Below are 137,522 nucleotides of genomic sequence, written 5' to 3'. Positions count from 1 at the left end.
TCAATCTGCTCACCAGCTCTGTGGGCAGGTTGTAATCTGCTTCCCATTTGACAGATGAGGAAACTGAGGCTTAGAGAAGGTACGTAGCTTGCTCAAGGTCACATAAGAAAGGGGCTGAAGAGGTTTTCCGATCTCTGCATGTTGTTTTCCCTCTTCTGAAACAAAAGAGGGAATCTGGGTTCTGTTTTGTAAGCCTGAATTCTGACTGCACCTCAGCTGACCTATTTACCCTGCCTGCTTGGTTTGTTCTGTACTCTCCCCTGGCCTTTTGACCTACTTCTAATCAGTTTTGAAATCCAGGGAAATGTCAGAAGTCCAAAGTGGCCCCACATCAGGTCACTTGCACTCTGGAGATTGGCAGTGTGAAAAGTGAGCTGAGGTTTATGTTCAATAGCGTATTTAAGTACATTCCACTCAGTATATTTAATGTATGAGTCTGTCAACCAAGGTGACTACCTAGACTCTGCTGTTTTAAATATTTAGTAAGATGACTGAGAGCCTAGATTTATTATACTATTGAATGCCCTTAGAATCTGTAGACGGTACAGCTGACTGAATTGCCATCTATGTAATTGGCCGTGACTGTGACCATTCACTTGGTACCTGAATATATTTGGCTTATCTTGAAGCAAGTGAGTATTCCTGGCACTTTCAGGTCCTGTCATATTTGATTTGCTCATTAATACGGTAGTTTGACTCGTTAGGTGTGGTCCAGTGGGAGTTCCCGAAAAGCCAGAAATATTTAACAACCGTCTCTTCCTGTCCATCAAATCATTGACAGTCTTAATATGCCTGGTGTGGAATATGCTGAGACTGGAGAATCAGTGCCTCAATTTCGACTTCTGCAAAATAAGACTGAAACTCTCTGTCCTATTCACTCCACAAGATGGCAAAGTTCAAAAAAGTTATGCCTGGAGAGATACTAGGATATGTTAAAAACATTCTTAAGATGTGAACTTTGGGTTGGGGATTATGTTTTGAAATGTTAGTCAGTATTTTAATGTTCTCCTGGGAGTTTACTTTTTCCCCATCTGCCTTGAGGAGCCGCTCTAGCACTTGTGCTTAGAATCTCTAAGATGTGAGCCTTCCTGGTTTGGGACTGCTGACATTTGGGAGAAGCATGAAGAGTAAGGGCCAAGGGGCTGAGGAGCCTGGGGCAGGAGTGAGAAGATGACATAACAGTTGTGGGGGGAATAGCGATGTCGCTGGTCTTGCAGCCAGGAGCCTGGATCCTGCCATTCTGGGGAGGCTGCAGAAACCCCAGGTGGCCTGAGTCTGTGAAAGCAGCCTGGGAAGCTACTCTGCTTCCTTGGAAGACCCAGGGAGGTAGCGGGACCCCAGGGAGAATGTGGCTGCTTGGAGGCTTCCAACAGTCAGGGCTTAGATGTGTTCACGAAGACTCCCCACCCCCAAGGAGCCATTGGCTGAAGATCAAAGGTCAGGTGTGAAGCTGACTCAGAGAATCCCCAGGAGGATCAATGTCAAGGCCTGAGTCCTCCATCCCCCATTCCTTCCATTGTGCCTTGGTCTCCAGACAGAATGGACCATTTCTCCCCTTCCTGGAGAAACGAGGGCTCAAATTAGAAATTAAGCTGATATATGAAAAATAAAGTTGCATTTTTTGCACAACTGAGTTTATATGCTGCTTGTGTTTCCTTTACTCTCTGGTATTATTGCTCATGCAATGATGCATGTTTCAGAAAAAGCTTTACTTTGTTATGGGAACAAATGAGAAGATTAATTCTGAGAAAATTTTGCAAAGAGATATGAACAAATCCTGACAAAGGAAGGGAAGTGAGAAATGTGCTAAGCATAGGGTTTCAGCAGATAATCATGATGCAACATGCCCTAGAGACAGCATCCCAGTAACCTTGTCTCAGGCCCTTGGTCATGCAGACACCCAAGTGAGCACATTTTGACTTCCCCTTTGTGTGCAATTAATTGTAAGCATTAACCATATAAAGCATAAACCATAAAAAACAAACTGTGGTTCCCTGAAGAGCTGTGGTTCTCCTATACAAATATTATTGGTTTTTAGAATTTTGTTTCTTTAGGGAGTAAATCTAAGGAATCACCAACACAGGTTCTCAAATACTTACTTTAACATTTCTGAACTGTTTAATTACCAAACTTTGAAGCTCTAATCAGTAAGGTGTTTAGATACAGAGGGCTTAAAATATACAACACAGAGAAAAATAGCTTCCTTTTCACTTAATATTTTCAAGGATGGAGCCTGGGATTTGGGATGATGTATTAAAAGCTATTCTCAAACAAATGCAGGGCTCTTCTTTTTGCATTTCTTGTTGTCTTAAGTGGATTATAGCTCATAAAGCATAGTTTTGCATAGCATAATCTATCTCTGTTTTTCATTTTCAATATTTCTAATTTATTTGAAAAATATTTGTGCAGTGCCTACTATGCATCCGGCACTGGGCTGGGCACTTGAGATACATCAGTGAACCAAACTGACTAGAGTGTAGCCAGATACACTGTTTCCCCGGGACTACCACCCTCCCTTTATCGCCCCCTCACCGCTTTATATTTAAGAATCATTCTATACACTATTGTGGGAGTGGCCATTTGACAACCTGACCTGGTTTTACAACCACGACTACAGGACTCCCCTGTGGTCATGTCCCAGGTGAAAGAAGGACTTGGAAGTATTGGCCAGCTTGGAAAGTCAACAAAGTAATCATCGAAAGGGCACCCATGTATACAAGGTACAGCGTTCACTGCTAATGGTACCTGGGTGACTCAGTTGGTTAAGCAACTGCCTTCGGCTCAGGTCATGATCCTGGAGTCCCGGGATCGAGTCCTGCATCGGGCGCCCTGCTCAGCAGGGAGTCTGCTTCTCCCTCTGACCCTCCCCCGTCTCATGCTCTCTCTCTCTATCTCATTCTCTCTCTCAAATAAATAAATAAAATCTTTAAAAAAATAAATAAAAAAATAAAAAATACAGGCCATGGTCTCTCCCTTGCCAAGAACTTTTAAACTATGTTAAGGTACCACACTCACATGAAAATACAAGGCAGGGGGCGCCTGGGTGCCTCAGTTGGTTAAGCGTCTGACTCTTGACTTCTGCTCAGGTCATGATCTTAGGATTGTGAGATTGAGCCACCTGGGTGGGGCTCCATGCTGGGTGTGGAGGCTGTTTAAGATTCTCTCTCCCTCTACCTCTGCCCCTCTCCCTGCTGTCTCCTTCTAAAAAAAGAAAAGAAAATGCAAGGCAGAACATACTAAAGGAAAAAAATAATTAGCCCAGACCTTAAGCGCTAAGTTCACAGGAAGGAAAGAACAACTTGTCTTTGTCTTGAAGTCAAATGACAACAGCTGTTTCTCCTGTTTCTCTTTCTTCCTGGAAATTCCATGTCCTCCTCCACCCTCTTGAATGATAGTATCTTAGTCATGGAATCATAGTACACTTCCCGTTTAAGATGAAAACATGAAGCTTCACTCATAATTTTCATTACGAATCATCTTTCATGTTTTTGAGGATAACATTTAGCGTGAGAACTGCAGAGACAGGCTCACACCAGCAGGTGGAGGAATTTGCCATTTGAACTTGAGATCTCAGGTTATCCAGTGGTTGGGCAAGGTGCTGATTGCAATTTTAATTACTGCTTTATTTCTCTTTCTTTGTTCCAGATATTTACGCACCAAAACACCCTGAAAAAGACCCATAATCCAAAGAAGATAAATCAAAATTGATTATTTTCATCACTCCAGCCAGAGCATAAAGTAGGTGGCACTTTCTCCCTTTTAGAATCTTAGATGTAAAATATCGAAATCTAAAGAAATAATTTATTCTGAGACAGAATATTGGAGAAGTCTTAAAATAAAAAAAAGCACAGGATCCTAACATCTTTTTTAAGGATTTTATTTATTTATTTGACAGAGAGAGAGAGAGCACAAGCATGGGGAGCGGCAGGCAGAGGGAGAGGGGGAAGCAGACTCTCTGATGAGCAGGAAGCCCAAGATTCGGGACTTGATCCCAGGACCCTGGGATCATGACCTGAGCCGAAGGCAGACTTTTAACCGACTGAGCCATGCAGGTGCCCCAGGGATCTTAACATTCTTATGCTAGGTTGAGAACACACTCAAAGTTGGGTGTGCTATTGGGATTCCCAGTCAAGCATAAGAGTTTACAGGATTAGAATAGCAGAGTAGAGGGGTCTCTACTGGAGTCTATCACAGGTTTTCAAGCCCATCTGGGCATGTCCGAACTGCTGAAACAGGCCTGAATGAAGCCAGTGTGCCCAGGGGAGGTTGAAGTCGCATGGGAGGAAGTGAAATCATCCCCATTGTGGCGTTTAGGTCTTATGAGCATGTCTAGCAAGCTGTGGGTGACTGGTGAGGTCTGAGGAGTTTCCTGGGTGACAACTCACCCTAAGGGCAGAAGGAATCTGCTGATTAGCTTGAGCCAGGAGGAAGCCTTCATTGTCAGAGGGGAGTGGTGTGTCTGACTGGGACATTGTGGCCATTTCTTGATTGTGTTCTCTAGTCTAGCTACTTAGAAGCATGTGCTTCCTGGGGACATGGAGGGCTGTTGGTAAAAACTGAATGAATTTTCACACTAAGTTTTATAAAAAATACTCAGATCCCAGAAACACTGTTTTCCCTTCCAACATGAACAGGTGAGTCATTCTCTTGCACTTCACTCCTGCACAGCTTGGAGGAGGGTCTGGAAGAGCTGCTTGCTCAAGGGGCAGGAGGGTTGCCAGCAGAATTGGGAGCACGTAGAGACACCTTCCGGAGACTCCCAGAAATACAGGACTTGTTATGGTTTGGAAGCAAGAACCAGTGCCATTGTGTTGGAATTAATGGGATGTCCTCTGACTCAGAGACTTGTAAGAACTGGAGAAATAGGCATTATGGATATACTATTAACCAGGTTCTTAGAATTATAAAACATTTACTAAAAGAATCTTCATAACCATGTCTCTCGTTTGATGGGTAAGCTCTTTTGCAAAACTCCGTTTCTTGGGTAGTATTTTTATAGCAGTAAAACATACACTGGTTAATAAATCTTAAGTGTGTATCACAATGAAATTTATACATGAATAACTAATGCAAACTCACCTAGACTGATCTACAGAACATTATGAACAGCCTAGAGACCTCTCTTGGACTACTTCCACTCTCCCTCCCTAAAGGTAATCACCACCCTGATTTCCAATATGACAGATTACTCTTGCCTCTTTTGAACTTTGCATAAATGGAATTATACAGAACATCTATATTCTTTCTGACTTGCTTTACTCATTATTATGCCTGCAAGTTTCATTTATGTTCTTGCCAAACCTCATGTTTTATTGCTGTATGGAATTCCATTATATGAATGTAGCACCAGTGCCTTTATCTGTTTTGCTGTTGGTGGACATTTGGGTTGTGTCCAATTTTTGATTATTATGAACAATGCTGTTGTAAAGGTATGGTACATGTTTTTCCTGAACACATGCCCTCATTTCTGTTGGGAATGTAATGGCTGGATCTGATATATAAGTTTTAATGGCATCTTTTTTCTTCCTGATATAGAAAATGAAGTTTGGCTATAGATGTACAGTTCTCTTGAAGTAAAGGGATTGAAGCAGTGATGGAAGTAATATGACCAGAGGCTAGGAAGAAAGCATTGGCATTACTTAGACTAGCTAGGTACCGATACTTCTGAATCATTTGTTATCAGAAGTTATAATAAATAGTAACAATGTGACCTATGTCATTGCTCATGACAAATTTAGAAACAATTAGGATAATTTTCCGCTGCTACCTAGAGTATTTTAGGATCTCTCTTACCGGAAGCTAATTTTTATATTAATCTTAGGAAGATAAGCTTAGGAAAGTTATTAAAATTTTTAAAAAATTATTTCTGTCCATCAATGGAGATGGTTCAAAGTTGGTTGCAGCACTCCCAGTTTGTGGCGTTTACCACTGGAAGCTAAGAAACATCAGTGGGTCTTCTAAACTTTTAAAATTTTTAGTTAATCTGTTTTACGTGTTGATCATTGTGTTTCATGAATTTAAGCCATGAAGACTGAATGGAAGGGAATAGCACTAAGTTTGGGTCCCCAGAGACAAATGTTTTATGCTGTAGGCCTCGCCCAGAATCTCTGTGGCCAAAAATAGCCCTGGAGTTAAAGTTACCCAGTAGCTCTTGGCCCAACACTGCAAATTCTGCATCTAATCTACTAGACTGTCACTTGGATTTGTTGAAAACTAACATTATTTCTACTTGATTTCTAATTATACAACTAGCATCTGTTTATTCTAGAAAATTAGGGTGGCATGTAAAAACATAACAAAAAATCTCGTGTAATAGCATAATATTTTGTTAATGTTTTGGAATAATTTCTTTCAGTTTTTAAATTACCCATTTTTTTACATAGCTCTTTTCTTCAATACATGTTTCTGAGAACTTCCTATGTACTGACAGTGCAAATGAATAGAACCAGAGATCCTGCAATCTCTTACAGGGTCTCTTAAGACTTGAGCTTACCCAACAGAATCCAGAACAATTCCAAGATCAGAGATGGCAGGAGCTGGGAAGAGTGACCTCCAGGAGATATGGTGCAGGAAAGAGATAAAATAGCGGCCCTGAGACAGCTGTCCTTAAAAAGACTTGCTTGCAAGTTTGGCCCTTGTCCAGCATCTGGAAACTTAGAATTCAGGAGTTTTCTCACCATTCCCTAACTGAGAAGGATGGTTTACTGTAACCAGCCTAGACTGTTTGTGCAAATGATATGTTTAGGCTGAACACCTGCTCTTCTTCTGGGAGTCTGGAATTTTGACACATGGTAGGTCCCTACATGAGGGGCCTCCAATAAAAACCTCGGGTACTAAGTCTAATGAGCTTCCCTGGTAGACAACACTTTGCATGTGTTGCCACCTGTGGTTGTTGGAAGAATTAATTACATCCTGTGACTCCACTCAGAGAGGTTTCTGGAAGCTGATTCTAGATTCAGCTGATTCTAGGTTCAGCAGGACTTTGCCCCATGTATCTTTTTCTTTTGCTGATTTTGCTTTGTATCTTTTTGTTGCAGTAAACTGTACCTGTGAGTATAATTATATCCTGTGAGTCCTTCTAGCACATCATTGAACATAAAGTTGGTCTTGGGGACCCCTGATATGGTGACCCCCTGGGAAATTAAGTTACCAGGTGAGTCATTACCTCTACTTTCATGGTGACCCTTAGGATAAAACTGAGAATACAACTCCTTGAGTGGGTCTCATCAAATGCGATGCTCCAAGAGTAGAGATTTGGGCAAGATAAATGGTTTAATGTCCCAAGTAACTTAAAGCCACAGGAGAGTTGGGGAGACTGAAACTGAGGAATATCTATCTGTTCAATCCACATCCTCCTCTGCCCTGATCAGTCCTATTGCTGGAGAACAGTCTCACTGGTTTGAAAAAAAAATTGCAATTACCAATATAGTTCAATATAACCTCAATACAAATATAGCCAAACATTTAAGGCAGACCAAAAACATGGTAGGCATGGATTCAATAGACAGAACTGACCCACAGAAGACTAAGAGTTAATACAGGAAACTGAGGAAATCTAAAAAATAAGGACAAATATGTAATAAAATTGAGAAATTTTTATTTATAGAGTTCTTCTTACTGAGAGCATGGTACGTGTTAGAAGAAATGTGTTGCTTGGGTGCTGGCTTATTCTCAATCAATCCTGGGCGTTTTGGTTTACTCTCAAATCCCCAAATCACTTGGTCTCAAGCACTGAGACACTTCTCTCTTGAAACTGGCACTGGTTTATATGAGTTAAGAAGCGTCTTTAAAGACTTGGCAGGGAGGGTGATAATAGAAGAGGATTAGGTCACAGCACAGGAAATATCTTGAAATTGATGATCAGATATCATTGAGCCCAAAGACCATCAGACACACTGTGAGAGGGAGTTCCTTTCCAGCTGTTTCTTTCCTTGGGTCCTATTCTGCTTCCATGTTCTTAGAGACCACCCTTTTAGATCAGAGTGGCTTTTCCCATCTCCTCTTTCCCTTGAGACCCCCAACTGCAATCTCTGGGAAGGAAAAAGAAGTCTCTTAAAATGAGATAAATGGGGCGCCTGGGTGGCTCAGTTGGCTAAGCGACTGCCTTCGGCTCAGGTCATGATCCTGGAGTCCCGGGATCGAGTCCCGCATCGGGCTCCCTGCTCAGCAGGGAGTCTGCTTCTCCCTCTGACCCTCTTCCCTCTCGTGCTCTCTATCTCTCATTCTCTCTCAAATAAATAAATAAAATCTTTAAAAAAAATGAGATAAATGAGCAAACCTATCTGCGCAAAGATGAAACACTCACATTACCGCGCAGAACAATTTAGCTCCACATTCTCCCAGTCATCTGTCCTTGCAGGGCTGGGCTGGGGATTTCCTTTTACATGATCAGTTTCCCTTAAAGCATTTTAACAACAACAACAACAACAACAAAACAAAAGTGGGGGGGAAGCAGTTTCCCCCAGCAGTTGTCTATGGTGTCCTCAATGCCGCCATGGCTGCAGCTTAAGAAATTCTAGTCCTAACTCCCTCCCTGTTGTTCTGCTTCACTAAGAAAGGTAATTTTTGTCATCAAGAATATTAGCAAAACATCCTGAGTGTGGCTGGCCTCTGAAGATCTTCCCACCTCAGCCTTCATGACCCAGCATCACCCCATGGCAGGGTACCTGCCCTGCCTCCAACGGTGGGTGTTCTGCGAGGTACAGCCCTGAGTGGATACAAAAAGAGGAGATGGTACCCCATTGGCAGCACCAGGACATAGCTCCCCGGGTATAATTTTTGCAGGCCCTGGATTTCTGAGCTGGGTGCTGATAGTGGGGTGACTCAAGTTCCTTCTCTGTCCTTCCTAGGTATTCATGTGGCTCTGTCCCAGAGCGTGGAGTCTGTTTATTTCAGTAAGTTCTCTTTGCATCTTGGCCGCAAGTGATGTTCCACATTCCAGCCCCCTCTGTGCCGACATGGGGCTCGATGCTTTCTAGGTCCTGTCAAATGGTTGACAGGATTTCTAATGCTGTTGAAACTTTTGTATTTCAAGCAGCTTATATGAATATCTTCGTGGGAATTTGTAAGAAGCTGTATTGGAGATTATTACCCTGCAATAACCTGGACATTGAAGGCTGGGAGATTTGATTAATGAGGGAAGTGGAGGAGAGACTGAGCGGAGCATGGTTCCTGAGGCAGGAATGGGGTAAGTTACAGATGGTGGAAGCTTTCTGTACTTTGGACACTGTATTCCTGGTGGGGAGGGATGAATGGAAAGGAAAGTGAGAGGTTACCAGAGAGATAACCTTGTTTACTTTGGAATTTTGCCTGGAGCTGGCTTTGGTCTTCATCTTCCCAGACACTAGATGGGAAATAGAGCCTAAAGAAGAAATCCTTTTTACACTAGTTTGGTGATCCTCTGAGAGGGCCAAAGGCAAGGGCCAGGGTTCAGGGAGACAGTTCTCTATCAAAATTTCTCCAAGTCTTGGGGCGCCTGGGTGGCTCAGTCAGTTAAGCGTCTGCCTTCAGCTCAGGTCATCATCCCAGGGTCCTGGGATGGAGCCCCGCATTGGGCTCCTTGCTCAGCGGGAAGCCTGCTTCTCCCTCTCCTCTCTGCTTGTGTGCTCTCTTTCACTATCTCTGTCTCTCTCTCTCAAATACATAAATAAAATCTTTAAAAAAAAATTTCTCCAAGTCCTTCAAAAGAATTAAATTTTATTTTATGGTGGTGAGAACATTTAACATGAGATCTATTCTCTTGGCAAATTTTTAAGTGTACAACACAATATTGTTAACTGTAAGTACAACGTTGTATAGTGGATCTCTAGAACTCATTCATGTCGCTTAACTGAAACTTTATGCCCATTGATTAGCAATTCCCCATTCCCCCTCCCCCCCAGCCTCTGGCAACTACCATTCTATTCCTTGACTGTATGTATTTTAGCACGCTCATTGTTCAATGCAGCATTATTCATAATAGCCAAGGTATGGAAACCTCCTAAGTGACCATCTACAGATGAATGGATAAAGAAAATATGGTATATACATACAGTGGAATATTCTTCAGCCTTAAAAAATAACTGAATTCTGAAATGTGAGACAACATGGATGAACCTGGGGACATTATGCTGAGTGAAATATGCCAGTCTCAGAAGAGAGAACACTACATGATTCCACTAATAAGAGGTATCTAAAATAGTCAAATACTTGGAGTGAAACCATTTTCATCTGTTCTAGGAAAAGAAGACTTAAGTCCTTCTGATCCCATACCAGTGTCTGATTCCAGTTGATCACGCCTCATGCCATGTGTGCCACTCACAGGACCGGAGGGAGCTGAGAAGCTTGACCAATATCAAGAGTTAAAGGAACATACATAGGTAGTTGTGGCTGGTTTGTTCATGCGTACAAGGAACAGCATATAGGAAATAGTTGTTTCCTATTGGAATAATGCTAAAAAAAACAGGTCCCTGTCCTGCAAGCATTTATTCACATAAAGTATTTGTCTAACAAAACTTAAAACTTGAAAACTCTTTAAATCTATTTTTAAGGACCCACAAAACACATGTAATTTTAAAACTGGAGTTGTAATTTGTTATTCCACACCCCAAGTGAAACAGCTTTGCATGCAAGGGTGGAAACCGAACATCCCCCTGGGGGTATGTGTGGATTAGTGCTTCTTTCCTATTTGGAAAGCAGAGCAGGATGGTTAGGAGTGAAGGCCCCAGAACCACCATATGGGGTTTCCAACCCCAGCTTTGTCACCTACCAGCTGTGTGACCTTGGGCAAATTCCACAAACTTTATTTGCTTTAGTTTCCTCATTTTTAAATTGGAAGACAACAATAATGCCAACCTCATAGGGATGTTGTGTAGATTATGTGAGTTAATAAATGGGAAGAGTTTAGAATAGTGCTCAGTACATTGTGAGCACAGTAATAATTACTATTATTACCTGCCCTAAGAAGCATCGGTGTGAATGATACTCAAGGAATGAAAATCTTGTAAAGTTATTCAAGGCCAAAATCCTTTGCAAACTTGTCCCCCTTCCCCCATCCACATTGTAAACACAATAGCAATTTGTATTTAACTATATACTGACCATTCTGCATTGCCAGGATCCTAGTGAGCTATATTAGGCATGTCACTTATTTTTTCACTTAATCCTTACAACCATCCTATCCTGTAGGTACTATTATTTCCAATTTATGACAAATGAAGGCTTATTGAGGTTAATTACCTTGTCTAAGTTCATATCTAATGAAGTGGTTGATGTGGGCGGGGAACCTGGTTTTTATGACTCAGGAGTCCATGTTGAGATGGATTTTTTTTTCAAATTGAGTGAATGTTTTTATCAACTTGAAAAGTAAACAGCATATAAATAAATACTGGACAAGGGCAACCCTGAGCCTTCAAAACAATTTGATAAAAATACAAGCTAAACAACAACATAATCCAATTTCAAAACTATATACAAACTCAAACATTTTGGTTTTGGTTTTTCTACATTTCATTTAAATTCTAGTTACTTCACATACAGTGTAATATTAATTTCAGGAGTAGAATTTAGTGATTCATCACTTTCATACAACACCCGGTGCTCATTACAAGTCTCCTCCTTAATACCCATCACCCATCAACCCATCCCCCACCCATCTCCTCTTCAGCAACCCTCAGTTTGTTCTCTATAATTAAGAGTCTCTTGGGGCCACATGCGTGGCTCAGTCGGTTAAGCGTCCAACTCCTGATTTTGGCTCAGGTCATGATCTCAGGGTCGTGAGATTGAGCCCCCCCCCCCGCCCATGGGGTTCTGTGCTCAGCAGAGTCTTCTTGAGTTCTCTCTCACCCTCTCCCACTGCCCCTTGCCCCCTGCACATGTGCTCTCTTTCTAAAATAATAAATAAATCTTTAAAAAAGAGTCTCTTACGGTTTGCTTCCCTTTCTTATTTTGCCTTCCTGTATGTTCTTCTGTTTTGTTTCTTAAATTCCACATATGAATGAAATCATATAGTATATGTCTTTCCCTGACTTATTTTGCTTAGCATAATGCACTTTAGCTCTATCCATGTCATTGTGAATGGCAAGATTCCATTCTTTTTGATGGCTGAGTAATATTCCATTGTATATATATGTATATGTATGCCACATCAAACAACAAAATAAGACATCTCAAACACCAAAGGAAAAAACTGAAGGCAAGTGGCAACCTGATGGCATAAATGCATCCAGAAAACAATGTTATTGTTAGTAATCTCCAGGAGAGAAACTTTCAAGAGTTTGTGGTTCAGATTCCAAATGTTTTTGGGTAAAGTGACCTGAGACTGATTCTTGAGTGTAGTGTAATTCTGATTAAGATATCTGGGCATGTCCTTCAAATGACATCATGAGATGAGTAAACAGAAAATCTTATCTCCTTCTTGCCTTTCAACACACCAAGAACAAACCATATTCATGGACATAGAACTCTTTCTAGTAACGCAGAAGGCAAAGGAACTGACTGGTATTTAAGGAAGTGTGGTACTTCTATTTCCTTTACATATGTTTTGGCTCAAGTCAAAAAGCCTACAATTGATGAAATAAAGGATTCCTCATGTTACATGCTGGAGGCCATTTACCATGAATAGTTAATCTACAAATATGACTTTCAAAGCCTAGAGTTATCTGTTAACAATGCATATTATCAAGAGGCTTTATAAAATGTCTAAAATGCTAACCACGACTTAGACATGAATGATATGTGTTAAGTCCAGAATATTGATAAAAATTAACCAGCATGTCACTTACTTCAACTCTAATTTTATTTTTTGAGAGAGAGAGAGCGAGCACAAGAGGGGGGGAGGGGTAAAGGGAGGGAGAGAGAGAATCCTAGGCAGGCTCCCTGCTCAGCACAGAATGTAACACGAAGCACAACCCAAGACCCTGCGATCACGACCTGAGCCGATATCAAGAGTCGGATGCTTAACCAGCTGAGCCACCCAGATGCCCCCAACTCTTATTTTAAATAGGCACTGTGAAAACGGGAATGCTGCTGTACAGTACTGAGTAGTATATACTGAAATTGGTGTTTTTTAATGAGTACCTGTACTACATTAATTCCCTTCGGTTAAAGAAGCACATGAAATAGAAAAAAAATCTCATCAGTCTATAAAAGGAGTTAGCGCTTGGAAATGACAATGAAGCACTTGCATCTTCATTTTCCAAAACTTCACAAAGGGGCAAACGATGTATCGCTTTCCAGGCTCACATGGGCAGGTCAGTACTATTCTGTCTGGTCTTCCTAGATGCACCAGCATCTCGGGGCCGTGCTTTCTGCAAATCTGACAGAGCAGCAGCAATCTCAATGTCTATCACAGCACACAGCTCTGTGCACCTGGTAGGGGTCTGCAGAAGGGGAGTGATAGGCGTGTTTGGAGTCTGAGGGTTGTCAGAGTCACTGCCACCTTCCTCTATGTAATTGAGCCGCCTGTGTTCTAAACTTGGGCGTCTGATATCAAAGTTAAAGACTGTTGGCATGCAGTCCCGACGCCCTCAATATTCTATTTTGTGAGCACTTGCTGGCCCTGTTGCATTCCCTGGATTTACATAGTTATGCACTGGATCTAGATTATTATGGCAGCCATTTAGAGATGGGGTCTTTGGTCCTAAATTGTCATCTTCATCCCTACTAAGCTTGCGGGCTTCCCAAACAGGAGGCAAAGATGGTAAATTTTCATAGTTTAATAATGCAGTTCTCTGAGCCGAGTTGTTGATATTCTGGGTATCTGAGGTGCTGCTGGATGTCAGATGACCTCTCCTGACCCCTGGGGCCCTCGTAATAGATCATCCATTTATATTTTTATACACCAGCTGGTCAACAGAGGGTACATATCTTCGCTCATCACTGTCACATCCAGTGTCCCGTTCTGTGCTATTGGCACCACTTCCACTGACTTGGTCTCTTTCTTTTTTAAAGATTTTATCTATCTATCTATCATCTATCTATCTATCATCTATCTATCTGTCTATCTATCTATCTATCTATCTATTTGACAGAGAGAGAGAGATGGAGCAGGAACACAAGCAGGAGGAGTGGAGAGGGAGAAGCCGGCTTCCCACCGATCAGAGAGGCTGATGCGGGGCTCGATCCCAGAACCCTGGGATCATGACTTGAGCCGAAGGCAGACGCCTAATGACTGAGACACCCAGGCGCCCCAGGACTTGGTCTCTTTCAAGTTGCTTCAGTTTCTTTTTTTCCATTTACTGCTTTTGAACAGGGTTTGGTCCTAGGACAAATTTGCATCCTTTGGGTTCAAGAAGAATCTGAGGGTCTCTGTCCTAGATACAACTTGGCATTTGGGTGTGCTGCTTTCAGTATCGGAAATCCTCGCTTCCAGTGGGACGTGCTCACTTGTGCAGTTTTCTTGCTCTTCTTGTGCTCCTGTAGTGTCCACAGCCGTATGTACTTGCTCTTGAGATTTAAAATTTTTTTTTAATCAGATATGTGGATCTTTATACCATGAGAAGAAAATTCCCAGGTCGGTTTTGAGTAGCTTAGAGGCGGTGATATCTTGTGTACATTTCTTAGAAAAGATGTATTAGGTAAAGTTGGGCTCTGGCCCCGGGTTCAGCTGAGTTGTGGAAGCTCTGTTGTTTTTTGAGCTACATCAGTTGTGAGCATCTAGTATTCTGAGACATAACATCAAAACTGAAGAGAATTTACCCCTTCACTGTGTATTCTCTGCAGAGATGGAAACTGAGCCTCCTTGCTTCCTGCTATTTCCAAAAGATTTGCTTTTGTAAAAAAAGAACACATCCTAGTAATGAAAGGCACAGAGTTAAACAGCCCGCATTCACTCAAATCACCACATCGATATAACTGTCACTTTCCTTGCTCATTTGGCTGCGGCACTCATCCCCCTGCTTTTCTGGAAACGGCACTCGGGTTAAATGCAGTGATTTGGGTTCTAAGTCATGATGTCCTGCTATCTCTCAGCTAGGAGTCAGACACAGGACCCAAGCAAAAATCATACTGTCCTTTGGGATCAAATCTTGAGCAGAGAGAAAAAGATGGGAAAGAGCAGGAGCATCTGAGCAGCCTTTGTGGGGCCCAGAGAAGGCCAATTGCTCATCAGTTCCTGCTCCTTGATACCCAGAGCTGCTCTGGTTCTCATCTTTCTGAACTTCCATTCTAATACGTTTTGTCTGTGCCTTTAGTTCAGCCAGAGTCAAGTTCCCTTTGTTTGGAACCAGACTCCTCCCTGAGGGAGCCTCCCCGGTCTGGCCCCGCCCACCTCCTGACCTCACGTGGCGCGGCTCTGCCTCACACCACAGGTCAGCCGCACTGCATCGCTCTCCAGCTCCTTGTACACACGGAGCTTTGTTCCCACCTCAAGGCCCTCGGCCATTGCCCACGGCTCTGCTGCCCAAATGCCACCTTCACAGAGAGGCAATTGCCGACACTCCAAAACTTTCTATCTCATTAGCCTGTTCAATTTCTGGTATTAGTATTTAAAATTATCTTGAGTTTCAATTATTTACTTATTATTTGCATTTCCCGATGAGAATATCAGGTCTAAGAAGGTGGAGACCTTGTCTGTTTTGTTCACTGGTATCTCTAGTGTTTCACAGTGTTTAGTGCTTAATGGCTGCTCATTGAAAATGTACTGAGTGAGTGTGTTGTACGCGGTGCGCCCGACGTAGAGCGATCGCGGTGTCCTATAGCGGAGTGGTTAATGAAGAGTGTGGGCTCCAGAGTTAGGCTGGATTCAAATCTTCACTCTAACACTTGCCTGCTGTGTGACCTTAGGCAAGTTACTTAAGCTCTTTATGCTTTAATTTTCTCACTTCTAAAATGCTAATAATAAAAATGTGTAAGTAAGATGAAGATGAAGTAAGCCTTTTGTACAATGCATGGAAAACAATGAGGTTCAATATATGATTACCGATATAATTAGAGTATTTCTCAACTGCAAGAAGCCTTTGTCAGAGATTGTAAAATGCACCACTGACTTCCTATTAGCTCTTATGGAGAAAATCAAAACCAAATACAACAACAAATGCACACAACTCTAAAAAATCTAATTTATAACATCATACATTTTTCTTTACAAATACATGCTGTTTCCTTTTTCGGAATGACAATCACACCTGGGGTAGAAAATGCCTATCAAGTACGGCCATTGGCAGTTACATGTAATGTAATGGTAACCCCTGCTGCTGATCTGGACCTTGTTAGCACCTTTGTGATGCTGCAGAATCATTTAAACACATGTCAAAGAATATTGTGGGTTATGTGGGGTTTTGTTAGTTTGTTTGCATTTCCCTTTTGGCTACATTGTGTTGTTGCTGCTAATTGAATTATAAGTAACTATAAGTAAAGAGCTTTTCTGGGAAGTAGCTGGAAGCTTGTGATAGATTTGGACATATGAGTGATAGTTTTTGACACATCAGTAGGTCCCAACAATTGAAACTCCTGTATTCGGTTCTCAAAATGTTGGCAATTTTTACCGCTTTCAATCACAGCATACAGTGTATGGTTATTAATTTTGTACATACACACAATTTTTTTTCTACGTTGCATTCTAGTGTAATCTTTTAAAAGACCTCTTAACTGATCACTGTGATGTGAATTGAAGTTTTCCAGCTGCCTGTATACTTGAAACTGATATAACACTGTAGGTTAGCTGTACTGGAATTAAAATTTAAAAATAATAAAAAAATAAATAAATTTACCACCTACCAGCACCACTAACTTCCCAGAAGTAACAGGCCGATGAACTGATCCATCCCCACATCTTATTCATTTCTCCAATGCACAGGCAGTACAAACTGTGAGTAAACGCCATCCCCACATTCCCTTCCTCTCGTCTTCTCAAGCCCAGCTGCACATGAGAATCATGTGGGCAACTTAGAGAAAGCCCACGTTCTCAGGCCAAATCCCGGGCCAATTAACTGAGCAGCCTGGTATCACTATTTCTAAGGCTCTTCAGATGATTTCACTGGGCAGTGGGAGGCTGAGAAGCACCTGTTGTACCAGCAGCTGGTGAGTTTCTTTTGACTTCTGTGAGATGTGTCTTCATTGCAGAGATGTTAAGGTTTGGAAAAAAAAAATAACAAAAAATCTTTGCATCAGAGAAAGAAGAAAATAGGGTATTATTTTGTTATTATTAGCCTAGCCCCAGGAAGCTTCAGACCACGAAAAATATCATATTGGGTCAGACCCATTTTGTGGAATAATGAACATTCCTTTGTTGTCCTTAAGAGCACATTTGATATTTCCTACTAGGAAGGTGTCCCAGTGATTATGCTTCCTTTAGTTACTGCCGAAGACCTGACAAGAGGCTTAAGGATGAAGCCTGACCCCTGAGACCTCTGAAGAAAAAGAAAGCACGTGTGGAATGCACCTGACGCTCCTTGTCAATGAGCCTGCACCTGTATCTTGTTCTCTCTTGTCCCCTTGGAGCCCCTGATTTGGAACCCCAAATGCTCCAGGACTGGCCTTCTGTGCTTCATCTGATCCAATGGGATCCTCTCTTTACCCATTCCCAAGGCGTGGAGAACATATCTCAGATTCTCTGAACTTCGAGGAAGAGTCCTTTCCACTTGGATGTTAGACAAGCAGCTTACGCGCACTGTGTATATTGCAGGTGGTAACTGCACTACGTTTCAATACTTGATCTTAGTTGAAATCTTGAAGACATGGAATTTAATAATGGCATGGAGTTTTGGGTGATCCTCATAAGTCTCTAAGATGGACTCATTTCTTTCTGATAGATATGTGTGATTTTTTCCCTGCAGATCAGGTCTGAGTAAGCCCATCGCTATACTTAGATATTAAAGTTTGCATATTTGCAAAGCCTATTGTATTGCCAACCATGAAACCAACCTCACAAGAAGCTGCAACTAACCGTCACCTGCTCATCATTTTCAGCCTGCCAATTGATAAGACTGGAGACTTTTTCACATCAGACAGCCACACTGCCCACCAGGCAATTAGGAATATATATTGAGTGGAGTTTTCTTTTCATAGATCCTATGTGGAAATCAGCATTAAAGGAAGCATTAGGATGCTCATTTACCTCAGATAACTTGCTCATTATAAACTCATTAGCTACTAGGTTGAAAATACTGTCCAGAAACAGAGTGTAGAGTAGTTCATCTTTAATACCTTAATCTTTCCTAAAAAGTAGTTTGTTAGATGATGGCATAACAATAAATCAATACAGCCAATAAGTCTCTAGTACTAGAAGTAGGTTTAGACAGGATAAAGATGGGCCCAGTTAATTAAAGAAGGAAAGAGATGGGCATGATATATAGGCAGAGATAACAAATGAGGGATCTAAATGTAAAATAGAAGTTGGAGAGGAGTTTTAGAAAATTGATAAGCCTATTGCATAAAGTAATTTACAGTGATTTAAGTCTCCTTGAGAAAGATCAGATGAATATTTGTAATCTCTTCTGGTTTATTAAAGTTTTAAATATTTTGTGTTGCCATCTTAATATCTGGAACATAGATATGATTAAGAATATAGTTTTGCTCTTCAAATAGCTGGCCAATTTTCAAATATTTTTCAACATTTTTGAATAATTTTCATTTCCCCCTTAGTGATTCTCTGTTCAATATCTATTGAAGTCTTTATTTCTGAGTTGTAGTTGATTTAGTAATAGTATGCCATTTTGATTATTGTGACTTTGAAAAAGATTTTAATGTATCCTACGAATCAAGTTACTGCTTTTGCTCAGAATGTCCTTGCCTACAGTCTTCCATTAATTTAACAGAAGAATTTAACATTTTGTCAAGTTCCGCAGATAGGCATTTTCTCCCGAAAAGATGATTATATGAATCATTATTGACACTCAGTTGGGATCTTGGTAATAAAAAGGGAGGGGATGGGATGGTGGCATCATGAACAGACTGCACACAAACAAATAATCCCTGTGGGTAAGTTTTCATCCCGCACCCCTGGGCACGCAGCTGGCATAAACTGGAGCCAGGACCAGAATTGAGACAGTTACTGCCAGATGCTGCCTTCAGTCACTATACTTTAGTCCTCTCAGGGTTGTCTGATAATGCAGAGTGTAGAGGTTACTTAATAATTAATACTCATATTTCATGTGTTTTTCATCTCTATTGCACAAAGAGCTTTTATATGCATGATCTCACGTTGTGCCCCTTTCTTTGTGTGGAACGTATAGAAATGCATAGTTGAAGATACTGTCCTTACCAGAGAATTTTAACCAGGGTGCAAAACCACTGTTTTTTACCTTTATGAAGTTTCTCTCATCACAGAGGTTTTTTTTTAGCTTTATGCTTTCCTTTATTATACACGTTACAAATTGTGGCTATACCTCAAAAGATGGTTTGTAAGTTGTTAACAGGTAATTAAAATTTTATGTTCGGCCATCCTCATTAGTGGAATGATAGTTTATTATGTTCATTATTAGGGAATTTTAGAAAAAAATATTGGGGGATAAAAAAGGGCAAGACCAACCAACCAAAATATGAACTCTTTTAGATTTCATGGTGAACATTTATTTTTCCCTGGTGGGAAGGAAGAAAGTTGTAAACAAGATTGATAACCACTGGGGGGTGTAAGAGCTATTTTTAATTGCTTTCTTAATGGGAGCCAGGTTTTCTACTCTCTCCACCATTCTGGACTTCAGCAAAGGGGGAAGTTAAAGTCCATGTTAGAGAGGCTCAGAACAAAATGCAGAGGCGATTTTCACCAGAAGAGGAAGCAAATTAAAGCCCTTCCACCAACCAAAGGAATATGGGAAGGGAAGCAAAACATAGGGTGAGGAGATCTCCTCCTAGATCCCTGACGCCCCTCCCTCTGCCTTGGGCTTTATCTCAGAGGATAGCATGAGGGAAATAGGAACAGACTTGGGTGTAGTTGGAGGGAGGCTGTAAGGAGAGTCCTGGTCATGTCCAACATGGTTCCTCACCCTTTCAAAGTGTCTGACTCAGTGATTTTTAGTACAATCACAAGGTTATGCAACCATCACTACGAATTCTGTACCTGAAGCTTTTCTTAGCACAGCTGTGGCAGAGTGCTACAGATAAGACATCCAAAAATTAGACTGATCTTTCTGTGCATTTAATTAGGTGCCTCCACTGTTCAGTCTTTTTCAATACCTCAAATTCTGTGTGTATCCAAAATGCTAGTTCTTTGGATAAAGACAAGATTTAGGAAGTCTCAGTTACCTGTGATGTATTATGTCATACTCAGGTTTCCCCAAACACCAGTATCAGTGGAAGTAGCTGGCACATATATATTTGAATATATATGCAGGTGTCTTTAGCATCTTCATATAAATTACAAGCTAGTGTGATCTGAGAATTTCTTTACCATACATAGTTCCTTTGATTCATGATCAAAAATCCTGATTCCTCCTTTCTTACCAGTGAATTGAAGACATAAGCAAAAGATTAATGCACACATTAGAGTTAGAAAAAAAGGATCTCACTTCCAGAAAATAGGATGATATCTTGCAAATCACTTCATCATTCCTCAGAGGCGATGCCAGGAATCAGAAGTTCCATTAACCTCAGTGCCATGCGAAGAGTAGAATGCAGCTCATGTGTTCCCTCAGGTAGAGATCAGAAGGGAAGAAAACCACCAGGGCGAGCAGACCCATGGAGGGAGAAGGAAGTATCAGGGTAGCGGAGTGAGGAAACAGGGTTGTGGGGAAACCTGGTGGACACAGAGCACGGCAGCTTGCCAGCTCCCTAGTGTGCTGCTCCGAGGTCACAAGCTGGATCAGGTGCTTGCAGGGGATGGTTTCCTCAAAAAAAAAAAAAAAAAAAAAAAAAAGCCACACACACACACACACACACATACACATACACACAACCCCCAGTTCACTTTAAAAGGGTAATGACAAGGGTGTCTGGGTAGCTTAGTCAGTGGAGCATTGGACTCCTGGTTTCGGCTCAGGTCATGATCTTGGGGTCCTGAGACTGAGCCCCAAGTCTGGCTCCATGCTCGGTGGGGAGTCTGCTTGAGGATTCTCTCTCCTTCCCTCTTTTCCCTCCCCCTGTTTGCACATGCTCTCTCTCTAAAATAAATAAACAAATCTTTTTTAAAAAAGGGCAATGTGCTCTCTCCCTAGGAGTCCAAGATGGTGGAGGACTAGGGGACCTCGGTTTCGTCTGGTCCCAGGAATTCAGTTAGATAGCTATTAAATCATTCTGAACACCTGTGAACTCAACCAGAGATCTAAGAAAATAGCTACGACTCTGCAAATAGAAAGACTAGGACTTTCTGTAAGGTAGGAGGTGCGGAGAAGTGAATCCGAGGTGATATATAGGAAGCTAAACCGCGGGAGGAGGGAGCCTCCATTAGCTGGCTACCGGAAAGTGATATAATAGCAGAGTGCAAAATTGGAACTTTGTCTGCTCCAGTGGGGGACGTCCCTGCCTGAAAGATGCTCAGGTGGTGAAGCAGGGTGGAACCCTCGCTGGGACAGTGTGGTCTCAGGACCCTCGGGGTCACAGAAAGACTGGGGCTGCTTGAATGCGGCAGAGCTCCCAGGTATCAGAGTGGAAGCCGGCTCTATTACAAAGCAGTTATCATCAAGGCAGTATGGTACTGGCACAAAAACAGACCCATAGATCAATGGAACAGCATAGAGAACCCACAAATGGACCCTCAACTCTATGGTCAACTAATCTTCGACAAAGCAGGAAAGAATATCCAATGGAAAAAAGACAGACTCTTCAACAAATACTGTTGGGAAAATTGGACAGCCACAGGCAGAAGAATGAAACCGGACCATTTCCTTATACCACACACAAAAATAGACTCATAATGGATGAAAGACCTAAACGTAAGACAGGAGTCCATCAAAATCCTAGAGGAGAACACAGGCAGCAATCTCTGTGACCTTGGCTGCAGCAACTTCTTGCTGGACACATCACCAAAGGCAAGAGAAGCAAGGACAAAAATGAACAATTTGGATTTCATCAAGATAAAAAGCTTTTGCACAGCAAGGGAAACAATCAACAAAACCAAAAGATAACCGACAGAATGGGAGAAGATATTTGCAAACGTCTTATCTGATAAAGTATCCAAAATCTATAAAGAACTTATCAAACTCAACACCCAAAGAACAAATAATCCAATCAAGAAATGGGCAGAAGACATGAACAGACATTTCTCCAAGGAAGATATACAAATGGCCAACAGACACATCAAAATAATGCTCAACATCACTTGGCATCAGGGAAATACAAATCAAAACCACAATGAGATACCACCTCACACCAGTCAGAATGGCTAAAATTAACAAGTCAAGAAATGACAGAAGTTGGTGAGGATGTGGAGAAAGGGGAACCCTCCTACACTGTTGGTGGGAATGCAAGCTGGTGCAGCCACTCGGGAAAACAGTATGGAGTTTCCTCAAAAAGTTGAAAATAGGGCTACCCTACGACCCAGCAATTACACTACTAGGTATTTATCCAAACTATACAAACATAGTGATTCGAAGGGGCACCTGCACCCCAATGTTTATACCAGCAATGTCCACAATAGCCAAACTATAGAAAGAGCCCATCAACAGATGAGTGGATAAAGAAGATGTAGTATATATATATATATATATATATATATATATATATATATATACACAATGGAATATTACTCAGCCATCAGTAGATGAAATCTTGCCATTTGCAATGACGTGGATGGAACTAGAGGGTATTATGCTAAGCGAAATAATTCAATCAGAGAGAGACATTTATCGTACGATCTCACTCATATGTGGAATTTAAGAAACAAAACAGAGGATCATACAGGAGAAAATAAAACAAGACAAAACCAGAGAGGGAGACAAACCATAAGAGATTCTTAATCATAGGAAACAAACTGAGGGTTGCTGGGGCTGGGTGTGGGGAGATGGGGTAATTGGGTGATGGGCATTAAGGAGGGCATGTGATATAATGAGCACTGGGTATTATATAAGACTGATGAATCACTGACCTCTACATCTGAAACTAATAATGCATTATGTGTTAATTAATTGAATTTAAATAAAAATAAAATTTATAGCCAAAAATAAATGTGTCTCTCTCTGTCAAATAAATAAATAAAATCTTTTAAAAAAGGGTTAATTATAATATAAAGGTGATCAGATCTGTCGTGATTATTTATTTATTTATTTTAAAGAATTTATTTATTTATTTGACAGAGAGAGACAGCGAGAGAGGGAACACAAGCAGGGGGAGTGGGAGAGGGAGAAGCAGGCTTCCCGCTGAGCAGGGAGCCGGATGCGGGGCTTGATCCCAGGACCCTGGGATCATGACCTGATGCTTAACGACTGAGCCACCCAGGCGCCCTACTTATTTTTTAGAGATTTTATTTATTTATCAGAGAGAGACAGAGTGCACAAGCAGAGGGGAGGGGCAGAGGGAAAACTGACTCCCTGCTGAGCAGGGAGCAGGGTCCTAGAACCCTGAGATCATGACCTGAGCTGAAGGCAGATGCTTACCTGACTGAGCCACCCAGGCGCCCCCGTTGTGATTATTTAAAAACAATTATATTGTTCAGCCATTCAAAGAAATGTTGAAGGAACCAGATTTGAAAAAGGCAGTGACACTATACTTTGTAGTACAAGTTTATGGCCTTTTTCAGGAGCAGGTTTGTGAAAGTAAGTTCCTGAGATTTGGAAGGGGACCCAAACGGCATCTAAACTATAGATGTTTCTCACTAAGTTAGGATTCAGGAGGTAGGTACCACCAGGAGACAGTGTACGTGCTCCCAAGGAAATCAGGTGAGGGCCAAGTACTTTCAAGAACTCTGGGGGACTTTCCAATCACACTTGGCTGAAGACATATTGCGCTGACAAAGGTGAATCGTCATCCCAAATAGGCAAAAACTAAGAAATTTTAAAGAGACATGCGATTCTCTCATAAAAATCTTTTATTGGCACACCAGAAATATCCATTTTTCTAGTACAGTAGCTGTATGCATCTACAATGGCAATTCTGTGTAAACTCTGTGTTACAAGTCACTAGAAATCTACTTAGCAGGATGAATTTAATAAACAACAAGAGTAACTATGAGTCTACAGCGGCCCAGCCATCGAGTCTCATTGGAGAGTAAATCAAATATCAAACTAGTGTTGCCCTGCAACAGTTTTTCTGTAGCCAAGAAACCAAGATGGACATAAACAGGATAGCACCCATTCAATAAATTAGGTACACGTAACTAGAAAAACACTGTAACTGATAGAGATGAGCTCAATAAAGCACAAAAGGAAATAATTAGCTATTTACATATATTACTTTTTGCCAAAACTTTAGTGTGTTAGCTTTCCCAACCTACCACTTCTCTTTTATCTGTTATTCTCGTTTTTTCATGCGGAATTTCTTGGCTCACTGGCAAATATTTAGACAACTAATCAGAACCTTTTTTTCCATGTTCTACATTTTCTAAAACTTCATGTCAAACTAAAGAATCTGAAGGGTAACTGTGTAAGTCTATCTCTATAGAGAAGTAATAAGAATTATCGCTCTGTTATCAGTCACAGCAATGACATACAATTTCGTTTTCTTCCAAACATTATTTGAACTACTCCAGAAAGTTAGGTTGTGAATGGCAGCAGAGTGGATGGATTTGTCATTTGTAACAGGCACAGATATACATGGAGACAAGTGAGTTTATCCTGAGAATGTGGATGCCATGGACTGCAAATTAAGGTCCCCCATTACTGAAAATGGGTTCTCTCTCTGGTCACTATTTTTTTTTCCACATTCATATTTAAGGCTTAGTGTCATTGCAGCATTAACAAATAAGAATGCTGACATCATTTCTGCCAAAGGAGGGCTCTGTGATGAATGGCAGCAGGTACCATAATTAAAATAGCATAGCTGAAAAGGCATTGAGTTGGTATGTTTCTGGTGCCATGGCCAGAATTGGTAGATTTTTAGCATCATTCTTGGTGAACTGAGAGATCTTGCCAATGAGCCTCTTTGCCCCTTGTTTATATACTTTGCAGTATTTATAATAATTTGTAATTGTCTTATTTTTGGTTTGCTCTCCTATGAGAATGTAAGCTCCAGAAGGGCGGTAAGCACACCTGTTTGTTCACCACTGTGTCTCCAGTGTCTAGAACAGTGCCTGGTCCATAGTAGGTTCTCAGTTAAAAACTTGTGTTAAATGAATGAACCAAATCATAAACCCCCTGGTCTGCCTCTGTCTAGAGACTTTGTAGTTTGATTCAATGACCCAGCTCTCCTAATGATCCTGCCTGCGGTGAACCTTTGTGTAGCCATTTGACTATTATTTTTGTGTGTCAATGGATAGTAAAACTTCTCGATGCTGCATTCACTCTGCCCACCTCACAAAGATTAGCTATGCAGGGCTAACACTGCACTAGAGGTAACGGCAAGAACCTTCTAGGAGGTAAACTGCAAGCTCCGAATTCAACTGCTTCTTCCCCACCTCTCTCTACGACCTCTTTGTCAGAAAGCTTAAGAAAAAGTTTATCAGGAGAAGATTCTCTTGGCAGTAAGAGTTCAGTAAGTCACTGATAACATGATCAGAAAGAAACAAAATATAACTCACCTACATAAAAAAGCTTATGTAAAATAAAAGCAAAATCTGGGAGTGGAAACTAAGTGACAGGGTGGGCGGTCTAGGTCCTTTGTTGGTTAGAGTTGCTGGACGGGGACGCAGAAGTGAACGCAGGCATCAGAACAGGAGAGAGGCTGGAAAGGAAGGGGTGGAGCAGCGCTGTGGGGTGTGAGCACGTGGGGACCAGCTTTTCTCTCCTCCTCCCCCTCTGCTTCCAGCTCTCCGGCATCCCACCACATGCTGGCTGAGCTCCTGCTGTCGCTCTCTCAGGCGGAGGTAAGGACGGAGGTAAGGACGGGCAGCTGGTGCCTCCACAGCCCATCCTTAGGCTATTGATGCTCTGCTGGAGTAGAAGTCAGGGACTGGGAGCCCGGTGTGAAGCGTGACCTGGGGGATGAGACTGTGAGTCCTGGAGGCACCGCGGGAACCCTCCCTGCATCTGCCCCTCCCCGGGGGCACAGTGGATGTTCTCCTGATTCAGCAGGGGACCTGTTCTCTTTCTTTAACGTCTATTCTAGTAGATGTTAAAGAAGAATTCTTGTAGAATTCTGCCTGTGCTAAGAGCCTGGCCACCATGGGGGCTTCCCAAATCTTGATAATATGGTTCTCATCCACCTGCCTCTTTTAAGGATCCTGGGAAGGCTGTGTTCCTTCTGACTGAAGACACAGGCATTGATCTGCAGGTGGCAGAGCCTGTTGGTGAGGGCGCAGTGACCAAGCCAAATCCATGGATAGAGAACCGGTGAGCGGAGAACCCTTCTCTTACCGCGTGTCCACTACTAGTTACTCCGATTAGGATGAGGCTTCCGTTGGGGGAATGAACAGACGATTGCCAGGTATAAGAAACACGGGCAGGGGTACTGTTTCCCCGGTTCCTGTGCAGCCTCGCACCTTGGTGGACAGCTGCATGGACGAGGCCGGAAGTGTCTCATGCTCTACTGTCCTTCCGCTTCTCGTCCCTGTCTCCCCAGCCCCAGAGTCTTTCTCTAAGGATACTCAGAACATCCTGGAAACCACTGAAGACCATCGAGGACAATATTCTTTGGAAGGGGAAACAGCTGAAAATGGGGAAGACTTTGAAGGAGGTTTTTCTAAGACTCACATCTAGGACAATTTATGGGTTCCTTTCTTCCAATGCAGAGGCTGAACTCTGAGAGATTAGATTTCAGCCTCCCAGAAAACCCCATCTAGTCGCAGGAAGAGAGAAGGGCAGAGGTCACTGGGTTGCAATCACTTTTACTGCACATGCTGATAAACAACAATGGTTTTCTTTTCTTTCTTTTTTTTTTTTTTATAGCTCCCAAGACTATGGTTCTGAACAGAAGAAAAAACACCTGCAGGGTTATGATTCCCACGGCCTGCAGCTGTCTGCCGAATGGTGCGCGGCTGATGAGAGCTCCAGCGGAGAAGGGCAGGGAGAGACCAGCCTAGCAGTGCCCCGCAGGGTGCCCCACGGCTCCGGTCTTTGCCCCAGCCAGGGCCCCTTGGCCCCGCCTTGCTCCCCTGCGGCCCCTCATGCCTTAGAAAATTTGTGCTGGTTGGTCCCTCTGCCTGGAAAGCTCCACACAGCTCACTGCCTCCAGGGCCCAGCTCACCTGGGACGGTAGTAAGGGCCCACTCACACGGAGCGCCCTGGCTGAGACACTGCGGCCTTCCCCACCCCGCACCCCCAACCCCCCCCCCCGGCCCTGCCCTTGGCCTCGACTCCCTTGCACTTACTGCCTTCTAGCATGTATATCATTAACACGGTCATTGTGCTTATTATTGATCCTATCTCCCATAACTCGAATGCGAGCTCTACGAGGGCACGATTTTTATGTTTTGTTTTCACTGATAAACAACAATGCCTATAATAATTATAATTACAGTGCCTGACATATTAAAGGCACTCAGTGGTTATTTGTTGAATGAATGCATGAGAAGAACCTGTTTGCCTTTTGCAGTAAATCGTAAGTAGCCCGCAGATGGAGACTGTTCTCTAGCCCCAAGACCTAACGGAACGGAGAAACAGTGCAGAGAAGATGCTCAGGCTTTCTGGTAACGGTGCTAATACTTCCGTCTCATACCTTCACCTCTCGGGCGCTCATGGAGCTCTGCATAAGTCATTCCTTCTGTTTTCAAGCCAGCTGGTTCAAGGGTCTCATTCCTACTAGGGATGAAACTAGGCCTCAGGGCCAATCAAGAGCAAACCGTGAACTGAGTTCCAATCTCCCACTTGCTGTGAGACTGTGTCCAAGCTTAACGAAGGGGCTGATGCTGATCTGGGATCATCTCAGTTGTCAACGTTGGTCCCTTTCCCCTCTCCTTTCCTCCGGGTCTCAGTCTGGGCCTTACACGGTTGGCTTCCCTCTCTCAGGGGCTAACGTACCCCCCGCGGGCAGCCTTTGAAGCAGAGCGAGCAGAAGCTGCTGCGAGGCGCGGGGGCACGGCGCTTACCTGCACATTCCTGTTCAGGCTGACCGCCGGGAAGAACAGGCCTTCCACGTTCTCGAAAGCTATGGGACCCTGCTGTTCGTCGTTGATAAAAAACGTCAAGGTTTTCCTGTTCAAGTCGAGGAGGACCCCGATTGTGGCCCCCTTGGTGATCCCTCCCTCGGTTCTGTGGGAAAAGAAAACAGCTGGGTTTCACTTGTCTTCATTCTAGAAGCTCCCCTCTTTGTACTCAATGTACAAACCCTTTTGTACTAATCGGTATTTCTCAGCCTGTTTAAAAATATCATTCCCCACACCCCAGGAGCATTTTTAAGTAATTTTTTTTCCCCTAGTCACCCCTCCTCACATATCATTTTATTACCACAGATATACTCGGTATCTGTTTATGTGTTGTGTGTATATCTGTGTTTTGTAAATAAAAAGAGTAAGATTTTTTTGCTTACCCTCCACACACTAACTTTCACTCCCTTGGGAGCGATATCGCCCCCTGTTGAGAATACAGTTTCGACCATGCTGCTCTGCTGTCATTCACAGTGAACTCATGCCCAGAGGGTCTCTACCTCTGAGCCGCGGAAGGAGAAAACAAATCCTTCAAGTCCAAGAAGAAAAAAAAAAGTCGGCTTTGGGCTATCAGAGCCCTGTCTGCGGCTACGTGGTGCACTTGGCACAAATGGTGGGAATTAAACATCAACTCCAAAATGACTTAATTTGAAAGTCGAAATAAAGAAGCACTTACGCTGAATCGAAAGCATATGCATGAAAAATTGGATGTGGGGCCTTATGCTACCGATTTAATAGAAAAAACTTGTTCCAGAAAGATGTTAATTTTGGGCATGTTGAGTTTAAATTGAGAAGGCTCTCTAAAAAGTGACAACGTCAGGGCGCCTGGGTGGCTCAGTTGGTTAAGCGACTGCCTTCGGCTCAGGTCATGATCCTGGAGTCCCGGGATCGAGTCCCACATCGGGCTCCCTGCTCAGCGGGGAGTCTGCTTCTCCCTCTGACGCTCTTCCCTCTCATGCTCTCTATCTCTCATTCTCTCTCAAATAAATAAAATCTTAAAAAAAAAAAAAAAAAAAAAAAAGTGACAACGTCGGAGAGGGTTCTCCCCTGCAAAGCGAAACAATTATATCCTGGAAAATGGAGGAGTGATTTTTAAAGAACCTGAATTGAAATGTCATTTTAAAGCAAATTATGTCTTATGCTTCAATTGATGGTTTCACAAAAGCCATTAACATGGACGATCAGATTTGCCTTACCCCCCAACTCTTTGAGGTCTAGCAATATTGAACTTCATCCTCATCTCAGCAGAGCACAGAAACTGGGTAAGTGTTGTTCTTTCCCCCTGGCATGCAGAATACAGACTGTACATAGTCGTTAAAAGACAGGTTTACAAATCGCATCTTGTTAATTCACAACTTCAACAATGACAGCACAGTTTGCACGCAAGCAGACATGTTCAGCTTTAAGAATGTGTTTCTTTGCATAGTGTGACACTTGTGGTATTATTTACTCCTTCACTCCAAACTAAAGAAGCTAGAAGCGAAAAGTGAGTGCGGTACGTGGGGGAATGGCATTAGGGATCTAGTGACTGAGGGCTCCCGCAAATGTAAATCACCAAAGATGACCGTTTGTCTATACCTAGTAGCATTTGATATCAGGCTGAAATGGTATGCGTGTTCACTTTAAGTGATAATGAACAACACACACCTGGATGGACGTGTATAGAGAACATCCAAGGGAATGGGAAGTGGAGGTCCTAGGAATCCTACTGACTAGAGAAGGAGCAGTGATGACCTTCCAGAAAAAGCTGAGACAGTGCAGTCCACCAGCCTACCACTGCCAGCCTCACTTTCCTCTTGATCTGACTGGATAGAGCTGTATTTTTTTTTTTCTCAAAACACCAAAGAGAGTGTATCTTAGAAAAAATCTTTGAGAATAAGGTAGACGAGGATCCCTGCAAGACACCTCTCGACTTAGGCAAACCAAATGATAAAGGAAGTCTAGGGGAAAAAAATATAATTTGGGTTAAATGATAATTGCCTATATTTTGGTGTTAGAGGCAAACCTGAGGAGATTACTATGTTCTCCTTCCCCAGCAAACTGGATGTTCTGAATTTATATGATAATAAGGGTCCTACAAAATCTAAAGCTATCCAAACTGGCATCCGTAAGATTTAGTTGAATGCATGGCTTCTATCATGGGCAGTGGTATCGATAATAATCCTAACAAGAAGAACAATGGCTTCTGTTTTTCAGCTGCCTCTGATGTGAGGCATTTTCACATATCTCATTTAATCTGCAGAACACTCCTGTCCAGAAAAATATTATTATCCTAACTGGGTGGATTTGGAGACGAAGGTTCAGAAAAACTAAACGGTTCTCCTGGTAAGTTGTGGGTCTGGATTTTACAATCCTGGCATGTTTTCCTGGGACGGATATGCATGGGGAGTCTCAGTTTCTAGCCACAGTGAAGGGCCTAGGAAAGGGCTCACGTTTCTGGCATGTCGCAAAAAAAAAAAAAAAAAAAAAAGAAAAAAAAGAAAGAAAAAGAAAAAACATCCCTCAGTCCATCAGTTAACCACTGAGAAGGACTCAGAACTCCTGTGCCACTTGCTGAAGACCACCTGCCTGGCTGCCTCAGTGTTGTCTACTTAATAGGACTTGGAACTTGGGCTCTCGTTTTTTTACCAGAAGCCAACGTGAAGAAGGCTCGGTCTGAGGGCTGCCGGGTACCTGTTGGTGTGCGAGTTGTTGTGCATGAACCAGCTCCGGTTATTGTCCACATACATTGCCCAGGCTTTGTCGTCCTTCCCTAACATCACATCCTTCATCACGTCGATGCGAGCCACGCCGAAGGCGGGGTCAGGGTGGTTTTCGTAGCGATCCACGGTTAGCTCCCAGTAGTGGACACCCTTGGAGAAGCCGGTTTTCCCCAGCACCACCCGGTCATCGTAGCTGCTGCAGGTCACGGTCAGGTTGTCATTGGAGAAGATGATGTCAGCGTGTGCCGAGCCGGGGTCGAAAGCGAACCAGGCCACTGGGAACAAGAGAAGGGAGTGCGGTTACTGAGGCGGACCCGAAGAGCTCCGTGTACCGCAACACACCCCTGCGCGGGGGAGGAGTGTCGTGTCCCGTTTTCATGCGGCCATGCAGGAAGGAGGTGTCCGGGGCCACGGGGGGGCTGTGAGTGAGCAGACAGGGGCCACGTCCTGGGAGGTGGTACTCTCTGCACCCAGAAGCAGACGGAGGACACGAGACCGATTCAGCAGGGGTTACCTGACTCAGACTGCACTCCCAACCAGGTGATCCGGGAGTGAAGTGGCATCGATTTTGGAAGGTGCAAGTCCCTTCACCCGGTGACTGGGACAACAGTACACCAGAGACATAAAGGGAGAGGGTGCGCTAAGATGCCTGTGTAACCCTGAGGCGGGGAGGCTAGGATCTACAGGCCTAGATGGAGGAGGGATAAAACACACTGAGTGAAACCAGGAAATATCCCCTCGGCAGGAGTGCTGACATCTAGTCGTTTTGAAAACTTCCTCAGCGCTAGTGGAAGCTCAAAGGCTGCAAAGCTATCGGCAACATGACCTAATTTTCATGAGTGTGACTTTGGACGTGAGACAGGTTGCTTCCTTCGTACCTTAAAAATAACAGTTTGCATGTTACTCCTAACACTAACATGGAAAATACTTTGCTGGAGCAGTAGGTATTTTGGACGCTAGGTGAAGACAGAATGACATCTTTGCACACATCGTTACTACCCAAGTTCTAAATGCTGCCTACCAATAACACACTCCGGAGAGATGTCATTGCTGATTTATTGAACCTGTGAGCCACCTCACATGCACTTTGGTCTTTGCTATTTGTAACAGAATAATGTTATTCCATACCTGCCAACAGCTTTTTAATGTCAACTGTTGTCATTCCAAGTGAAAGGCATGGGAGAGAGAAACAGGAAGCAAAATTGACATTGATAAGAAAACACGTCGCTTTTGATAGACTAATACCAAAAAAGGGCTCAATTTCAAACACTACAAACACTATAACCGTTGGTCTGACTTGTACCTTCACCCACGTTAGCGCTCATAAAGAGTGCTCTGCATTGACGTATACGAAGACTGGGGGGAAATGTAATCCTCTTTTGGTATAAAGTTTAAAAATATGCTTTTCTAAGGAATTGGGGAAGTGTTATAACTGGATTTTCATGACAATTAGACAATTTTATTGACATACAATAAGCTGCTGCCGTTTATTTGGTGGAGGATATTGAGCATGCCAATCACACAAGTAAAAGATACCAATCACGATATAGGTGTACTTGCCTAACTGAGAGTAAGGTGCAGACTGCGGCTCAAAGCTGCATCCTACAAAGAAATACTACACATCAAAGCTATGAAGCAGCAACCAGGTGGATAAACAGTATTTGTATACACTTAAAAAGCACCAGCTGAAAAGAGTCACCAGAGGCCTGATTCATGAAAAACCAAAGCCCTTTTTATATTAGTTAACTTTGCTGGGTAAAAATGGTTTCTTTTGCTCTTTCAAACCCAAAAATGCATTTTTTTCCCATCTCATAAATCCTCCCCCAATGGATTCTAAACTATGCAGCTTAAATTTCTATCAGCCCCCAAGCTCAATCTTTTCCACTGAAGTTTCTGTATTAAAGAGAAGGCTTACTGTTTAAAAATGGGAAAAATTCGGGGCTGGAGGAAAGCAAAATAAATAAATAAATAAATAAATAAATAAATAAAAACAAAAATTCATCCAATTGAGAAGGAGAAATCACTGGATCTTGATAAAAATTCTGTTCTATATCACTATTCCATGCACTTCTAACTCTGGTGGTAACCAGAAGACCTTTGTCATGACTTGGGCCCAAGTTAAATGATACGTATATGTGTGATTGAACATAGAATGTATATGCTAATAAAAACATCTGATAATTTTTAATAATGACATGAATTAAACGTAGTGAAACAAATGACTTCATCTCCTTCTTAGATCATTTTTACTACATCAGTTCTTCTCACCTAAGGGAGGGGAGGGGGCGCTCGTGGAGGTAGGATGGTCTCAGGGAGATATTAGAATCACCTGTGGAACTTTTCCTCTCCTCCTTCCTCAAGATCTGGATCCCATGAGAAGCTGGATTGGGTGGTCTTAAAATGTTCAAAGGTGTATGAACTATAGTTTCAAGTGGTGTTGGGAACTGATCTGGAAAATGTATTTTTGATGAGCGCTGGGGTATCCCCTAGAGGGGATCATTTAATCGTTTTTTAACTCTGAAAGGCCTTTATACACTAATTTCTAAAACAATTGAAGGATAATACACTGAATTAAAAGAATTTTAGAATTAATACAGCAACTTACTATAAAAAAAGGACTAAGGATTGAATCAAAAAACAAAACTGAAAGGTATGTCCTTACTTTTGTTTATTTTACTCTGGGATGAATTCACGTACAAAAGAATCATTTTCTCCTAACTCATGGCTGATTTTTATGTTTAGCTTCTACCAATTACCACTTTAAAATTCCTATTCACAGGTTAGAGCGCAGTGAGGACTGAACACAGGAGTTTTAAAGCTGAATCTCATATCCCGCTTTGGAAATGAATTTATAGAATCTGAATAGGGCTTTTAAAAATTTTAAATGAATCATGCCTTCTGCAAGTCTTTTTCAAAACAAGCGTTCTGAAATCTTTTTACACTATTGAAAACATACTGCCATACATTTAAGAGTCAATGATACAACTAGGACAATGCTGTTAAATACAGCCCTCGCATCTCCCCCGACCCACATTTCATTTTATTCCTGAGACGATATACATTACAAAGACTATAACAGTATTTCAGTACATTGGACACAAGTGAAAAGAGTTTCATAACAAAGCATGTTTGAAAGCCAGCGGTGCACAGAAAAACAATAAGAAACGTAAAAGCACAAAGATGTCATTTTTAAAGAGAGCCTCAAGTCCCTGCATCCTTTTTATACTGTCATGCTGCGGTCTTCTTCATTCCAGGATGTGGGATGAGCAAAAAGAATAAAATAAAAAACAAAAGAAACCTCTGGAAATGTGAAATGTGCATCCCGTGTATCCACGATTACAATATAGTCCTGAAGAGATCAAATAGGTTTGCATCTTATGTGTTTTAGGATTCTGTTGGCCAGACAGAGTCGACTGCACAGTAACGCATGTCTAGCTTCCCTGAAATCAACCTAAAGCCCTGTCACAACCTGCTTGGCTGTGGGAAACGTGGGGGGAGCCAGCCTTAGCCATGACTTGGATCTTTGGCCCTTAGGCCGGTTAAGGGTTTCTAATTTGGCTAGTGATTGTCCCTCCCCGTTGCTAGGAAAAAATCCGCCATGAGCGGGACTGTCTGACCAGTGAGCACAGGCTTTTGCAGAAAATACTTTCATATCTGCTCTCTGCTTTGCCTGCTTTGTAGGATGCATTCTGCTGTTTGTGTGTTTTTACTTTTTTTTTTTTCAATAAAGATCTCTTGAGTCTATGTTTAATCAGACCACTACGGGCTGGATGCACTGATCCAGTCTCCCAGACACAGCTGGTTTCCTGGATACAGCAGGGTTGCAAACCTCCAGACTGAGGCCCAGCCTCCACTCAGCCAGCGCCTATGCCGTGCTATGCCACTACATGGGATGATAGAGCGGGTCATCCTTGGTGGTACCAGCTGGTGCAAAAAGAACAACTTCACTCATCACTTTCCAATGCCACTGGACATTGACCACAGCTCGATGGTTAGACCTTACACCACACAGACAAGAACGCCACAAAGCTCCAGCATCCAAATGCTCCTCATACGGGAAGCAGGCCACAGACATGGAGACTGCTCATTGCCCCTCTCCATGCACATGAACGGCAAGAACAAAACAGGTATTTCGGAGATGCCATCAAGGCACAGAGAGATCAAGGGGAAAGATCAGACGAGCTCAGCTCACCCGGTGCATTGAGAGACTGCAAAGAGGAATGCAAGCTCAGCTGGTGGGGTGAGGATCGGAAATCAAAGTAGGATCTCCCGGGAAAGCTGGGTTGTAGATTAAGGGTGGAGGAGAAAGGACTCATTCTACGGAGCGGCAATCTTTCCGAAGGCACTGGAAAAGGGAGTGTCTGTTCTTCTGAATCTGTGTCTAGATGTAAGATCAATGCAAACTAGAGATCAGAAATCTGCTACCTGCCCAAGCACGGTTCCCCAAGACCTGCCTTACCAATGCATTTGCACAAAGCCTCATCCATCCCGCAAGTGCCACAAGGCATTTTACAAAACCAAAGTGGCTTGGGGGCCGGGAAGGCATTCTCAGCAGGTCAGGAATCAAGACCAGAGGACAACTCAAACATCACAGACAATTGCTCTCATTTCCCCCAATTTTTTAGTGCTAGAGAAGGCATTTTGGAAGGTTTCCTTTTCATTAAATTTTTTAGAGTTGAATTTAGAAACTCTTAGAGGTAGATTTTACCCATTGATGACCAAGAGTGATAATTTACCCCCTTCAGCTACCTTGGAAGTTATTACCTGCACAACAATGGCTTCTTAAAGGGTTTCTATTTAGGAGATGATGATTTTTTTAACCAATTCTTTGCTTTTCCATATTTTTCCCTTTTCTCACTTATATGTATTTTTCCGTTTCTGAATGGACGAAATGATTTTTCTATCCTAACACAGTCCACACTTGCTCTTTGAATAGGAGAGGAAGACAGTGCTGAACAAGTGATCAGGGAAGGAGCCTTACCTTTGTTTCTGAATTAGGATCAGACCCCAGGGATACCACTTGGACAGCTCTGGTTTTCTAATAATAAACGGTCCGTGGGGCCGTGGTGAGGTGCGTGGGTGGCAAAAACGTCTTTATTTTCAGATACCTGGGTCTGGCATGAAGATCGCTAAATTACTAAAATCACTCCTTTCTCTTTTGTCAAATAGCTGGTTCTAGGTAGTAGGGTGGTCTGGTCAGAGATAGATGTTTTACCAATCAGGACCTTCTTAGAACACACTGTGACAATAATAATTTAAGAAACAGAGATGGCATGATGGTAATATTCTATGTCCAAAGCCAAGGAATTATCTTTTCATTGAAAAAACAATTTTGTTTTGGTGGCCAGAGGATGCTCCTGGGAGTATTTTTCTCGTTTGAGTCTGTCAGCGTGCTTCTCCATGTTGAACATATTCTTGTCCTATCAAAATGCTATTGTGGGCACGTTCAAGCCAAAATAACTGGAGTGTGTGCAGGCAACATGATCCTATTTGAAAAGCTCAGAACAAGGCCCCTGGCTAGTTTTAACTGAATATTGCTGAGAGTCAGCCCCATTTTAGTATCTGCATTTACAATATTAAAGTTAGCTTTTCAGGCTTTACTTTTATCCTTGGGGAATTTTTTTTAAAGAAAATGAGAAAAAGATCTCAGAGAAAAGGAACTGCTACTTAATGGAGTTAAGGTGTGGTATTCCCAATAATAATATATTCAAAGTTTCTTCTACCTAAACTTCATATAATTTGGATGACATGACACATGTGGTCATTTCTTTGTTCAAAAATGGTAAATCAGAAATGATTCCTATTATAATTGTCTCAAGGGGGGGGGATTAGTCTTTTAGTTTAATGGGACATTTGAAACACAACACAGCACCACAAACTGACATGGGCTTCATTTAGGGAGAGAAGGCCATTAAAAGATTTTTTATTAACAAGAATTTGCTTGGAAATATATTTTTGACCAGGTGGTAGCAATCAATTCATTATATTGAAAATACTTGTTGCTTTAAAAATTATGGGAAAGGACATACATAGTGAAATGAATTCTAGAGTATATTGAACCTTCAAGTCATCATCTGAAAACCAACGAAGAGATGTATACTGAATCCAGACCCTGGGGAGCATATCTGAGCCATCATGAAACATACTCACCTTTCCTATTCTGAGTGCTGAGTTGGTGATGGCACCACTCTGTGGGGCGGGGGCTGAGAGTAGCTGTGGTTATTCGTGGGATTAATAACTCGACACTAAAATAGGTACTGTTTTTTTAGTCTTTTATGTGGATCCATTATTTATTGATGACCCAATTTTTCTTGACTCCTCTCACTTTTGAACTATGCCCTCTTTTCAGGCAAGCTTATTTAATACCCACATTATCCAACCATTTCATCTCCATCTTCCCCCCCCCCCCCACCTATGGCCTCCCATCCCCTTCAGCTGGGCTCTTACCCCATTTTAGGAGCTCCTAAAAAAAAATTTCTTACCTCATCATGAAAACTTTCCAAATGAATTACGAGAGGGAGAGTGTTTTCCACCTGATCCCAGCCAGACTAAATAAGCAGTGCCCCTTTATGCCCTCCCCCATGGGCACACAGTACAAATATTGGGTCAGTTGCCTGTAAATCATCTATGTTAACTTGATATTATCTTAGATTACAGGAGTCTCAGAAGAACATGCTTGATCACATCTGAGGAGCACTCATCAGGCTTCCCCTTGAAATATCCTGGGTTGAGGAACTCATTGCCTCTGGGCAGTCCCCTCCAGTTTACAGTTATTGCTTACATTCGTCTGGATATACCCCTTTGGGAGCTCCACTCGTCAACTGTAGCCTTACTATCTGGGGCCAAGATCACTAGTTCTTCAAGTATTTGACAACAGTCACCAATCCCCTTTATTATCTTCCCTTTTCTGGGCTAAAAAGAATCTATTTCTAGCCCTTTTTCTATGCTATGAAATTCAAATCTTAACTCTTCTTGTCTTGCCCCACTAGACATATTCAAAAACATGAACCAAAGACACTAAGACAATATTGGGTATAGTATTACCACCCCCTGGTTTAGTCAAGTCACACAACTTACAATGAACATATACACAGCTACCCACAGGTATATTCTATGTTATACCCATGGGATGCAGGAAGGCTACATCCCACTTCCTCACCTCCCCTTGAAAGCACAACTATTGAGATATTGAGATCTGGAGAAGGCTTCTCAGCCATTAACGTTCTATTAGCTATTAGCTATTATCTATTAGATAAACCCTGTTTATCTCCCCCCACCCAAATACATGATACAAAAGCAATGTTTCAGGTCATAGCTAATATCCAGGATCATTATTATTAATTTTTAATGTATAGATCACTAGAGAAAGACAAGTAGCCCCTTAAAAGGTTCTAAATGTCTTGTCATGTTTCATGACATGCAGTGATCCTGTCTGCTGAACAGTTTTGCTGAGTAAAAGCAGCTTATTAAGGAAGACCAATGGAAAGAGTAGTAGAATGCCAGCTGAGCACTGGTGTGGTGACTCTAGGCACAGTAACTCTGGGGTGGGGACAGTGCTCATAATGGGAATGTGTCAAGGCACACTTTCTGTCAACTTGGTCAATGGCTACCATTTTCCTCTTGCCCTTGACTAGACTGCTTTCCCTTTTTACTCGGGACTGGCTGGATTCTGGAGTTGAGGCCTATGCTTAAAAGAAACCATTAAAAATTATCAAAGCAAAGATCAGCTGGGGATCACACTTAATTATTTACTGACTTTTGGGTTCAAGGTGAAAAAAGAATGTCTGGGTGATGTACTCCTGTTTGGCTAACAGTGCATACTCCTTTTATTTGTTTGTTAGTTAACATTTATTGAACACCTACCATGTGCCAGGCATTGTATTAAAACTGAGCAGCTAGGAAACAGGAACTTGGAGAGAGAGCTGACCATAAGAAAAAGAATAATTTAGAGAAAATCTTCTAGGGGCAGAATTTCTTGACTGATTCCAACATGTACTGAGTACGAAAGATTTCTGTAGTGTGGTAGAATATTTTGGAAATATTCCTCACCAGTCTGTGTGGTGTTATTTTTGGAATTCAAAGAGAAAAAGCAAACCAACAGGGCTTCCTTCTGATAGCATACGCTAATGCAGTTTTCTTTGTGACTGGTAGAATTCTTGGTTATCTTTTTGTCTGGTCGGGAATAGCTTTACAACTCAGGCAGCCCCGGGGTGCTGGTCCAGCAAGACAGTTGTATTTCAAAGCCCAGTAAGACAAGATTATGTCAGTAAGAACTGCACAAGCAGCATTAAAGATGAGTTTCAGTTCAATTATAAACCAGTTGTAAAATAATTTGCTTTTGTTTGGAAGATTTTAAAGAGATGAATGAAGGAGGCTGAGTCTCCTTAAATGATCTAATAGCACCCAAACTTATGTCCAACTGGTACATAAGTTACAATGAAAGGTGGTATTTCAAGCTCTCTTAAGTGTGGCATTAACTGCAGTTGAGAAGTGAGAAACAAAGCTGTTTTGAAAAAATTCCTTTTAAGAGAAGAAATAGTCTCTTAAACACCCCTGGGACAGCTGCATACTCTGTCACCAGATCCTCCACTCCAATTTAGAATACAATGGCATTATTTATAAGTAACTACCATCAGAAGAACTAAAAATTCTTGCATTTCAAATAGATACAACAGATTCCAAAGGACTCATCTGTTCCCCAGATTGTCAACAGCAAAGCATATTCCCCTGAACCAAAGATAGGGTCTGGATCCAGTTCAGTTCTATGGAAAAATTCAGGAAATTCCCTGGGATGTCATGCATGTTGTCAAAATTAAAAGGAACAGAGTATCCCTCTTTTCTGGGCTCTGAAAACTAGCATGCCTCTCACTTTGGATTTTGTAAAATCTACCCAGATTTGTTCAGGTATGATTTACCTACCTTGAGGATTTTGTCTTGGAAATGCACATTCTTCTAACTAAATAATGTTTTGGGAGCTCTGATGCTCTGAATCAGGAAAAATAAAGCAGAGGCATAGGAAAAATGATCTCTGGTGGACAGTATACTCTTCCCTATATGATCCTTTATCAACTATTTTCTATTAGTGTTGAATTCTCCATATCATAGGCAGATCTTTAAGACCTATTAAGACCCTTGCAGGAGGCAGGAGGTGTCTTTTCCTGTTCATAGCATTTTCTGAAACAGTTAACAGATTTCAGCAGTAATTTTGAAGAGAGAAACCATACAAGAAATCCAGGGGTACAAATTGCAAAGAACTTGGAGGTTATCTGCTCTAAGTCTATAGTTTTAGAGACAAAAAACAAACCCCCCTCCAAACCAAGAAACCCCTCCCAACACACCTCCCCCCCCCCCCCCCCCGCCAAACACAACAACAAAACAAAAACTCCTGAAATCCAGAGAGTTTAAGGGACACATCCCAAGTCACACTGCCTGCTGTGGTAGCGCAGAATAGGGACGCAGGCAGGATCAATTCCAGGGGGAAAAATTTTTGGAAGTGACAAGGCCATTGCTTCTCTTTTGTGTCTTGGAAATGCATAAAAAATAAAGTTTATGCCACGGGCCACGGGCACATTCCGGTGGTCTCAGGGGTGACCAAAGTTTGTGCAGGTGAACCTAACATCATTCTTTAAATCCTGAGCCATACTGAATGAGGGTGAATCTTTCTTCTCTACATGGAGCAGTTCTATGGACCGCGGTGGTTAGGGATTGAAAAGCAACGCAGCATCCTCCCCTTTGGAATTTTGGTCATGGGGAGCGGTGAGCAGAGGAGTTCCCTGTTGTTCTGAGATTGAATGAGGTTCTTCCCCACCTCCCACCACAAGGTTACAGCTTCTCTTGGGCAGGGGTGGTTTACTACATCAGGGTTTAAGAGTGCAGTACTTACGTTGCTCCAAAATCACTATAAAATATCTGCAAAGAGATTTTGGACAGATGCATCTGGTGCTATGCTGGGGCCATATTCTGCTTATACCACAGAATATTCTTTGGGTTATTTCTTTTCAATGTGTGGGAGAAGGAGCTATCACATTGGAAGGGGTAGTGTGATGCTCATAGTCTAATAGGGGAAAATAAGCATTTTAATTTTACGAATAAAATCTTCTATGCCCCCTTTTAGAAAGCATTTTCTAAGATGTAATTTCAAGAACCCTAACCCTTTTATTGTCATTAGGGAAGACAATCCTGAAGTGTCAGGGAGGTGATTCCTGTGGACATTCAACTAAGGAGATGCTTGAGAACATCTTGTCTAAAGCCCGATTCTCCATTTATCACTGTTTACCTTCTCTCCAGTTTCCTCACAATTGAGATCCGGAGGGCTGAAGCTTTTGCCAATAAATGGCTCTGTGGTTTCAACCAGAACAGAGCTCCACATCCCAGATCTCATTTGGCAAGGTCTTTTAAGGACCTTGCAGATCTGGCTCTGACATTCCTTTTCTTTCCCAAGCAGCCACCTGTCACTGCAAGCCAAGAGCATGTTCTGATCCCAACAGGGGGAAAGGGCCTCTCTAGGTGATTGCTTACCCTGGGGAGGGAGGGTGGGTGGGTGAGAAAGTGGAGATGCAGAGACAGAAGGAAAGGACAGGACCTGAGTAGGAGCTTAGATTTGCCGCTGGGAAGGACAGCCTCTTCACACCTCCTTCTTAAAGGAAGAATGTTATTTTTTTCACCAAAATTCCAACATGACTCTTTGAAAGTGCTAGAGTCCGTTTCTTGCTGGGGTTTCTGGATGAACACATGAGGCAGCTACATAATGCTGCTTCATTTGGACAAGATGTTTTCACCCACTTAGCAAACAGACTTAGGATAGATTTCCCTATTTCCTTCCTTTTAGCTGAGTGCAAATAGCTCTCTTCTAACGTCAGCACCGAAGTGCACTGTGCTGGGCAGTGCAGGCTGGAAGGCTGGGGTCTGACATGTCACTTAACTTCTCAAAGGCTCAATCTTCCCATAGGGAGGATGAGATAATAATTATAATACTTCTTCCTAGAGTGTGGTAGGTGGGATAATGGCTTGCCTCAAAATGTCCATGTCCTATAATCCTTGGAATTTGTCACATGGCAAAAGGAGCTTTGCAGATGTAATAGGGTAAGGATTTTGAGTTGGAGAGATTATCCAGATGCGCCCAAGGTAATTACAAGCGTCCTTATAAAAGGGAACCAGGAGGCCCAGAGTCAGAAAGAGATTGGAAGACACTACATTGCTAGCTTTGCAGATGGAGGAAGGGGTTGTGAGCCAAGGAATACAGGTGGCTTCCAGAAGCTGCAAAAGGAAAGAGAACAGATTCACCTCTAGAACTACCTGAAGGAATGCAGCCTCGCTGATACCTCACTGTTTGCCTAGTGAAATTCATTTAGGATTCTGACCTCCAGAACTGTAAGGTAATCCATTTGGGTTGTTTTAAGCTACTGAGTTTGTAGTAATTTGTTACAGCAGCGAAAGGCAATTAATACACAGGGTAAATCTGGAATATTGCAGCAACTGAACAGGAGAGGGGTTTGCGTTAGCAGTGGGCACAGAGGTATAGTCTGAAGTCTTTATAGCTGTTTTAGGGTGAACAGAAAAAATTCCTGGTTTTTCTTTAGGATCTTATAGTGAAACATAGAATGGATAGTTTTTATACAGTTCTACTGGATTTCAGTATCCTTAAAAATATTTGCTGGCTGTCATTTTTCATGGAATCTTTTAGTGGACAATGAAGAAATTTCTTAGAAGCTTGACACAAAATGAGACCGAGTTTATTGCAATAGTTTTCTCACTGTATTTTGTATTGTGATTCCATAAAGCCTTCTGAGATATACCTGATACCCAATTCCAAGGGTTCCAGGTAATATACTGACTTTTAAATGTTAGATGGAAATATTTTTACCGTTCATTATATGCTTTCCTTCTTAATCAGAACACAAGCCACACAATGCTATCTTTTGACTTTTTTGCGGGGGGCGGGGGGAGGGTTCTGTTCTCAGTTTTCCTAGCTCCCTTCCCTGCTCACCAATCTCTCTTCTCTCTTCTAATGTGATGTTCCTAGTCTGCTGTGGTCTTCCCAAGTGGGTCATGAGCTCAGTGGCCTCATGCATATCGTAAGAATCAGTGAGAACTGAGGGAGATCAGAGGCCCTGCTGTTAAGGACAGCACAGGAGTGTCTAAACCTGAACTTTGTCTTCTTCTTCTTTTTTTTTTTTTGCCAGTCAGAGGTCATTGTCACTTGTTGATTGTAAGATGACTATCTAGATTGCAGGGTGGATATCTTAATTCTAGAGAGGTGAGGTACCATAGTTTTTAGGTGCTCTGAGTCAGGTGCCATGGAGTTCAAGAAGGAGGAGGAGTGGAGCCCATAAGCTTTCGGGCAGGAGCCATGCTTCATTATCTTCGTGATCCTGGGCCCAGCACGGTTCCTGACACAACTGAGGTGCTCAATTAATGTTTTTAAATGAATGAGGTTTCGTTATCATAGTCAGCTCAAGGCCAGTTTTGAAGTTTTTGCCTTGCATACAGTTATTCCTTGTGTTTGGGTTTCTGTCTGTCCGTCTGTCTCTCTATACTCTGGGAAGTCTTCCCTCCTTTTTGGATCATATTCCTTTTCTCTGCAACATGTTGTAACTTATTTCATGGAGCTATTAGATGGAAAACAATCAGAATATGATTTCTATGAAAATATAAACTTAAAAAGCCCTGTTTTAGGTACACTTTTACTTTTAGGGGGGCTGCTTGTTAGTCAAAATTAAACTCTAAATAGCAGAATTAAGATGATTTTAAAAAATGGAATGATTCATACATTTCTGGTGTAAAATCTCTCTGGAAAGGAATTGAAAAACACAGATCAAGGGCCTTAAAAGTGTTCATGCTTCTTGGTCTGGTAATTCCAATTCTAAGAATTTGTCCAAGGAAGATAACAAAGATTTGTGTGGGAGAGTATTGAAAGACTCAAAGGTGCCACTCTTCATGTTCTCACTCCCCTGAAGGACTCCGATCTCTGCTAAGATTGTGTGAAGCCGTTCCCTGGCAATTCTCCCCCCTGAGAGGGGGATCAGAGAGAAACCCTCTCTTTTCAGCCAGCTTAGTCATAGTGAGTTATTTGAGTCCCAGGAATGTTACCTTTGGTCTATTTCATTTTCTCTCCAGATTAAAGAAAAAGAAAAAGGTAAGTCTGTTTAGATAGGTAGAGGGAAAATAGGGAAAAATAAATAGGAAAATTTCCTATTCTGTTCTCAGCCTCATTTTTAAGAGAATCTTAAAAAAAAATTCTCTTTCAGGAGTAGAGTCTCCAGACAGAATAAGCCCCAGAACTACGTGGGAAGAAGGCCTTGTTACATAATGGATATACTTCTGCAGATGGTTTCAAAGACTGTGACACAGCCATGGTGGCTATTAAATGGATTACTTTAAAAATATATACAACTGGGGTTGTGGGCCTCATTTAAAAATTTCATTAAGATTCTTAATTGCTTACAGTTATATTTCTTCTTAAGTTAGGGTAATTTAGTTGAGACCTGCAACTGGCTTTATGTGCATGGCTGTCTTAGGTACATTCCCGAGAACTCTGCTTTCGGGGAACTAATCACACTTGAACTCATCTAATAATGTATTTTCCTTTCCTTTTCCCTTTTAATAACACATTCTTCATAATTTCCATTGAATTAAATTATTTTTCATTGTTTTCCTGACCGATTTCCAGATACAAATTATGTCTTCCTGCTAGTCTCCTTTCCTTCCTTCCCAGTGGTAATAATAACTTGAAAATATGTAACTAGTTGTGTGTCTTTTAAGGCCTGTCCCTCTTCCTAGACTGTGAGCTCATACAAACAGGGGGGACATCGGCTTACCCCTCTACACCCACAGTGTAGCACACAGTGAGCCTTTACCAAGCACGGCCCAGTAAGTAGATAAACAAACAGAACTGCTTCTGGAAAAAATGACCAGCATTATAGCAATGTGGACATCTGATCTCCCCTGCATAATGTCACCTGTAAGTCAGCAGATGGTTTTATATCGTTCAAAGAATGTAAGTGACAAGTGGTTTAAATCTCAGACTAAATGCATGTACGTACAAGTGAGACTTGCTATCATGTATGAATTGGACCCCTCTGTAATACAGACATTTGTTTTGAACTTTGGGAAAGGGTTAGCTGTTGCTAAGAAGACCGCAAAACATCTTGTTACAGTAGAAAAGCCAAAACGAACCGCCACGCCATCCCCAAGAGCAGCAAAGAAAACAAACTTCCAGAGCAAACCTTTCCAGGAACTGTAGGAAGGAAGATTAATAGAGTATAATATAAGTTCAGTTAATGTATTGAACCCTGTCAGTGGCATTTTTCTCACTGATTTCTAAAAAAACAAAAATATATATATAATTTTTTGATTCTATAGGCTTTCTCTATTGTTACAAGGTTGATCAAATCTTTTTTTTTAAACTAGCTATTCATTATATATTTTTTCTTGCTTTCTAAACCTTGTCTCACCATATGAATGAGTTAGAATGAGGAAGGAACAAATAGAACAAACCAAAGTTATGGAGAAAGTATGTGTGTGAACTTTATTTCATCATGAGAAAATCACTTCTGTGCAGTAACAGAGAATACTGATATATCTACACGATGGTAAGGTTTTCTTTGTATTTAGATACATACCTTATATTTGTACACAATATATAAAATTCATGGAGGAAATTAATTTCTACAGTACAGTTTCTTTGTTGGAAGAGGACTTGTTCCGTTAGTTTCGTTTAGAAAATGACCCCCAGTTCTGTGACTGTGGTACCAGGGATCGCAGTTCCAATCCTGTAATTTATTAGACACCATAATCTTATGAACAGTAAGAGAAACTGAGAAACTACATCCTCCTGCAGGATGAAAAGAGAAACATGAATGCTCAAGCTGCTATGCTAGTAACTGATTTTAGCGGAAGAATATGATTTCCATGATATATTATGAATAGAAATAGTAGGTCTCATGATACATATTAGCAACATTGCTGCAAACTGTCTCCCTGCTCTGACGGCATGCACTTCACTCTTCAGTCAAACCGCCTTGTACGCACGTGGGAAGCGAGGCCATCCTCATGAAGGGCCTTCTGCGTGGCATGTGGGCAACTCTTGGAGGGCTTTAGCGTTTAGCATGGTACTTGGGAAAAGAGGCAACTGCTCTCAAGCAGAGAGGTCATCCCAGAGAGAAGTTGCTAAAGGGGTCATCCGGGAGGCTGTAGCTACCACATGCCTGTAACCCGATGGGAATAGGTCGTGCGGGCATGTTTCCTTCAGCGAATCCTTCTCTTTGAATAGCATCCCTCACAGACTTACCACTGCTCCCCAAGCACGGTTTTTACGTCTAGGGGCCTGTCAACCTCGCTGTGGGATTTGAAGTTGTGCTTGTTTTTAACCATGTGAACCATTTAAAGGGTGATTGGTGCATGCCAAGGTTTGTGGGAAGTGGGAACAAAACACCACCACAGTTCTTTGAGCTAACATCTTGAATTTGAACAAAATCAACACAATTGGTTCTGCAGAGGGAAGTTATGGGGAATGCCAGTGGGGTGACTTCTATGATTAAAATGACACCCAGAAGGTCTGAAAATGCTTTGGCACCGACCACAATCACCTCTTCATAGGTTTAATTTCATGTGCTGTGATTGCTTTTAAAATGAAAATGTTAAAATCCTCAGAGGTTATACCTGGTCATCAAAGGCAAGCCCCTCTTCTGAGAGGAATGGCTTGACTCTGATGACCAAAATATTTACAGTATGGCCAAGAAGTGAAAGTTCTCTGGGGCTTGACCTTGTACAGTGGCCCTTGGTGGCCTAACCCAGCCTAGAGGGACGGGCAAAGGTGAAAATGGCGAGGTAATGTGGAGTTGCTGGTCATTTCCTGTTTGGTGCCCACAGGAAGCCTCAGTCCTGGTGCCGCCGGCCTCGGCTTTGGCAGTGAGATGGAAGCGGTCCGCGCTGGGTAAGCCAGGAGTGGCCGACAGGCCCTCTCTGAACAGCTCTAGCACCCCACACCCATTGGAAACATGTTCAGTCACACAAATTCACAGCTGGAAACAACCTCGGTCCCACCCTCAGAAACAGGCAAGCACTACAAAGCAATTTAGAATCATCTGGGTAAAATTGGCAAGTGATGTGTGTTGTGGAGAAAGGGAGCCTGCCCTAGAGCCTAGATACATTTGTTTCACACACCAGGGGGACATTCAGGCCTTCATTTTTTCAGCTTCTTCAACTGCAGCTTATTTAGAGTGTTATCAAAGGAAGCCGACGCCCCAGGCCATTTGAACTGCCGCTGTGGACTCTTTGGTTTGATCACATCCACATACCATGGGCTCTCTAACGGCAGGAGAGGAACAGCGGCATTGTGCCAGAATGCAGAGCAAGTCATGGAAACACTTCAGAATGTGGGCAGTGGTGGGGTTACCTCCGGGCTTGCCAGCCACTTTAGATGCCTCGCAGTTCTCGCTCTGAGGGATACTGCTGAAGGGCCTTACCCTCAGACGTTTGGAGGACCAGGGTCTTGCTGTACTGGCTGACTCCTGTTTTGTTGAAGGCCTTGATGCGAGCGTTGTATGTGCTGTTGAAGTGAAGACCGTCCACGGTGCACATCGTCTCCTTTCCAACATACACTTCCTGAGGGTCAACAAATAACAGGCCACCATTTAATGCTAGACCTGGTGAGGGGTGAGGGACGCAGTGTCACTCAGTGGTCAGGAGCAAGCATTTTGGTGGCAGCCTGATCTGGATTCAAATCCTGTGGGATACTAAGTCATTTAATCGACCTTTTTTTTTTAAGATTTATTTACTTATTATTTGAGAGAGAGAGAGAGAGAGCATGGGGAGGTGAGGAGCAGAGGCAGAGGGAGAGGGAGAGAATCTCAAGCAAACTCCCTGCTCAGCGTGGGGCCTGATGCGGGGCTTGATTTCACGACCCATGAGATCATGACCTCAGCCAAAACCGAGAGTTGGATGCTTAATCAACTGAACCACCCAGGCACCCCTAATTGACCTTTTTAAGTCTCGGTTTCCTCATATGTAAAATGGGGACAATAACACCCAGTTTATGAGGTTGCTAGGATGATCATTATAAGGAGGTCACGTGTGCAAACTGTTGAACATTGTACCTTATATTTAGCATGGGCCTGGCACCTTAATGAATGGTAATTACTAGCGGTTAGGGTTTAAAAACTTAAAATTGGGTGCTTATAGTTAGCATTATGCTTATTATTATTAATTTGGCATTTACACATTTATTATTATACCTACCGAGCTCTTTCTCCATCAGCATGATTTGTAAAAACTGGTTTGAAAACATGAGGGTCGTCTCTATAACTCCACTGGTAACTTTAGGAACTGTCACAAAGATTACACTCAGAGTCATAGGAGTATAGGTTTTATCGTGGAGCAGAGGGAAGAGGGAGGATACAGGGGCGGGGGGAAGAATGACATTTCAAAGGCTTAAAATAAACCGTAGCATAATGCATCTTTAGCATAGGTTAGGCATGTGCCTCCCTCTTTAGCTGTAGGCTTCTGTAACATTATGCTGATGTAATGAGTAAAAATAATTTGTATTCAAAGCACAGCCTTAAAATGATAACTCTCCGGTGGGATACTAACCAGATTGGGGTCTAGGGTCCTGGCATGCTAAGAATTTTATATGATGGATTATCTAACTGACTCTTAACAACAGTGCATGTGGTATGTGTTAATATTACCCTCATTTTACAAATGAGGTCCTGAAGGCTCACAGAAATGAGGAATGGGCACAGTCACATGGCTAAATGGTGGAGTCCGGATCCGAGTGCAAGCAGCTGGACTCCAGAGCTTGTGGCCTACATGGGCCTTCTCTTGAGAAGGGGAGGGCAGTTTCTATTCAGAGACTCCTTCATCCACCTTTGATGGTTCAAGGAGAATGCAGGCCTCCGTTGAAGGGCAGGCAGACCCTGCCAGGATGGTCTGGCCTCAGGAGATGTGGGGAAGCTTGGCCTGAGACCCCACAACGGGTCCTCTGAGGTGGTCCCTGGCTTTGGTTAACAAGTAGCAGACGCTCTACTTACCCGGAACTGACCACCATTGCCGTCATCCAGCTCCAGAATGTAGCCTTCTGCAGGCACCGTGGACAAAGGTGGCTGTTTCCAGGACAACGTGGCGCTGTTGTTGTGAGTACAACACTCCTCCAGCTGCAGGATAGGGGTTGCTGGGACTGGAGAGGAAGCTAAACAGAAATTAGTGTAACCCTGGCTTCTGCTGAGTTGCAAACATTTCAGGATCTTGGAATGAGAAACATCCCCCTGATCAACATGTGGCTCAACTAAGTAGCTAGCTCACAGGGGACCTGAGATCCCTTCCAGAGTCTCTAGGAGTGGGACCGGGTCCTAAGCTGCTGTGCTGCCTTTTCCCAAACTCATGGTGGCACTTCTTACCTTAACTGTTGGGGGGACAATCACTCTATTCTCACCCCCTTGAGCACCGAAGACATCATACCTAAGGGAACTATTTTAATGGAGGATGGGTTTCCAGCCCAGCCCACTAAAGCCCATGTAACCCATAACAGGGCTGAAAAATGTATCATAAAATTTATTCTGAGCCTTGGCCCCCAGTGTATAAACTTGAAACTGCCTATTCTGAGCAGTTTGTTTGTTTTACCAGTGATTCTACTCAAGGTCTTGTGCGTGTGAGTAGCTGCAACAGTGGATTTTTGTGAAAACTTAGTACTAAGGGACATAGAAACAGTGATTTCTGCATTTCAAAACTTCTGAGGAACTTGACCTCATTCTTTCAAGGTAGCTATGCTAGCTCAGGTCCACTCTCTGCAGGTGCAGAACAGCCTGGAGAGTAGTACGGGAGCAGAAGGGGCCCAGCAGGGGAGGGTCAAGGTGTCCTTGTGACTTTGTGAGAATCTGCCACAGTACTACTGGTCACAACATGCCCCTGTCCCCATTTTGTGCTGGGGGTCTTTTCTATTACTTCAAACTGCAGAGTGGTTGAGCCTTCAGACACATAGACATAGAACTGTTAGGTACCAAACACTCCCAGTTCCTAACATATGAACTCAATGTATGTATTTGGGAGCAGTGTTTTTACCAACAGCTTAAAAATTTTTTCTTAGCACCAAACCATTAATTTATTTTTGTAGCACTTTAACAATAGGAGAGAACAGTTTGGGCCACATCCAGGGACATTTAAATGAACAAATGTTAATTATGGAACACCTGGTATGCTGTGCCGAAATTGGACTCCGTGTCATGCATCCAATTATCTGCTCCCTGCCATCACCTCAACCCCAAAGATGGTTTGTTTAATAGCAGTTTAGGCAACAGGTTCTAAGATGGATAAGCTAAAGAACAATAGCAGTGATCAGAGCACAAGAGATGCGAAGGTGAGGCAGGTCAATTATGCTTAAGAAAAGACTTTGATACAAGAAGACCATGCTGGAGTTACTAGAGCAAACATAACAAAATCAAAATTACGACCAGTTAATTGGAGGTGGTGAGTGTAGGAAAGGAAATCATGTTTCAGATTTCAATGGCATAGGGTTCAGTTGGTCTTATGAGAGAAGAGTGGCTTCTACAGCCTCAGAGGTCCCCAAACATCCAGAATTGGAGGAAAGGAGATAGATTCATTGCCTTGTTCAAGAAATAGACTACAGGACAGGAAGGGAAGGAGAGAGAAGACGTAACTCCTAGTGGTCGTCTACCCATAAACTGGCATCACCTAAGAGTTGTAATTGGAGGGTTAACTTCAGGTCATCATGTATTAGGAAACCACTTGGTCATTAAACATTTTTCCCTTCTAAAAATAATAAATTTTAACATATTAACTATGGAGTAAATTATGATGAGTTTAAGCAAACCGTTCTTCAAAGGGCTTCTAGAGACATGGAATGATTCTCCCCAGGGACATTTGCTCTGAGCGGTCCTTATGAATCAGAACCGACCATAAAACAACCTATTCCTTGGACTCTCTTTATTTCATTAGCTCCCCCATCAATCTTCATTTTCCCTTTGTTCATGATTCAGGCAAGTCTACATTTCATCAATTTTAAAATGAAAGAATAAGATCACGAGATGGTTTCAACTTGAATCATGCAAATGCTTGCAATGTCTCCGATAAGAAACTCAAATTTCCTTGTATAGGCATAGGTACAATTAACAGATTAATTGAAATACATGGTGTCATGTGTAATTAAAACATGGGAACTTCATTTGTAAGTCCTCAGTGCATACACTTTAAAAGATCAAAAAGATAATAAAAAGTCTAACCACTCACCAATCTTCAGATTTTAATATTGTCTAGAACTTAAACAAATTAAGCAAACAAAAAAGTGAAATGAGGGAGGGAGGGAGAATGAAAGAGAGGGAGGGAAAGAGAGAGAGAGAGAAACAAAAATGAAGGAATATAGAGACATTTGCATGTCTAAATCTATTTCTTGATGTGCTCAGAATTATTTTTTCTGTTTCCTTATTTACCCCAAAGTGATGCGGCATATAAAAGGCAAATGTGACAAAATTACAGCCTCATTAACAAAGACTAAGGCTGACATTTTAGAAAAACAGATTTTATAGTGGGTGTTATATTACCCTATTTCACTTTATTAGGTATAAAATAAATGGTCTATAAGAATCCAAAGTATTTTCAAATTATTTGTGTTTTGGAAATGGATAGCATCACAGTTCCTGGGCTGAACTCTAAGAAATTTTTATTTTACTAAAACTTCTGTCATTGGGTTGCCATAGCTGTCTTAATCTTAACACTTTCAACATCATTCTTGGATATCTTTGTTTTTCCTAAAGAACCAGTTTCTCCTGACCTGATCAAAAGTCTGTTGCTTAGCATTCTTTGGGCCCATAATATCAAGCTTCAGGCTAAAAATTCTCTCCTTAGTTGCAGGGGGCAACCGTTCTTACCGACTTCCTTGAAGGGGACTAGTGTAGCCTCAGCTCAAGGTTGAATTCTGCAACAGTGTCTTCTTAAAGTTTTCAAATGTCTTACCTTTTTAAGCCCATTCTCGTTCAAAGTATAGCTTACATTTTTCATGCTCATTTAATTTTTTTTTCCACATCCTGCTGACTGTGAACACTCACCATGCTGCAGGATTCCTCTGTGAAAGGTCCCAAGAGTGTGGCGGGGACATGTAAGGACACACGGGCTCCCACCCTGGGCGTGGAAACTAATGGTGGGTGATGCTTTTTGAGTGCCCGGCAGTTTGCTGAGAGGTTCTCCATGTCGTCACTCACGTGATTTTCACAGCACCCCCACAAGAACAGGTGCTGTTATCATCTCTAGTTGGTAGATGAGGAAACGGAAACAGACAATTTTCACGGCTACTTGGTGGCAGAGCTGGCGTCTGAGGCCCAGCAGGCCGGCGCCAGGGGCTGTGTGCATATTTGCACCACACCACCTCTCCAGTCTGGTGTAGTAATAGTGTACTGGAGGGAAGTCACCACGCCTCATTCCAAGAGGAATGTTTCCTTTTGCTTCCTGTAATGTGAGTGATAAAGTTCCCCGAGACTTGCTAGTGTAGATTAACAAAATATTTCACCATACATAGCATAATGCATGGATCTATCAAATCACTGTGTTGTCTACACACAGTGTGGACATGAGTGTGACACACTGGGTGTCAACCATACTTTAATAAAAATCGTGAAAAGAAAAGAAAGAAATATTTCACCACAAGAGCTACAGTGGCTGAGAATGCAATTCTCCTGAGCCATCTTGTCTGAATGTTCCCTGGTGGACCGTCGTTCCTTTTTGTGGTGGCTGAACAACACAAGTGGCATCTTAGGAAAGTTTATGCTTTAGAGGAACAACAAGCCGTTTCTGCAAAGCCCTCATTAGTACACTGTTACAGAGAAATGTGAACGTGGCTTTTGAGGACATGCATTGCAGGTCTCCAAGCCATGAACGGATCACGTGCATGAACAGATGACATGCGAGTCAGTGTGTGTGCTCATCCCCATCCCTGCCAAACCTCTGGGTGCTCTTTCTCTATGATTTATAAGAGGGTCTGTTCACATCACACCGACCTTGCCCATGACCTTGGTGCATAGTCAGGGCTCTTACATTTGACATGAGTTCATAAAGATAAATGTGTTCTTAGGTGACTAGAGGCACTTAAGGGATTAATAGCCATTGGTTTATGTGTTAAAAAGGCTTTGGGGAGCATTAGGTCACTGTGTCATATCCTGGTTCAGAATGAACATGCTGGCATTTCTTTTCAGCACTGAGTCATGAATCTTGGGACATTGTCTATACTTGAAACAATTCTGAGATAATATTTTTCTGGGGCTGTTTGAACAAAGAAGGTACAGCATTCTCCACTTAGAGTTCAGTTGCTTGAGGGTGATGCAGAATCAGAAAGAGCAGATCAGTTAAATCCTTCACTCATAAAAGAATAATTTTCTTGCTGAGTAGTAGCTGGGTAGTAGTAGTTTAAAAACCAGCAACAGACCTATCGTCTTTGATATCAAGAAAAAAAAGGCACCTGAGATGAAATTCCAAAACCAGAGAGATGCTAGAATTTCCAGTTAAGAATGAACAGATATTTTTGTTGTTAGTTTGAGTCAGAACTTTAAATGCGTATTTTAAGTAGCTTTGAAAATATTTTAACTTTCTACTGTAATCTGCTTAGCATAATTAGGAAACATATGTTGAAGTACGCGTATTAATGGTCAGATTATTTTAGCACTGTTCCCAATGCTATTTAAATTTTGGCCATTCTTACGTGGATTTGGGGGTACAGTTTCTTGAGATATTTTTACTGACAAGCTGTGAAAGTGCAGTGTATTAAACTGACCAAGCATTTCCGATGGAAAAACACTAACACTACACCCAGCACAGTTGTGTATGTTAACAGCTATCAAAGAGGCCAGTAGGAGTTGTCTTAACTATAGCCAGTCAAGTTCTATTGCATCATGACCTTTTGGCTTTTCCTTTCCATCAAAAACATCTGACAGATAGAAATTATTTAGAGTCTGAAGTGTACTTGTCTCTCACTGAATTAATTAAACTTAACGAGCACAAAGCAAAGCATATAAATTAACTCTGCAGAAGGATACTAATCAGCAGTAACTTAAATTAATATGAAGTGTTAAAAAGAAAGGAAAATGGAATAATCCAGTCTCATCCCAAATGGCCGGTGAGATGAACTTTGTAAATAACTGTTTGGGATCATTTTGTGTTCCGGCTGAATTTTTGCTGTGTGTTCTGCGTCTTGGCCTTGAGAGCGCACGGCATTCTCGGCCGCATGTACAGACTTTGGTGGAGTGGACACACAGCCATGTTCACGCATATGTCTGCAGGCAGCCTGAAGCAGCCAAGTGACACTGCTTTAGGAATGGGGTCTGTGAGGCACAGCACGTGAGCCTGCAGTTCCCATACCAGATGAAGGGCCTGTTCATTCCAACACAATTGTTACCCTCCTGCCAATTGGCCTGGACTCCACTCTGGGCAGATGGACATGATTCAGAAGGACAGCAAATGGGGGAGGAGAGGGATCCGTCAGCTGCTGAAAGCAGTTCAAAGCCCTGAGGCTTTTCCCCTCTACCTGCTCCATCACCAAGGCTAATTGGGTTGGCTCCTTTTTTTCCCCTTCCACCAAAAGCCCTTCCATTGCCCTTTTGCGATGTATTTTCTCCTCTGAGCTATTTGTGACATGACCTTTCAATGATTTTACCTCATTGAGAGAACTGGATCCAGAGAGAGGCTGATTGAAGGGGATTTACCTGGGGCTCCATATATTACTCAGATGGCTGTATTTCAAAGACCACTGTGGGGGTGTTTAAGAAAACATTTATAACAGCAAGAAAGACGTGCTGCAACAAAAAGTTAAATTTCTTAAGTTTAAGAGAGGAAATTCGGTTATTCCTTGAAGAAGCCAGTTCATAAGGCACTAATGTTATAGCACAAACTGGAAGTTGTAGGTGCAGGGTCTGGAATCTCGCTCCCTGACTTTGAACCCCTGCCCTGACATTCACTAGCTGTGTGAATTCAGGCATGTTATCCAGTTTTCCTGTGCCTCAGTTTCCCCAGATACCTACTAGGGCTGTGAGAATAAATTGAATTAATCCACGTGAAGCACTTAGGAGAGTATCTGGTTTGATAAACAGTCAGGAAATGCTAAACATTTTTGTTGCGTCAACAAAGTACTTTTATTAACAATCTATATACTCTCTACTCCAAAAATCAATTAAGGCATTATCCCAAAGCAATACATAACAAACAAAAAATGAGAAAAGTGAAAATAAAAGAACAAAAATACCCTGAAGGGGTGAGAGAGTTACCTGCACTGGGTACACGGATGAGCTTAGCTATGAGTTAGCTATGTGGTAAGTGCAGAGCCCTAAGACTTGCTGGGTTAGGTGCTTCTCTCTGTCTGATAAAAGGAAGCAGGTAGATTTTTCTTAAAAAACAAAAATTTTAAAGCACTAAATTCTAAGTCCTTTATGTGGCTGCTTAAATTGAGAGAAGCAAAGAGCAAATCAATTTCTTCAATTTTAAAAAAGATTAGAACGTAACAAAATTACAGAAATGAAGACCAGATGGGTGGTTGCCAGGGGCTGATGATGGCAGAGGGGAGGGATGTGGGTATGACTATATGGCCATGATGGGGTAGCATGAGGGAGGTCTCTATGGTGGTAGCTTGATTACAGCCGTGGTTAGATGACTCTACACACCTGACAAAACGGCACAGAGTGATACGTATACACTGTACCAATATTAATTCCTGTTTTTTTTTTTTTTTAAGTGGGCTCCACGTTGGGTGTAGAGCCCAGTGTGGGGTTTGAACTCAAAACCCTGAGATCAAGACCTGAGCTGAGATCAAGACTCAGATGCTTAACTGACTAAGCCACCTAGGCGCCCTTAATTTCCTGGTTTTGATATAAGATGATAGTTATGCAGGATGGAACCATTGATGGAAACTGGGCTAAGGGTAACTGGACCTCTCCTTACTATTTTTGCAACTTCCTGTGAATGTATAAATATTTCAAAATGAAAGTTAAAAAAAGAATATTTTTCCAATGTAAATTACACTGCCATGAAAATACTGTTGCATGTTTGGTTTTTTATTTTTCTTTGAAAGAGTTATTTTCCTTAAGATAATTTTAGGTTCTTGCACTTCCTCCCAGCCACCCAAAAAGTCTCAAAGAGATCTTGCATATCCCTTAATCACATAAATCACATTTAACTTTTAAAAAAGTTAAAATTTATTTCAAATCTTCATTTTCCTTCCGTAACCAGGCTTGCATTTTCCTGACCAGTATTGACAAGTCAACTCTAATCCTTTCAAATTCCCACTAATTTATGCTCAACCATTTGCTCACCACCTATCCATGTGGAAGTAGTTATTTCAATTCTGAACTGCCTTGATTTATATCAATATTTCTGGGTTACTTTCTGTAACAAGATTTTATTTATGTACAGTGATGCGGTCTCTATCTCCTTATCTTTTTATATGTCAGCTATTCCCTGATGTTGGCTTGTGACATCTCTAAGACTCTTAAGGAGGCAAGCATTGAGTTTATCTGAATTTATCAGGCTTTCTGAGAGGTAGGTCACATGGCTAAATTGGTACGTTTCCCTTACGTGATAAGCTAGGAGCCACTCCAGACTTTTGTACCATTAACCAGAGGTATATGTGTGTTTACTTCCCTGCCTCTTAGGTGATTTATAAGCCTGCTCGCTGCCTTTTGTTTGCTGCAATCTGGCACAAAGCCTCGATCCTGCTTCAAGCATCAGTATCCACTTGGGATGTTGGTGTATTTGGGGGGATGCAGGCACGCACCTTTCATCTGCACGAAGTCGAGCTGGTGAATGGATTGCAGTAGAGGGCTGTTGTCCAGACTCAGGTCGAAGTCCGTGGTCATCCTGGGAGTGAGCGTGCCTTTCCCCCACTGGTCCTCAGTCAGGTGCACTCTCCTTATGAGGGCGTCGGAAATCTAATCACATCAAAGACCACAGCCTAAGAAATATAATACCACACTGGACCTAGAACACTGCTCCTACACTCTCCGGAAGCATTACCAAACCACTTTGGGACTCACACCTTTCCTATCTCCATGTAGGCAGTGAGAAGCCCATTATGACAAGCGTCACCCATGCAAATCTGGGTGCTTTCGTGAGTCGGTGAGAGCAACTATATAATTAGCAGCTGTAAACTGCTCTAATAGATAAACCTGGATATATGCTAATAATATTTATGACTAATCAACTAAAAGCCAACAACATTAAATAATATTTTGGTGATCTGTTAATCCTAGTAGAACTAACAACCCTAAGTTTCTAATAGGAGGTGTGGGTATTTTGTCAACCCTTGGAATGAGTTTTATAAAGTAGTTTAGAGAGGCTGCATACGGTAATCTGTAAAAGTGGAATTTCTTACACTTTAAGCCCGTCATCTTCTGTATCACTTTATTCTTTGATAGAGAACTCTTTCATTTCTTAGATTTAATCTCCCTTTGTCATTCTTGGCCAGTTTGATAAAACATGAATTGGAAGGAATCTATGTATTCCTTAATAAAATCTCCCTTAATCATTGAGATCAAAACAAGTAAAATTCAGCTGACATCATCACATCTCATTAAAACAATCAACATTGAAAAAATCATGAGAAATCCAAGGAATGAAAAAAACTTCACTTTATTTGGGAAATCACTGGCCAGTAGGAACTGTCAAGAAGGTAGAAGGCTTGCATATTTAGACATTTCTAGCTGACAAAGCTGTCCAAGATATTAGTGGAAAGGGACCAAATTCTTAGGCAAGGCAGTGACTCTGCTTTGGAGGAACTTAACAGGGAATTACATTTTCATGATTAAACATGAACAAAAACAAATTTTAAGAAGCCCATATACTTCTCAATCTTGTAGCACATGGTGGCAGAGACTTCCAGGAAGTTAGTGGAGTTTTACTGGTGCCCACATATGCATGGCAGCCTGAAAGTGGGTTCCATTGTGGAGGGACCCATGCTCAGCAAGGGCTGCTGGGAGTCTGGCTGTGGCATTGTAGACTGAGTTTCATGGGACATTGAGAATCTGAAGCGGAAACTAGTTGACACTTACCTGCAAAAAGCCACTAGGATCATTTTCCTTAATGACCTCCAGGCAGTACTCCATGAGACCTGTGGTCTGGCGCAATTTCACCGTGCAGTGAGAGATCTGATCTCGAACCACCTACGATGGATGAGAGAACAGAACGGTCCAAAGTGGCACAGGGTGAAAAAGAAGCAAACTGTGGTGTCTGAAGGGACATCTTCTTCAGGTTCCCCTTGCTCCGCGTCTTCCAGGAAGCTGATACTGTGAGCTGTTCTCAGTGGGAGGTCATGGAGAGTCTACGAAGGAGCTGAGCAACCTGAGGTGCGGCTGCAGCTTCTGTTCTGCGAACAGTCACCCACCTGCTCCCACCCTGTGCCTCTCTTCTAAAGAGGAAACATCCCCATCTGAACCCAATTCCTTCTCATTCTGATTCTTCTTCCTGAGTGGGTGGTGGGATGGGGTTAGAGGTGAAACTTGCTGAAGACAATGAGCTGATGACAAGGAAGCCAGACAAACATAGATGCAGAGTTAAGTTTTGAGTATAACCCACTTAGAAGCAGTCACTGCCTCATTTGGGAGAGCAGTTTTTTAAAAAATATTTTATTTACTTATTTAGAGAGACAATGAGAGAGAGAGACAGAATGAGCAGAGGAGTGGCAGAGGGAGAGGGAGAAGCAGACTCCCCACTGAGCAGGGAGCCCGATGCGGGGCTCAATCCCAGGACCCTGAGATCAAGACCTGAGCCGAAGGCAGATGCTTAACCCACTGAGCTACCCAGGCGCCCCTGGGAGAGCAGTTTTAAAGGCTCTCTATTTACCATGCTGTGAGTCTGCTTTAACCTAGAAAGGCATCTCTCTGAACATGCAGTTTCTGCCTCTGGGAAGTGTCAAACACATGACAGTCCTTGAAAAGTTTCTTTTTTCAAAGATTCATTTTCCATGCCCTTTGCTCAGTGACCCAAATCCTGAAGTAGTTTCTGAGGCTAGAGTTGAACAAGAGTTTTCTAGGAACCTCAGTTACTTACATCCTTGGTATTTATACTACTTTGCAAAAGCCTCAAAAATATCCAGCCTTCTGGATTTTATAAATAATAACTAAAAGTGAGTTTTAATAGTAATTATTGAAAAGCTTTTTCTTTGTTCCTTCTTTTCAGTTTTGATTATACATTTTCCATTAAAGATTATTATATCTACTTTCGAAAACAACTGGAAAACAGACCAGAAAAAGCAGTCATCTCATCACTCTAATGCAAATTTTTAAAGCATTTTGATATTTCCTTTTAGGTTTTATCCTTGAGCTAGATATATTTATAGTTGCAATCATAATATGTGCCAATTTTACCTCCTTCCCACTTAACACTATACCATAGGCATTTTACATGTTGCCACCATCAATAAATGTTACTGGCTCCATAAATATCCCACTGAGTGGGTTATCGTAATTAAGTAATCATTCCTGTTCCTCTATTTTTGGACGTTTAAATTCCTCCTAATTTTTTTGACAATTCATCCATTTATTATTGCTGGTGTCTGTTTCTAATTTTTGTTTTATTGTGATAAAATATACATAACACAAAATTTACAATTTTAGGTATTTTTTAAAAAAGATTTTATTTATTTGAGAGAGAGACAGATATAGTGACAGAGATAGTGAGAGAGAGAGAGAGAGAACGAGCAGGGAGGAGAGGGAGAAGCAGGCTCCCCGCTGAGCAGGGAGGTCGATGTGGGACTCCATCCAGGACCCCGGGATCATGACCTGAGCCGAAGGCAGACACTTAACTGACTGAGCCACCCAGGCGTCCCAACCTCAGCTATTTTTTTAATTAGATAATTCTGTGGCATTAAATACATTCCTATTGTGCAACTCTCATCACCGTCCATTTCCAGAATTGTTTTCATCTTTCCAAACTAAAACTTTGTACCTATTAAACAATAACTCTCTATTCTGCCCTCCTCAATGGTCCCTGGCGATGCCACCATTCTACTTTCTGTTTCTATGGATTTGACTACTCCAGGACTCTCATATAAGTGGAATCATATAATATTTGTCTTTTTGTGACTGGCTTATTTCATTTAGCATAATGTCTTCAAGGTTTATCCACATTGTAGCTGATGTCAAAATTTCCTTCCTTTTTTTTTTTTTTTAAGATTTATTTGTTTTAGAGAGAGACAGAAAGCACAAGTGGGAGGGGCAAAGGGAGAGGGAGAGAGAAACTCAAGCAGACTCCTTACTCAGCACAGAGCTCAATGCAGGGCCTATGATTGCAACCTGAACTGAAACCAACAGTCAGACTCTTAACTGACTACACCACCCAGGCACCCTTGAATTTCCTGAATAATATTCCATTGTAGGTACGTAGCACATTTTGTTTATCCATTCATCCACTGATGGACACTTGGGTTGCTTCTACCTTTAGCTATTGTGAATAAAGCTGTTATGAACATGGGTATACAAATATCTGTGGAAGTCCCTGTTTCACTTCTTTTGGGTATATACCCTGAAGTGGAATTGCTGGATCATATGGTAATCCTATTTTAGTTTTTTTGCGGAATCATCATACTATTTTCTGTACCAGCTGCACGGAAACATTTTATATTCCCATTAGCAATGCACAAGTGTTCCAACTTCTCTACATCCTCACCAACACTTATTACTATCTTTTAAAAAAATAATAATAGCCATCCTAATGGGTGTGAAGTGGTATCTCATTGTGGGTTTTGATTTGCATTTCCCTAATGACTAGTGATGCTGATCATCTTTTCATATGCTTATTGGCCATTTGTATATCTCCTGTGGAGAAATGTCTATTCGAGTCCTTTGCCCATTTTTTAATTGGCTTGTTTGTTTTTTTGCTTTTGATGCACAAAATTTATAAATTTTCATGAAGCCCAATTTGTCTACCTTTTCTTTTGTTGCCTGTGTCTCTGGTGCAATATCCAAGAAATCACTGCCAAATCCAGTGTTGTGAAGCATTTGCCCTGTGTTTTCATCTAAGAGTTTTATAGTTTCAGTTCTTACATTTAGGTCTTTCGTCCATTTTGAGTTAATTTTTGTATATAGTGTTAGGTAATGGTCCAACCTCTTTCTTTGGCATGTGGATAGCCGGTTTTTCCGGTGTCATTTGTTGTAAAACTGCCCTTTCCCCATTGAATGGCCTTGCCACCCTTGTCAAAATCATACTGTTTCCATTATTGTAGCTTCGCAGTAAGTTATATAATCAGGAAGTGTGAGAACTCCAGTTTTGTCCTTTACACGATTGTTTTGGCTCTATGGAGTCTTCTAATTTTTTTGACAGATAATTTGTTACCCCTTTTTCACTTTTAAAAAAATTAAAATAAAAAATAAAGTGTAGGATTTAAAATCTCCTTGTCAGAATTGGTGAAAGAAACCAACTGTGATGTGAAGATGGTTTTGTGATTTTGGCGGGGAAAGGGGAGATCAAATTTAAAATTCAGTGATTGACTTATTTTCTTCTGCCATCTAGTATTCTATCAAACCACCATCCCTATTTGTTGGTCTGGGCTCATGGAATGCAAATTATTATTATTATTATTATTATTATTAATAAAAAGTAAACAGGAAGATTAAGTTTCTGCTTCTTAGGGAGAAAAAAACACAAAACACCCAAAAGTATAAAAAAAAAAAATCCAGGACAGGTGACCTACAGCTAATATGCTACTCCTCTCTGCTATCTTAGGTGTAACTAAATTGTTCCCAGAAAATGTTTTGATATTTTGGTAGCCAGTGCATCAATGCTTCTAGGTAGTAGAAGTCTCAGCAGTCGCCAATCACTATCCAAATGGCATCTGTCCTAGGACTGCGCATACATAACCGACTGGTGCTCAAGTCTGAAATAACAAGCACAGACTAGATCTGGGCCTTGTAACCCAAAGTGACTCTGCTATTGAGGCAAAATAGACATGAATTGTGTTTATGTTCCAGAGCATTCAGATCAATGATAATTTTATGACCTAAATGTACTGAAATAAATACGTTAATCTGGCCTCATAAAATTCTGTTTGCTTCTATAAATTTCCTCCTCAAGCAAGATTTATTTGATGCCGAAGGAACTATCTGATTGTTGGAGCTCTCTGACTACTCTTAAGAAGCTGCACTGTAGTAAAGAGTTGGTGAGTTTCAGCGGGGGTTGGCCATTGGCTCCTGTATTCCATGGTTCAAGCTTCTTGGAAGGGCTCAAAATCCCTGAGTTCTTGGCTCTTGACTCCCACTGTTGCAACAGTGGATTTTGGCCCATCTTTTTACATTTTAATCAACCATTTCACAATGCTCCCAGTGGCCTGTGATAAAAATCACTGCTAAAAATTAAATTACAAGGTTCCCAGAAGCAGCACTTTTGGGTGTGTTGTAACTGACATCTAGTTTCTTTTCTTTTCTTTTTTTTTTAAAGATTTTATTTATTTATTTGACAGAGAGAGACACAGCGAGAGAGGAAACACAAGCAGGGGGAGTGGGAGAGGGAGAAGCAGGCTTCCCGTCGAGCAGGGAGCCTGATGCGAGGCTCAATCCCAGGACCCTGGGATCATGACCTGAGCCTAAGGCAGAGGCTTAAACGACTGAGCCACCCAGATGCCTCTGACATCTAGTTTCTGAATTAATTTGGCAAGATTTCCCATCCTATGGAAATCAGCGAAATAATTAGATCTTTTAAGAGTATAAATATTTTTTCTCTAGTTGAGAGTTTTTATTAGTTCTCTTATTTGTTACCTTCTTCACTCTGTGTTATTTCTACTACTGTTATTATTTATCTCATGTTATATTTTTTATGGAAAACAATTCCTAAGAAGCTAGGCCATGTCACTTTTCCTTTGAATTCCACATTTCTGTGCAGTTGCTCTGATGCTCCAGAGAAACCATGTTTGCAGCTGGCTGGAGTTAAGAGTTCCTTTTCCTAGGAAGGAAATGTGCAAGTTGCAAGAATGACACAAATAGGGACTGGGAAACAATCTTCCTGCTTTCATCTGCATTATGGCCTAAACCAGCTCTCTGGAGACAATGAATTAATCTTTAGTTCATAGTTTCAGAGAATGCTTTCACAATTTTATTAGCAGTCCCCATCTGTTCGGGATGGCAAGTCCTATTGATCACTTGAACGTTTTTATTTTGTTAAGTGGCAAATTTATTAAGGTCATTCCTTGGGTCAAGATATGTCACTGACACTTATTTGGAAAAGGTGAATTTGAGAATGGACTGTTGTGTCCCTCTGAGTGCTTAAATTTTTTCAGTAGTATAGAGTAATCCATGATAGCTTATATAAGTTTAAAATTTTGTTCTGCCTTTCCACATTTCCCATCCCATCTCTAGTAGACCAATATCTTCCCTCCACTCAGCTCACGTAACACAACCAGCAGCAAGAACTAAAGTTAATCAAAGTGAATTTCATTATTTTATCCAACTTGACCTGGACACCCTTTCTCTACCTCCATCCACCCCACCATCTTACATGTGGCTCTTTAAAATTTTTTCTTTATTTATTCTTCTTAATACATACTTTTTAAAAAACATATATTATTTGTTTCAGAGCACTGGGTGTTATATGCAAACAATGAATCCTGGAACACTACATCAAAAACTAATGATGTAATGTATGGTGATTAACATAACATAATAAAATAAATAAATAAATAAATACTTTCACTCATACTATTTTCTCTTATCATGGGGTCTGCAGGGATACCACTAATGAATTTTTAGTCTAAGTAAACAGTACCATTCTCTCTCTTGTATTTCAGAAATTCTTTCTTGAGTATAATTTACACCTTCCCATCACAGCTGAAAACAATTTCCCCTAAGTATAAGGTAGTCCTTTTTTTTCTATATAAGGTACAAGTACTCTTAAGACGCAAGCCTGAAGAATTTAGTCTTCACAGGTCCTTTTGGTCAATGGGAGGAGTTTGTACATGTACCATTATTTCTAAAGCAAGATGGGCAACTAATGTTTGTGAGTTATAGATGAAGTGCTTTGGCCATGAGATTCATCTAGTAAAACAACAAATTCTCTTGTTTTTTTTTTTCCTAGAGTAGAATATTATCCCCTATATTATCATTATATTTACTGAAACTTAGAGACATTTAAATTAAGGAAGAACATCTTTAATTTCTCCCATGCCACCATTCTCCCACATGATTATAGGCATATATTTCCCCTTCTCTTGATACCACTCTCTGTACCCCTTATTAATTTACCCACATGGCAACTAATCATTTCAAAGACCAGTATTGAGGCTTTGAGTTTTTAATCAAGAAAAGGATAAGTTAGCCCTATTAAATAAATAAAACATGTACCTGTTTTGAGGAAGGCTTGAGATTTTAACAGCAAAACTGAACTTTCCATTCCAAAAGTGTGAATGCCACCAATAGCCTCATCAATAAACACTGAGTGGAATATGCAAAGCATGTTCTTAGTGTGTAGAATACTACAACCCTGTACAGAGAAGTTGGTGAAGAAATACAAGTCGTTTGGAGAGATACGCATATTGGTGTGGTCCTGCTCACACAGGAGAACATTTACCATTTATGGTGGGCCGCAGTAAAAGTGGTGCATACAACATGGTATTTTGTAGTCTGTGAGGTGCAGGGAGACAGTTAGATTACTCTTTCATCATCAAAGTATGTGTTTAGTGCCCTCTGGAGGTAAGGAATGTCACTCATGTCTGAGTTGCGGCAAAGGGCCTTAAAGAAGGTCTGTGACTGCCCTCCATTGACATTGCCAAAGTGTGCAAAGAGGGTTCAGAAGAGTGTCCCCTAACTTTGGTGAGCTCCAGCTGTGTGTGGTGGCATCCTGGTGACTCCATGGGCACCTGGGCATTCTATCCTGTACAGTCCCTGTGTGACTCTTGCTCCTACGTAGTAGGAAGCAGAGGATCACAGCATTTGCCAAATGAATTCCCCATTAATGATAGCCTTATAATCAATAATAATTGTGGTTAAAATTTTAGAGTTGGCCCCCCAAGGGCAATCAAAGGTTTCAAGTGTTCCAGTGTGCCTAATTTTTCCAAATGTCTTCATGAAATGGACTTACAGAACTCATTGCCAGTAGTTTTATTGGGTTTGAGCTGATTATTGGCTTAAATTTGTTGCTTTTTCTTTCTAATAATGGCTGTAGCCTGTCAAATCCTATCTAATTATTAAAAAAAATTTGTAAGCTTGGATAGGTCTGTCTTCCACCCTCCCTCCCTCTCTCCCTCTTTTTTCTCTTTCTTTCTTTCTTTCTTTCTTTCTTTCTTTCTTTCTTTCTTTCTTTCTTTCTTTCTTTCTTTCTTTCTTTTCTTTCTTTTCTTTCTTTCTTTCTTTCTTTTCTTTCTTTTCTTTCTTTCTTTCTTTCCCTCCCCCAGCCTAATCTGAATCAAAGGGTTACTAGCCTGTTTTGAGGCAATGGCAAAATAGCTTAAGTAAGCATTTGACAAGCCAATAATGTCCCTAGTGTAAATCTGTACTCTGACCGATATGCCATATAATTAATTTTTTTAATAAACATAATGGGAACATGACAGACAATACATGGTAAATAATAATAAAGACAATGATGACAATAGTGATAACGATTCTAACAAAACCCAACAGTACATTTGGGTTCAAAGTCAAACATTCTATATATAGTTACAATTGGGGTGTGGGAGTCCTCTGTAAAAATGAAAAGCTATAAAAAACAGCAAATTTTATCATTATCTTTTAGCATTCTTGCTAATTTTGTTGGTACGTTCTTTGGCCAACCACACATGGAAATTAACGATTAGACTTTTTCAGAATATTTTTAATAACTATAACTTTTTTCCTTCCAGAGAATCTTAGAATTAAAAGGTAACCAAGAAGACTCCTGTCATCTTGTACTATTCAACATATGAATTTACTCTAAGATATTGGAGCAAATATACATTTAAGATGATTGTAGAATTATTTCAAATTCTGAGTATTACATAAATAAAAATCATTCTCAGAAATGACATTTGTAAGTTTCCTGAGAAAAACCCGGATCTCATTAATGGCGTGTATAAGCGTCGTCACAAATTCCCTGTGCAGATCACAATGAGGATATTTTAAGGCCTTACTCAGGTCAGGAAGGCCCAAGAAGAATGGTAACAAAACATATAGTTCAAACAAGATACCGGGGGGATCAGGTTTACTGTTCTTATTGTGGGGATATTGCCCAAGTAGTCCCAAACACGAATCAGTAGTATTTCTTGAAAGCTCAAAAGTATTTTTCCCCTTTAGTAGCTTTCTGACACTTGATTAGTTCACTACATCCCCAAAATAGATATTTGTCTCCCAGTGTTGTTTTTTTCAAACCACAGAATAGTATTAAACATAATTTATATTTAAAATATTCTTAAAATATGGTCACAGCTGCATACATATATCTCAAAGCCTTTTTTTTACTAACTTTAAAAATAGCTCACCAAACTTTGTGTTTTATAGGATGACCAATTAAAAATGCAAGCCGCTTTCCTAGGTTCAGAGGCAATCACACCTGTGTATAGACTAATTCTACACCACTCTGGTATTCTGGTATTAATGGAAAGTAAGCTCCTAGGAGCACTTCTTCAGCGAGCTGGGTGCCGCCACGTTTCCAGGCATTCTCTCTCAGTGCTAACAACATTTCCTTAGGACTATGCTAAGTGCTTGGCAATGCTCTGTGAGGTGATGGCCATTCTTGGCCTGATTTTACCCGCAGGTGAAAGTAACTGAGCCAGAGACTTGCCCACAGTTAGAGACCTAGGAAGTGATAAAGTGTGTCCTCACACCCTGTTCTTATGACACAGAAGCTGGGCTCTTCACCTCTCAGCTCCAGCTTGTCTCAGGACCAGAACCATCCAATCTGCTCAAGCAATCCGTGCTTTCAGAGAGGGGCATGAGGAGATTATAAAGACAGTCTTTATCTACACTCCCTTTCCAGCATCCCCAGCCTTTTGGATTGCTCAAGAAGAGAAAGTTGCCAGAAAAATACACACACAACTCTCCTCTTTGTCAGCGAAAAGCAGTCCCTGAGAGAACTCTGCCAAAGGGGAGCGGAAGACCATAAGATTATCCCTGCCCGACTGTGAGTGATGGGTCAGCCAACAAAGACAGAAAGAAGTACTGTGCTTGGCAAGGGATGTCTATAAAAGGCCAGTCTTTTCTCACAAATCTGAGTAGCAACAGAAATGACAAGAAAGGGGAACGGCAGGAGGAGAAAAGCAGAGGGAGGAGGAGAGGCTTGGAGGCTGGCGTCCGCTTCTGGCGGTTTTTAGCAGTGACACACAATCCGCTGAAAACAGCAGAGAAACAAATCGCTCACGACAGAAGACAAAGCAGCTTTGCTGCCGTGGGGGACAACAAGCCACCTGCCTCTTGTTTCCATGGTCCTTCGGGATCTGGGGCAGGGCACTCCACGCTGGGCAGGGCGGAATGAGAGCAGGCAGCTGCCTCCGCTCGGTGGCCCTGGGCGCATCGGGGTGCCCAGCTCTGTGGCGGGTCACCAGTACAGACAGACAGTCGCCGGACCTGGAGTCTCAGCAATGAGGAGCAGCCGTTCTGGGGCGGTCTCTCTCTGTGCCCCCAGCACAGCCCATAACGGGTTCTCACACAGTCCCAGCCCACAGGGACAGCACTAAGCAGAGCTCCTGGGGGCTCTCACGCCCCTCTCCTGCTGTTCGATATGGATAAATGATGCTTTCTCAATCTGCGCTTCCCCTTTCTGTCCAGCTCGCTGCCCTTAGGGCCCTCCCATGCAGAAAAGCTGCTGTGGCCGCTATAGGCGCTGTATGACTGATCACAAATCGTTCACCGTGTTCTGTTTAAAGATACCAAGAAAGTGTCTGCAATGTCTTAAAAAAGAGTTTTCCACTGAGGAAAAGTTAACATTTGGTGACTACGTACTAAAATGGTTGGTCTACTATCTAGAGGGAAAATCCAGCCGTCCAGCTCATTTCCTATAGCCGGTTGTGGTTTGACCTTAGAGAGCTCCGTGTAATGCAAGGGGTATTTGAGTTCCGCTGTAACAATAAAGGTTTTAGGTTTCTGAAGGGTGTGAAATGAAGGGCTACAGTGGCCATCTGTTAGTAATGTCAGGGCAGGTGATGGAAACAGGTTTGAGTTCATTCTACGATGAGCCGAGGAGGGTCTTCCAGTTAGACCCACCACTAAGAAACAGTAATGGAGTCTCTGGAAGGAGTGTTACCAACACCAGCCTTGGTTTCCTGTCCAAACCAACAGGCTGAGGCTCTCGGAACATTAGAGCCCTGTGCACTTTTCTTTCCCAACTCCTGCGTCAGATTTAACTTCAAGCCGTGCAATTTTCTTTAGCAAGGCATCTGCCGTGCCTCTCCTCGATAAAAGTGTGCCGCCGGTGCCTCCTCAGGAACGCTCAGAGAGCCGTGGCCCTGACCGAGCACCAGAGGGGGTCAGGCCAGGAAACTTCATCATAGGGCATAGCCCTCAGGAGCGCTTTCAGGCTTGGACCTTGTTATCCCAGCTCTGCCTCCTGCCTGGTGCAGTTCCACAGGCCCTCTCAGCGTGACACCTGAGGCAGGGGAGAAAGGTGTATATTCCAGCCACATCATTGCCCTGACTTTGGGGAAGGAAGAAGCAGGTGTGTGGCTCTACCTGTGTTTGTAGAAGGTGGGTGGTGGAAGGGGGAGCCTCTTAGAGGAGGAAGCAAGATTGGGGTTTTCTTACTTTTGGAGAAAACTGTTAAGTTTCCCTGGGGAGCAGTTGTTCTAGATCAGGCTGCCTGGCCCCCTGCCTTCTGGTAGCACCCCCCGCCCAACCCGCTCAGGGTCCCAGTGTGTGGCTGAGGCACACAGTAGAGTTGGAAGATTGGTGATTCTGCTGCTCAGGGCTCAGCATTGCCAGTTTTACTGTGAGTCTTGCCCAGGACTCATGCCCTAGTTAGCAACTAGTTTATTGCCTTGTTTCTGGTCACCACAAGATGGGTACTGGCTCGGCTTGAAGCTTCCCTGCCACGAAGCTTGTGTCCCAAACCTTGTAAGCTGTGTTCTCTTATTTCTTCACTTCGAAACTCTTCCTTGGTTCTCCTACTGGAATCCCATTTGTTTAGAAATGGGCCTTCTGCTGTTCTTCGGGGACTACAGCCTGTTCCAAACCTGCTGGGGGTATCTGATGCTTATGAGCTCCCTTGAGGTTGTATCCATTCTCTGCTGCCCACTATTGAAGCTCCATGCTGTTGACTGCCTAACCCCACCAGAGAGCCTGTAGTTAGACCTCACCTCTCCCTCTACCCTAATCAGGCCAGCACCACAAACCCCTTATCCTCCCCTCACTGGTAGCTACCCCAGGGCTTATGGCAAAGCATGTGGACCTCTGCTGACTGCCTGCTTCCGAGCTCCCTCCTGCTGGGTCCTTCCCATCTCTCCAGCCTGCTCTCACATCTTGTTGCCCTGCTCCAAAGGGGCAATGGATGCAGTATCAGATGTCTCCAGGAGGACAAATCATTTTGCCAATGGGGCCCCAGACTCATAATCAATTGATTCCACGGTGTGATGACAAAAGTCCATGCAGCTGTCCAGTTGTCCATTTCACTTCAGAAGTGAAGACAAATCTTGTTTGTTTTCTGCGAAGTACAGTTTCCATTCCTATTTCAAAAATACCTTTGCCTCTGTATGGTCACTCTGGCAACCCTGTCTAGAATTTCAACCCCTTTCCCCAGTATTCCCCAGTCCTTATCCCTTATTATTTTTCTTAGTGCTTTTTACTAAATACTGCATATTTTACTTACTTATCCTGCTTACTGTTTATCCCTTCTGGTAAGCCTCATGAGGGCAGTAATTTTTATTTATCTAATTGTGCCTGTACCCAGAGCAATTCTTGACCCAGGGGAGTCACTCAACAAATATGAGTGAGGTAAATGAGGGTATGCATGGTGAATGAAGGGGTGCTGGCTCCTTGACCTCCAGGCCACTGGCCACCCAAAACTGTGGGCATCCAGCCTACTCGCCTAGCCTGTCCATCCTGGCCCTGGGAGCCTGGCTCCTCGGCTTTCTGCTCTCCCCATTGCACAGCACTCACCTTCAGCTTGTGTTCATGCTCCTTGTTGACACGTGCAAGCAGCTGGGCTTTCCTTCTGTTGAGGGCATCGATGAGGGCATCACATTGGGCCACCAGACAAGCCTCAAACTCCACGCTGTTCTCCTGTGTGAGAGAGTACATATCTTAGCCCCAAAGTACCTGGGCTCCTTGGGCTGCCAGAGAAAATATGTCTCCCCTGTCCATTGGAAATCCCTGCTGAAGGAGATGAAAAGGAACTCTGTCTACAATGCACATTTAGCTTTTTTTAAATAACTGGATAAATTTAATTCTACAGCGGTAGTGTCCTCTTGAATTTTACATTGAGAAGGATAAATATTACTTAATAAATTCATTTTTACCAAAAGGAAATTATCTCCACAGTTCACATTATATTGTGTAAAATAAAGTTTAGTTTGTAGAGTTGAACATGAATCCTTCTGAGGGCTGGTGTATATGTCCACTTATGGATGGTGGAAGGTGGCATTCAGAGAGGCTAGCTGCCTGAACGGATTGGGTATGGTGGAGGCATGAGAGTTAAAGAATCATTCAATTCCAGAGGAGAGAGAAGAAAGAGGACAGCAGTGGTCTTCAATATTAAACAATAATCCAATGACAACAGAAGTTTATAAGAATAATCATGGGCAAAAGTACTCGCTCCTTTCATTAAGGAAAGCAAACAGTTAATGCACATAGGCGGTCAAGAACAATTAGTATATGTAACAGGCATCACCCAGCTGTAAAAGTCAAGCCATGAACCAACCGCTTGTGGGAGAAAGCTAACCATATTCTAAATGAATTATAGCTTCTCCATGATGTTTAAATTGAATGCCGGATCTAACTATTTACTTGATTTAAACCTATACATGCCGTAGACATTTCTTTTTAAGCAATTCTCTCCTAAATCATAAACATTTATGGACAGTCATCTTTTCAAAATGTTACATATGTAATTTTGAGTGCCAAACCATAATCTGCAAAACAATTGTAATTTATAGCAAATGGAAGATGAATTCTCACATATACACGAATAGCACTGAAAAAATAGCATCCAACTGAGTCAACTGTAAGCTTTTGGGGGCTGGCAAGGAAAGAACAGCTTAGCCTATCAAATTTTAATTTATTCCCAAAGTCATAAAGAACTGTGTCTCTTAATATGAGGACATACCGATAGGTATCTGATAACTTCTCAAATGCAAGGTCTTCGTTTAAGGTGTGCATTAGTAATTGCTAGAGCAATGACTTCTACATGTGAAATTTCGGCTTTCATGACAATTGCTTTTTGAGTACTCAGAGAAGTCCTATAGAAAACATCATTTAAGAGCTCTCTATGTCCCATGCAGGGTAATATCGGGAGGATGAGGGCAGCCTTCTTACAAGTTCTGGTGTAGAGCACAAAGAAAGCTTTGCTCTGTTGAAGAGGTGGGGTACAGAGGCAAAAGCAAAGAAAGGACTGACGGATAACCTCTGCCGGCCTGGAAAACGGAAGGAAGTGTCCAACTGTTAGGCTGTTAGGGAATCAAAAGTTTTAACATGGGCATGCATGCAAAAAAGGGTGAGGAAATCAGTGTGAGAGGCTTTGAAAGGCTGGCTTACATTTAAAAAGATATTTCTACCTTGACATGACTTAAATATTAACTCAGAAAGCAATTTACTGGACGCCAGAGGGAAGGTTATTTCTGTGAGGCAATCTCGAAATGTATGAACAGTAAACAGTGCAGAAGATCATTATTTAAGCATCTCATGCATTTTATGGCTTCTTCCCTTTAGCAATAGTGGAGAATTCAGGGGCTCTCAAATGCTGGTCACTGTGTCCAAATAAAGCAATCTGAAATTATAGCTACCGGGGGGAGGGTATCTTGGTTGGAAAATATTTAAGTATCTAAGTAGAGAAGAAGCATTACTATGGGCAAGAAGGAAGGAAAGAGGGAAGGAGGAAGGAAGGAAGGGAGAGAGGGGAAAATGTGACCCCTTTGTTTACCATTGGATAAGACATAATTACGGCAAGGTGGTTTGCAAACCTGTAGAGTTTAAAAAACTCAATAATTATGACTCTGAATTCACCAAGAGATCTCTTTCTAAATCCACAGTAGTAGAGAATTAGGACCTCGGTGCTGAAGACAGGAGCTATTTGGAAAACCAGGTTGTGTTGCTGGCTGGTTGGCAAAATATAACCACCTCAAGAAGGGGGCATATTTGAAGCTGATCTGTACGTGTGTTTGTATTAGAAGAGACAGAGCAGAAAATAATAACTGGAATTTCCCCACAATACAGAAAAGTAGAAGAAACAGACAAATTTCCCCACGATGCAGCTACATCTAAACCCAAGGCGTTTGCTTTCTGTCTCAGGTGCTGCCGATACCTGGATCTGCTGGACCATGTTGCGGAGCTGCACCAGAAACTCCTTGGCTTCTTTGGCCCTGTCTGATAGTCCGTTCAGCGCCTGGGAGAGCTGGCTCTGCAAAGATAAAGAAAGAAACCATGGAGCTGTAATCACAGGAAGTAGCAACAAGGTCGTAGAGAGTCATTTCGATCCAAGACCCAAGAGTCCTCAGCCTCCTCAGATTCTTCTTGTCAGAGCTTGGGACACCAACATTTGTACGTGAGGATTCTATAATGACCTCTAGACCCCTTCCACAGGCTCCTGAGAACTTTCTCCTCTGAAGCAGGGACAATTCCTGCCCATTGCAGAGGCCCTCACCAGCTGATATCTGCCTGGAATTTCCACATCTCATTAATTCATTGACTAATTTAGCAATGATTTATCTAATTTGATATTAAAAGAAGACAGTGAGTCAGATGATTGATCTGGGCCCGGGGCAGGAAGAATAGAGAGTCAAGAACAGGATGAGGAAGGGAAGGGTTAGAGCATTGATGTGATACTCTGGGGCCTCTTCAGTGTAATGACAGATACAAAAGCCACAACCACATTCCTCCTCAAGCTCACCTTCCTGCTCCCAATTACAGCCCTGTTGCCCTAACTCCTCTCCATTCCCAAACCAAGGCAGACTCTCCTCCCGATTTCACACACTGTGCCATCCATACAGGAGGCAATTCTGCTGGGGGACCATGGGTGCAGGTAAGCACTTGCTTTTTCTCCAGCCTCCCTGCCTGCTGGGGCGGCCACGGGACACACTGCTAATTGATGAGATTGAAGTGGAGCTTGGCTGAGGGTGAGGAAGGGTCTGAGAAAGCTCTTGCTTTTCTGCTCACATGAGACCAGTGTAGGTGGTGCAGCCCCTACCCTTGTGTTCCCGATTTTATGGCAGATGTCTTATGATTCTCACCGAGAAGGCCAACATGGTAAGGGAGGAGGGGTGAAAGAAGAAAGAGCCTGGGCTCCAGGGGCAGCTTTGAGCAGCCGAACAACACCTGAGGTCTCCTGCCACTAAGCTGCTTGTCTATGGGGAACATTAACTCCTAGTTAAGTTCCCATACTGAGGTTTCCATTACTGACAGCCATTACCATTGTGCTTGGTGCAAAAGTTCTTCTCCTAGCAGCCTGGGCATATCCTCCCATCTCTCCTGTAAATTACAGAGACAAACTCCTGTCCCACAACACCTTCTTTGAAAACTAAAGCCCACTCCTCTCCCTGCCAACACAACCCCTCAAACACTCTCCACTTTCAAGTAAAAGGGCAGAATCTTAAGATTATATCTCTTGGTCTAATGAACGTTTCTCTGTCTCTTTTAAAAAAAATTTTAAATCCAGTATAGTTAACACACAGTGTTATCTTAGTTTCAGGTGCACAAGAGAGTGATTCAACAATTCTATACATTACTCAGTGCTCATCAAGTTAAGGGTACTTTTAATCCCCTTCATCTTACCATATGATCCAGTAATTCCACTACTGGGTATTCACCCAAAGAACACAAAAACACTAATTTGAAAAGATATATACACGTCTATGTTTATTGGAGTCTTATTTACAATAACCAAGATATGGAAGCAGCCCAAGTGTCCATCAATAGATGAATAGATAAAGAAGATGTGGCATATGTATACAATGGAATATTACTCAGTTATAGAAAAGAATGAAATCTTGCCATTTACAACCACGTGGATAGAGCTAGAGAGTATAAGACTAGCTGAATGTTTTTCTCTTATATTTGCCTTATTAAATACAAAGTTGGGCACTGGATCTCTTTAAAAATATGCATGCCAAATGCTTCATAGAAGCAATGCGTAGTGGTAGAAAGAACATAAGCCTTGGAAGGGCTCAAATTCTGCCTCTGTCCTTTACTAAATGTGACCTTGAGAAAGTTACCTGTGCCTGAGTTACTCCAATATAAAAAATGGGAAGTATAATAATGTTTTGTAGTTGGGTTATCGGGAGGGTTTAGTGCATTCACCAATGCAAAAGCTCCTGCTAGCTATGGGTAATGGTTAAGGGAACTACTCTGAATTCATAAATGCTACGAGTTACTGGCTGTTCAAACTTTTTTAACATAGTTTTATCTCCTCCATAAAATGAGAAGAATATTACTATTCTTGGGTATTATGGGCATTGCATGAGATACTAATTTAAAGCAAGAACCCCTCTGGTGCATGGTACATGCTTAATAAATGTTGGTTGTTATTAACTTTAAAAAAAGATTTTATTTATTTACTTGAGAGGGAGACACAGAAAGCAAGCATGAGCTGGGGGGAGAGGAGCGGAGGGAGAGGGAGAAGCAGACTCCCTGCTAAGCAGGGAGCCCGACACAAGGCTTGATCCGATAATGACCTGAGCCACCCAGGTACCCTGGTTGTTATCAACTCTTATTCACCTTCTTCCTTCCTGCTCACAAATACCTGCAGACTGACTGGGGAGATATGCAGAGTAGATTCCTGGAACAGGATCTGTTGGAGAATATCCTTATTCACTTGTACTTTGATCTATGTACTCAGACTCAGGGAGGCTAGCCCAACACAGCTGAGTAAGAAAAAGCACAAAGTGAGCCTACGATGCTGGAAGGGCTACTCAGTTATTTATTACCAGGTCTCAGCTGCATCTATTATTTGGGGTAAAAGTTTTCTCCTCAAGAAATTTTTCCAAGAGCCCAGGGGGTGAAGGAGGGTAGGAGGGTCTCATTTAGAGGAGCAGGCAATACAATGGGAGACATATTCTAAAGGAGACATTTTTCATTGTTACTTTAGAATTCATATCCCTTCTTTTTCTGAATGAGCAAAAGTTTGCTGGCTACTATAGTTTTCTTCCCCTTTGTATTATAACCTCTGCCTTAGTAAACACATTTGGATGTTGGAATACAGAAGCCAAGTTCATTCAGCTGTACAGAACTGAAGCTACCTGATTTCTTGTATCCCCACCTGGTACTTAATTGTACAGTGTAAGTTAGACCTGACACCCATAAAGAATTGTTGACGAGGTACTGCTATCTTCTTAGAAAAAAAATTATTCCGTAGTATACAAAGAGTACTGGCCTCATCCACTCCCAGGTTTTTATATGGCAAAGCAAGAAGTGAACTGAAAAAATCAATTCATTTGCAGATTACCTCCCTTTGTGTCTATTTCCAATCCCAAGAATGCCTTTTACCTGGCAAATGGTTCTGGTATTTGATAAACAACTGCATTATAAGATAATGATCTAAAACTTTTCTCTTAAGCTTTGCCAACTTGTGGAAACTGAGCAGGAGACAATGAAAAATCTTGGAAACTATCACTAGAAAATGCTCTTATTATAAGGATTTATGTGTGCATTGCCTTTATAGGATAATCTTTTGGTCACATTTATAAGCTACATCTAATGTAGAAGAACATTATTATTTACTGATTTTGTCTCCCAGAAGCATTTAAATTCCTGCTGTGGGCTAACAGAAATGTTCTGTATTCAGGACCACAGAGCAGCCCTGGGGATTTATAGCAGAACACCACAGATGCAAATACTTAAGTGTGTTTTCCTTATAGCACCTTCGGCCATTAAAAGCGGTTTATAATGCCTAAGCAATGCCATTCTGATTTCCTGCATAGTTGTCTTCCAATTTTCTGAAAAGCTGTCATGACCAGAAAGTGAATGAGAGTGGGGAAATAATGTAGCCGACGAGGCAAGAGCTCAGAGCATGCTTTGAATCACCAAGATCTCCCAGAAAGAGTTGCTCAGAGCTTGAAGGAGGGAAACAAAGTACTCCCCCTCCTCCTTCCTTCCTGTGCTGCTTTTCCCCTCCAACTTCCACCCAGATTCCCCTCACCTTCCAAAGGAGTGAAGGTTGTAAGGGATCAGCAGCTCAACCTGGAAGCCGGTCTGCAGACAGGTATGGGTTTCAGTCCCTCCTGACCAATTCCTCCCTTGGCCGAGCACCTGCCCAGCTGCGGAGGATGCCCCCGCAGGGGATGGTGTCTCCTTTCCTTGCTCTGCCATGAACATCATTCACGTGTCATTTCCTCCCTCAGTTTACTGTGAATATTGGATGGAGACAATTGGGACAAATGAAGGAGAGCTTCCTGGCTGTCTGAGATCTGAAGTTACAGGTATGGGACAGGTCAAAAAGGGTCAACCCTAAACAATTAGTACAAAATAGATGAGATGACAAACAAGAAATAGTGGCTTGATGGCCCCTTGGGACTCTGTCCCAGTGCACTCTGCTTGGGGACTGTGGCCCAGGCCACCTCCTTCCCAGGTACCTGGGTCTACACAAAACGCAGAAGCAAAGTGACAATTGATGTGATGTGATTTTGAAGTAAGGCCGCTAGAAGAACGATTTTTTTCTGGAAGGAATGCTGGTTTTTAAGTCTTACTACATTACTGACATTCTATAATTAAAAAGTAAAGGCAAGAAATTCTAATAGTTACAAGATATTGGTCATTTATTATTAGCAAGGGACTGTTGGGTGCTTTTAATGGGCATCCTATTTAATCCCAATCACCACCCTGCCATTTTGCACAGGCTCAGAGAGGATACACTTGAGTTTAGGTTTTATGACTCACACATAAAAGAGCAGGAACACAAACACTAGTCTGACTCCAAAGTTGTGCTCTTTGCTTCTGCCATCCAAAGAAGAGAATTCTTCTCTCACTCATGCAGGAAGAAATAAAAACCACCTATGGTGAGAGCATGTAAAACCAAGGAAGGTGAGTTGGTGAGAGGATTATGATTGATTATGAGGAAATCTGATTATGCTTAACAGGGAGGTAATAAGTAAACCATAGCATAGCTAGTTAACCTAGCTTTTCTCCAGCATAAAGTTTTTTTTGTGAATTTGAAAAGGACCTGTCAATGAGATCCATGGGTCTCATGGGAGAGGGTCAAAAGCTTTGGACCGAGGTCCAGCTCTGGCTTTATCACCCACTGACCTGAGACCTTGGAAGGGACTGGGCTGAGGGTGGAATCAGGTAAAGGAATGAGAAGTCACTGAGTGACTAGAACTTGGGAAATTTTGAGTTAAACTCCCAGGGGGACTGACTCTCCTTCTGGCTAAAACTTCTGTTTCTGGCCTGTACCTTTCCTTCCCCCCCACCCTCCACAAAGGGATCTCTCCCTTGGTCTCTCTGGTGGTGGAAGACCCTGGATCTACCCCAGCCCCAGCTCATTAGTTAGATGGGCAAGAAAACTCACAGACTGGGGGCAGTACACAGGTTGTGATCTGTAAACAAGTAATCTAGGCGTGTGTATGTGTGTGTGTGTGTGTGTGTGTGTGTGTGTGTGTGTGTATGAGCCCGTGAGAGAGAAAGTGAATGTGTGTGTGTGAGCAGACATGAGCACAGGAGTATGAGTGTATAAGAATGTGTGTGAGAGTACATGTGTGTGTGAGACATCTGTGGAGCATCAGGAGGCTCTTGGCTTTGGATAAGGCTGGTACCAGAGGGGCCTTATGGGCAGCTTATTTGGGGCCACTAAACTGCTGCTTGTTGCTAATTGGTTGTGACCAAGATCCTTTCAGTGGTCAAACTATAGCCAGGTTCCTCTGGGCCCTCTTCTCGACTTTGGCCCATAAAGACTTGAACAAAACACTAACACAGTTTCTAATGGCTCATGGCCACATCCCTAGGACGACCCTAGCCCCTTTAAGTGTCAGTCTGAGGAAACTCGAGGCTGCCAAAAGAATTTACTGGTTGTTTCAGCCAACACCTGAAGATAGGGCTCTTGTCACCTAGTCTCTATAGAAGAATAGGAGCCTAAACTCAAAAGCAAGTTAGCAAACCCAGATGGGTTTCACATGAACCAACCTCTTCTCACTTTCTGTACTTTCTCACTTCCCTGACTCTCCTGACCCCCAGCTCATCCCCTCCCCAATCCTTCACTCTCCCTTCAAAAGGCTCAGTCATGTCTGTACAAATTGAAGTTGAGTTCAGTTCACGCTGGACTCCCTTCCCTATTGCAACAGTTATATTACTGATTGAAATCTGTCCTTACCACTTTAACTGGTGTCCGCTTTATCTCTGACTGTGGCTAGCCCTGGCTCTGACCTAGGGGAACCTGGGGCAATCCTGGGCAATGAGCTGACCCTTCAGCAGGCCCAGGTTAACCTTAAGGGTAGGGAAGGAAGCACATCCAAGTTCCCCTGCCTGAGCAGGCACATCTCTCATATGTTAAACCAGCCTTACCATTTTTACCGTGGATGTGACCTATATGCTGTGTGGAAGATAGAAAGGAGGAAGACATGATGCACCTAACACTCTTCCATATAATCCCCTTCCCCATTCCGCAGGGCTAGATCTGCACACACAAGTACACAAACATCCACACCAAAAGCTAATGCATAATGCCCTTGACCTCCATTTTCATAGCAATTCAAATCCAAACATTCTGTTTCAGTCATTCTTGAAACCATAAACATGGACCAGAAATGCTATTTTTTTCACCAGATAGTAGCAACTGACTGAGATAGGGCAATGGGCACTAATCTGACATGGGTTAAGAAGACAGGGTTTCAGGGCAGACGGACTTGGGTTTAAATCCTAGCCTTTTAATCTCTGTGGGGCCAGGGGCATATCACCTAAGGGGGTGGATACTGTGGTACTCCGCCCAGATTTCCAGCTGCTGGGAATATCACTGTTGATAGATTGTACCAGGCCACATCACATGGCCAAGAAGGACAATGGGGTAGAGACAAACGCTTTCTTGTCTTTCCTGTCTACGGGGAACTGCATTGCTCAGGGCTTTGCCCCCTTCCATGTGAGAACTTGAGAACAACCATGACAGGCCATCCCAGCTCCAGAACTCCCTGCAGACTGGGCTGAGGCCTCTGCTCATTCCTGGCCTTCTCACTTCCTTACAGGTGGATCTATTGAGAGCACTAACCATCCCTTCCCAACTCTCTGAGTCTGTGTCCAGGAGCCCCAGTCTAAAATGCTAAACTTCCTGGGTCCCAGTTTCCTCATCTGCAACATGAGGGTAACAACAGTATCTTCATCAGAGGACCATAGTGAGGATTATGTGAAATCGTATATATAAAGTTCCTCAACGCAACACCTGGCATATTGTAAGCATTTAGTAAATAGTATTATTTTTATAATAAGAATTATGTTAAAATAGACATACATAAATCATTAAAACATTTTGTCATACCACATGTCCCAATCTGGGGTTTGATCACTTACGATTATTCAGTGTACTAGATTATAGTATTGTTTACAACCATTTGCTCCCTCCCCATTTTTGCCATATGACTTGTGGTCCCTCCTGTAGGTGGAGCATGTATCTCTACCCCATTGTCATTCTTGGCCATGTGATTTGCTTTAGCCTAAAGAAGCACTGTGATTTTCTGCCAGCTCATTGGCTTTTCTTCTTTGTCACACGAATCCAGTGGTGTGCCGATAAATTGGCTCTCAAAAAACAAAAGGAAAAATCCAAATTCTGATTTGTAGTGTTTGCCAGTTTCCAAGGTGTAAATACATACTTGGTTTCAGGCTATCAACATGACATCACAGAATGTGGAGTTAGAAGAGATGTGTACTGTCAACTCTTGAGCAGTGAGCAGATATGAGCTGACCAGCACACCTGCATACCACTGGGCATATCCCACACAGTGGCCATGGGCTTTCAGAAAGAAGACATGTGGAAGAGAACTTCAGACTACCTCCTATGATAGAACATGAGCAAGGAATAAATCTTTGCCACTGAGATTTTTAGGGGCTGTTTTTTACTGCAGCAAAACTGACTAATACAGATAGCAATTACAATCTTTTCTTTCATGGTTTAATTTAATCAATATTCAGAGTTTTATCATGGACCAGGCACAGTGATTCATGCTAGGAAAACAATGATAAAGAAAGTAAACACAATACCTTCCCTCAAGGAACCATCCCTGTTCTGAAACCACCACCATTCTGAGCTTAATAATGTCCATTTAAATTTCTCTCTTATGGGCTCTCTAATGAAGCAGAAGAAGACTAGACTATTCTAACAACTACCAACAGAAATGTAGCTTCTCCACCTCTCAGGGCAAATGAGAAGTATCTGCATTCCTCACCAGATATCGCCAGTTCTGGTTAGAGTTTGAACTCCAGATATACTCCGCATGGCCTTTATCTACCAAACTTAAAATATTTCTCTGCCTTAGACAGGAAACTCTCAAGCTGGAGATGCAAATCAACATGGAGGGTTTTTTTTAGCAAGATGGAAGTCACTTTTTGCCTCAAGGCACAGCAAAAAAAAAAAAAAAAAAAGAGAGAGAGAGAGAGAGAGAAGAAAAAAAAACAACAAACTGATGCTTCACCCAATGTTCATAGTTTCTTGGGGGAAACCAATTTGCCACGTCTCTATGGCTTTTGCAGAGTGCTGGAAGCTGTGAAAGAATTCATGCAGCAATTGTTGCGATGGAAGGCATGAAACTTTAATAAAGCAGCAAGCATATAGGCTACAAGGTCAACATCACTCTGCCCAAGGCTCTGTCAGAGAGCATGCCTTTCTATGGATATTCAAAACCAAGATATGTGTGTTGTTAGGCAGTTACTAAGTATTTACAGCTGAGGATCAAAAATATGCCTTCCTCGGGCTAAGACTTTGTGTAAATATTGGATTTTACATCCCAGAGATGGACTACAGGATAGATCTCCTTTGTGCGTATGCTGCCTTTTCTCTTTGGAGAATTCTAAGGCCCTAGTCAGCAGACTCTTGAGTCCTTTCCCAGAAAGCTGTTTTCTCTGTGGATCCCTCTGGCTGCCTTCAGGTCCACATTGGTCCACCATGTCCTTCCAGGTGATATAGCTTCCACATTTTCTGATACTACCAGGGCACGGTTTTAAGATAAGCAGAGCAGATTTGAGATCAATAAATTTTCAGTTCTCCATAGTATTTAAGTGTCCCAGATAGAAACTTCCATTCTTCAAACGACTTTTCTCTAAATAATTAAAAACATGCTCTTAGAAATATATATGATGAAGTGAAAAATCACTGAACTGTTTTTCACATGGAAATGCTTTTACTGTGCTCCTTCAGAGACTCAAGTGTTAAGTGCTAAAGCTGGAAGGACTATTATTTGCTCCTCGAGTTTCTAGTGATAAGAACGAAATAATTAGCGGGAGCAAGACGTTTTTGTTTTAAAAAATACCTTTCCACCCATATTTCAAAAACAGAACATGCTCCTTTCAGAAAAATCAGAAAATAAAAGACTTAATAAATGAAAAAAATAAAATAATCTCACCAGATATATTAATAGCTTTGATAATGAACCCTTGATGTTTATTCTTGAAATCTTGTATACAATGATACTGCCTATTGATAGGCAGATATGTTATGTCTCTATATAATGTGTATTAACTAAATTGGGATAATTCCATATACCCATTGCTGTCTTGAAATCTGCTCTTTTCACTTAATATGCTCTATTTTCCCATCTGACTAAAAATATGCTGCTCCCCCCCTTTGTGTAATAGCTATATAACTTTTGATAACATTTACTATGTGGCAAGCACTGCCTGTAATGCTTTATACATATTAACTCATCTTTTTTTCACACAACAACCCAACAAAGGTGGGTACTATTATTATTCAAAATTTTTGTAAGTGATAGAATTAAGCAAGGGAGGTTTTATGGTCCAAAGTCCTAAAACCGTTAAGCAGAGCAGAATCCAAACCCATTAAGTGTGTGACCAGAATCTATTCTGTTAACCACTAAGCTGAAGGGTAACACACTACGTTGATGTATCATAATTTATTTAACTAATCTCCTGTTTTAGAATGTTCAATTTGCTTCCGTTTTTTGCAAAGAACTGACATGAGTTTCATGGAGTAAATCTTTCAACATATTCTTGATTATTCTCATTTTCACAAATGAAATTTCCTATTTACTCACATTAAATGTTATCATCTTATCAAAATGTCCCTGAGTGGTCATTTAATTTATACTCCTGATAAAGGTGATGTGAGTAATACTTGCCTATATAACACATTACAAATATTATCATTTGTATTAATTTTTAAGATCAGATAAGCAAAGAATGGAATCTCATTTCTAAAATTTGCATTTTAAAATTACCAAGGTGAGGGGAGGGAGATTTTTTTCAAAAGCTTCTTATTGATCTTTTCCTAGTGAAGGTGGAAATTCCCACTGGTATTATTTGTAAAGCACTTAGGAGAGGTCCTGGCCCACAGAGTGCTACTAGTACTACCTAGTGTTTGCCAAGGAAATTAGTTTCTTCCCATTGTTGATGACTATCTGTGAATAAGGCTGGCCTCAGGACACTTGTTTGCTTACCAAAAAAGACTTAGGGACCAAAAACTGAAAAACCTGGAAAATTTAGGTGGCCTGACAGAGAAGTGAAAAGTCACGGCTTAATAGTTTTAGTAGAATTTGGTCAGAATGTCTGGTTTGCAAAATCTCTACTCTTTAGACTTATCATTAGGTTCTAATCATTATTTTGTGGACATATAATAATGTGTCTGGTAAACATTCAATGGGCATAAGAGAAGCATATATTCTAGGAGAGAATATATAATATAAAGATAATATGCATAATATAAACTTTTGTAACACATTTGTAAACATAATTAAACTTGTTAACTGGGTTGTTCCAATACCCTATGTTCTTATTATTTGTCTCTTTGGCCTATAATATTCTAAAATAAACAGGTTACTAAATTTCTCACAAAGATTATGCTTTGATCATGTTCTTTATTTCTAAGAATTTTTGTCTTATGTAATCTGTGGCTTTGCTCTTTGTTCTATCTTCTTTGTGCATTCATTATACCTTTTAACATTAGATCATATCCTTATATGTTTCACTTAGTTCTTTTGGCCTTGAACTTCATTTTATCTGATACTATTATATATACCCTCCTCTCTTTCTCCTTCTCATATAACTTTGCCCATCCTTTTTTTTTAAATTTAGATTTATTTATTTGAGAGAGAGAGGGAGAGAAAGAGTGGGGAGAGGGGCAGAGGGAGAGAATCTTCAAGCAGACTCCTACTGAGCATGGAGACCAATTTGGGGCTCGATCTCATGACCCATGAGATTGTGACCTGAGCCGAGACCAAGCATCAGATGGTTAACCGACTGAGCCACCCAGGCAGCCCACTTTGCTCATCTTTTATTTTAAAACTACATTTGTTTTAACTCAATATGATGTTTTTTTACCTTATCATAGAGAAATTTGGGCTATTTACATTTATTGTGTTAATTGACATAGTTGGCTTTATTCCATTTTTATTGTATATATTTCTGTTATAATCTATTGTCCTTTAAAAATTTTTGTGGCATTATCACATTTCTTTTAATATCTTAAACTACTCACCAATTAATTTGGATATTTTGTTATGCTTTTCTATTTTGCAAGCTGTTAACATCACATCTTTCATCTAATGTAAACCTACATTTGTCTATTACTTAGTCAAAAATAACTAATAACTTTGATCCTCCTATCCCTCAACATTCCCCCAAATGCTTCACCTAATGTTTACTAATCTCTTGCAAATTAAGAAATACCATTTTAAATAATTCCTGGATCAAACAAGAAATTAAAATTGCATTTACAAATTTTCTATATATTAATGAGGAGAATCAGTTTATGAAAATATATTGCTTTTTTTAATGTGATTTTTTTTGGGCTAACTAGGCAACTTAAACACTATAACACTCTTCCCTCTAGAAATACTGTTCTTAGATAGCACATAAAAGAAATGGATCAGGGGCACCTGGGTGGCTCAGTTGTTTAAGTGTCTGACTCTTGATTTCTGCTTCGGTCATGATCTCAGGGTTGTGAGATCAGGCCCTGTGTAGGTCTCCATGCTGGGTGTGGAACCTGCTTAAGATTCTCTGTCTCCCTGTCCCTTCCCCCCAAAAAAAAAAAAAAAAAAAAAAGGAATGGATCATAAAACAAAGAGGTGGCTTTTTTACACTTAAGTGCTTACAACCAAGATGGCTCTGACACCATTTTCTTAAGCTCTAAGCATTCAATAATGTCAGAATATTTTTTAATGAAATCTCAGCTTACTTGAACTTATCTTAGAAAAGCTACGTTTTTCAAAAGCATGGGGGTCATTAGCAGGCTGGGAAACATTAATCACAATATCTGAATTTTAATTCTGACCTCAAGACCCTACTACACCATCAATGCAGACATTAGCACAGATTCTTTTACTTTTTTTAAAAAGTTTTTAAAATTTTTTAAGCAAATTCCACACTCAACATGGAACTCAAACTCACAACTCAAAGATCAAGCATTGGAGTTGCATGTTCTATTGACTGAGTCAGTCAAGTGCCCCTACAGATTCTTTAAAAACAAAGGGCACACAAGGAGAGACCACTACACACCTACCAGACTGACAACATTGAGTGCTGATGAGGATGGGGAGCCTCACACAATGATAGTGGGAGTTAAAATGGTAAAACCACTGGGAAAACTGGCTCTTTCTAATAAAGTTAAATGTATACCTACCCTAAATGACAGCATATGTCCCAAAAGACTTGGATAAAATGTTCATAGAAGCTTTATTTATAATAGCCTCAAAGCTGGAAACAGTGCAAATGTCTATCAATGGTAATATGAGTAAATTGTGTATATTCATACAATGAAACACTGTTAAGCAATAAAAAATGCAAGCTAATGATATACACAAAACATACATGAAATTTAAAAAATTATATTGAGTAAAAGAAGTCAGACACAAGAAAGTACATATTGTTTTTATGTAAATTTCAAGAATAGGCTATTTTAAGTACCAATCTATAGTGAAAGAAGTCAGGAAAATGAGGAGATTGACTGGAATACCTTCAGAATTACTGAAAACTCTGAGGTAGGGATATGTTCTATATCTTGATTTGGGTGGTAATTATATATATGTGTATATATGTATGTATGTATGTATGTAAATATATACTCATACATATATATGTTAAACTTTATTGAGCTGTAAATTTAAATTTATAAATTTAAAATTTGTATATTTTACTGTAGATAATTCATGCTTTTTAAAACCAGATGTTTTAAAAATTTAAAAAATGGATATTTTTGATCCTGAATAGCCAAAGCAATCTTAAGAATAAAGAGCAAAGTTGGAGGCATCATACACCCTGATTTCAAACTATATTACAAAGCTATAGTAATCAAAACAGTATGGTATTAACATAAAAACAGACACAAGGCTTAATGGAACCAAAGAGAGAGCCCAGAAATAAACCCAAACATATATTAATTTATGACAAAGGAGCCAAGAATACACAATGGCGAAAGGATAGTATCTTCAATAAATGGTGTTGAGAAAACTGGACCACTATCTTACACCATATGGAAGAATTAACTCAAAATGAATTCAAAGACTTGACATAAGACCTGAAACCATAAAACTCCTAGAAGAAAACACAGAGGGTAAGCTCCTTGACATCAGTCTTGGCAATGTTTTTTTTTTGGATTTGACACCAAAAACAAAGGCAACAAAAAGCAAAAATAAACAAATGGGACTACATCAAACTCATAAGCTTCTGCACAGCAGAGAAAACCATCAGAAAAATGAAAAGGCAACCTGCTGAATGGGAGAAAATATCTGCAAATCATATATCTGATAAGGGCTTAATATCCAAAATGTATAAAGAACACATACAACTCAACAGCAAAATAACAAATAATCACATTAAAAATGGGCATAGGATCTGAACAGACATTTTTTTCCAAGGAAGATACAGAAGGCCAACAAGTACATGAGAATATCACTAATAATCAGGAAAATGCAAATCAAAACCACAATGAGATATCACCTCATACCTTTTAGAATAGCTATTTTTTTTTTTTAAAGAGAGAAAGCAAGCACAAGCAAGGGGAGCAGGAGAGGGAGAAACAGGCTCCCCACCAAGCAGGAAGCCTGATGTGCAACTCGATCCCAGGACTCTGGGATCATGACCTGAGCCGAAGGCAGATGCTTAACCAACTGAGCCACCCAGGTGTCCCCTGTTAGAACAGCTTTATCAAAAAGACAAGAAATAACAAATGTTGCTAAAGATAGGAAGAAAATGGAACGAACCCTTGTGCTCTGTTGCTGGGAATATAAATTGGTGCAGCCAATGGAAAACTGTATGGCAGTTGCTCAAAAAATTAAAAACAGTACTACCATATGATCTAGTAATCCCACTTCTGGGTATTTATCCAAAAAAAAAAAATGAAAGCATCAACTTGAAAAGATATATGCACCCTCATGTTCATTGCAGCATTGATTATAATAGCCAAGATATGGAAACAACATATCTGTTAGTAGATGAATGGATAAAGATGTGATATCTCTCTCTCTCACACACACACACTGGAAAGTTATTCAGCCACGAAAAATGAAATCTTGCCATTTGTGACAACACTTAGAACTTGAGGATATTATGCTAAGTAAAATAAATCAGAAAGAGAAAGACAAATACCATATGACTTCACTTATATGTGAATCTAAAACAAAACAAAACAAAAAGACCCCCAAACTAATAGATACAGAGAACAGATTGGTGGTTGCCAGAAGCTGGGGACAGGCGGTGGATGGGGATGGTGGGTGAAATGGGCAAAGGGGGTCAAAAGGTACAAACTTCCAGTTCTAAAATAAATGAGTCATGGGGATGTAATGTACAGCATGGCAACTATAGTTAATAAGACTGTATTGTATATTTGAAAGTTGTAAAAGAGTAAATATTAAAAGTTCTCATCACAAAAAAATTTTTTTTGTAACTATGTGTGGTGATGGATGTTCACTAGACTAAATGTGGTGATCATTTCACAATATATTCTTTACCATTAATCATATATTCCTTATTATGTTGTCATGCACCTGCAACCAATATAATGTTGTATATCAATTATACCTCAGTAATAAATAGGTTAAAATAATGAACACTTTTCCCCAAAGATAAGTGAATACTCAATATATAATTAATCTCTGTTTACTAAGACCCCACGCTTTGTAGAAAAAATGTTTTCACATGGTCTTGTTTTTTCAATTTAATCTCTGAATTTAAACAGAGACCCACAAAACTCTCAAGCGTCTTATAATGGACCAATAGAAATGTTTCACTCAATTTTGTTTAATACTTGAGACTGGGAGCCCTCCACTCACAGGCTCTTATTGCCTTGGATGAGCTCATGCCCTTCCCCTGCTCATGTTGGCACTTTTCTTCTGTTGCAGATACCCAGCAGCCCCTGGAATACAGTTACCTGGCCACTGCTAACTGGTCTGTGTGCCCTCTCACAATGATGTGATTTTAATATTAAAGATGTATCTGGTAAAGGTCAATTAGGAGGAAAGGTATGTCTAATTTGAAGAGTGGCAATTCCTCAGAGGGAGCAGGAATGATTGGCGCCGTGGAGTAAGAAATGGGATGACACATACCACCTCTGCCAGTATCTTTGCCCACCCTCAGAAATGTCCTATCCTTTGGGAAGGCACAAATGCCATAAGGCTCATAATGCAAATGTGCCCTTTTGGGTCAACTTATGATGCCGTAAGTTGTAGGAAGAAGAACTTGTGTGCAGATGTTCTTGGTTCCTTTACTTTGACTATGAGTTTGAGAGGCATGTGATCCTTTTGTTTTGCTGATAAATCCACATATTCCTCTCTGACAGCCCTAACATTTAATTTATAAAGCCCAAATATAAGGAAATTAAATTATCCTTAATATTCCTCTCCTTTTCACTACCATTGCTCCCGTTACTCTGAGAACAAAGTAAAACACAATCTTATTCTAATAAATGATCCTCTTTGGCAAAAGAGAAACTATTTGGGATTTCTTAAATAGCTTCTAAAACATATTTTGGTTTTTCTCCCCCCAGTATTGAAAGATTTATTAGGATCCGGTACTTATAGGTCAATTTCCATCCAACATAAAATTAATAGTGATCATAAATATTGTTCAGGAAAATGGATTCAAACCATGTCTGATTTCTTTTCACCCTTTCCCTCTGCGTCTCTGTCAATCCATCTCCATGCAAGTCAATTGCAGTGCTAGCCCAGTGAAAAGGGAATGGTTTCCATGACAACAGATTTTCGCTCTGTTAGTTAGAATCTAAGATTTGACTCCCACAGAAATAGATCTCACCATGGGAATTGGTTGATTTTGTAAACGACTAAATAATTGTGCAATCATTTCCAAAGAAAAGCCTGTTAAAAGCTTGCATGAGCAAGGGTAGGTTATGCGAGGTGACTGCTGAATCTGCCACTAACATCACACAGACAGAGCGATGGGCAGGGAAATGTCTGTTTTGAGCTGCAGCTTGCTCTGTTCTGCACCCACCAAATGTGGGCTGCATAGCCTGGCCCTCTTGTGAATTTCAATGATGTTGTAATTCCAGGTGGAGGGAATAGATTTTAGAGCACCTCATAGGAAATGACAAGTGTTCATCCCCAGAAGTCTTTCCTCTTATTTCCAGAAACTATTAGTTCCTTGAAAGGACACGATTCCCAGAGCTGTGCTTAAGGCATCCGGCATGGTATGAATTTAATTGCTTTTTGTCTATTTCTCAGTTAAATTAGGTGCTGCTATTGTTTCAGAATACTCTTGTCTCTTGGCTATCATTTCCCCCTTTTTAATAATCTGTCTTATTTATTAGTTAAAAATATATAGAAACACCTTCAGATTTTTAATTTTCATTTTAAAATCTAACATGATGCTGTGTTCCAAATAATGGTTTTTAAACATATTTTCTTAATAACATTAATACAAATTATAATGGTTAATTCTGATCTGTAAGAAAATAATTGCTATCAATTGAGTGGTATATAATTAAAGTGAATTCCATTAGTTCCATTCCTGGATCCAGTAAGCCAGGTTTCTTTCTGAACAGTGGGACTCACTGCTGAAGCAGGAACTTCTCTTGTGGTGAGGTGGTATCTTCAGCAGAGATGTGAAGATGGAATGAGTGTGTGGCTTTGAATAAGGATGCAAATATTCAGGACAGTGATGAGGACGCTCTGCAAAGTGCAAACTCAGTATCTAAATCAACTCCCTCCCACCCCAGCACACTGATGCATTATGCTCAGTGAGCTGGTTTTAAAAAGCCATTTCAAGTATGCAACAGAAATCCCTTAGTACCCAGCCTGTCGCTGTCCCCACTCAGCAGAAAATAATTATGGCTAAGGCTGGTAAAATCTGCATCTCCATGTGGTTCACCTTCCTTGTCTCCTCAGGCTGTCCCCCTATGCTAACTCTCCTTTTCCTTCCTCCTCTCAAAGCTTAGGAAGGATCTAATACCCCTCCCTTAAGAATGATGGGCCAAGTAGCCCATTAGCCTTTCATTGAAATTAATGCATATTAAATTTTTGTCTAAACCAAAGATTTCCCTTTTACATTTTTCATTTCTAGTTGTCAAATGAAGAACTTTGTAGTTAAGGAAATTTTCAGTAATGTTTAGAAAAGTGGGAACAATTTTGCTTAGGAAAGGAGACCTTGAAATTATATTAATTTTACCTTGCTGGCTACAAAGGCAAACCTGATATCATCTTTTCAGAATGAAGTCTCTCTCCTCCCATCCCTCCCATTGGGCATCTTCTCCTTAGGGCAAGAGCATCCCTCTGAGGTCATTGGAGGCCTAGTCCTATCAGTAGGTGAGAGTGGAGGAACTGATCCCTTCTTTATAAGCTTTTCCCAGGAGCCAAGTCTAACCTGGTACAGACATGCCCACAGTTTGTCTTCTTGCCAACCTGTCCTCAACCTTCCCTGGGTGAACAACGAACGGGCTGGCCTCCTTCTCTGCCTCCAACGGGCTAGCCTCCTTCTCTGCCTCCTCTGCTATAGGACTTGGCATAAAACATGATCTAAGCTGATAGTTAATAATGGCAATGGCATAACTTACTTATATGAGGTCCTAGAATGCATATATTTTATCTCCTATTGTGTTTCTACCTCTGAATTTCTGACAAAGACTGTTGTTACTGGAGAGCATCAATTTTATAACATTTTATAGACTGCATCTTCCTGAATGTCTTACATTTAGAATATCACCTTTTGCCTGTTTCTAGTTATATATTTAAAATGACAGAACTCAGGTATGCAAATGGCTAATCAATGAGACTTAAGTGTGGTGAGAGGTGAAGTATTGGGGAAGGTAAAAATGAGCATGTGTAGAACATGTGGTCTCATGAGCAGACTACAACTGAGACATCAAGCTGGGAGAAGGAATATTATCCAAAGGAAGGAGACAGGGAATGGTAGGAACAATGGAAAGAGGAGAGAGGTAAAGAGATAGACAGAGGGAAGATGGGGAACAAGTTAGAATAAAATATCAGACCATCTGGGATGTCAGGGAAATGCCTGTGGTCTCCAGAGCACTCTTGATCAATTCCATGGCTGGCCCAGAAAGCTAGGTGAAGTGGCATCAACTGGGTCTAACCTTGAGGGACCAGCAATGCCACAGAGGTTATATGAAATCTGGACAGAAAACCAAATACTAAGACTTACAACTTAGAGATTTTTTTTCTCCCACCATATAACTTAAGAGATTCTTCATCTGTTTCTATATGACATACAATCTGAGTTAGCAGAAGTAGGCAGCTCACAAATTATATGCATGCTTTTCAGCTCATGGTCGTACAAAGAAAGCAGAAGAGGTGGTAGCTTCCTAATGTGTCAAGGTAGGTGGAACTATATCCCCCAGAATTCCCTTCCCTGTATGTACAGGTAGGGTGGGCCACAGGAAAGATTCCTGTGGGAGATTTGGAGGGGGAAGTGAATTATCAGTCATTTTGTAGCTCACACGCATTGTCACATCTGCTGTCTCAGCTAGTTGGCATGAGGCAGCAGCTGAACCAGCAACTGCTCCACCTTCCCTGGGGTCCTCCTTCAGCTTCTCCAATTCTTGGGCCAGGTGTGTGTGTGTGTGTGTAGTTCAATGACAAAAGGCCCCAAATTCTATAGGACACCTGCATCACATCACCAAGGTCAGAAGCAAGAACCGACATGGGTTTCAGTTGGACCTCATGGGCTCCAGCTTGTGCTTGTACGGTTCAGCCTTCTCTAGTGCTGCCCTGTGAACTTCAAGCTCCAGGATTAGATGTGAAGACAAAGCCTTACAGAGACTGCTTAATCAGTTCATCCCACAATTGTGCAAACTCAAATCCTCGTAACAAGCCACCTAACTAACAACTAACCCACCAGCTATATTGCCTAGTGGTACTGCTTCTTTGGTTGGACCCTGACTGATACAGAAAGGTGAGAAGGGTTCTGAAGACATTTAATTCTACAATAAGCAAATTAAGTCTTCTTTAATGACCAAGAACATTGTGCATATAAAAATCAAACCAGGGGCACCTGGGTGGATCAGTCGATTAAGCATCTGACTTTGGCTAAGGTCATGATATCAGGATGGAGCCCTGAGTCAGGATCCATGCTCAGTGGGGAGTCTGCTTGTCCCTCTCACTCTCCCGCTGCCCCTCCCCCATTCATGCTCACTCATGCACACGCTCTCTCTCTCAAATAAATAAAATCTTAAAAAATAAATCAAACTAAAGTGTGAGTCGAAACACATTGATTCACACCCACTAGGATGAGGATAATAAAAATGACAATAACAAGTGTCGGAGGATGTGGAGAAATTCGAACCACATTGTTGGTGGGCATGTAAATTGGCGCAGCCACTTTGGAAAACAACTTCCTCAAAAAGTAAAACATAGAGTTACCAAAAGACCCAGAAATTCCACTTCAATTCCAAGAGAATTGAAAACATAGGTCTACACAAGAATTTGTACAGAAATATTCATAGCAGCATTATTCATAAAAGCCCAGAAGTGGAAACAATCCAATGTCTATCAACCAATGAATGTATAAATGAGATGTGACATATCCATACAATGGAATATTGCTCAGCGATGAAAAGAAATAAAGTACTGATGTATGCTATAGTATGGATGATGTAGTAATTTGGATGCTCATTAAAAAGAGGATAGTTTGTCCTGATAAGAGCATGGTAGGCATGATTATAGCAGCTAAGTCCATCTAGTGAGCATGATTGTAGCAAATAGGTCCATCATCGGTAATAAATTTTTCTCATTCATCTTTCTTTGGTCATCAAAGGCAGACCCCAATTCAAGTGTAAAGAAGCAACATTATGCACAAGGAGATATGTTCATGAATTGTTTGTAATGGTGGGAAAAAACCTTGAACCAACCTCAATGTCCATCAACAGAAGAAAAGATAAGTAAGTCAAGGAATACCCACATAGCAGTTACAATGAACAGAGTGACATACATCAACATAATGTATCAATTTTGAAAATACAATGTTCATGGGAAAAGAAGCAAATTGCAATATAATGGATGGGTTAAAAATTCAGGCTTTGCAATGATAACATTTTAGAAATGGAGGACAGTTTAGTGGTTGTCAGGGGTTATGGGTGGGGGTTGGAGCATGTTGAGGGGGTGAAAGAGAAAGTATGGTTTTTTAAAAGGGCAACATGAGGAATCCTTGTAGGGTTGGACCTATTGATCATTTTGACTGTCGTAGTGTCTATATAAACTTATACAAGTGCTAAAGTTGTATAAAACTTAATGTATACACACACACACACGAGTAAAAGTAAAATTGGGAAATCTGAGTAAAATTGGTGGGTTGTATCAATGTCAATACCCAGTGATATTATGATATTGTATTATAGTTTTGTAAAATATTACCACCAAGGGAAACTGGGAAAAGTATAGAAGGGATTTATCTATATTATTTCCTATGATTGCATATGAATCCACAGTTTTCTCAATTTAAAAAGGAAGAAAGAAACATGGTTTCAAATGTGAAAAACCTGGAAAATATTTTTGGTCTCCTGTTCTATGATAGAAATTTTTAAAAATTCACCCTCACAGAAAAACAGGATGATTCTCACTAATAATATTACTTTTAAAGCCAAGGGTAAAAAAACTCAGGCTTTGGAACCAGATTGCTCTTCCACTTCTCATTTGTGAAACTTTGGACAAATTAAACTCTGAACCTTAGTTTCTTTCTTAGTAAAATGGGATAACAATAGTACCCATATCATTGAGCCGTTGTGAGAATAAACTGGCTCGATATATGTACAATGTTCACAATAGTCCTTGGCACATCTTAAGTGCCCAGTAAGTTGTTGGTTCTTATTATATGAACGCTATGATACCACTGATATAAAATCTGAAAATAGGTGATACTAGAATAGGAATCCATATGTGTACAGTGAGACTATAAAGAAACACATGGAGGTGATAAATACGAATTCAGGACAGAAATGCCTCTGGAAATGGCAGGGGGGGGGGATGCCCTGGGGAGGGACACACAGGGATCACCACTTGTCTGCATAGAGTGTTATTTCTCACGTCCTATAGTTCAAACACACCTCCTATGAGATGACGTCCTTGATTGCCCTGCCCCAGGTGAGACCATCAGTCAGCACTCTGACAGCACCTTCATCCATCCATGCACTCATTCTTCTATGGCTGTGTATTTCACTGGAGCTCCTTGACAGCCAGAACGGGTGCATTATGCAATGGCTGACTACTGAGAAATGAATATAATGCTAAGAAAACCATTCTGTAGGATAATGAAATCATGGGACTGATTTATTATCAGAGGTGTCGCAAAGTTAGGAAGCAAGAGAGGACAATGAACACTCTGCAGCAAGTTATTTGATGGGTAACTAATTAAAATATTCATGGTGCACCTAACATGTGCAAGGCACTGGTCTAGGCCCTGCTGTACAAAGACATGTTGGATAAGGCACATACTCAAGGGATGTATGGTGTAGTACAGGAAAGACTTGCACATATGATCTGTCTCTGGTAAGAAAAATGGCCAAAGAAGGGTATCAACCAAATGTTATCAGTGAATCTGAGAGAGTCTTTTTTTTCCCCTGAGTGAGAATAACACAACACATCTTAGAGAACAAGAACACCACTTTCAATGGAAATATATAGCTTTTATATTTTATATAAAAAATATTTTCAGGGCGCCTGGGTGGCTCAGTCGTTAAGCGTCTGCCTTCGGCTCAGGTCATGATCCCAGAGTCCTGGGATCAAGTCCCTCATCAGGCTCCCTGCTCTGCAGGAAGCCTGCTTCTCCCTCTCCCACTCCCCCTGCTTGTGTTCCCTCTCTCGCTGTGTCTCTCTCTGTCAAATAAATAAATGAAATATTTAAAAAATATATTTTCAATGGAAATATATAGTCTTTAACAAAAAGTTATATTTTATTCTAATTAAAAAACCCTAACATAAGAACACTCTGAGTATATATATTCTTATGTAATTTATTATTTTAAAAAATCCCCTTAGCAAATGTTATAACCATGCAGTATATGCCTTCATTTGGGCACCCAAAGGTAACATTTTCCTTCCTGATTAATAGTTGTTCCAAGATGCTATTTCCTAAATTTTACTCCCACAAGATGCTGTTGTTAAGTTTAGAACAATGAATATCTAGCTATACCAAATTAAATTCCCCAATTGTTGTGCAGTGCCAAGGTTTTCGGAATTAAAATGGTTGTTGGCAGCATACGAAGAATCACTGCAATGGGCAGTCTTTGCCTCATGAACTTTCAGCTCTGTGTGATGTAGAGGCTGTGCTGAATACCACGCAGCTCTGGCCCTGAAGGCCAGTCCTGAGAATTCTCATCTCACAGGTCTTCTGGACAGGAGCTGGATTCATTATGACAGTCTGGGAAGAGAGCCACCAATCCCTTCCTCCAGGGAGTAGGATATCAGGATGAGTAAGTCTTCTCTCATACTTGCAAGACCCTTCTTAGCGGAGCACTGTTAAGAAAGTTCACATATTTGTCTGCCTGTCTGTCTATCTATCTATCTATCTATCTATCTATCTATCTATCTATCTATCTATCAAATCTTCCTGTTGAATGTGTCCTATGCAAAAATCATTGGCTTCTTGGTGGAGATACAATAAGACCAATAAGACCCAGACTCTGCCTTCAAGATCCTGGTGAACCAGGAAAGGGCAGGCATGCAAAATATTAAATATAAAAAAGTGTTATAGTTCTGTGAGAAGTGTGCATACAGGGTACGGTGGAGTCAAGAGAAGGAAGTAACTGGTTCCACTTTGAAGTGGGTGTGGGTTAAGAGAGACTTCAGAGAGAAGGTAAGCTCAATAGTTGTAGCATTCCCCAAACAGGGAACACAGTGAGCAAAGGCATGGAGGTGTAAGATGGCCTGGCTTGGCCAGGAATGGTGAGCATTTCAGCATGGATATAGGGGGGCGGTGAGGAGACATGGTCCGGAGATGCCTTGGTGCTTTCTCTGCTTCCCATAGCAAGCACAGCCATCGCTGATGAAGTTGTTGCTAAATTTCTTGAATTAGCAAGCGTGGGCATTAATCTTGATTTTATGCTGCTGGCTTTCAGAAAAGGTCTGACCTATCATCTCATTAGCAGTACAATTTGCCTTGTACCCAGTGATATGCAAGGCAAGCCTGCCTTTAAAATCTATTATAGAATCCTATTTACCCTGAAGTTTTAATGCTTTGATATAGCATCATTAAGATAGCACTCCACCATTTCCAAAAGCCTCAAAGACTGTTGATTTTGGCATGAATGATGAACAAATTCAAAAACAAATTGCTGGCTTAGATTCTGAATCCACAGATTAAAAGTCATCCCATCTTAGTCTTATTTACATTAACATAGTTTATGTGAGTGCCATCATGGGCCTTTCTTATTCATTCATCAAGATTGAAAAGATGATACCACGTCCCACTATGAGTTGCAGTAATGTCAATGCTTCTTGGCAGCTAGAATCTGTGCATGCACTGGAGTCCTGCCCTGCCTAATCCTCCCAGACACATTCACAGTGGTGCTGCCACCACTGGTCAGAACCACCTGGGAATGGCCTTCAGAAAGAGTTACCATCAGTTTGTTTTTTCATCCACTCATTCAACACACACACACATACACACACACACACACGTTGAACACTTACTCTGCGGTGGATGCTGTTTCATGCACTGAACAAAACGAGTTCTTGCCTTTAGTGATAGGTGTCTTGAAGAAAAATAGAGCAAGGTAAGGAGAAAGGGAGGGAAAGAAAAAGAAAGAGAGTGTGTGCGTGAACACACTAGGTAGTGTGAGGTCACTGGGAAACTTTTCTCAAAAGGTACCTTTTAATCAGAAACCTGAAGGAAGCAAGAAAGTAAATCATGTGAATATCTGGGAGAAAAACTAATCCAGGCAGATGGAATGAGCTTGATAAGTGTGAGAAGTGGTGAAAAGAGAGTGGTTGGAAGGGTGTAGGGGTGTGGTAGGAAAGGGGTTCACTCTGAAGTAAGGCTTTGTAGGTCATGAAAGTCTTTGTAGGTAAGAAATTTTGGAAGTAATTGATAAGAAGCCATTGGAGAGATTGATATGATCTGATTTACCAGTTATATAAAAGAATTATAACCACTTAACCATAGGAAATCCTCCCCCTGGAAGACTATTTTTTCTAAAGTTGGCCATATCTATATATTTATCTCTTCCTAGATGTACTTCTAACAATATGATCCTCCAAGAGAAGGAATCCATGGAGTCTGGAGAGGCTCTTGGAGTATGACAGAGGTGATCTTATGGACTTTCCAAGGCTCATAAAAAAGGGAAAACTTCTGCCTGGTTTCCAATCTCAGTCTCTCTCTCTCTCTCTCTCTCTCTCTCTCCCCCCCTCTTGTTCTCTCTCTTCCTCTCCATCTCCCCCCTTCCCCCTTCTCTCCTCCCTCCCTCTCTCTTTTCCCTTTCCCCTTCCTCTTTCTTTCCATAGATGCTTACCATTGGAACTCAGCTGCCAGCTTGTAAGGGAGCCTGGCCTACCTGGAGAGACCTACGTGGAGAGGAACAGAAGCTTCGTGTAAACAGCCAGCACTAACTTGTTAGCCATATGCATGAGCCTCCTTGGGAATGGATTCTCCAACCCTACCCAAAACTCACGATGCCTTTGGCACCAGATAACAACTGACTGCAATCTCAGGAGAGACTCTCAGCCAGAATTGCCAGCCACTCCTGATTCCTGACCCACAGAAACTGTGAGAGATAATGAATTATTTTTAGTTACCAAGTGGTGCCTAAGAGTAAGATCATGTAAAGCTTTGTAGATTATGGTAAGGATCTTGGATTTAATTTTAAGTTTGACAGAAAGTCATTGGAGTATTTTTAGTAAGGAATTGATATGCTCTGATTTACCAGTTTAAAAAAATGATCATAACCAGATTAACAAAGGAAACCCTCTTTGTCCCTAAAAATTTTATGTATTTCTTCTCTTTCCTCCTATTTCTTTATTTCGTCTCTCCCATCCTTGTTCTCTCTTTAATGCCTCTCTCGCTAGCTCTATCTCTGCCTTCACTCCTCTTGGCTCCCTGCCCTTCTCTCAGTTATTCTTATCTCAACCCATCCCTCAGTGTCCTGCCCAACGCCACTCAGAGGAACATGATTCTCTTAGCCAAACCACCACTGTGGAGAAAAGATCAAAGAGGAATTTGGGTTGGGTGGGGTGGGGGCAGGCAAATCCTACCTGGCAGGTCTCTGTTGCACATTGGGATGGAAGATAAGAGATTTTTACACAAAGCACCCAGGAAGAGATGCATTCACTTAATTTGCTAGTGAGGTGTACTTGGCAGAGAAGTATAATGCAAATAGCTAAATCACCCTAAACTTGGATTGTTAGTGAGCTACAAACGTGGCTCCCTGAAGAAAAAGATGGCAGTCAGACAATCCATACTTAAAGTCTTTTATATGATAGTCACAATGATGCAGCTACTGAATTCTATTAATATCCTTATCTGGCTTGGCATTAAATTAATTCTTTCAACATATATTTTTCCAAAATCATCAATATGGTGGAAAAAAGACCTATAAATCCTGTAAAGCAAACTGCCAACTCCCTAACACTTGAAGAGATCCCTGAAAAAAATCACAAAAGAGCCAAGGTCTGTAACAAGATTAGAAATTACTTTTTAGTTAATAACAACTCCTCAAAACATTTTTACCCCCTATTGTGTGTCTGCTGGAATTCCTTTTCTCCTGGGAATTAAATGTGATCATCAACAGCCTCATCCTTTAGTACTTTGGCTACCGTTGCTATTAGCAACAGTTAATTTGTATTTAATCCCTATAGATTTGATTCTGAATGGGAAGGAGACGATGATTTGGATTACCTGAAGCACACCATTGAACTGACATATCATCACTCTTCAATGATATGAGTCCTTGATTTCAAAGTAGGAGTTTTGATGTAGGCAGAGAGGTTGCCAAGATTGTAACACTCAGTTTAGTTGTTGCCACTATGCACTCAGACTATTACATAAGCAGATTTCTTCAGCCCTCATTTTGGACTCCAGATACAGACATTATTGCCTATAAACTCTACCTGTGGAGGGTTAGGTTTGGGCAGGTCACACCACTTTACTGGTGCACCATACAAGCCCCATACCCCATTCCTGACACTGACAGAGGAAGCATGTCATTTTAGTATCTTTAGAGCAAACAAAACAAAACAAAACAAAACTCAGAACAAAAGGAATCTTGAAAAATGCCTTGCACAAAGCAATGCTACTTCATATTTCTGAAATGTTTTATTAATGATAAGATAAGCTTATTTTAGGTACTCTCTTAATATTTATCAGACTGCTAAGAGTCCTAGGATGAGTCAAGTTAATAAATACTCATCTGCTCCCAAGGTCTTAAGGGTAATCCTCTGCTTCTCTCAGTACTTTCTTTTAAAGAGTTGAGTCTTTCTGGAGGTGTGTGTGTGTGTGTGTGTGTGTGTGTGTGTGTGTGTGTGTGTGTGTGTATGTGTGATGATGGGGAAGTGATACATAGTGCACACTGACAACAGGAGACGCTTCAATTCAAATGTGGAAAAGTTCATTCAACACTCAGTTTGTAGTGCACACTTCATGCACTTTGGGAGTGCCTCAGACACACAATTGATCAGAACAGGTATTCTTATGGATGGTAGGGGTTACATTATCATCCAAACATAAAGACTATAAAATGTAAAGGAAATATTTATGGTCAAGGAAGAGCCTATAAGGTTCAGCTTTCTTACAATCTTTAACAAAGGAAATTGTTGATTTAATCAGCTACCATCTCTAAAGATAGATGAATGGCCAACCCGAATTTTAAAAATTCATTATTTTAAAATTTGATAATTGAAATCCAGAGATGATCACGGAATTTATTAATCTTTCTCTAGAAATCATTTTGACATCATTCTGAGAGTATGACTTATGACTCACACAGAAGAGAAAGAATTGAATCTTACTTATACTGATTTGGTTTATTACTGTGAAGCTACAGTAAGTTATTTCATTAAATCTAAATGCCATCAATTGTAAGAAACATCATTATTTTATGTTCTGATAAGAAATAAAAGAATTGCAGGGTGCCTGGGTGGCTCAGATGGTTAAGTGTCTGCCTTCAGCTCAGGTCATGATCCCAGAGTCCTGGGATCGAGTCCTGCTTCGGGCTCCCTGTTCCTTGGGAGCCTGCTTCTCCCTCTGCCTCTTTCTCTCTCTCTCATGAATAAATAAATAAAATCTTCAAAAAAAAAAAGAAATAATAGAATTGCCAATTAAACTAAGAAACAATATTTTCTTACCACATTGATTGTAAGATGTACCCTGTTCGTAGAGATGATAAAATGTGAAAAATAAGATGTGGTAGGCAGAATAATGGCCCCCAAACATGTCCACATCTGGATCCCTAGAATGCATGAATATGTTAGGTTACATGGCAAAAGGAAATTAAGGTTGCAGATGGATTTAAGGTTGCTAATCAGCAGATGGGGAGATTATCCCGGATCATAATCACGATGTAATCACAAGGGTCCTTAAAATGGAAGATGGGCAGAAATGTCAGGGGGATCTGTGATTACCGAAGAATGGAAAGAAGAAACGTTGCTAGCTTTAAAGATAGAGGAAGGGGCTATGAGTCAGAAATGTGAATGGTCTTTAGAAGCTAGAAAAGGCAAACAAATGGATCTCCCCGATAGCCTTTAGAAAGGCATGCAGCCTTGCTACCACCTTGACTTCAGCGCAGAGAGACCTGTATCAGACTTCTAACCTAGAGAACTATCAAAGATTCTACAGTTGTGTGGGTTCAAGCCACTAAGTTTGTATCATTTGTTATAGCAGGGCTAGGAAGCTAATAGAATATACATCTTAGAATCAATGAATACAATATAACTGGTACAAATTTGAAATTGTAATATTTAACTTTTACTAGATACATAAATTCATGAGAATTCAACTATTATTCATAAGTAAATAGTTTTAGACAATCCTGAAAAGCTTAATTATGGTACTCCTCTGCCTTAGGGGATAACTTTCATTAGTATACATAAATTATACATTAGGATGTATAAATTATAAATTGTATGTTCAAAATCCCACCTCACTACTCAATACTCCTTTCAGGTCTCTGATGTTTGGTTCATTTCTATTTATTGCAGATATGGAAAAGCAGATCTTTACAATGAGGCAAAAATTATGCTTATGCATTTATTGTCCTTGATCCAGCTAAGAAGTTAGAAGATTCCAGAAGTATTAAAACCTCTCTAATTAGAAATTAGTTTTATAGTTAGTGGATCTTTACCATACAACGGACTGAAAAACATTAATTGGCATTTTTTAGGTTTTAACTATTTAAAAAATATTAAATTCTTTGTTAGCCTTCGGTCCAGCACATAATACATTAATTCTATACAAATGCATAGTTTGCAACCATACTACCTAAATCCAAAGCAGAATCTCTAACAATAAAACAATAAACAAACTCATCATGAAATAATTCCCAACACCAGACATGCCACACTCTAAATCCCAGATCTCATAACCTCACATATAAAACTTTGACATTAAACAAATGAGTCTAACATTTTTCAGGCAGTTTGGAAATGTCACCTCACATGTGCACAGCAAGCTATCCATCAGAGAGCAAAGCTCTCTGAATATAAAACAGACAACCTGGGCAGTTTGTTTGGATCAACAGCTCAGCAAACCATCAAAAAAGGCTATTGCAGTATTTTGCTTTTTTTATGCCATTATCCTTCTTTCCAATTTCACAATTCTGGGATCTTAACTGCAACTGGTCCAAGATCTTGATTTTTCTGGCAACCAGTTATTTTCTTTTCATTTCTTTGTTTCCTCTATCTTTGCTGTCTTGTCATATGGAATACAATTTGCCCAAGTTTCTCCCTTACCTCCTTCAAATCAAAGGTCAGTGTGTCCTGCTTCTGGGATCAGGAAGCAAATATTTATTAAGGTGAAATAGAGATTCAAGGCAATATCTTGTACCTGTTAACATTCATCTGGCATGGCATGGCTTAGCTTCTGCCTATCAGATAAGAGAATGAATAATGAACCCATCTCGCATTCATTAAGACAATCACTGCGGAGCCTTTTACTTTCTGGAGCATTTGGGTAGGCAGCATGAGGTCTCAGACATATTCTATCTGCATCACTACTGATGCCATACTCTAAAAACCCCATCACCCTTTGGTAGAAATTGCTGCTCACACTTTCAATGGGAAGCAAATTACTTGGGTGGCCATGACAGCAATTACTTAGCTAATGAATTGTTCTAATACTGCCTAATTATCACAAGTGTTTCTCTTTTTACAGAATTAAAATGTTTCTGTCTTCTAAAATAACCCAAAGAAATTTACAAATGTTTACAAATTAAACATTCCTTTAGTTATCTTCAATGATGATGATTATAGTGAAAGTCATATTATTTCTTCTTATGGATGAAAAGATTTGTTTTCTTGAAGTCATCACAATTAATATTATTAAAAAGAGCTTCCCTTTTATAGTAATACTGTATCTGCTAAAAAAAAACACTCAATTTAAAAGACTGCTTTGTTATTTTTGAAAAATTTTCTTAGATTTTTTTTCACCTTTAAAATCTGCCTATCTTGGGGCGCCTGGGTGGCTCAGTTAAGCGTCTGCCTTCGGCTCAGGTCATGATCCCAGGGTCCTGGGATCGAGCCCCACATTGGGCTCCTTGCTCAGCGGGGAGCCTGCTTCTCCCTCTGCCTGCCACTCCCCTTGCTTGTGCTTTCTCTCACTCTAACAAATAAATAAAATATTTTTAAAAATCTGCCTATCTACTGTTTGACACACTAAAAATATGACACCCGCAGGCAGAGTAGCACTGTACATCGGCAGTTTTCAGAAGGTAAGAAAATCATGTTTTCTTTTTGTTATAGAATCAAAATCATGATCTTTTAATCTGATTTATTCATCTTTCTTCTAGTAATGTACTCTATTGACTTAAAAAATAGGCCAAAATCTTTCAAAATCTATAAGTTAAAAAGTTCTTTTGAGACTAAAACATTTGTATAAGAGTAAACCTTCTCTCTGGAATTCAAGTAAGGAAGAAGAGGTGAGTGGAAATGATGCCTGAGGAGCCAAGTTGATACCCAAGTTCATCCACTAAAGACCAATTAAAGATAATTTACTCAAAGGAGAGAACTTTGGGCTCTGATGCCAAGCCGATTTACTATGATTTTAAATTAAATTCTAACAACCTTGTTTATTTACTTTCTAAGTCTACAACTTATTGAAGGTAACACTTCTATAAAAAGACTACAGAGGGAACAGCTGAGAGTCTGTCAGTAAAGAGACTGAAAAACAAGTGAAAATGAAAAAAAAAAAAAAGCCTCCTGGTAATCCAGGGGCCTTGGCTAGCACAGTAGCCTGAGGACGTCCCAGCTTTACAGCACAACACAGTCATGCCCTGGAACTCGGAACTCAAACCAGAGTCTAGTCTAGACATAACTACTTAATACCTGAGTGCTCCTGAGTGAATATGCAGGCGCTGATTCAGAAGCTGAAATAGGTTATATTCTTAGCTCTCCACATATAAGGAAGAATTCTCATGTGATCGGTTGCATTTTTCTTCAGAGACTGTAGTAATACACAAGGATTACTTGGGCTGACTACACAGTTCTCCATGTTCTCTAGGGCAGGTCAGAATATGTCCGTAAAAGAAGAACTGATGAAGTGGAGGCTTAGTTGGCCAGGCCTAGGACCAGCCCAATATCAGTGTAAATTCCTGCCTCCTCCCCATGGTGGTTTTTGGGAAATCAACTCTTTCCTCCTAGGAGAAAAACAGTGGAACATAGAAGATCAGAGAGTAGAGGAAGGGCAGAGATTTTTCATTTTCCCTAAACACCACTTCTACAACTCTGCCTCATGTTACCATGGTTACCACAGGACTTTGGAATTAATTTCTACAGAAACAGCCATTGTGGCATAGCACAGCATAGCAGTTACCCAGGTGCCCTCATTATTAATAGAAAATACAGGCTATCTGTTAAAAATACACACGACGTATTTTTCTTTTTTTTTTTTAAGATGTATTTATTTATCCCAGAGAGAGAGAGAGAGAGAGAGACAGACAGACAGACAGACAGACAAAGCATGAATAGGGGGAGGGAAAGAGGGAAAGAACCTTCAAGCTGACTCCCTGCTGAGCATGGAGCCCGCGAGTGGGCTGAGATCCTGACCCATGAGATCATGACCTGAACCAAAACCAAGAGTCAGACACTTAACCAACTGAGGCACCCAGGTACTCCACATGATGTATTTTCAACATTTACTTTTAATTTTGTTCACCAATATTCAAATTGGAGGCATAGAATTGGGGGCACAATGAACAGAATGGGAAAAAAATACAGCCCTATTCCTTTACTATGGCTTTGAACATCTAAACCTTCAATATAGCTTCTGTAGAATATCGGTTACTGGCAAAGCCATAAAACCAGGTTCCAAATAACACATTAAGTGGAAAATATGAAAAATTTTGTAAAAGAAATGTTTTATCATAACTTGAAGATTTCTATAGGCTTTTCATTCAAAAAGGTTTCCATCAAAGCAGAATACACAGAAGAATCATCTCCTCATGCCTAGAACACATCAGAATTTGTGATGGGTTTTCTACCTTTCTGTTTCTTCATTCTATAAGTCAAACTGCACTTGTGAAGATAATATTTCAGAAACATTTTCATCATATTATTTATCTATCAAGAATCTAAATACTATTATTTTGTTTGGTCAATTCTCACTCCCTTAGACTACCCTATATTGGCCCATCTTCCTGTTACTATCTAGTTGACCTCTTTACCCTCTCAGTACTCTGAGGTAAACATCATAGCATTCTCTGCCTATATCATACTTTTCCTATTTTTATAGAACCATACAGTATGTGTTCTTTTGTGTCAACTGCTTTTACTCAACATAAAGTTTTTGAGATTCATTCATATGTATCACGAATTCATTCCTTTGTATTGCTGAGTAGCATTCCATTATGTAGATTTTCCACAATTTGTCTATCCGTGGTCTTTATAGATATTTGGGTTGTTTACAGTTTTAAGCTATTAGGAGTATGATTACCATGAACATTCTTGTACAAGCCTTTTGCGGACATATGTTTCTTTTGGGTAATTACCTAAGAGTAGTACTGTTGATTCATAGCATAGATAAATGGTTAACTTTACAAGAAATTTGCCAGTTTTCCAAAAGTCAAGTTATTCTTCTACCAGCAGTGGATGAAAGTTCTAGTTGCTTCATAATGTTGCTAATATTTGGTATTGTTAGTCTTTTAATAAAAATTTATATAAATATGACAGAAAACTTAATGTATAATATAAAATGGTATCTTATTGTGGTTTTAATTCACACTTACTTGATGATTAATGATGTTGAACACCTTTTTGTGTGCTTAATTGCTAGTCCTATTTCTTTTGTAAAGTGTCTGCTCAACTATTATCATTTTTATTTGAGTATAGTTGACACACAGTGTTACACTAGTTTCAGGTGTACAGCTTAGTGATTTAATAAGCTTGTACATTATGCTGTGTTCACCACAAGTATACCTAACATCTGTCCCATTACAACGCTTTTACAATGTCGTTGGCTGTATTCGTTATGCCATGCCTTTTATTACTGTGACTTACTCCTTCCATAACTGGAAATCTGTATCTCCCTCAAGTCTTGTCATTTTTAAATTGGATTGTTTGTTTTTTATTACAGTAATATATATGCCAGATTCAAGTTCTTTGACACACATTTTTTTTCCTAGTCTGTGTCTTGGTGCCTTTTGATTCATAAGAATTTCAAAATTTTGATGGTTAATTTATATATTTTTTTCCTTTATGGTTAACACTTTTTGTGTCCTCTCTAAGAAATTTTTGCTCTTTCCAAACTGAATATACATTCTCCTATGTCTTTTAGCAGCCTTATGATTCTAATGAATACTGTTAGGTCTATAATTCAATTCAAATTATTGTTTGTATATAGATTGATATGACTTGAGGTTTGCATTGTTTTTATCTATCTATCTATCATCTATCTATCTAATTTATTTTTGCATACAGTAGCCAGTTGTTTTAGCATCATTTATCCTACTTAGGCTTCTGTTAGCCTTTTTGGATCCATGGGTTGAAACAACTCTTCAAATTTGGGAAATTCACAGGCATCATCTCTCCAAATATTTCTTCTGTTCCATTCCCCTTCTCCACTATTCTGGGGCTTGGTAATATGTATGTTAGGTCTTATAATATTATTCCACAAATTTCAGACCCTCTGTTTTGAATTTTTGTGTGTTTGCTTTCCCTTATTTTTCCTCTTAGTGTTATAGTTCAGATGATTACTTCTTCGGGTTCACTGGTTCTTCTACTGTCTAGTCTGTTATTAAGCCCAATTAATAAATCCTTCACTTACGATAATAGTACTTTCCATTTCCAATATTTATATTGGTTTCTTTTATGGTTTCCCTCTCTCTGCTGAAATTACTCGTCTGTTTGTATATGTTATCCAACTTTTCTACTAAATCTTGTAATATGCTTATCACACTTATTTTGAAATCCCTGATGATGTTAGTATCTGTGCCATCTTTGTGTCTGCTATGTTGACTACTTCCTGTCTTGACCGTGATCATGTTTTCTTGATTCTTCATATGTCTCACAATTTTTGTTTGTATGCCAGCAATTGCATTAAAAAAAAAAACAATAGAATTGCCAGCTTTGCTAATGGTGGAATAGCTTTTATTGAAACAGCCCTTGTACAAGTATCAGTTATAAACCATAGGAAAAATGTGTTTTTAAAAAGTATTTGAGGGGCACCTGGGTAGCTTAGTCGGTTGAGTGTCCAACTCTGGATTTCAGCTCAGGTCATGATGTCAGGGTCCTGAGATCGAGCCCTGCATCAGGCTCTGTGCTCAGCACAGAGGCTGCTTGATTTTCTCCTTCTCTCTCTGCCCCTCCTCCTGCTCGTGCATGTGCGCACGTGCACACACACACTCTCTCTAAATAAATAAAATCTTAAAAAAAGAAGAAAAAAAGGTATTTGAAGGCATTAGAGAGCAACCCAAACTAGGCACAAACCATTCCTTATTCACTGCCTCCTTCCAATTGCTCTTCATCTCATTTTACTATTTTATTTTATTCTTAGCACCTGCCCTTATCTGAAAATATATTATTTATTTGAGTTTGTTATATGTCTCTTTCTTCCAACAGAATGTAAGCCTAATGACAGCAGAGATACTCTTATTAATTGCTGTCTCCCCAATTCCTAAAAGTTACTGACAATGGTAGGTGTTCAATACTTGCTGAGTAAATGAAAGTTTAAGTGGTAATCAAAATTTATTGTACATCAAAATCACTTAGAGGGCTTGTTAAAATACAGTTTGCTGGGCCCCACTTCCAGAATTTCTGAAGCATAAGTCTGGAGTGACACCCAAGAATTGGATTTTTAACAAGTTCCCAGCAGATGGTCTAAAGACCACACCTTGAGAGCTGGACTAGTATTTACTGAGGGTCAGCTATTTTTTTAGCACTATGCTAGGATCATGAGGATTAAGAAGAAGTAAACACAGGGTTCTGGCCCCCAATAAGCACAACTCTAGTTAAAAAAATAAAGAGAGTTTAAGAGTGCCTGGGTGGATCAGTCAGTTAAGCATCCAACTCTTGATCTCAGCTCAGGTCTTTATCTCAGGTCATGAGCTCAAGCCCTGCATTGGGCTCCACACTGGATGTGGAGCCTACTTAAAAAAATAAATAAAGAGAGTTTATGGGTATATGTGTGTGTGCACATGCATGTATGCACACATATACATAAAATAAAGTCAATATATGTGAGATGTCATATAGGTAGCATAAGTGGTAAGATTAATAAGATCTCACAAGAGGAAGATACAATAAGAATAAATACCATGTGACATTTATTAAGAGCTTCCTCTGTGCCTATAATGGGCTTATAGTATTTTACATGGAAATAATAGTTAAGTCTCATAACAACCTTGTATGTATTATGTTTAATTCCCATTTTACAGATGACAAAAATGAGACTCAGAAAGGTTAATGAGCTTCTTGAGAATTTTAACCTTAATTTGCATATCTCAAAACCCAAGCACTTAGCTAGTCACTGTTCTACCACCATGGGTGGGTTGTGAGTTAAGAGGAATAGAAAGGATGGGAAGATGGGTAGAATTAGAAGAGGAGGAATTAGAAGAAGCTAGCCTGTGATGGAGCCAAGGCTTAGTGCAGGGTTCCTGGCATTCCAGAACCCCTGTTGATTCTACTGCCATATTTCCATGCCTTTTCTGATAAGCTCTTAAAGGAGTTGTTGGGTACTTAGCAATGATTTCTGTTAAAAGAAGCACTGTTTAACATTTTTGATGAGGGCTGGAATGGTATGCAGTTAACAACATGATAAATTAAAAAAAAAACTGTCTTGGAATATTAATTAGGAGTGATGGTCTGATGGAATATAGAAAGGGTGACCTAGGGTATGGTGCCCCATTAGGAGACTGTTTCAGTAGTCTAGATGGGAAGACATAGGGGACTGAGGTAAGGATTTTTGTAATAAAGGGAGAGTTGAATGTAAGAACTGTTAGGTTTAGAAATAGAATCCGTATGAGAAAGGGAGATATCCAAGTATTTGGAGGATTTAGGCCTGGATAATCAGGAAAGTGGCAGTCTTAGGAACAAAAAAAGTTGAGTCAGAAAGTGCTTTTTATATGGTTCATCTGTCTCAGTCTAGACCAGTGGTTCTCAACTGGGGGTGATTTTGGCTCCTGTGGGCCTATTTGGCAATATCTGGAGGCATTTTTGGTTGTCACAGCTTGGGGGTAGGTGGTGAGACAGATACACTACTGGCATCTAGACAGCGGAGGTCAGGGATGCTGTCAAAGTCCTACAAAGCATAGGACATCCACCTCCCAACAAAGAATTACCCAGCCCAAAATGTCAATAGTGCTGAGATTGAGAAACTCTGCTCTAGACTACAGGGACACATTTGTAAAACTGAGGCCCTCAGGCAAGTCAGACAAGGTAAGGAGATGTGTTTAGTTTGTTCTGTGGTGCTGTTGTTTTTAATTTAAATCAACATCTAAAACCAGGAGTGTTCACATTGAAATGATCCAGATGGCAGGCTTCTCTTGGAAGATGTGCCAACTCTGGCTCCCAATTTTTCCTGGATGATATCTGACTGTAACTGACTGCGCCTCCCTCGGTTTGCCAGCCTCATGACTCCCATTTTCTCTCTTACCATTGAGACCAAACTCAGACACCATTTGTCTTTGTGTTTCCTACTATTATTTTCCTCATGGTGCAATGATGCAATCGATCCTTATTATTTGCAGATTCCACACTGGTAAATTTGCCTACTTCCTAAAATTTATTTGTAACCTGAAAATCAATACTCACAATACTTTCATGGTCATTCATGTACAGAGCAGTGAAAAAATCTGAGTGGTCCAATGCACACATCCTACCTGAGGTAGATGCCCTGCCTTCTTCTGTCAACTCTCATAAACAACTGTCCTCTTCCTGTATATTCAGCGCTATGGTTTTTGCATTTATATGCTTTGTTGGTGATCTTGCTATTTAAAATGACCTCCAAGTGTAGTGTTTAAATTCTGTCTGGTGTTCCTAAGTGCAAGAAGGCTGTGATGTGCCTTATGGAGAAAATGTATGTGTTAGATAAGCTTCGTTCAGGTATGAGTTATAGTGCTGTTGGCCATAAGTTCAATGATAACCAATTAACAATATGTATTAAATAAGGAATCTATGAATAGAAAAGCACATAAGACAAGGTTATATATTGATCATTGTCAAAGATGTGACCAGAACTCACAGGAACCTAACCCTAAATTTCCACAGGAGCAATGGTTCAGTATTCACTAATTCAATGTTCTTAGTGACTTTACACAACATAAGTACCTTGAATAATGAGAATAAACTGTATACCTTTTTCAAAAGTGGATAAACCAAAGGTAGACTAAGGGCTACATGTTACTTGAAAGATGGGACAGTGTATTTCTTTCTGAAGGTGAAGGCTACCGCTGTCCTGGATTAAATATGAAAACCTTGCCTGTATCATCTGGTCCCTTTAGGCATTTGACTCATAATCCTAGGCTTTTTTTTTTTTTTTTTGGTTGAGATGGAAGATGTCCAGAACCAGGATAGAAAATGATGAGTCAGAGATTCAGACAATAAGGACCATCATATAAGGTAATGTAAATAATCTTGGGAAAAGTAATACATTTACACTTTGGGGCTGCTGCAGAAGATGGAGTAAGAGTCATATTGCCTAAGAAAGTGATGGCAAGTAGATATCATCTTTTTAACATTTTTTAAAAGATTTTTATTTATTTATGTGAGAGAGAGAGTGTGTGCTCATGCAAGTGGGGGGGCAGCAGAGGGGGAGGGAGAGGGAGAGAATCTCAAGCAAACACTGCACTCAGTGCGGAGCCCCATGCGGGGCTCGATCTCACAACCCTGAGATTATGACCTGAGCCAAAACCAACTTATTTATTGCTTAACTGGCTGAGCCACCCATACGCCCCAAGTAGATACCATCTTAAATGCCAACTCTGATAGATTGGTATTGGTCTCTCAAAGTGCTGTGTTAAGAATTCTGAGCTGCATTTGGGTTACACCTGGACTCACTGGGAAAAGGGCCATGATTGATGATGATGGTTGCCATTGACCAGAACAGAGGAGTGGCAAGGTGCTTTATATTTGCCAATCCCGGTCTCAGTAATGTGAGGAAGCACCACGAAGGGACAGCATAGGGACAAGAGAAGCAGAATGCACAGAAGGGAAATTTTCCCTTCTTCCCAGTTTTGCTCTGGGCTGTCCATGCTATGTGTAGTGAAAAGACACACATGGCAGGACCAGTCAGGCCTAGTCTATGTGGCAATCTGCCTGAGCCTTCAGGTGGTTCTGAAGATATCCCCAATTCTTTCTGGAGCATCTCAGGAAATTTCTTTTCCCTTCTTCATGGGGAGACTTAACTCTCCTGAAATAGTAGTCTTAATACTTTATTCTATTTTGTTATATGAGAAAGAATAATGAAGGAGGTAAAGCAGTTAGACTTCTATGAAGAAACTGTTTGGTATGTTTGACCCACATTCAGTCATCCAAGGAAAGTTCCTTAATTTCTGAAATAGTGAACCATTCTTTAACATTTTCTATATTCTTGCCATAGAATCAGTTTTGGATGAATAGATTGCACTCCCATATCTAAATAAGGATTTAAAAAATAAGACAGCTCACACAATATATAGGAGGAATTCAATTTCTTTTTAAAGATTTTATTTATTTATTTGAGAGAGAGAGGCAATGAGATATAGAAAGCACGAGAGGGAAGAGGGTCAGAGGGAGAAGCAGACTCCCCGCTGAGCAGGAAGCCCGATGTGGGACTCGATCCCGGGACTCCAGGATCATGACCTGAGCCGAAGGCAGTCGCTTAACCAACTGAGCCACCCAGGTGCCCCAGGAGGAATTCAATTTTTAGTGAACATGGTTTTTTAAAAAAGGACTTATAGATAAGCAACAAAGTTTTTCTATTGACATAATAGAAAGGAAAATGAAGCCTTACCTCTGGAAACTTTTAAAATTCATATTTAATATGAAATCAGAAATACTTTTTAGAGAGGTAATTGAGGCTTCAATTTATTTTTTTCTTACAGACTATTTGAACAGCTCTTACTTGCATTTAAGAAAGAATTGTTTGGTTTTGAAAATGCATTTGCATTTGCACTGTTTGTTCTTAAAAAAAAAACCCTTTCCCCCCAAATTGCTTTATAATATTTCTAAGTGAAGCTATGAAATAAGCACAAAATCTGATAGAGACTTCATAAAGAGCAGTGTACAGTGTAGGAGAAACCCTACGTTGAGAAAAAATTACATGAGAAAACAGAGGGGGCAAATCTTTTCTATTTAGTACTCTTGGCCCACAGGGAAAAGCAGCTTATTTTATTTCAGAATTAAGGCTTTTTTTTTTTTTTTTAGTATTTATGGGTAAAAAAAAAAAGAGATCTAAAACACAAGTAAGAAAAAGGCAGACAACTCAATGAAAAAGTGGGCAAATTACTTAGACTCCACATGAAAGAGGATATTCAGAGGACCAGAAAACGTATGAAAATGTGCTCACCGCCACTGGTTACCACCACACCATGCACTGCCATATACCCCCCAGGAGAGCTAACATGAAAACAATTCATAGCAAATGCTGGTGACAATGAGGAGTACTACCGGGGGAATGTATTATGATACCACCATTTGGTAACACTGTTTGGCGGCATGTACTAAGGCTAAGCTTGTGCATACTTCATGACCCAGCAATCTCCCTCCTGGAGGTATAACTCACAGGACTGCTTACGTTTGTGCACCAAAAGACATGTTCTATAGTGTGTACAGCTGCCGCACTCATCATAGCCCAAACCTGGAAACTGCCCAAATGCCCACCAATGATAGAACGTATAAATTGTGGAATATCCCTTAAATAAAATACTATAAAACAATTGAGAAGGAATGATCTAAAACTACATACAACAATAAGAATGGAGCCAATGAACATAAAGATGAGCTAAAGACACCATGCTGTAGTGCATGCTGTCTGAGTACATTCACGTGGAATACAAAACCAGACAAAATTAACATGCTGTTTCAAGGCAGGGTACTGGTTACCCTGGGCAGGGATGGGTGGGGCTGTTGGCTGAAAGGCAGCATGGGGAGGGCTTCCCGGGAGGTGGGGGGGAGGGGCTGATAATATTGTTTCTTGATTTTTGCTAATTACACAATTGTGATAAGTTTGTGAAAATTCATTGAATTGCACATTAACAATTTCTACACTAAAAATTTCTGTATCTTTTTTTTTTTTTGCAGCTGCAGGCTTAAATAATTTTAGAAAACTTGCAATCTGGCACTTCCTCCCGTCTGACATAAAGCAAAAGAACTAACAATAAGTGGTGATGTGCTGGAGCCGGCTTGTTCTGACTCTCTTCTCAACTTCAAGGTCAGTGCCCTCATGTCAGGGTGGCTGGAAGTCAGCCCTGGCAAATGTTGCAAATCAAGGGTTTGCATATTTCCCAGCACACCACTGAATCACAGCCATGATAATGACAAGAAACCAACTACCTACTTCTTCTGCATAAATAATAATCACTTGAAATAGAAGGAATTTGGAAAATACCTTACTCCCGCTAGAAGTATGGCACCAAACTGGATCTTCCCCTGAGATAAGGAACTCTAGGCCAGGTTCATATCAACACTTAATCTTCAAAATCCCCATGATGGGGGCGTGAGAAGGCATAAGCATATTTACCCATTTCGTTTCCATCTTTGACCTCTCTCAGTTAAATCTTACTTCTTATTTCAGGAAGTAAATAAGTCAAAAACAGCTTGTTTATTCCTTCTTGAACACCCCCCTCCACCCCATGCTTTTATTCCTCTGCAAGGAAATGACAGTGAGTATCATCTGTAGACAAGGGTCATTACAGGTCCACCAGTGGGTTGTTCCACCTGGGACGGAGAAGCAGAGGCCAAAGCTGGGCAGCAATGTGCTCACCTCTGCCCACTTAGCTGCCTCTGCCCATTCCACCTACCCTGTCAGCCCCTACCCTGTGGCTCTAGCGCCCTGGTGCTCTGCCAAGCCAGGGGTAAAATGGAAAATGCTGCTGCTATCTGGTTCATCTTCCTTTGATTTCCAAATGTTGAAACCCCAACTGGGAAACTTGAAACAGGAGGAAAATTAAAGTGTCTCTTCACCAAGGCACAAACAGAAGGTAGCAGATAGTTTTATCCAAGAAACTCTTCTCAGGAACTGAGCCAGAGAAACATCAATAAATGTAGATCCCAATTAAATTCACCCCTGACAGGGACCTTAGCTCTCATCTAATTCTATACCCTTATCCTATACACGAGAAGCTGGAGGTCCAGGGGAGTCAAGTGCATTGCCCAAGAGGTAGATACAGCATCAAAACAGAAGCCCCTAGCTCCATGTCTCCTGTTTTTTCTATTCTATGTGGTCACCAGCATTCTCAATTTCTTGATGGATCCCAATCTCACTCTTACTCCATGTTAATGTTTCTGAAATTGGGATGTACCTTACAATTCTTTTTAAAATTCTTTTTTTCCCTAGAAAACAATTTAAGAGGCTATTATTAACTTGTTGGTGTCCTGGAATCTAGTCATCGTGGCTTTACAATAGATATTTATGTCTGAAAAAATATATACCAGATTTCTTTATATTGAAAATGGCTTAGTACATTTAAAATATAGTTTGACTTACATAAAGTTTTTAGGAACACATGCCCATTTGGGGCTGCGTTTCAGAAGCAACTTGTTGCCTGTCAATCTTTTTTTTCCATTTTTGCTGCCTTCCTGGAACTCACTGCCCAAATTCCTTGCAAATACCCAGAGGTGAGTGAGAGTCAGGAAGCCTCTGAGCAGGCACTGGGCAAGAACAAATGGGCAAATGCAGATGGCTGAGCTGCCTTAACTCTCATGACTTTGTGGGGAGGAATCTGATCTATCTCAATTTCTTCATTGCTCTTGGCCAACTTCTGACTAAACCAATGTGACGGTTAATTTTATGTGTTGACTTGATTAGATCACAGGTTGCCCAGATATTTGGCTATACATTATTTTTGAATGTGTCTGTGAGGATGTTTCTGGATGAGACTAGCATTTAAACTGGTAGACAGAGTAAAGCAGACTGCCCTTCCCAGTATGTCTGGCATCATCCAATGTATTGAGAGCCTAAAAAGAACAAAAAGTGGAAGAAAGGAGAATTTGTTCTCTATAACTGATTGTTGACCTGGGACATTGGTCTTTTCCTGCCTTTGAGTTTGGGAATTACACCATCAGCTCCCCTGGTTCTCAGGCCTTCAACTCAGACTGAATATCTCCAACTTGCAGATCAAAGATCATGGGACTTTACAGCCTCCAACTTCATGAGCCAATTCCTTATAATAAATCATATATATAATATAAGTAACATAAGTTATATTTTATAATTATAAATTATATCTATATCTATAATTTCAAGTCCCATTTCATAGGTAATAATAGCTCACATTAATCATGCACTTGTTCTGGCCAGGCTGTGTTCCAATGGCTTTGTATCTACCATACCTGTCATCCGCACAATAATCCTTGGGGTCTGGCCTGATTTAAAAAAATTTTAATTCCAGTATAATTAACATACAGTGTTACATTAGTTTCAGGTATACAGTGATTCAACAACTCTATATGGTCTGATGATGAGCTCCATTTTACAGATAAGAAAATTGAGGCACAGAGAGGTCAAGTAACTTACCCAAGTTCACACAGCTAAGCGGTGGAAAAGCCAGGGGTTAAACATAGGCAGTCTGTTTCAAGGCCCGTGTTCTCAGCCCTTCATTGTGTTGTCTGGATAATAGTGGATCCAGGAACAGACCCCAGCTCTTTGGGCCCCATACCAGTGAGCTGCACAATACCATGCGGGCAGTCTACACACACTACAGCTTTATCACAAAAAGGCCTCTTCAGCCAGGCTCTAGTCCTTTGGTCCTAATTCTCATTTTAGCACTTGCTATAAAAGGGCTTAACCAGAGACTAGTTTTTGCATTTCTGCCATGCATATTCTATTTCCTGTTTCTCTTGACTATTTTATTATCTGTTACCTGAATTCTTGCTGTGCATCTTCAATTCTCCTAGCTTACATACAGAGTCAAAATGCTTGTCATCATTTGCCCTCAGCTAGCCAGGCACTGGTGTGGCAACCTCACAGTGGCAGACATGATCGACTGCTTTTAGGAGCAGAGAGGAAGGAGTCCCATGTTTCCTATAGGAGACATGAGAGCCTCAACAGGATTTTTTAAGCCTGAAGGTAAGGTGTTCATGAGCTGTCAGGCTTAAGTTTCGGTCCTCGGTCTCAGCTTCAATATGCACAAAGCCCTCCTAACACAGTTCTAATGATCCTTGCTATGAAATCAAAGAACTAGTTCATGGTGGAAAAGACACTGATATGAAATCACATCTCAAAGTACGGTTCACACAGCAAATCCTGTTCTAGCACCAACTGTTCTATGACCTTAGTTTTAACACATTATGAGAACAAGTTCTTCTTAGAGGTGCTTGGGAATTGACATGGTCACACACCATTATCTGTGTAACCATTATCCACTCCTCTTTCTGGGCACATAAAAGTGCTTTGTCTATGTGGTCAAACTGGAAATCTCCCTGACTGTGCGAATTTCCTCATCTGAGCAGCTGAATAAACCTGGAGCTCAGAGCCAGCTAAACAGCCAGTGGTCTATGCTATACCACCAGTATCCTGCACTTGAATCAGCAACAGGAAGGGCCTCCCTCAGCCCACACTGGGCCTTGTGGTAGTTACGTGAGGATGGAGATCTGAATTCTAAATTCCTTAACATGGCTGGGAAGATTAAAGAACAGCAGGACAGGAAGGAATGTAGTGGGTTTAGTATCCTACTGATAAATATGATTTAATCCCTGAAGAAAATCATGAGATATGAATGAATACTAAATGAAGTTAATTTTCAAATCTAATATTTATGTAATTTTTATACCAATCTCCTCAGATATATATGTTAATTAAAGAATTTCTCTAAAAACACTAGGTTAATTTTTGAGGGCTATAGCTCACAATAATAACCTTTTGTACATATAACTTTAGAACACCTAATCGATCATTACCTAAAAGCCACTGTAACATGCAAATTAAACAATATATAAATGGTAAATTGATGACATTTTTTTCACATAAGTAAATAGAAGACCCATGGAGGTAAGACTGCAATATAATCGAACCATTTGGCTCTACTCAGAAGACAGTAATTGACCAGTATCTGGCTAGCCTCCAAATTGGGTAATAATCTTCTATTAACTAATTCTTTCCTTCCCTGTTTTGCAGATGAAATTTGTAAATTATTTTTTACTTTCTGCCTTCAACATAAGTAGAACTTCCAGGTCCAACTAAATATCTGTCATATTTCATTTCAGTGGCGGCTATATGTCAATGGATTCTGTGTTTGTGTTTAGCTAAATCATTTTATGGCATGTTTCAAATGAAAAGAGTTATATGAGTGCATTTTTATACAACCCAGATGTATATGTTATAACCTTATTTTAACATTACAGGTGATGGGCCAAGTACAATACAGTAATCTATTGTTGGGACCAGTGCCAGCTCTGAAGCTGCTACCCATGAGCTATGATTTGAGGAGCTGTCAGCACTGGGTCCTTCCCTGGGAAAGAAGCCAGCATGGGGAAAGCCAGTGTCAGGCTGGAGGCAGAGGGTGCACAAGCCAGATGGGCTGGACAGAGAGACTCTCCCTGGAAGTGGCTGGTCAAGGGTCTGGGGCTGGATGAACAGACTGGACACACAGTGGTCAAAGCAAGGCATGGAGATGACCAAGCAAAGGCACATACATCAGAACCAAAGCTGGGCTTGCAGACAGGTAGGCAGAAACCAGAAGATTCAGAGGAGAGGGGAGGGGAGGAGAGAGGAGGGCAGGGGTAGAGAGTGCTGGTGGTCAGTCAGGTGCCAACAGAGTTGGCAAGTAGTATACCAGAAGGAGGAGAGGAGAAACTGGAGACTCTCTTTTGCTTCACCCTATAAACTTCTTTTGTGCTTTTGGCTAGGGCAGGAGCCAATCAGACAACCAATCCAAGGGGACAGCCATGCTGCAATGCAGCAGTTGTCCCTTTGTGAGGGACAAAACAAAGCCCACTTTCTACAAATTCTTCCCTTTCCAGCTTTTATGCTGAAACTCCCACATGAGATTGATCCTTTGAGTAAAGCACTGTCTACTGAGGGCCAATGTTAAAAAAATAATATATATAATGAAGGAAAATTAATTCAATAGTATAGACATATATAATTTCCCCTTAAAGAGAGAACAACAAGGTTCAAGTAAACTTTGATAGCTGTGGTCATGGAGTATAGAAAAAAAACTGTGATTATGGTTGTCTGGGGGCACGGGAGAGCTTCCAAAAGAGAATAGGTGTTTTAATTGAGCTTCACTGAACACATAAACACACACACACACACACACACACACACACACACACACAGAATCAACTGAAAATGGGTCCTCGGATGTTCAGAATTCTTAATATAAGTTCTAAGAAATCAATGTTTTTTTTGGTGATATGCGCTGGGTGATTTTGGTAATTTACTAAAGTATTCTGGGATTTATTCCTTTGATTTTGGAGGGGGTTGGCAAGTGATCTCAAATATCCAGTGTCTCAATTCTATCAATTTATAACTCTCAAATATAGGGGAAGAATCCACCATTTTGACACCTGGAAGTGATTTTTTAAATCACAATGGTAACCTGTAACAGAAACCATAGCACCACTGGAACTTTCTTACACTGAAATGAACCCTATCCTCAAAGTTGGCAGAAGTGTAACTCAAGTTAAGGAGGAAGCACAGCCACCATATCCAGGTACCTTGAAAACCTGATTATTTCCTCCTCCAACTTTTGGACTTTCCCATATATTCTATTCATCAGGAATCACTTCTAGTAGAGCTTATCTGAGCTCTGCCTCAGAACTGACTGATGAGGTTATTGGGCAAGAAATTACCAGTAGGTCGTGGTGGGCCAGCCTTGAGAACTTTTTCCTCACACTCAGCTATGTGTCTGTTTTTTATTTTCTGTGTTTCCAAGAGAAGAAAGGTCTACATCTCTGTCCATTCCATTTTAAATGAGTGACTAAGTGTCCAGAATATATAAAAGATCTCTTACAACTCAACAATAAAGGAGAAATAACCCAACTAAAAATGGCAAAGGATTTGAATAGACATTTCTCTAAAAAAGATACAAAAACAGCCAATAGGCACATGAAAAGATGTTTAATATCACTAGTCATGAGAGAACTGCAAATCAAAACCATATGAGCTCTCCCTTTGCAACCATTAGGACGGCTCTAGACAAAACGACAGATAATAACAAGTGTTGGTGAAAATATGGAGAAATTAGAACCTTCATCTATTGCTGGTAGGAACGTAAGATGGTGCAGCCTCTTTGGAAATCAAGAATCAAGGATGTTATCAATGCCAGCAGCATGAATTTTCTCTTTGGTTTGTGGTTTTTAAAGTTAATGCAAAATATTTATGTGTTGATTTGCCAATTAACACCAATATTTACTATTATGTTTCATATGTACATAACGGGACCTCACTATCAATTCAAATTTTTTCACAACACTTTTATATGCAGTGACCAGAGCAATCAGAAATCCATGTCCTAAGTCTAGGTGTAAAGGTGCCACTTTTGAACACTAACAGAATGGTAGTTACACTCAGTACCCTTGCTTATTATGCTTGTTGAAGCCAGCCTGAAATTTAGTGCTTATCCAAATTTCTGTATTTCCATACTTCTTGTTTCTCAAAGTAGAAAGTAGAGAAAATTTTATTTAATACTGAACAATATTTTAGCTCCACTAATGGCAGATTTGCTTCCGCAATGGCAGAAGGTAGCCGGATAACATGAGTTGAATGTAAACATCAAGCTTCTTCACACTGTATTGATTGTGTGCTGAAAGCTCTTTATAATATTTCCTTGCTAACTCTGGGCCAGATGACTGATGGTCAATGAAATCAATAACAACTTCTTGTTAAAAGCAACACAGATTTATCTGCACCATGTAAGATTTATTAGATTGGATGGGAGTCCGATTTTATGTTTGATTTGATGTGACTAATGCTCTTGGGATCCCATTTCATATATGTAGGAGTGGGGACTGCAGAGGCAACACCATTTTATCATGTTATCCATTTTATCGTGAACTGGTGTGTCTGGGTGATGTCAGAAACATCAGCAGAAGCACTGTGTAATGTACTACACATATCCATAGGAAAATCAGCTATTGGTAGTTTGTTGCGATGATAAGAAATTACAGTACAGACGATAAAAAATGGTAGATTATATTATAGAGTTATTTCCCTTTGGCTTTGGGTGAGTTGTAATTGTAGTTGAGCCTGTATATATTTGACCTTCCAAGCATTTGCTCCCTACAAAATCAAAAAGCCTATGAAGAAGAGCTGACTTAGATAGAAAATGTTTGATCCCCTATATTCACATTTACTTCCCTCTGCAACCTGCTTTTTCAGAGATTCAATAATGTCTTAGACTGATGTACATCATGGGTCAGAGCAACATGGCCCTCTCCCTGGCTTTTCCTGGAGTATGGGAGAGAGAAGTAAGTATTTGGTGTCCAACAGTTGCTTCTTAAAATGCAAGCTGCAAGCAAAGTAAGAGTAAAGAGAGGATGAACAAAAATCTCAATAAAGCGGAATTGATACTATCTGGCTGGAAAGTCAGCTTCACATGAATAAATCAGCAGTAGATGAGAATTAACCATCTATGTGTACTGGCTAATGACAGAAGGTGGCTATTCCCACACCAAAGAACAATGTTTAGCATTCTCCTTCCAAAGCTAATTCTTTAAGGAACAGTTTCTTCTTTGAGCAGAGCTCTGAGTATAAAACACACAGTTCTGGTTCTAGGCAAGGCTTATGAAAAACAAACTTTATTTGGCAGTGCTTAAACCCATTCTTGAACAATAGGCTTTTCCAATTCACATATTCCTTTTTGTATTTATGGAAAAGGCGGGCCAGGCATATATTCTTGAAAAGGAATGTATGTATTTTCTTTTAACCACCTCAGCAAAAGACCCAAGAAAAAAATGGAAAGCAAACAGAACAGATACTTTTTTTATGGGTTTCAACATATTTTTGTGCTTTCCAAGATAGACTTATAAATGTTTTAGATCCGCAGAAATAAAGATGCTGAAAATGCAAAAGAAAACCCTCAACCTAAACTTTTATGTCATTTCTGTCTATAAATTTTAAGATGGTAATTTTGTTACAAGAGGACAATAAATCAATGGCTGAGCTGATAGAACCCCACTGCATATCTGCTGCTTGACAGGCTCTGACAAGGAGGCAGGACAGACCCCTCCCAAGGGAATCTGGCCTAGCCAGTGTGCCTCCGAGGATCTGGTCTATAAAATACTCAACCTACTTGTCTTTCACTTCCCTCTGCCCCATATTTTCCTTTTTAAATTTATTTTGTCACAAGGAAACTTAGGGGACAAATGACTTAATTTTTCAGTAATTTTCATCCATGAGAACTAATGGAACTCAGTTTACTTGTTATGCCATTATAATTTATAGGACCATAAAACGGTGCTTTCTAGGTCATGCATTTCCTGTGATTATCAGACGGTAGGACAGAATAGCGGTTCAGTCTGTGAACTCTGGAGTCAGACAGCCTGGATTCAAACCCTGGCTCTGCCTCTTACAACCAGTATGACTTTACGATCTGTCTGTGCCCCAGTTTTCTCATAGGTATATATGTGTGAATTCTGAAGATTAAATGAGAAAGTGCCTGGAAACAGCTTAGAACAGTTCCCGACATGTAGTAAGTTCTCAGTAAGTTTTTAACAAAAGTATAAAATTGAAGGCTTTCAAATTTCACCATTATTATCGGGCTAATATGAGAAATTTAAAATAGTGGACTCTGCTAATCATTAATCTTCTTACTGACTCTTTTCTTCATTAAACCTTTTCAAACATCTACTAAAAGCATTAATGGAGGAAACAAAGGTAGATAAGAAATAATCTACGACTTTGAGTTCATAGGGTCCAGTGGAAGATTCTAACATATGCAATTATAGTACAGTGGGGGACGCTCAGTGTTGGAACTCAGAGATGGGAGCTAAGGAGATGGGCGGACAGAAGATAGAAGAGAGTTTGGGAACACATTGTGAAAGGGAATGGGACTGAGAATGACCCCATCTGTTTCAGATATTCAGGTGCAAGGAGTTGAGACCATGGGTAAGTGAGTCTTTCAGGACAGGCATGTTGAGGAAGAGGGGAAAGTCAGTGATACTTATTTATTCACGACTAGAAACTCAAGACAAGTGTTCTTGATTTGTCAGCATAAAATGAGTGAGTCAAAATGAAGAAAACTCTCTTTCTACAGTTAAGAAAAAATTGTGTCTCTCATTCAACCCAACTGGGTGGAGTGCCGCTGGTGCAGGAGTGACTAGGGGGCTACAGGGAGCAGCTTTCAGCTTCCCGATGGCAGGCTGGTCTGCTGCGAGGCTGGTGAGGTTGGCTCAGTTGATCTGAAGGTCTAGTTTAAGAAAATGCTGGAGGGCAGGGCTGGTGGATAGGGAGAGGGCTCCGTGGAGAACCTGGAAGGCCATGCAGGTCAAGAAAGAAGAGGTAACTTAGGCAGATGGGACTATGGCTGGATCCGTGGCCACCGTAAGCCATACAAGTTAAAAAGATGGCAAAGCCAGGACTAAACCAAAGTGAAGTAAAATTGTGATGATTTCCCTGATGTTGTGTCAAGTGCATTCTGGGCATTCTGCTTGGGTTTTTCTGAATAATCTCACTCTGAGATAGTTTTCAGTTTAAGATAAGGGTCCGGTTTAGGGTTGGGAAGAAACTGCTTGCGAGAACACCCCGGGGAAGTGTTTTTGGCTTTGAGATGTCTTTCGGGATACATTAGACATGCTGCTGACAAAACCTAGATCGTCTTTAATAATCTAGGTACACTGCTGTGGGCCATTTTATCACTAACTCTTCTTCCAAGGTTACAAACTGACTCCAAATGTCATTTTGAAAATATTAGCAAAGCACTGCTCTTTTAACTTTCATAAATTGTTGTTATATGCTCTCACAGGAGCACCTGTAGAGTTTTAACCTTTAAGCTAACTCATCTTTTCTGTTTTAATAAGTAGTTTAAAAACAATCTATTTCTATCTACCACAATTTAATGGCAAACCCAATCAAATAAGTCATTTGGCATCATGTACACAATGCCTAAAAATAGTCAAAAACAGATCAAAGCAGTTAATTCTAATTATATTACATTAGTATTACTGAAGCCTAAACTAATTTTTTTCAGTTATTTACAGTAAAATGGGAAGTAACATATATTGAACATATGTATATAAACACTACAAAACTTATATTAATTGCTTTTACCTCTATCTTTGGCTTTAATACTCAAAGAATAACATAAACTTAACTTTTAATACTTGTTTTAAGGATTAACATAAGATTTAAAGATAGTCTTATTTGGGACATTTATCCAGTTTTAGAGTAGTCTACTCCATACACCAGAAATTAAGAATGACTTATTAGCTAATCATTGTCTAGAATAGTGTTGTTTCCCAAACTCATTTAGCACTAATAAAAGAGTTTCTACAACTTAAGTGCCCATCAGCAGATGAATGGATAAAGAAAATGTGGTACACACACACATACACACACAGAGGAATATTATTCAGCCATAAATTTTAAAGAATTTAAGGAATTTCCTTTAAATTCTGCCTTTTGCAACATCATCGATGGACCTGGAGGGCATTATGCTAAGTGAAATAAGTCAGAGAAAGACCAATATTATATGTTCTCACTTCCATGTGGAATCTAAAAAAAGCTGAACCCAAAGAAATAGAGAATAGAATGGTGGTTGTCAGCGGTTGAGGATTGGGGAAATGGAAGATGTTGGTCAAAGAGTACAAATTTCCAGCTGTAAGATGAATAAGTTCTAGAGATCTAATATACAACATGGTGACTAGTATTATATACTTGAAAGTTAGGAGTGTAATTCTTAAAAGTTATCTCCACACACATACAAAAAGGTAATTATGTGAGGGGATGGAGGTGCTAACAAACGTTATTATGGCAATCATTTCACAATATACACACGTATCAAATCATCCCTTTGTACACCTTTAACTTACATATGTTATATGTCAATGATATCTCAATAAAGCTGGGGAAAAATGAGAAAATAAATAAATAAAAAAGTTTCCAAAGTCATATAAGTTTAGAAATTCTAGATTAAATCAAGCAGGTTTCTTTGCTGCAGAATGGATCAGTACATTGATATAATAATGTACAATGTGAACCACCAGAAACATGTTTAGAGTGGAGAGTCTCAAAATTATTTAAGTATGGAAACTTCGTGGGAACACAGTTTGAGAAATTCTGACCTAGAGAACAGGTCAAAGCAAGATGTATGTCTTCAGAGGTTTCCTGCCTTTGAAAACAAATAAAATTGATTATTGGCAGAAGTTTGATTTCAGAACCTCCCTGTCCAGCCTATTGCTCAATACGCTAGTACAGACTACACCATTAGTGAATGGGGAAACAGCATTAGATTAAATATCATATGACTTCTGCTTCATTGAATTGAAACTTCTTTCCATTTGTTTTTTGTGTTTTTTTTTTGGCATCAGAATGCAGCCTTCTAAGTATAGTATTCTAGAGACAATATCTAGAATGAATATCTTCAAATACAAATGTTCACATGTGTTAATTCATATGCTTTTATAAGTGAGGACCTCTCAGTTGAAAGTAGCCGATACAGGGGCGCCTGGGTGGCTCAGTCGTTGGGCGTCTGCCTTTGGCTCGGGTCGTGATCCCAGGGTCCTGGGATCGAGCCCTGCATCAGGCTCCCTGCTCTGCGGGAAGCCCGCTTCTCCCTCTCCCACTTCCCCTGCTTGTGTTCCCTCTCTTGCTGTCTCTCTCTCTGTCAAATAAATAAATAAAATCTTTAAAAAAAGTAGCCGATACAAACTAGCTAAAGCAAAAAAGGTGGGGAGGTTTATTGACTCGAGTAACTCAAAAGGCAGGAGGGGGTAGCCAGCCTCACTCATGATGGGTTCCAGAGGCTCAAATACTGTTCTTAGAATTCTCTCTCCATTTCTCAGCTCTGCATTTCTGTGGGTTGCCTTATTTTCTTCTACTGATGCAGTTGGTAGGAGGAAGAGGCATGGACGCAGATAGCTCCTGGCTTTTATTATTCCAGCTGCAGCACGCCCAGAGGAAAGCAAGACTCCTATGTCTCTGAGTCAGTATATATAAATCTCAGAAAAGGACTCAGATTGGACTGGCTTGAGTTACGTGCTAATCTTTTAAATTAATCACTTTGGCCAGAGGGATACGGTATGACAACTGGCCAGGCCTATGTCCCATGCCCTCCCGCTTGGCCAGGTAAGGCAGGGCGCTGGATTGGCAGCCCACCAGAATCACAGGGCAGGACTCCTGTCCCGGGCAGAGGCAGGAATATGGTGGGGAGGGAAACATTTAACTAGAGCAAGAAAAGCACTGCTGGTATGAAGCCAAAAGACAAAAAACACAAAACACTGAACTCCATGGTTACTAACGCTCTTCTTTCCTTCTAATAAACAGATAAAATTACTGACAGGAAGCTATGTGGTTTTATTTTTCTCCCACTCCCAGCCCAACTACATGATTTCGTACTCAAAGTGAATACAAAATCATGTTATGACACCTTCTGTCCTCCTTCCTCCACTCAAACATAAGCAAAATGAGGGACTGCTTTGCTCTGACATGACCACGTTCACCAGAGTATGCAACAGATATAACAACACAAACCACTTGGTGCTGGAGCATTGCTGGGGAGAGCAAGCTCTGAGCTCCAGCTCTCAGTGTTCTCTATACTTTTCTGTCCTTTTTTTCATCATCATCAACTCTATTGCTTCACTGTCAAAACAGCTCAAGAAATCAGTGCTGTGGCTAAAACGCAGAAGATCCAAGTAGATCAAAAGGGCTTTCTTCTGCACCCAGCATGGCTTCCTCTGAGACCCTACCAGAATGCTGGTCAGTCCCTCCCTGCCCCCGCTGCTTTCTGAAGCATTCTGCCTGGAGCTTTTCTCCAGCTGAACAGTAAACTGGGAGCTAGGTGTTGTACTAAGTGACTCTGTCTGTCAGGACTGGGACTGGGGGGAGGGGAGTGAGGCACTCTCCTGAGATGTGGAATTTAAGGGAGTTCCAAAAATCTCTGGAATCAACATCAATACTATTTTAATGTGGTATTTTTTAAAAACAAAAATCAATGCAAAGATTCTATTAGGAACAAAGGTTAAAATTTTAAACAAAGATGGGACCGATATTATTGATTGTTCCTTTTGACTCCGTGCAATATGGCTCAGCATGGCACTGTTATTGATCTTGCCTTTATTTAAAATGTTGACATTTTGTTGATCATGGATTTCTTGCATTCAGTTTTATTTTTTAAGATATTGCATTACAGTATTTTTTTATCTTGGTTACTGAGTTTTGGTGCCCAATTAAGTTTTGCCCCTGAGGTGAGTGCCTCACTTGTCTCAGCCTAGTCTACATCCACCTCACCAGAGGGGTGGGGTCATGGTCCAGACAGTCATCAATCATTACCTGACGCAAACTGAACCAATCAGATTCTTTCTCTAAAGTTGCAAAGGTGAAGAGACACTTTAGTTAGATGCCAGTGGACACCTGACCTGAAATGTCATGCTGTCTTGGGGCCGGAAGAGTCCGTCAGGTCTTGTGCAGGCCAAAGAGGCCCATTGCAAGAGACAGAAGCACTGGTAAGAGTTAAACATGTGGCACATTGTATTATTTGTTCAAAATATTCTCTAAGCCCCCACTACAGGGTCCTGATCTAGTGCCTCTCTCTGTGGGAACAGTATATTTCCTGCAGCAGGGAGGCATGGCCACATGACTTATTTTAGCCCATCAATATAAGCAGAAATGACACACCACATCTGAATAGAAACTTGAAGTGCCATTGAGTAGTTCTGTTTTGTTCTCCACCCTCTATCATAAGGTTGGCATGTTGCAAACATGCTCTTTCAGCTGAAGTTCAAGAATAGGAAGATGTGGGGTGCCTGCGTGGCTCAGTTGGTTAAGCAACTGCCTTTGGCTCAGGTCATGATCCTGGAGTCCCGGGATCGTGTCCCACATCGGGCTCCCTGCTCAGTGGGGAGTCTGCTTCTCCCTCTGACCCTTCCCCCTCTCATATGCTCTCTCTCTCTCTCTCTCTCATTCTCTCTCTTTCAAATAAATAAATAAAAAATCTTAAAAAAAAAAAAAGAATAGGAAGATGTGGAGAAGGGCCACAGCCGATTCTCAGTGGGTGCTGAGGGGAGTGAGAAATTACATACTGTTGTAATTCACTGAGATTAGGAAATTGTTACTGTAGCATAACTTAGTCCAACTTGACTGATAACAGAAAATAAACTTAGTTTCTAGCTTTCCACTTCTGCTTTCCTTGAGAGTTGATTTGTTTCATTCCCCACGAAATCCTCTGAGATCACTTAAGTGGGTTTTCTGTTCCTTATAACCAAGAGTCCCTGATAAAATTGATAACAATATTATTTAGAACTATCTTGTTCTTAATTTTTTACCATGTAATGGGTTCTATCCTCCTCTGAGCCAAGGTTGAGTTATATGCATACACACATTTTGAGAAATACTTAGATGAGAGAATTTACTGTACTGAAAGTAAGGATAATTTTTGACTGTGCATTATTCTTATTAGTCAATAACAGGTAGCTATGATAATTTTCTCTTTATGCAAACTGTGACTTGACCTGAAATTTCAATTGGTAGCATCATTTCATGGTATATACGGGAAGAACAATTTCTGCTACTTCAGAGGGATAACACTGTCTTCATTGGAGAATCTGAAAAAACTGAGTGATATCAACTATCATTTTAGCATCATTACTGAAAAACAAAATGCCTTTGTTTAATATATAAATAAATCTTTGTGTAGTGTTTTTAGTCCTTGAGCTTACTTCAACTGAATATTCTCTGGACTCATGAGGCTGTGGCTCACCCTTCTGGGGTACCTTCAAGAGTAGCCTTTTACTGCACCCTGTGCTCTGAAAGGAGCAAGCAAAATATCCCAAATTAGGGGATGAGGTCTTATGAAATAATTGTTGACTAGTGAGACAACTGTTTTATATAAAGCTTTCTCTTGTGCCAAACTGAAATGAGTAAGTTATACGCATTTAAATTATTTTTTCCAAAATATTTCCACAAATATAGATTTGTGTGTAGGAAGAATGGAAGTCAGTGGCTGCATTAGGTCTGGAATGGGATCCCCTGTCATCTAGCTCTTTCTATTATGCCTCAGTACAAAGAGGAACAACTGACTTCTCTGATACATTATCCTTAATATTTGCATCACTGTGCACAGAATGTTCTGACTGTACTAGATGTAAATTTAAAAAATATAAAAAAAATGAAGATCTGCTATCTGTTATATTTATCATAGGAACATCTAGATTATATTGTGTTTACTGCTGATAGTTAACCAAATACCATTTTGGTTACATTAAATAACATTTTGCTACACAAATACTTGATGAGATACCAACATACTACAAAGCAGATATTTTTTCCAGAATACTTTGAAAATGAAAGCATAACTGATAGTTTATTTTAAAATGTCGCTGGGGTACCTGGGTAGCTCAGTCAGTTGAGCATCTGACTCTTGGTTTAGGCTCAGGTCATGATCTCAGGGTTGTGGGACTGGGTCCTGCCGGGGTGCTGCATTCGGGGTGAGAGTCTGCTTGTCCCTCTCCCTCCCCAGCTGCTTCCCGCACCCACTCCCACACCCTAGCTCTTTCTCTAAAATAAATAAATAAAATCTTTAAAAAATAAAATAAAATGTTCCTTAAATTGTAAATCTTCTAAGAGAAAAATAACATTTGAGACAAAATTCAGAGTGGTTAGTACAGAAAGGAAAAGAAAATCTTTGCTCAATAGCACAAATACAACAGAATGGTTTCAAATGTACTGATTCAGAGATTGATAAAACACACCAGGAATTCGAGGATAATGTTAGATTTAGAAATGTGAATTGCTAAAATTACAGAATAGTAATAATTGTTCCAATTGCCTATCTGAAAGTCTCTACAAAATGATTTTTTTGTGTAGCAATTCTTTATACCAAACTAAGTTAGATAAAGGAATATAGCAAGTGCTCCTACTAAATGAAAACTGTTACCAGGTATTTGTCTTATATGGCTACTTGATGCAGTATTACTTTTCATGGATTTTGAAAGTCATATATGTGTGAGAAGTATTTTAATTTGGTCAACTGACAACTAATGAATTTCAACCAGTTGTTTTTAAAACGTCTTTAAAAATAAGTTTCAGCCATTTTGTCTTAAATGTGTAAGATGATGACTTAGAGCTCGAGGGAAATACTTATTCACAGAATTTTTTATCCCCAGAAATGACTAATTAATATGGTAGAACATTAATGAAAACTTTCAGGTCTAGTAATAATGTGTGTTGATAACTTAGTGCCCAACTTTGGGGAAACTACTTAATGTAATTCTTTGCTCTCTTATGTTTTGAAGGGCATAGAAATTCTGTCCCATGGGCTGTTGTGGAAACAGAACATACACAGACTATATGAGAAAATCCAGCGTTAACACATTAACTATTTTATTAAGAATATAAGATGGGGGAGTAATATTTGTTGTTCACCTAAGACGGTAAGCAAATGTTAAAATCTGTCATCTTTCTGCCTTATTTTTTTTTGGCAGTTTAATAATTCTGATATTGATTGAACAAAAATTATACCTATTCACTATTTTGGAAAAAGTGTGCAAAAGATCAGAGAAGAAATTTTTTTTTCAACAAACCAACCTTCCTTTTCTAGCTTACTTACATGTCTTACATGTCATGTCTCAAGGGCTTTGACATTATTGGTTTTTTAACAGACATCCAAATTTCAACCCAGTCCACACCAGTGTCCACTCACAATTTCCATTACCCATAAAATGAGTGATTTAACATTTCAAATCTATACAGGGCTTGACAAAGATTAAAAGGTTGCTTTTGGTTTTAATGGATAAAGTATAGACTCTTCACAGAAAAATAATGCTGTGGTTTGACCATCCTAATGAGTGCATGACTCTTAAGTTCTTTTTTCAGTCAGGGTGATTAATTTCTTAGTTCCAAGGATAGTTTTGAAAAGTAACTTAACATAGGCTATAGTTAGCAGTTTAAGAGTGAAATCATAACATGAAGAAAAAAATTGGCCCTGAACTCAAGTTTTGAAAACTTTCAAAATAAAATATCATTTTAAAAAAGTTAAATTGAAATTGTTTTAAAAATAGATGCATATGCCTAATAGGGCTCAAATTTGTGCTGACTTAAATTTCCATCAGTACGAATAAGATTTAATAGGTTATATGTGAGAACCCAAATAACCATAAACACGGGTCACATTCAATTAAGACTGAATTGAGAAAACCTCCTTGATTGCTGAAAAAAGGTGATATCCATATTTCTTTTCTTGTTCTTCCAGCCTGAACCCTATGGTCTCTCTCAGAGACTAGCCTTTCTAGTCTCCAAGAAATGCTGGGAAACCCTTAGTGGGGCATAGCTGAGGCCTGAACACCATCTTTACTGCCCTACCTGATCCTTGGGCTTGCAACTCAATGATGTGAAGAAAATCTCCCTACATTAATCCTGAATCCCTGCCTTACCCTTTGCATCCCAACCAAGCAAATTATTTAAAAATTATAAGTGAAATTTATACACATCTCCTCAAGAGTGGTTCCCTTCCTTCTAAGCAGGGTGGGCATAATATTATAAAGATCTTTTTCCTCATGAAGCTTATTTTCTAGTATGTGTGGAGAGGAGCAATAGATAAATACAAAAGTAACATGATAATTACAATACATAGCATGCCAGTTAGGGGTGTCTGAGACTAGAGGCAGCAACTGTGTTCAGAAGGGTCTCACTGCAAAGATGACATCTGAGCAACAATCTAAGGAGGCAAGAGAGTGAGCCATTCGAATACAAGGTATTTATTGGGTAAGACTGTTCCAATCGTAAAGAACAGCGAATGCAAAGGCCCGGGGGCGGGAAGGTGTCTGATGTTGGTTGAGGGACAGTGCAGCTGGAGCAAAGGGAATGAGTGGGACGAAATGAGGTCGATGAGGCCAAACGTGAACAGGTCAAGCAGGTCCTAGTGGACCATTCTAGGGACCGTCTAAGAAATGTGGGGGACAAATGGAGAATTCTGAGCAGAGGAGCGGTTTACCTAAACGTTGTTAAAGGCACTCTTCTTGAAGCTGGCTTTGGTGGAGGCGCCATCAAAAGAAACCAGAAAGATAAATCTGTTGGTAACAGGTGCCTCAAAGCTTTCAAAGACAACTACTGAAAGAGGAAAAGGGTTGAATCCTGGACAAATTCGTGTGTGGCGATTGGGAGGATGCGGTTACCCTGGGATACACATCTGCCTAGCTTTCAGGACCACACAGAAACCTCTGGTCCTGCTACTTCAGCCCCAGGTCCCTACCCCCAGGCAGGGTCAGGACCCGCAGCCATCAAGCCTTGTTGCCGTGGCGACCACAGGATTCTTTTTTTCCTCGGTTGCACCACCTCCGCCGCCTGGGGGCAAAGCACCCGGTCCCGCACCCGCTCCAGCGCGGACACCCGGTCTGGCCCAGGGCGGACTCATCAGTATTCCACCCGCGGAGTTCTCCCCGCCCCCGCCGCGAGTCACAGCGCCCGCCTACCCCGCAGCTCCAGCCTTCGGCGTTTCGCGCCGCCCCACCGCCCCCATTTCGTTCCTGGGGACCGCAGCCGGATCTGCCCTGGAGCGTTCCTGGCAGCCCCGGGCTCTGGCGTGCCTCGGCCCAGTTACGCCGCGCTTTCCAGCAGCCCGGCGGCGACCGCAGGCTGCGCCTCCGCCGCGGAGCTGGGACCCCCGTGCTAGGCAGTGCTCCCCGGGAGACCGGTTCTCAGGCATCCCCGCAACAGCTCTCTGGGGATATTCAACTCCCCCTGCGCTCGGTTTAAGGTCCCCCTGCGCTTCTGCAGTGCACCAGACGGGGGAAGCAGATACAGGAGAACCTGCATTGCACCCCCACTGGGATGCACTGTGCGCAATAGGGAGACCGTCTGCTGCAAAACCGGAGGATCGGAGGCGAGGGGAGTTAGGGGTGGGTTTTCTTAGGACTCACCTTGTGCAGTTTCCACATGGCCCCCAGAGCTTTGACTTCATGGCTGGAGTGTTTGCCCTCCTCTAAGCACTGGTAGCACACAGGCATCTTGCACTGCACGCAATACATGCTGTGGTTCTCCAGCTCGTGGTCTGTGCAGGTGGAGACCTTGCGCGGGCTCAGCCGCCGGCTCACGCGGCCCTGGGCCGGGGGCACCAGGCGGTGCTTGGCTAGGGGCCCTCGGGGCGGGTGGCAGCGCAGGCGGCATGGATCGCAGTAGAAGACATCGCACTGTTCGCACATGACGGTGGCCTCCTTAGGCGCCTTCTCGCAGAGCTGGCACTTGAGGGCTGCGGCTTTGCTCTGCTGGTAGCGGTCAATTACCCCTTCCAGGACGCGGTTCTTGGGGAAGCCGCGGAGCCCCCGGTCATCCAGTATGAGGCTGCGGTGGCACTGGGGGCAGGTGATACAGGAGTTGCGGGGCACCGGGGCCAAGGCCGGTGACAGGTGGGTGGCCGGTGGCGGCATAGCCGGGGGGAACACGCGGACGCCATTGGGGGACTTCTGGCACGGGGTAGTGGGGGCACTGGCGAAACCCCCATAGGAACCATAGCCGCTGTCCGCTTCGCTGTACAGGCTCATCTTGTCCAGGTCCAGATAGTCATAGTCGGAGACCCCGGAGCCCGAGGCCCGACGGCTCTGGGGGGATTCAGACTCCGGGGTCTGTACCAGGATGTTGCGGGCGCACGCTTGACATAAATTGTGAGAGCAGGGCAGAATGATGGGCTCCCGATAAAAGGAGCCGCACACAGGGCATTTTAACTCTTCTTCCATCTCTTCCATGAGGACCGGGCTGGGAGCGAAGCCGCGGCAGCTGCAACGGGTGCCTGAGCTGGCGAAGCGGTCGACCGGCCTGTCGTATCCAGCACCCTGGCCAGCGGCGGCGGCGGTGGCGCCTTCCCGCGTCGCTTGGGCGCCGACTCCCTGTGAGGCGCTCTGTCTCCGAGCCACTGTCTCTGTGAGCCACCGGACCGCGACGCCGCGCGCCAGCCCGGGACCGCCCCCTTCGAGTCCCGCCCTACCCTGTAAACAGCGGCCCATTGGCCGGCGGCGAGAGGGCGAAGCTCTCATTGGCCACACGCTCCGTCCTTCACCTCTCTTCTGCGGCCACATCGGGTTTGGTAGCTGACTCTGAGGATGAGCGACTCTTCGCTCCCGGCTGCTAGATCTCGGGAGGGGGCCGGCGTGCGGAGGCGAGGGACCGGGAAGTAGGAATTAGGCGGGTTGACTCATCCCCTCGCCCCGCTTCCTTCCGACCTCCGGTGCAGTCACCCAGGAGCAGGGGGCGTGAGAAACCCCTCCCCGCAGCTAGTAGGCCGGCGGAGGGGGCTGGTGCTTCTCGCCAACTGTCTGCGTTTGGCTTCCAGCTCTGGTCTCCGCACCGACCTACCACCGGCGAGGGCTGAGCGCCTGAGAGCCCCCTCTCCTTCCGCTGCTGGCAGCTTGGGTTGGCGCCTCACCCAGGCCTCGGTTTTTGTGCCGCAGCCGGGCTTTTCTCCCCTCCAGGAACGCGGTGCAGCCTGGCCCGGGCGCTCCCCCCTCCTGGGAGTCTGGCGCGCCGGGCATAAGTCCCAGGAAGAGCCTCTTTGCTGCTTTCACCCTCAGTCCCTCGGGTCTACGAGGGGATTAATAATACCAATTTCTTAGTGTTGCCGTGAGATTGAAGCTAGGTGACCGATGTAAAGGTTCAGTGTATTAGTTAAAATCTCTGCCCCTTCATTTCCCGCTTTAAATTCAGGCTCGGCCCAGAGGCTTTCTCATGGCGCGGTGTGAACCTTATGGTGTGAACGTGCCTCTCTCCCCTCTTCACTCTCCCTGCCTCTCAAAGCTGTGCTGTCACCCTACTCTCAGCACCTGGCTGAGCTTTCGCGAGGCCAGCAGTACCTTTGGCTCAATACGGGTTGCCTATTTCTCAGTGCCCACAGTTTAGTAAACTAGCTGTAGATGAATCACTATGTCACTGCAGAGTCTCAGTGTTTGAATCCAAACAGCATTATTCGGTGTCACGTGGCCTGAGCATTTACCACAGCTTCAGAATGGTGGTTTTTTTCTGTTTCCTCCAGTGAAGTGCGTTGGGTGATGGTGCTGGTGGAGGGGTGCAGGTAGGGGGATGGGGCGAGATCTAGTGTTAGTCCTCATATATTAAGCACCCTTCTTCTCTGTCTCCAAATATTGATGAAGATATCTTGTCCTGTCCCTTGCCCACAGAATTGTTGACTTGATGATGTAGGAAGAGGAGGAACTCCCTCCCCGCCCCCCGAAAAAAGAAAGAAAAATCTTTGAGTCAAGTGACAGCGACATTCTGAGATAGCAGCTTATTTGAAATAGTACATGACTGCCTTTTGCTGAGTGATTCATAAATAAATGGCAAAAACTCTTTCCAAGGTCTAAGAAATCTTCCATTTTTCATCTTATGAAAAAGATATAACTTGATTATATGCAGCAACATTTACAATTTAAAAGCATTTTGTTGCCCAGTAAAAAATGGCCCATAACCTGCCCTTGGAGAAATAGTCCAATAAACTAGATTATCTTTCCGAAACCTTCCTCAGTTGCAATGAAAACAGCACTTGATTATTGTTGGGGGGTGGGTTCTCATTGTTATTTAAAGTTATGCTAACCACAAATGCTATATGATTTCTTTTTAATCTGGTTTTTAACTAGCTAAGTCCAGAGCATCCAAAGGCATATGTACTCTGTTTACAGCCATAGAATTTCTTCATGTGGACTTGGAACATTATCTGTATCTGCAGGATGTATCCAATTTATGGGTCCCAAGAGAATTCGCTAATACCAAATAGTTGTTGAGAAACTGTTAGAAAAGATTGTCAGTACCACGCATAATTTAATATATAAAAATACATAAAAATCCTTTCCAGAATTTTTGTATACATCTGGCTGAAAGTCACAGTAGCCTTGGGCCAGGGCTATGGACATGTCAAAGTGAGCAGCAAGTATTCTCTTTATGAATTTGACTTTGCTTATCATAGTATACCATCTGTTATAGATTCAATGTGTCTCCCCAAAATTCATATCTTGAAATCCTAACCCTCAAGGTATTAGGAGGTGGGGCCTTTGGGAGGTGATTGGGCCATGAGGGCAGAGCCTTCATGAATGGGGTTAATGCATTTATAAGAGTGGCCCAAGAAGCCTTCTTTGCCCCCTTCCACCCTGTGAGGTTACTATGAGAAGCCACCGTCTATGACGAAGGAGACCCTCACCACATGGCAAACCTGTGGACACTCTGATCTTGTAATCCCCAGCGTCTAGAATGTGAGAAATAAATTTCTATTGTTTATAAGCTACCCAGTCTGTGATATTTTGTTTTAGCAGCCCAAACAGAAAAAGACACCATCTGAGAGGTCTGCTTATTAGCAGAAAACATATCCTAAGTTAAAAATAAAGAATAATTTTAGGGAATGTCTGCGGTGTAATACACTGTTGGTTTCACAGAGACTCAATAGAATACAGATTTATAATATAACCAATACATGAAGAATGACCTATTATGAAATATATTGAGGTGATTTAATTGTTAGATCTATTTGGCCAGGAATTAGCTAAATCAGTCCCAGGAGAGCTCTTAAAATGACTGTCATTTGTTAAGTGTTCATTCTGTTTTAGGCAGTGGGTTTATTTATTTACATGGATTACCTAGTTCAATCCCTGTGATAACAAAAAGAGGTGGGCATAATTATCCTCATTTTAAAGATGGGTAAATAAATAAAGTGTTCAAGGTCAAATACTGGTGAGGCTGGGATTTGAATCCAGGCACATGTAATTTTGCTTCCTTGTTCGTTTGTTCATTCATTCATTCATTCACTCATTCATTTGACAAATGCCGAGTTTTCTCTCTGTCAAGCTCTGTGTATAAGAAAAACTCAAAATCATCTTTGTTAACTTCTATGTTATTCTGTTTACCTTCCCTGAGAGTTTATGGTTTTTCTTGAATTCATTTCTCTAAAAAGTTTTTTGTAAACTTTTGAAGATTCCCCCCTCATGCTGCACTGTGTGGCCATAATGTACATTAAAGTCCTCCAATGAGTTATGTTTAAAGGGAAATAAAAATCTGAATGTAACTGATGGTATTATAGAAATGGTAGGGAATATCTTCCTTCTTCCAGCTGGTGATCAGCCAGTGCCCAGAAGCATGAGGATTCAGAGGCCTGTAATTTTATCATTCCTGGGGTGACTGCAGATGTTCTCATTTGTGTGAAGTGCTTTATTATCCTCTAAAACTTACTCAACTATGCACCCAAATGATGTTTTTTTAAAAAAGATTTTATTTATTTATTTGAGAGAGCGGGCACGCACCAGCTGGGGGGTGGGAGGGGTTGAGGAAGAAGGAGAAGCAGACTCCCTGCTGAGCAGGGAGCTCTACACACCCCAATCCTAGGACCCATCCTTTTCTTTTTCACACAACGGTAAATAAATATGTGCATTATGAGACCTGCAAAAGGAAATGTAATTATTGACATAATGGAAAGCACAATAGAACTCACAATTAACAAACACTGGGAAAATATTATGCGAAACGCTATGACAACAAAATTTAAAGCCTAAAGGAAATGAATATGTTTTCAGTCAAAATATTTTAACTTAATTAATCCTTCAAATCTAGCATCGATATAGCATTAGCTTTCTTTACTGGTATCCAACTCAGTATTCTCAGAATTGGATACCTTTATGTTTTTATGGAAATTGAACTGAACTTTTGGCTCTTCGTCAGTATGTCAAGGTTGATTTTTTCCTCATACAGAGCACTGAATAGTCAAGTATATTAAATTGAGCTCTTAAATTAATGGATTCCATGTAAGTTATACAGTCTTAATTTTGTACTTGTAAATAGCACTGCATAGGTTCTCTACCTACAATACTCCAAGAAGTAAGATAGCACAGGTGTTTAAAAGGAACATTTTTAAACAATCAGTTAATTTACTGTGTAAAACTGCTGTAAAGGATAATGTATACAGATTTTTGTTCAAATATTCTATTGTAAACTTGTTAAGACTGTTATGTTTTTATTGCTTTTGTATGGAATGACATTGCAAAAGTAAAAAGAACCTTCAAAAAAAAGATGTTCAAATGCTCTCAAAGTAGAAAGCTTGAGTAGACCAACTTCCAGAAAACAAATTTGAAAGGTAATTTCAAATTAATCATTGAAAAAGATAGGATGGTTGCATGAATGAGTTCTAGTTAACTTTAAAAAAAACAAGTAACTTTAGGGGCGCCTGTGTGACTCAGTCGGTTAAGCATCTGCCTTCTGTTCAGGTCATGATTCCGGAGTCCCTGGATGGAGCCCCGTGGCCCTGTGTTAGGATCCCTGCATGGGGAAGTCTGCTTCTCCCTCTCCCTCTGCTTCTCCTGCCCCCTGCTCAGGTTCTCTCTCACTCACTCACTCTCTCTCTCAAATAAATAAATAAATAAAATCTTAAAAAAAAACCCAAGTGATTTTAATGTTCTTGAAATAATCTAAATTAAAGAAAGATATAGAATGGGGTGCCTGGGTGGCTCAGATGGTTAAGCATCTGCCTTCGGCTCAGGTCATGATCCCAGGACCCTGGGATCGAGTCCCGCATCGGGCTCCCTGCTCCTTGGGAGCCTGCTTCTCCCTCTGCCTCTCTCTCTCTCTCTTTCATGAATAAATAAATAAAATCTTAAAAAAAAAAGAAAAATATAGAATGTTCCCCAGTCTGCTTTATAAAGCCATCATAACTTTAGTAATTTTTTTAAAGTAGTCCCCACACCCAGCATGGAGCCCAATGTGGGGCTTGAACTCATGACCCTGAGATGAAGACTTGAGCTGAGATCAAGAGCTGGAGGCTTAACCTACTGAGCCTCCCAGGTGACCCAATAAAATCTGATAATATAGTTAACAGAAAATGCAATAAATAAAAAAAACTATAGGCCAAAATCACCTAATAGAGGCAAAAGTGCTAAATAGGATATTAGCAAATAGATTTCAGCGTTGTAGCAAAAGATTAATAAACTATGACCAAGTAGGGATTTTCTTAGGAATCTAATGTCAGTAAAACTATCAACACCATTTATTACATGAAAAATCAAAAGGGCACAATTCTCTCTTTGAGCCATATGGGAATAATCCTCCTTCCATAAAAACCAGGATTAACTATAGGAAACAACTGTTGTCAGACACTGGATAATAGGCAGTGTAGCCCTGTCATTCCTGAGAGAAGGCAAAGAGGTGAGTCCTACCTTCAGCCAGGCTTTCTACCAGATGGTAATTTCTAGACTGCGGTAGAGGGAAGAGGAACCCAAACAAAGCCCACCAGTCTCT

The 137,522-nt window shown here is 41.0% G+C and overlaps 1 protein-coding gene and 1 pseudogene across 7 annotated transcripts; both read right to left on the bottom strand.

The window, feature by feature from the left end:
* Positions 1-13,217: 13,217 nt before the first annotated feature.
* Positions 13,218-15,361, bottom strand: LOC113909312 (annotated as a pseudogene).
* Positions 15,362-23,862: 8,501 nt separating this feature from the next.
* TRIM9 (tripartite motif containing 9) lies at positions 23,863-132,331 on the bottom strand. 7 transcript variants are annotated; one of them, XM_027571405.1, is made up of 13 exons: positions 131,186-132,331; positions 72,112-72,207; positions 69,753-69,875; positions 57,759-57,869; positions 56,486-56,639; positions 48,756-48,913; positions 47,193-47,331; positions 34,919-35,107; positions 32,287-32,328; positions 31,855-31,878; positions 30,752-31,001; positions 27,968-28,130; positions 23,863-25,918 (listed from the first exon to the last, which is right to left on the bottom strand). In XM_027571405.1, exons 1-13 carry the CDS (start codon positions 132,293-132,295, stop codon positions 25,856-25,858), a joined length of 2,622 nt encoding a protein of 873 aa, XP_027427206.1. In that variant the 5' UTR covers positions 132,296-132,331; the 3' UTR covers positions 23,863-25,855. The 7 variants fall into 7 exon arrangements, with proteins under 7 accessions (XP_027427206.1, XP_027427204.1, XP_027427202.1 ...); XM_027571403.1 differs by having other exon boundaries at positions 30,698-31,001; positions 48,756-48,901; positions 131,186-132,330; XM_027571401.1 differs by having other exon boundaries at positions 30,698-31,001; positions 131,186-132,326.
* Positions 132,332-137,522: the final 5,191 nt, after the last annotated feature.

Source organism: Zalophus californianus, chromosome 6, assembly GCF_009762305.2.
Source record: "Zalophus californianus isolate mZalCal1 chromosome 6, mZalCal1.pri.v2, whole genome shotgun sequence".
NCBI lineage: Eukaryota > Metazoa > Chordata > Mammalia > Carnivora > Otariidae > Zalophus > Zalophus californianus.
The sequence above is the reverse complement of the archived record's forward strand: the minus strand, read 5'-3'. Positions and strand labels throughout refer to the sequence as shown.

Bases quoted from the DNA above. Each gene is read 5' to 3' on its own strand.
- TRIM9 (XM_027571401.1), bottom strand. From the start codon at position 132,295: ATGAGAGCTTCGCCCTCTCGCCGCCGGCCAATGGGCCGCTGTTTACAG. The intron at 48,914-56,485 runs GTGCGTGCCTGC...ATTTCTGTTTAG, and splicing joins CGACTTCGTGCAGATGAAAG to CTTCCTCTCCAGTCCCAGCA. The intron at 25,919-27,967 runs GTAAGCGCCGTG...CTCATCCCCCAG, and splicing joins GCCTGAACAGGAATGTGCAG to GTCACGCTTCACACCGGGCT.